This window comes from Strongylocentrotus purpuratus, unplaced genomic scaffold, assembly GCF_000002235.5.
Source record: "Strongylocentrotus purpuratus isolate Spur 01 unplaced genomic scaffold, Spur_5.0 spur5_scaffold_12, whole genome shotgun sequence".
Taxonomy (NCBI): Eukaryota; Metazoa; Echinodermata; class Echinoidea; order Camarodonta; family Strongylocentrotidae; genus Strongylocentrotus; species Strongylocentrotus purpuratus.
In genome coordinates, this window is record NW_022145597.1 from 5,567,143 (window position 1) to 5,689,038 (window position 121,896).

The 121,896-nt window shown below is 37.6% G+C and overlaps 2 protein-coding genes and 1 long non-coding RNA gene across 6 annotated transcripts; 2 read left to right on the top strand and 1 right to left on the bottom strand.

The window, feature by feature from the left end:
* Positions 1-14,226: 14,226 nt before the first annotated feature.
* LOC115918520 lies at positions 14,227-24,636 on the bottom strand. Its single transcript, XR_004063492.1, has 5 exons — positions 24,107-24,636; positions 23,431-23,552; positions 22,575-22,845; positions 21,539-21,783; positions 14,227-21,145 (listed from the first exon to the last, which is right to left on the bottom strand). It is a non-coding gene; the product is annotated as an uncharacterized LOC115918520 (long non-coding RNA).
* On the top strand, positions 21,703-70,990 carry LOC581625 (helicase-like transcription factor). Of its 3 annotated transcripts, none has more exons than XM_030981665.1 (21): positions 21,703-21,803; positions 37,479-37,807; positions 38,282-38,448; positions 39,463-39,700; positions 52,408-52,482; positions 53,259-53,594; positions 54,307-54,497; positions 56,554-56,624; positions 56,955-57,427; positions 57,940-58,095; positions 59,494-59,626; positions 60,360-60,498; positions 61,663-61,842; positions 62,356-62,483; positions 63,560-63,639; positions 64,391-64,492; positions 65,194-65,316; positions 65,861-65,973; positions 66,667-66,847; positions 67,320-67,400; positions 68,395-70,990. In XM_030981665.1, the coding sequence occupies exons 2-21, from the start codon at positions 37,484-37,486 to the stop codon at positions 68,560-68,562; spliced, it is 3,459 nt and encodes a 1,152-aa protein (XP_030837525.1). In that variant the 5' UTR covers positions 21,703-21,803; positions 37,479-37,483; the 3' UTR covers positions 68,563-70,990. The 3 variants fall into 3 exon arrangements, with proteins under 3 accessions (XP_030837525.1, XP_030837526.1, XP_030837524.1); XM_030981664.1 differs by lacking the exon at positions 21,703-21,803 and adding an exon at positions 30,305-30,472; XM_030981666.1 differs by lacking the exons at positions 21,703-21,803; positions 61,663-61,842 and adding an exon at positions 30,304-30,472.
* A 1,804-nt stretch (positions 70,991-72,794) lies between these two features.
* LOC100893394 lies at positions 72,795-121,108 on the top strand. 2 transcript variants are annotated; one of them, XM_030981667.1, is made up of 43 exons: positions 72,796-73,096; positions 77,035-77,228; positions 80,626-80,786; positions 81,276-81,701; positions 82,144-82,371; positions 83,653-84,078; positions 84,507-84,734; positions 85,005-85,224; positions 86,158-86,459; positions 87,151-87,317; positions 88,202-88,406; positions 88,891-88,953; positions 89,660-89,980; positions 90,321-90,511; positions 96,215-96,373; positions 97,213-97,391; positions 97,873-98,051; positions 99,176-99,286; positions 99,771-99,967; positions 100,109-100,267; positions 101,175-101,353; positions 101,859-102,037; positions 103,154-103,264; positions 103,755-103,951; positions 104,093-104,251; positions 105,163-105,341; positions 105,848-106,026; positions 107,144-107,254; positions 107,739-107,935; positions 108,609-108,679; positions 109,029-109,315; positions 110,217-110,372; positions 111,736-111,868; positions 112,296-112,440; positions 113,535-113,714; positions 115,056-115,183; positions 115,655-115,734; positions 116,296-116,397; positions 117,254-117,376; positions 118,242-118,354; positions 118,509-118,689; positions 119,021-119,101; positions 119,774-121,108. In XM_030981667.1, exons 2-43 carry the CDS (start codon positions 77,099-77,101, stop codon positions 119,960-119,962), a joined length of 7,512 nt encoding a protein of 2,503 aa, XP_030837527.1. In that variant the 5' UTR covers positions 72,796-73,096; positions 77,035-77,098; the 3' UTR covers positions 119,963-121,108. The 2 variants fall into 2 exon arrangements, with proteins under 2 accessions (XP_030837529.1, XP_030837527.1); XM_030981669.1 differs by lacking the exons at positions 97,873-98,051; positions 99,176-99,286; positions 99,771-99,967; positions 100,109-100,267; positions 101,175-101,353 and having other exon boundaries at positions 72,795-73,096.
* The last annotated feature ends 788 nt before the right edge of the window (positions 121,109-121,896 follow it).

The following is a 121,896-nucleotide window of genomic DNA, read 5'->3' on the forward strand; positions in this document are numbered from 1 at the left end:
TATTTGTGAAATACATTTATATTTTTTGGTCTCATAAAATCAGTAATTCAATCATAAGAGTTATACAAATTTTTACACTATTGCAATATGTCAAAATATTCTACTAATTATGCATATATTACATTTGCATTTTCTGGATTTTCAATGACATTGACATTGTTCACAAACAAATAGAGTCAGTAAATAGTATAAATATGCTTCAATAAATCAGTTATGAGTATTGTATTGAAACACAAACAATGATATTACCCAGGGACGTCAATCCTAAGGGTTGCAACTTACTTTAGAAGTAGCTGTCTATAGAACATAATAATGCAATGTTTTCCCCAATAATGGATTGGCGCCCCTACCCACATCATAATAATACTCGTTTGCAAAATAAACATATATCATTAACATTATCTTTATTTGTGAAATACATTTATATTTTTTTGGTCTCATAAAATCAGTAATTCAATCATAAGAGTTATACAAAAATTTTTTACACTACTGCAATATGTCAAAATATTCTACTAATTATGCATATATTACATTTGCATTTTCTGGATTTTCAATGACATTGACATTGACATTGTTCAAACAAATAGAGTCAGTAAATAGTATAAATATGCTTCAATAAATCAGTTATGAGTATTGTATTGAAACACAAACAATGATATTACCCAGGGACGTCAATCCTAAGGGTTGCAACTTACTTTAGAAGTAGCTGTCTATAGAACATAATAATGCAATGTTTTCCCCAATAATGGATTGGCGCCCCTACCCACATAATAATACTCGTTAGCAAAATAAACATATATCATTAACATTATCTTTATTTGTGAAATACATTTATATTTTTTTGGTCTCATAAAATCAGTAATTCAATCATAAGAGTTATACAAATTTTTACACTATTGCAATATGTCAAAATATTCTACTAATTATGCATATATTACATTTGCATTTTCTGGATTTTCAATGACATTGACATTGACATTGTTCAAACAAATAGAGTCAGTAAATGTATAAATATGCTTCAATAAATCAGTTATGAGTATTGTATTGAAACACAAACAATGATATTACCCAGGGACGTCAATCCTAAGGGTTGCAACTTACTTTAGAAGTAGCTGTCTATAGAACATAATAATGCAATGTTTTCCCCAATAATGGATTGGCGCCCCTACCCACATCGATGTGACTGGAGATGTCATGAAGACATTTCTTGAATGTCTCCTCTTGCCATCAAACCTGTCATGTGGGTCCTACATAGCACAGGACGTGCAGTTACCATGGTTACAGGTGGCAAGTAGATTTACCTTGATCACGCAATAGTACAGATATTGGATGAATGTTGGACAAATGAACTTCATTATGTCCAATGGAAATAATCATCCTAGTACCAATTGGAAATTATCCTTGTGGAACTCAAAATCTAATTCTTGTATCGTCAACCAACTTTGATAGGATGAGGATTTAACTATTGATGAAATTAGAAGGGGGTATGTGATGGGGGAAATTCCTCATGTGATTCTTTGCCCCTCCCATATGAGTCGAACGTGGTATATTTGGGATGAGGTACTTTATTGCCCCTCCCCTATAGTATAATAATGGGAGGAGCCCATCAATGTAGGAGCACTGCTTATATATGCCACTAGCTAGGCTCCTCCCTGTCACTGTATATATGCATTGGTATGCAGGGGAGGGACCCATTTGAAGATGGTATTCTGAGTTTCTCCTCCCCTTCTAGCTTACAACAGGCAATGAGAGGAGCAATTGATTGAAGCTCCTCCCTGTCACTGTATGCAGGGGAGGGACCCATTTGAAGTTGGTGTCCTGCATTTCCCCTCCCCGTTTAGCTTACAACAGATAATGAGAGGAGCAATTGATTGAAGCTCCTCCCTATATGTTGTGTTTAAGGATCAGGGAGGGGTACATTCTGACCGGCACATTTTGCCTTTTTTTATCATCCATTGGCCCAGACTTGGGTATTCCCTACCACTGTCCTGTAATTCCTGTTGTTTAGCTCAACTAGGAGGGGCTCCATCCTCCCATTCTCACCCCCTTCAAAAAAATATTTGTTATGACCAGACGCCCCAGCCCTCTAAGGGCAAAGGCATTATAGAGTTCCAAAAGAGAATCTCAGTAAAGCTTACTTGCCACCTGTAGTAAAAAAAAAAAAAAAAAAGATAAAAAAAGGGTGCAGGTATTTCAATGCTAAACCATCCACTGTATGAAAACGATAAGGATATATGTCTATCCTAAAACCATACAAAAATACCAGTTCAGGGAAAAGGTGCAGAAGAACAGGCTACATACTTGCCTGGCTACACCAAACTGGTATATACTACAAAATGTACGTATCTTCATCGTTATGTAAAAAGCAGCAGTTTAAATGTCAAGTAAAGAGAGAGAGAGGGTATGCACTGACGTGACACAAACATACAAGACAATGGGAGGAAACATACTATGAATTCCTCCTATTTCCCTCTCTCACATATTCTGCTAACATCTTATAATCAAACCTTGAACATAAAGGTATGTTGTTCTAGTGGAACATTGATTATCAATACAACAAACAATGTTGTATGGTAGGAAACTGTCTACCAATAAAGCTATACACTCTCCTATAAATATACAGTGGATGGCACTATACCAGTCAAACATTCTTTTAACCGTGTAACCATGTTTCCCAAATAGAGACATCACAGATGTATAGGCACTATAGTATCCTACCATTACTGACCAACATTTTACGAGGCCATTTGAACATCTAAATAGTGTAAACATTTGTTTTCAGAAGGGAAAAACAAAGTCAAATTTATTCTCAAACATTGCTTTAACATGAACAGGCACCTTGCCTAAGCTAGTACACATACAAGGGACATATCCCTGTATAAACAACAAGATGAAGCAGATAATACTGCTTAGTGGGAACATACACTTGTATGACATGGTTAAAAGAATGAATGCAATTTGTGGTATAGCTACACTTGTGACAGTTCCTAACTCACCAGAGGTACACACGTATGCATCCATGAATATGGTACATACATGTACACCATACCAAGCTAACAAGGAAGCTTATGCCAGGCTTCAGGAGGACTACAGCCTCCACCCTCATCAAAATGAGAGCTCCTGGATATGTTAACAGGAGATTATGGGGGTTCTACAATCAAATTATATTAGAGTATGGCCGTTACTAACAAATATATACCAGTAATTATATGTGATATAAGAATTTCAAACATACTATGGCAAATTAGAAGTGTTGTTAACACAGTATCAGGTATTGCAATCATCCCTTCAATAACATAAACGCATGAATATATAAACAGCAAATTTGTGTTGCATTTAAATCATTTCACAATCAACAATTAGCAACGATATAATCTCTTTTTCACAATAAATGAATCCATCTTTTTTAAAATATCAAATCTATGTTATGATAAAAAGTAAAGCATGATAACCAGTGCAGAACAGAATGTTTGATAACAACTACAATAAGATAACAAAGTAGTGCTCTAACTTGGTTCATAATATAAATTATCAAAATATCAATATTAATATTGATACAAAAGCAAACTTGTACAACATTTTGTGTACAGGCAAAAAAAAAGGTCTCACAGAAATACTTGGAATGTATGATTTACAATTACCAATTAATAATTAAAAAAACAATGTCATGTTATATTTCTGAATTGTAACAGGGTATGAACATTTCCCACTTGCAAAGTACAAATGAACTTTAGATGCCAGGAATATATTGAGTCGTAATTTTTTCTCATGCTCTCACAATACTAGGAATTAAAGCATGGCACAATGATGCACAACTTTATTAATTTATTCGTCAACTTAATTAACACTTTCACGTCTGGAAATGAAAACAAAGTTGCTGATGCAAAAAGAGTTTACTCACCCACGTCTGGGTTAATAAACCCTATCGCATATTCAGGATAAGTTGACATATGCACGTCTGCATGTGTAAACTTTACCTGCTGAACCAAAGTAATATTAAGAGCCATTTTGAAATTGCTTTTTGTGTGCAATTTAACAAACAGATCTTTATCATGTATAATTCCATATATTGTTGTGCAGAGACTGATAAGCAACACGTGACTGAGACTAAATTCCATCTTCAGTCCCGAGATGAATTTGATTTTTGTTTTTCTCTAAATTCCTCCATCTGGAATTTTCTGCTTAAACAATGCAAGTGGGATGCCTAACAAATTTTTTTTTAAATCTTCAAAAGATCAAGCTTTAGATGCAAGACAAAAAAGACAATTCGGATAATAAACAAATTTGAACATTAATAAGGAAAATTATACATTTTCATGTACTTTGCATAGTCTAAGATAGTACATTTTCATGTACTTTGCATAGTCTAAAATAGTAATAAATACTGCTAAAATAGTAATAAATACTAGTGAATAATATAATGGCACTGATACTAATTACCATACATTAAAAATATTACACAAAAGAACTTGAAGAATAAATGGGAAACATAAGCCAGTTTGACTTTTCGTTTACCTTAAATTATCAAGGTGATCATGAACCAAATATTGCCCATACAAAACAATCTCATCAATCTGGTTTAAATCATTTAAATCTGAAACCTATAATTATTTACACTAATTCATTAATTAATTTTTTCAAAACAGTTTATTAAACAATCAATGTCACAACCATGTGGCTGAATTGCACAATCAAAGTCGGAGCTAGAGATTATCTTAAGATGTTGTGACTATGGCAGGAGTTGTCCTCTAATGTCATTAATAATGAAGGTGCATTGTAGACAAAATGGTACTTCTTTTGTTAGGAATGTGCAGGCTGCTCTATTTGATTACTAATTTAAAGTCTTTTTGTTTGTAGATTGTTTTGTCCGTTTATCATTAATTTCTTGAAGGCAATAATATATAAGATACATTTGTATGTATGTCATTGTAAAGGTTATACTGCATCAAAAGGTGTCCAGATATATTGGATCAAGTATCTACGAGCAATAAATATGTCCCAATATAAAAAAAAAATGTATTAAATGAATAAAAAATGTATAAACATTCTCTGAGCAACTCTGAATTTGATAACTTATAGTTACAAAGAAATAGAAGAACAAAATCTTGGCATAATTGTGATGAAATCTTTAGGAAATTATTAAAATATAATATCTAGATTTAACAGTCATAGATTACAAAGAGTAAGAGGGGGGAAAGGAGGAGGGGCTATTTAATCTTCTGAAACCTATAATAGCAGTATATAAAGTGTATTATTTATAATAAGTGTAATCATAGTGTAATGGAAAAAGAGAGAGAGAGAGAGAGAGAGAGAGAGAGGAGTGGCATCTCTTGATTTGAATATGATGTGTAATAAACATGAAAATCTTACATTCAAAAGTCTCAACTACATAATATAATATATTTGATTTGTTTTGATTTGATTTGTTTATCTGTGCGCCAAGAGTGCTATTATGTTGGCAGAGTTGTGCGCAATATAAATGTAGAATTATTATTATTATTACATGTATAAACAAAAATAGAAAGATGGTTGTTCCTTTCAATATGTTTCAGTGTTCAGAAAAGAAAAGAGCAGGTTAATAAGACAAAAATTGTACAATTAATAGAACATGAGAATAGAGCTAGCTGTGAATCTGCTGGAATGTACTATTAACGAAAAATATTCAAATGAGTAAATCAAGATTCAAAATCATGAAGACTAATGTAATATAATTAATACATTAGACGTTTTCTTATGTCTACTTTATTAATGTCTTAAATGGATAATGGGAATCATGGGTGTCGATCCTTACGTAATACCTATTGTTCAGGGGGGATGAATGAATAGATCATCCCCCCCTGAACAATTGGTATCAATTACAGATCGACACCCATGATGGGAATAATTTTTGAAAATAAATCGGACATGGAATATCCACAAAAGTAAAGCAATTTCAGAACTAAGAACTACACAAGGTAATAGAGGGAGATAAGGGGAATACACTGTACCTCCTGAAATGAATCTAATAAACAAAATTTTAAACTAGCAAATCTCTACATTTAACAAAATATAGAGTGACAAACAGAAAACAAGTATAATTCATCTTAATTCTGATTAACAGTATTCAAAAAAGCAAAATCAAGAAATATGAAAAATAATCATTCACAGGAAGAAAGAGAGAGAGAGAGAGAGAAAAAAAGAGAAAGAGAGAGAGAGAAAAAGAGAAAGAGAGAGAAGAAAGAGAGAGAGAGAGAGAGAGGAAGAGAGAGGGTAGTGAGCACTTTTTTTCTTTTTTTTTACTCAACACTTAATGTTCAGCATTATATGCAGACCCTTTTCAGTTTTGTAATGAAGATGAGTAATGAACACGCGGCCTCCAACATTCCTTGGTGAAAAGTATAAAGTCATAATCATTAAACAATAACATAATAGGAAAAGATAACAAAATTCGAGCGAGAAATCCTGCACGCTATTAAAAGATAACTTCCATAGTTCCATTTCATAGTTTAAGGTTTGAAAGTTGAAACTCAATATTGTGTGAAAGTTATAACAGAAAGGATAATCTTTATTTTATATTTGTTATTTATTTTATGATTTATTTATATTCCACTTGGGCGAGTTTTAATTTTGCAATCACTCCCGTGAGCACTCTGACAAGAGGCGATTGTGTAGCTCACGGGAGCGAATCGCCCATCGCCCCCGTGTATTTTGAGCACTGTTCGTAAATGATAATCATGTTCATTTTTTTTCTTCTATTCACTCCATGAATTGTTGCTATTCACTCCATTAATTTCTGCTATACAACTCATTAGTTGTTGCTATTCACTCCTTTAATTGTTGCTATTCAACCCATTTTGGGGTACATTATTCAAACAAGCACAACTAGGCTTAATAAGTTATAAAATTATAGAGACTAAACTAGTTAAATCAGAAATGATTTTATTATTTACTATTTAAATTGAATATACCTCACTTAAGAAATCCAGCCATCTGATTGATTGAAATTGCAGTCGTGATTTTAGCCATTCCCGTAAAGAAACGAAAAATGTCAAACCTATGTAAGAGTAAAATCCTGGCAAAAATCCAGTTACCGGGAAAATAATAAAATCTTGCTGAAATACCCATTGGTTGAAGTGTTAACATGTTCTTTGAGCGAGCGCGGATACCATACTTTGTGTGTGTGTGTGAATTGGTCGCTTAATTTTTAGATTTTTTAATAAGTCGACCGGCGGTCTCGATCGTACTACTAAATTTGGCCTAGATTCTACTTATAGTTTCCAAACAAGGCAAAAATGGCTGAAGAAACTCTTCCTAGATTTCAACTTCTTGATGATGATCAATTGCAAGACTTGATTAATTCTGCTGACAGCAAGAACACCAAAAATTCAGTGAAATTCCCCATAAATATTTTCGAAGATTAGGTCTAGATCTAGACCCTGCAAGTTATCAACACAGACCTTGATAGCATAAACAAACTTCCAAATTTAGAGCTGGACAATGTAGGCCTAGGCCTACTCCAAAAGTTTTAAGCTGGTGCTATAGACGGAAGAACGGTTCTTTATACATGAAGAAGTCAATGTTAACTATTAGATTCCGACTTAAGCGTCATTTCCTCAATTCTAACAATGTTAACATGATTAAGCATGAAGATTTTTAAAATTCGACAAGAGTTTTGCAGCAATGCTTAAACACAAAGGAAAGAGAGTTGTGACTCACAAACCAGCTATTTCAGCAAAATCCAAGGTTCGCTTGATTTGGATGATCCTGTAGGTCTTCAGGACAAGGTATTTATTGATGTTATCCTTATGACACTCGACAGCTTTGAAATTTGTGAGGAATTAGGGGGAAAATGCTACATCTATACTAGTCCAACTCTCATGCAAACTTCCTCTCTTAAAGCAGTCCCAGATACAACTAGGGACATGTTGCCAACAAAGAGAGGGGATGAAGGGAGGGACATGGGTAGATACATAAATTTATATAGTAAATAATAAAATCAGTTCTGATTTAACTAATTTACCACAATAAATCATATGTATCTACCTATTATTGCTTAGACCAACACAGATGAAAGCAGGGGGCATGTCCCAAACAAAAGTTTGCGGGGGACCAGGCAAAATGCCGCCCTCAAAGACGCTGCAGCAACACACTCCTCACTCGCAGGAATGTAAAGATAACATGAAACGAAAGTTGTTAGGTGAAAGCCAGAAGGCAGCCTTCATAATGACATGAAGCGCTTCCCCATGGAAAAGAGCCTGGGAGGTACCAACACCCCTGGTATCATGTGCACGAGGACGCACACCCTCCGAGAGAGCCTCGGGACCCGCCCTTTGAACCACCTCAACAAACTATCTAGAGATAGATTCCTTTGAGGCAGGTGAGATGGGCTCCCGCGTGATAAGAAACAGCTGAACGCTGTCAAGGAAAAACCAAAGCCCCAGAGGGGAAAGGAGAAACCGATCCACCTACTGACACCTCTCACAGAGTAGTAAGGGTAGTGGGAGTCTAGCCACCAACGGGCAAAGACCCCGAAAAAGGCCAACAACAGCACAGAGCTTCTCAGAAGCCGAGCTTAGCAAGACGGGTCCCGAAACAAAAAGGGAACCGGAACACCAGAAAAGTGCAACCGAGTCCAGTCAAGACACCCCTAGGGCAGGGGCACAGCCCCCACCAGACCCCTGGGTGCCTGATGGACTTCACAGTCGAAGTCACAATCGGAGACTCGACATCTTAAAGCAAACGCTTCCTACCTTACGCCGAAAGGTCGGGTGACGAAGCCTGCTCAAAGGCCTTACTAAAGCTGGTAGGTTTAGCTACAGGCCCAGTGTGGTCGTTACGACCACGCTACACTGCACCTTAAGCTGAAAAGCTTGGTGCTAGAAGCCACTGTGTGACTGGGGGCAACTCATCTGAGAACCCGAGGCATATCCGAAGAAAACCGCGAGACAGAGTCCCACTCAAACCGACAGACTGGGGGCACGAACCCCCAAAGATGGGGTAAGGGGCCGATAATAGCTGCCCCTGGAGGAGCATTAATAGCAGCAGGAGCTGGAGGCTTAAACCCAAACAAGGGAGGACGGCACATGGTGGCAAGCCAACAACAGCACCAGGCAATCCGGGCCTAAAAGGTCTAACAGATGCCGGAGAAGCAACACCCGTGAAGCAACATCCGAGAATCAAGAATCGAACCCGAACCTGAGTCAGGTGTGACCGGAGCCGGCTCAAATGCCGGCTGAAGCACGGTCAAGGATAGGAGCAAACCTCCGTCTGAAACCGTGGTGCCCTTCTACTGACAACTTCAGTAGCCCAAACATTAACTCCAATAAACATGGTGACAACTTTGACGCCAACGAACTCAGAGAATACATCTGAAACCGAGTACGGTGTGAACGGGTCCGGTTCAAAGCCAGCCGGGGTACAGGCAGAGATAGGCGCCAAGCCACCGCCCAAACGATGTGATGAATTTGACGCCAAACTTTGGCGTCTGCCAATACAACTGATAACCCCAGTTGACCGAGTGAAAAAACTATCAAACCCCAAAACAAAGCTTGGGTGGCTTGGGTGGATGAGCTTTTCCGCTTCTTACCCCTAGATACGGGGGACGTAGCGAGCTTCACGGCCGTACTAGAGCTTAAACTTTAGCTTTACGGGCGGTGTGAACAGGGCCTCAAGCTCTTCCGCTTCTCATCCGTAAAGACAACGAGCTACACGGCCTCACTAGAGCCTAAGCTTAGCCTTCTGGCCGTGTGACTGGGGCCTGCTCGTTTCATTGCTTCGTGAGAAGCCTCACTCAGCGAGCTTGTGACCTTTGCGTTCCACTTATGTGATTTCAGGCACCTCAAATGTGGAAGCAGGAATACTGCCGAAATGAATCGGGTGCGTAAACCAGGTCAACCTTCGTGCTTGAGTGCATGGCTTGTGCTTTGCATGACTGCTGTATCGCAACAGAGCGAGGGGCCATGAAGCCCAGGGCCTCTAAAAGACTGACTAACCCCCGTGCCGTGGGGGAAAGCCTCTTATTAGAAGTTTCTATATTCGGTGTAATTGGATCTCTAGATCACAGCGTACTGGCGCCAGGGCGCAGCCTGCAGGCTGGCCCGGACGCAGTACCGCTGGCAACTTACTACAGGGCAAAGCTCCAGTCACACCAGCCCAAAAATACGTGGTGTGGGGAGCAACCTGTCTCGAGCCTGTACTTTAGATGCCCTTACCAACCCCCCCTGCCGACCTAAACTCACTTGCTAGTGAGGCGGTAACGACAGCCGTAACTGGGGGGAGGAAATCGAATCCAGATCCAGAATTCTTGCTCATCGTTAACCTGTCGATGAGACAAAACAAGCTTTGTCTCCTGTATTTAGGGGTAAGAAGCAAAAGAGCTCGTCCACCGAGCCTCGGCTGGGTCTGGAGATAAAACGTGACATCAGGCGCGAGGATGACCCGGGTTTCACAAAGACGTTCGGGAGTGACCTTGGTTTCTCAAGTGATGTGGTTCCATTCAATGCCGTGGAGCACCAAGGCTCCGCGCTCGCTAAGTCTTTCTGTGAAGTGGTGAGGCGGTACTGCCCTGGTCCCACCAGCCATGAGGCTGAGGAGGCGAAGTGGTAATCTGACGGCGAGGGTTTGGCGTCAAACGTTTCTGTCAGCAGTTTCTGTATCCGCTCAGGCGGCTATGTTTTGGGGTTTGATAATTTTTTCGCTCGGTCAACTGGGGTTACCAGTGGTATCGGTAGACGCCAAAGTTTGGCATCAAATTTATTACCCCTTTTGGACGGTGGCTTGGCGCCTATCTCTGCCTGTGCCCCGGCTGGCTTTGAACCAGACCCGTTCACACCGTACTCGGTTTCAGATGTATTCTCTGAGTTCGTTGGCGTCAAAGTTGTCACCATGTTTATTGGAGTTAAAAGTTTGGGCTACTGAAGTTGTCAGTAGACGGGCGCCATGATTTCAGGCGGAGGTTTGCTCCTATCCTTGCCCGTGCTTCAGCCGGCATTTCAGCCGGTCCCGGTCACACCTGATCAGGTTCGGGTTCAATTTTTGATTCTCGGGTGTTGCTTCTCTGGCATCTGTTAGACCTTTCAGGCCCAGATTGCCTGGTGCTGCTGTTGGCTTGCCCACCATGTGCCGTCGGCCCTTGTTTGGGGTTAAGCCTCCAGCTCCTGCTCAGACTATTAGGCTATTAATATTATTATTATTATTTATTATTATCATTATTATTATCATTATTATTATTATTATTATTATTATTACTATTATTACTATTATTATTATTATTATTATTATTATTATTAGTGCTCCTCCAGGGGCAGCTACTATCGGCACCTTACCCCATCTTTGGGGGTGCGTGCCCCCAGTCCGTCGGCTTGAGTGGGACTCTGTCTCGCGGTTTTCTTCAGATATGCCTCGGGTTCTTAGTTGAGTTTCCCCCAGTGACAGAGAGCCCCCGGTCACACGGTGGCTTCTAGCATCAAGCTTTTCAGCCTAAGGTGCGATGTAGCGTGGTTGTAATGACCACGCTGGGCCTGTAGCTAAACCTACCAGCTTTAGTAAGGCCTTTGAGCAGGCTTCGCACCAGACGTTTCGGCGTAAGGTAGGAAGCGTTTGCTTTTGGATGTCGAGTCTCCGATTGTGACTTTGACTGTGAAGTCCATCAGGCACCCAGGGGGATGATGGTAGCTGTGCCCCTGCCCTAGGGGTGTCTTGACTGGACTCAGTTGCACTTTCTGGTGTTCAGGTTCCCTTTTTGTTTTGGGACCCGTCTTGCTAAGCTCGGCTTCTGAGAAGCTCTGTGCTGTTGTTGGCCTTTTTAGGGTCTTTGCCCGTTGTTGGTGGCTAGACTCCCACCGTCCACTTCCCTTGCTACTCCTCTGTGAGAGGAGTCGGTAGGTGGATCAGTTTCTCCTTTCCCCTCTGGGGTTTCGGTTATTCCTAAATATCATTCACCTGTATCTTAAACATGATACCAGGGGTGTTGGTACCTCCTGGGCTCTTTTCCATGGGGTAGCGCTTCATGTCATTATGAAGGCTGCCTTCTGGCTTTCACCTAACACCTTTGTTTCGTGTTATCTTTAGGACATTCCTGCGAGTGAGGAGTGTGTTGCTACGGCCTGGTCCCCCGCTAACTTTTGTTTGGAACATGCCCCCTGCTTTCATCTGTGTTGGTCTAAGCAATAATAGGTAGATACATATGATTTATTGTGGTAAATTAGTTACATCAGAACTGATTTATTATTTACTATACTAATCTATGTACATGTATCTACCTATGTCCCTCCCTCTGTCCCCTCTCCTTGTTGGCAACATGTCCCTGGTTGTATCTTGGACTGCTTTAAGAGAGGAAGTTTGCATGCGGTCGTAGTGCGCATGTGACAGGTGGTATAGCAGGGCCTTGGGGTGGGGTAAGCACAATTGTGCCTTTTTTATTTTGATGACTGCTTCGTCTGTTCACCTACAATTTAAGGGACAGTGCCATGTAGGCTCATCATTCACATGTCACCATCTCCCAGCCAGTAATTACCTACACCTAATACCATGAGTATCAAAAAATACCAAAAAAAGTTCAGTTCTTGAACTAAAAACGTGCCTCATCCAATATGATATCAATCAGCTCAATGGATGTAGGAAAGAAGAAATGTGGATATATACACAACATTCACTTTAAAAACACTTTTGATGCCAAGAGTGATGACTGCAATCATAGTTGAATATCTAGTGCATAATTTTACAATGGTGAAATAATATCCAATGCAAACATCTTCTGACTGCCAAGAGAATTATTGAACGAGACAAAGAAGTTGATGCATAGTAAGGTTACACTGGTTGCATAGTTATGCAATCCATGACTGCTAATGTCATAAATATTTTCCACACAAGCAAATTACGATTTTTCTAACTAAGGAAAATTACTCTTAAATTAAGGGAGCAGATTGGTGAAAGTTTGAACGAAATCGAACAAACAATAAGGTTATGAATTTTTGAAAGCTGTAATCAAGTTCAAATTGCCTGATCGGTAATGTTGCTGTGATGTAGTGGCGGACAACTATTCAGCTTATTATAACACACAACAGTACTAAAATGTCAATTTTTCAAAATGTATGACCCAGGGGATCTTTTTCAAGCATTTCCATTCCACTTCTAGTTTCTCAATGTCATTTACTTCATTATTTGTTTATTCTATTTCTTCTGTGACTAGGCAATTATACCTATTTCTAACTTCCATAAGGTATTTTTCTGATATGACCGTTTTATTTAGAGCTTTAACATCCAGAAGAGGGTTTCTTTTTGTTCTGGGGAGTGTATTCTTAGCTTTATTTCAACTTCTGCAATCACCGGGTTGTGATCAGAATCTATGTCAGCCCCTGGGCATGTTTTAACCTGCTTGATTAAATTCTTGAACCTGTTCGTTATTAAAATGTAGTCGATCTGATTTCTATTTGCATCTCCTAGGCTTTTCCAGATGTAGGTTCTTCTTTTATGTTGTTGGTAAAAGGTGTTGGTTATCACTAGATCATGTTCCTTACAGAACTGAACAAGTCGATCACCCTGTTCATTACGATGGCCTAGTCCATATTGTCCAACAATCTTTCCATCCTTACCTTCCCCGTCTTTATCATTCCAATCACCTATCACGATAACAACTTCTGTTGATTTACAGTGCTTTAGCATTTCATCTATTTGATCGTAATATTTTTCTACTTGTTCATCACTGTAATCACTGGTTGGGGCATACACTTGAATTAATGCTTGGTTAAACGGTTTAGCTTTCAGCTTCATTAACGTCATTCTCTCATTTAATGTCCAGTATTAAACCTAGAATGTGTTTCAAGATTTTTCTTGATTAACATTCCAACACCATGTTGGTGTTTTTTTCCTCCAGAGTATATGAAGGTATAATCATCTCTCTTCATGCATCCATTATTAGTCCACCTAGTTTCTGCAATACCTATAATATCTAGTTTCATCCTATTAGCCGCCTGAATGAGGTTATCTAATTTCCCTGCCTTATACAACGTCCTAACATTCCATGTCTTGTTTTCAGGGACAGAGCATCACAACCTAATCTTTCCGAAGGCTTTGAACTAGGTTGGTCATTATAATGTACCTTATTTGCAAAAGGCAGCAACTCTTCCCTAAGGCTATTTGCAGCAGGACTAATTGTCAGGCTTGCATCTCGCTTTTCTCTCTGTTTGTACTTATTCATGATGTTGCAGACAATGGTAATATACATGTACATGGTGAGGTAACAAACTCTTCCATGGTAGCTGGCCGTTGGCTCCATGTGAGCTCATCCGCCCGTAAGTTCTATATGTTATAGATCTATAGGATGGCTACACACCCTATGTTAATTGGGTGATGGTTCAGTTGAGCTGTCACGAGCATGAAGAGAATGGCATGATGACACATAGCAAGCACCTTAAACTACGAACTAGCCCTACCAGGAAAAAAAAATGCCTGATCTTGCTGCACCGTTCTCCAGCAATTTAAGGTACAAGACCAGCTAGAACATCACTCACAGGTGCTCTAGTAAGACAGGTTATAACCTACTTACTAGTTACAGCTAGCCATGTATAATCCAACTTGATCTCCCATAACTCTCAAGGCATCTACAACTATCCATCACCCTGCACGTCGCTGGCTGTAGTGTCTACGGCATTACAGTAGCAATTGTGAGACAAGAAGTACTCAAAATTGGCCAGACCAATTCAGAGGACCTATAATTATATGCTATCCATAATTAATGTGACATAGTACCCCATGGGAGAAGGCGCTCAGGAGATAGAGAGATAGAGAGATAGAGTGGGAGGCAAAAAAGATTCTTGCTATGAATGGTATTTATCCTATTCAAAAAAGCAAATCTAGATTTGATAAGTCATAATCATAAATAGTGAGCAAGAAAGTGTGAGACATGGTGAGAGATAGGAAGAAAGGGAGAGAAAGGGAAACAGATGATGGGTCTTGATTTAGAGCTGATATACAGCCGGTAATAATCGCAAAAAGCAACAAAGAGAGAGAGAGAACAAGGGAAGCTAAAATAAAATATGACTCTTATACAATAACAAATTAATCTGATAAACAGTACTTTTATATATACAGACTTGATATAAATATGATGAGTACACTTTTTTTCAAGATGAGAAAGACAAAAAATATTGCTTTGTATCTGACGTGCAGTATTTGAACAAGCCATTCAGCAGTATTGTAGAGAAACAGTAACATCTAGATTCAGTAACTGGCAATATCAGGGAAAATAAGGTAAAATATCCTTATTAATCCCAATATTCAGATGTATACCGGTATATGAAAATTTGCAAAACAAACAGTTACCAAAGAGATTAAAAAAATCATGCCATGAATAAAATGTTTAGAAAGTAGATTCTACAAGTTATAACAAAGAAAAGAGATATGACATAATCAAGGCAAGGAAGCACACCTAAATGTAATTCATTACTAGCGAATGGAAAAGTTGATCACTAAAAATAAACATGACAAGTCTGATATAAGATATTAAAAGAACGAGAGAAAGAGAGAAAGAGCAAGATAGCAAGAGATCAAAAGAGAAAGAGAGAAAGAAAGAGAAAGAGAGAAATAGAGAGAGAAGGAGGGAGGGGATATGAAATGTGATTGGTAAGAGGATGAGGATGAGTAGGAGGATGAGGAATAGGGATACATAAGATGATGAGCAAGATGAACAGGTACGATGATTAGGATGAGGGATAAGGAGAAGGATAAGGAGAAGGATAAGGAGAAGGATGAGGAGAAGGATGAGGAAGAGGGATGGGTAAGAGGATAAGGAAGAGGATGGATATTAAAGGGGCTGTGGAAGATGGATGTGGAAGATGGATGGGTAATATGATGAAAATGAGGAATGGATAAGAGGATGGGGATGGGGATGAGGAATGGATATGAGGATGAGGGATGTGTAATATGATGAGAATGAGCAATGGGTAAGAGGATGACGAAGAGGGATGGATATTAAAAGGACTGAGGAAGAAGGATAGGTAAGAGGACGAGGAAGAGGAATAGGTAAGAGGATGGGGTAGTGGAATGGGTAAGTGGACGATGGAGATGGATGAGTAAGAAGATGATGGATGAGGGTGGGGTAAGAGAAAGCAGAAAAATCAGAACTGATTTTATTATTTACTATATGAATCTATGTATCTACCTATTATTTGCACGCCACCATCAAGAACTTTTTAATAATGTCACGTTCGCGCATGCCCCACACCCCATACATCGCCTTCGGACCCAGCCTCAGGACCCGCTGCCTGAATAGCGTCCACTGTCCATTTGAAGATGGATTCTCGGGACGCAGGAGAAAAGAGCTCCCACAAAATGAGGAACAACTGGTCATCCTTTCAGTGAACCTTAGTTCTATCTAAGTACCACTTGAGTGCCATGAAGGGGCACCAGACCTTGTCCTCCGCAACCCACGAGAATTCCGAAAGGGGACTGAGGAAAACCTCCACCGGTCCGGAGGACGCCGACTGATTTTTGGAAAACCCGACATGAGTGGCAGCGAAAGGCGAACGGTAACCACGAATAGTGGAAAGGGCTCTACCCTTGTCAAACAAGTAAGTCAAAAAACCACTATCACACCTGCCGAAGTCTACGGGTGAGACCCCAAGGCCTTAACACCAAATGGAGAAGGGCTCCAAAGGAGAGTTGTAAAGGGTCCTTGTGGGATCCCTACGACTCTGGACTATAAACTATGAGACCCTCTTTCTTCAGAGAGTCCAGAAGTCAACGTCCTCCCGACACCGTCCTGGCAGTCAGAGAGAGCAAGCACCACGGGACGACGACGGAGAATCCCCGCCAGAGGCTGGAACAACACGTCCGGCCGAGAGAGGGAACAGATGTCCGCAGCAACAGGGACAGAAAACCGAACCCACCGACCTGAAACAAGCCAGACGGGAAACCCGCCGGGGAGCCTGTTGCCCCAACATCAGCAACGGACTCTGATTACCCTCAAGGTTAGCTGGGGAATTGTGTCCAAGAGATAATTCCCCCAAAAAATGGAAGCACTGAATCCAATGACTAGGGTAATAGTATATTTGTAAAGCACTTAGAGACATTTGTATTAAACGCTATATAAAAATTGAATATTATTATTATTATTAAGACGGATCCCAACCTAAAACAGGTACCAGCTTACAACAGACAAGCGTAACTGGGCTTCAGAACAGACAGATGGGACCAGGGTAAACCCTGTCACCCACCAAGATGCTTTGTTACAACGAGAAGCCCAGTCTGAACGGTTGGAGAGAACGCAGGCTGAGGTCTAAAAATCAGCACAGCCTTCTCCGTCTAAGTCACAGTCGGAGACTGGACATCAGAAGGCTACAGTAAACCTCATAAAATACAAACTACAAACTTCGTTCCCCTTGCTGAAGCGTCGGGTGACGAAGCTTGCTCAAGGGCCTTGCTAAATCTGGAAGGTTCAGCTAAATAGGCTCAACATGGTCACAAAACATAAAACCAAACTATCACGAACAGACAAAAGGTCCCGCCGCAGAAGCGGTGATCCGTGAAGCGTAACAAGCTAAGGTGGGACGTTAGGTCAGTGAATAAATTAACCGCCTTACCACACGTAAGAAATCCCAAACAGCAAAGGCCGTAACGCCAGGACCAAACGCCCTAACCCAGCGGCGTACCAAAGCCTGTAATTTATGGTCGTGAAAGTGGAAATATGCGGAGCAGAAATGATACCCAAATTTCTGCAAAAATAAATATGTGACTTGGGAACCTGTACCACCATATTAATAGCAATAAAAAAGAGGACGGAATTCAATGCGTAAAAAGAGCTAAGCCTATCGAAAAAAGGACAAAATCCTTGAATTTAAATGTGACTCAGCTGTAACGATGTCTCTGCCGGTAGGCGAGAATAGAAAGAGGATGAATGGCGGGTGTGCGTTGCGCACATGAACCCTGGGAAGGCGAATTATGGGGGTGGGGCATACGTGATTGTGATGTTTTTAGAGTTGTGGCGTAGTTTGGATAAACTAGCAAATGATAGGTAGATACATTGATTTATTGTGGTAAATATGGGTATTATGGATGGGTACAATGGATGGGAAAGATAATGAAGAGAAGATGATAAAGTATGAGAAGAAGAAAGAGTATTAATGATAATGTTCTAAAAGGACATAGAAGTGAGAGACAGAAAAAAAAGCAAGTCCATGCAAAGCGTAGCGTCCCTTCGCCGGGTAAAAATGGCCTATATTTAGCAAGTTTTTAATATTTATGAGCTGTCACCTTTGACCTTTGACGTACATACTCAACAACATTACTTACATTATTGAATGAAAACCACATTTTCGCATATATAAAAAGGTATTTTGCATATTTAAAGAGCTATGACCTATGACCTACATACTCCAAAGTTGAAATTATGCTGTATTTTGATACCTTGTACCTTCATATCAAGTTTCATTCAAATCCGTCGAAAAATTACTAAGATTATTGAACAGAAACCAAATTTTCTAATTAGCTTTTTCCCCACATATTAAATGAGCTCTGACCTTTGACCTACATACTCCGCAATCGAAATTGGGCTGCTGTATTTTGATACCGTTTACTTTCATATGAAATTTCATTGAAATCCGTCAAACATAATTACTAAAGTTATAGAGCGGAAACCAGATTTGGGTATTTTGCATATTTAATAAGCTATGACCTTTGACCTTTGATCTACATACTTTGAAATCGAACTTAGGCTGTATTTTGATACCATGTACCTTCATAACAGATTTTATTAAAATCCGCCAAACATTACTAAAGTTATCGAACGGAAATCAGATTTGTTACGAACGGACGGACGGCAGCGTTACTAGATCCCCTCCGACTTCGTCAGCGAGGGGATAATATAAGACTAAAATATACATGTAAGAGAAAGTAAAAAAGAGAAAAGGGGAGATAGATACAGATACAGAAAAAGAAAAAGAAAGACGAAGACATTAACAAAAATACAAACAAATAGAAAGATAAAAATGATATAGAAAGAGGAAAGATACAATTTTCTTTTCAAAACTACACCCTTTGCGATCTCCTCACAACCTTCTCAATCTTGACCACCCTTTCTTTCCTTTCCTTTTTTACTTCCATATGACCTAATTCTTGGTGTACAAACCACATAGTGTTACCGAAAGCCTTGAATTGTGAATGACATACGATATTATTCTCCTATTGAAAGAAAGATTCAATACTCTTAGAAGATGTAAAGAGCTATCAAGAGAATTCTACAATATCGAGAAACATCCCTGCTGCAATGGAGAGAAGGGTAAACCAGAGAGAGCATTGGACAAGATAAACAGCTGCTAAACAATACTGAGAATGATTAGGTATTACACATTTGAAGTAGAGCCTACTGTATTAAAACATTAATTTATATTAGTGGAGACTTGAGAAGAAAAGTAGAAAAAGCTATATTACATCTTTATTATATTTTAAAGGAGTCCTATCCTACCATAAGAAAAATCAAAACATCCCACAATAAAAGCAATTATATATGATTAAGATATAAACTGGAAAGATAAGAGAAGGAAAAAAACTATTCATTTCACAGAGAGTCTAACAAATCCTATTAGAGAACACACATGGGATTTACAGGTGCTGTATACCTGAAAATAGTGAACACGATGTATTTTTTGTCTGATATAATGCTTAATATGTCCTCTGGTAAATATGAATAATAAACTAAATTTAATTTTGTTTTTTACCCCAGCCACATAAAGGTGATTTATTTCTTCATATGTGATTTTGTGTTTCTTCTTCGAATTGGTAACATGTCAGGAAAATGCACCCCTTTAAAAGATAGGATTGAGAATAATCCACTACAAATAGAGAAACAGAAGGGGATTTGCTTTACCGGTATATGAGTAGAACCTACATATGCATAACATGTATATAATGTATAAGAAAATAGGATTAAATAAAAGTAATTGCAAATGGGAGAAGATGAGATTTCAGTTGTTTCTTTTAAGGGACTGGAAAACTTTACCAAGAATTTTATGATCACTAATGCTAAAGGATTATAGTGGTTTTTAGTGTTTTCCCGTGTAACTCGTCTTGACTTTGAAGGGAACACACATCCTTTTTAAACTTAATTTTAAACCTTTTTTTTATAAAAAAGAATGTGTTCTATTCAATTTAATTATTTTGTCCATCTTATTTTGTTTTTCATTTAACGTCTCTTTTTAAATTTTAAATTTCATATTTTTTAATTGTATTTTATCATTAGTTTGCAACCATTTTTGTAAGTTCATCATTAATTGTTGGCATCTTTTTTTCTTTCGTGCATTCCACATGAAAGAACATTCTGTCTACAAGTACATTATCAGTACACATCCTATAATAGGCCAGTTTGTAATTGCAGTTTGAAAATTTGGTTTTAAAAAATGTGCAAATTGAGAAAAATATTGGATACATTCAAACATTCATTTTATTTTATGCACCAGTATGGTATTTCATGATACACAGGTAAAGTTTTGCATCTCTAACTGGAGATAAATGGCATTCATGTGACTCCTCAAGTTCTACAATCCCTATTAGCTAGGCCTCTCCATGTTCAGATATATATTTAGTGGTTATTTGGTACTAATTACAAACTGGGTAATTGGACAGCTCCTGCCAAGTCTAGCTCTTACAACAAGATACATTGATTTGATTGGTTGATTTGTTTTATTGTCCACATTACGTGGAATTTTTTACTTCACATGGCTAACAACTATATACAGTACATAAAGCATAGGTCAATTGAACACATTTTAAATTACACATTGCTCATTAATCACTGAGTAGGTCATATTAATAATTTAAGCTTAACCTTTATAAACTCAACACTAAATTTTATAACAATAAATAATACACATTGAAATATCAGTACAACTACTTTTATGAGATGGATGATTGCAAAACCAATAACTAAACTTACAAAAAAAGACAACTTCTGAACCCTTATAACAATATAACGTATATTAAAAAAGATTTTCAGCCAAATATTCACAAATTCTCAATGTAATAACCTACATGTCAAACCTCAGAAGTATACATGACTTCTATTAGGAGGTATTGGGTAAACTGATCTGGTGAGTAGGAATATATTATCACAAGGTAGACATTGAAATACCTGCATACTTACGACGTGTGTGCGCGTCCCACGGTGAGGCCTGATCTGTGGAATAAAGAGGTTAAACAAATGTTGTATTAGGCATCTCAAAGGAAATACGATGGGCAGATAATATCGTAAAAATAAACACAAATTAAACAATTTTGTTAGGTAAAGATTATACCAAGTTTATACATTAATTTCAAAATAGATTTATTTCTGAGTATGTAGACAAAATATAAAGACGTTTTTCACCTTACGGCCCTACATTTTACTTTATATAAACATTTTCCACATAGAGGATACATATAAATGGTATACACTCCAAAATGATGAGGACATGTGCAAACAAAAGCAAAGATGAAGACTCCCCATGTTTTGCCAGGTAATGCTATAATGCTATAAAGAATTAATACTATTTTAAACATATGAAGCCAAAATAATGAACAGTAGACATACCTTCTTGGAATAATTTACAGGCGGTCAAAGAAAGGGAATGGCCTCCGGCGTCTACCTCGACTGACCACACCCAGTCTTTCTTGACTACGATAGTACAGCGGGTCTGGTTTTGAGTGACCATGCACTACCCGTCTCGGCTTCCTCCCTACTACTCCTATAGCAAGGCGTTTACGTCCCGAGAACCTCAGCAGTGTTCGACCCAGTATCCCCCCTCGGTCTCCCCCCTGCTGCTTCTGCGAATCAGTCTGTAGGAAAGGAGAATGAAGTGAGTTTAAAAATCATTTATACTAAGGGGGAAGTCCACCCTTAAATTAAGTTGACTGTAATAAAAGCATAACAATAAGAATATGAAAGTTATGAATTTTAAAGCTGTCATCAGTGAAAAAAATGTGACATCATGCAAGCTCATCTCCAATTTGCTCTGTAGGCTACAGACAATTTCATGAATTTTCATTTTCCTAGATATTGATGACGGAATAGATACGTTTCATACAGGGGTTGCTTAACACTATACTTGAAATGATAATACTTAGGGTAAATATTTGATTGAAACATTAATTGATTGCACCTTTAAAAATTCATAACTTTCTTATTTTTAATCGGTTTATGCCCAAACTTTCACTGAACTGTTTCTTTCATGTTCTGATTCTAAAAAAATACACTTAATATTATGGTGGGCTTCCCCTTTAATTTCATTATGAGCAAGATGTTTCTGTTTCAAACTTTTTTTTAAATAAATAAAACAGATTATGTTTTGAGATAAATGAATTTTGAAAAACCCCTATATCATTGTGACAAATAACAATCATACTATTTAGAAACCTTGGATGCATCTCAGTTCATTTTGATCCAACTGATCATTAAAAGTTGCTGCTATGTTGTAAAGTTTTGGCTCATTGTCAAGTCTTCAATTAAAAAAATTGTGTTTGGTACATTGAATACATTGCATGCTCATCTGTTTAGTTATTTTTTGTTGTGGGGGTAGGAATTGTTAGAATACTTAAAATTAGGAAAGCATATAAAAAAATTTACTTACCCAGGCTACAATCACACATTGCCTCGCCTCGCGGCAATCCGGGCCGACCTCCGCAGGTTCTGGTTTGCCCGATTGGCGGCACGACGTTGCTCTCTCTCCGCGGCGAGCTGAACAGCGGCGGCAGCTGCGATCTCTCGCTCTACCAGACGCGGTGACCTTCGTCTCGGGTGGAGTTGCTCACGCTCCTCCGCCCTCCTACGCTGTTCATCCTGCTGTTGGCGATGAGCAGGAACGACCTCCGCACGACCGTTCTCGCGATGCAACTTGTTGACTGTATAAACCAAACGAAAACATAAATGAGGACATGCTACTAGTACATGCATGGCATTTCACAGATCACATTCAAATACACGATTCTCCATTTATTCTTGAATATACCCCCTGTCAATGCACCAACGTACACATTCAATGATCCCATATTACAGGGTAAAGGGGTAGGCTACTTTTCACGCAACAAAGTAAGGCCCGTACATACACAAAAATCTGGCCAGTATTGACTTTACACACCGGAGATAGGGGGTGCTTTCAAAGGGAGGGAACATGCATATATGCTGCCTACCCTAAATAACACTGAGTGGAGGGGGAGGGGGAGGGGGAGGGGGAGGCGGAGGGGGGCAGTGTAATTAGTTTCAAAATATTTTGAATCAATATACATATGTACATGAATCAATATTTACTCTTCCATTTTTAATATTTTTACCAATGGCAATATGCGGCCCTCGATTCCTGGAAAATTCTGGATCCGCTAATGGTCTGGGCAAATACATGTAGATCTATAGTCTATGGTCCACAAGACGCCTTTTTAAAATGTAGATCTAAGTTACATGTGAGAGATTTACTTTGAATAAATGCATACCGTGTTGCGTGCAGTAGAGTTCAACAGCGTTTTCGTCTAGCGAGTGACGTCCACGCCGGCTGCAACGTCTGCCATTCCCATGAAGCCCAATATGTGCAGAGCACTGGACCTCGGCTGGCTGTCTGTAATAAAGGAAACATAAAACAGGACATAGGTCTATAGTCTATTACTACTACTAGGTTGCAAATAATAGAATGCGAATATATAAGCAAAAGTGCAGATGTTGCAATTTTGGTAAGACATTCGATAGGGTAATTACAATGAATGACCCAAAACAAATAACTTTCAACTCACTGAAGGGTCAATATCCTGCGTGTATTAAAGGGATTGTATCAGCAGTTTCCATGCGCAGAAGGCCATAATTCGCTGACACCAGACTTGGTGGAAATACCATTAATGGGGGTACATCTGCACACAGCAAACCCATTGGCCAGTCATCCCCCCCCCCCCCCCTTCTGATTTCTCGGATAATACTCGAGAGTTTTCGGGTAACGGGTAAATCAAAGCATTACATAAGGTCTAATGCCTATGTAATGGTCATAAAACTCAAGGCTAACCCGGGTGATTGACAACACCTGTTGTTGGGTAAACACCCGAACGGTGTCGAATTCTCCATGAGAGCTGACTACTGAGTTGGTAAATTCATTTTTAATTTAGAAAATAACTATATACATACTGTCGGTGTTGCCAGCACTCATCCGGTTCATCAACAGGCAGGGGTGCCTTCCTCCTACAACGAGTACCCTCCAGGGTATTCATCACACAGTTCCCGGTGAACTTGTTGCCGTAAAAGACCATTATTACACAAGTGAAATAACAGTGGTTCAAAGCAAGCTAGGCGAACGAAGCAAAAGCTAAGTAAATATCTCAAAACGACTTGTCTAGGACAGAATCTAGCAGAGAATGGTTAATTTCTTGCTTCCCATCTTACTCGAAACCTAAAACCGATTCGCGCGAGCGCGCTATTTGCATGTTCAATTGAAATACATCACGTGATTTGAGCAGACGAAGGAAATGTATTTGCCAGCGTTACATCGTATAGCTGGCAAATGTTGTTTATACGGCCAATAAGTGGTAAACACTAATTGTTCTCTGGCATGCGTGACGGAATTATTCAATTCCGTTGCGTTGAAGGTGTTTCATTTGAATATGAAAAGAGAGGATGCGAGATAAGGGTGTGGCCGGTGTAGAGGGAAGTCATTCTAGCTTCAGAGTGACATCTGTATGTGATGGTTGCTATGGGTGATATTATGTGATAAACGATGTTAGGATGAACTATTATTTGTCTGCGGTACGATTGTATAGCAGACAAATGTAGTTTTTGTATCGTTTAATGAATGCATACTTATGTTGGCGCGGGGGGGGGGGGGGGGCTGTGCCCCGATGGAATGTATATTTGCATAGGCAGCTCGTACAGGTGTGCGAGCTAATTCTGCTACGGAGACCAGCTAGCACTATAAATATGACGGACAAAGAAAGCGGACAAAATATACAGTTCCTCAGGTAGACAAAGGAACATCCCTTCACTGCTATTATGTACAATGGTGAATGTACATGTGACGCCTGTTCTACACATTTTTACATAATAGCAGTGAAAGGATGTTCCTTTGTCTACCTGAGGAACTAAACTAAACTAAACTGTATATTTTGTCCTTAAACTTTCAACGAGACAACTTTTATTTACAATAAAAGTGCGTTGTGTCATGTAGTGTTACATGACTGTGTTTGAATAAGGTTTTCCAGAGTTTTTATGCTCGTTGAGTTTTATCTCTGGTTTTTTATCCTGGACCATGATAGGTCCGGTTTCCAGTGGAGGAAACGAGAAGAAATGTTTGTTAATTACATTCATACTGAATAAACGGCTGGCTCTCAGTAGTCGTTGTCAGGCTATTCCACAATAATTGAAGTGTATTATTGTGTTATTTGTGTGTATTGGGAGTCAAGAGGGATGACAGACGAAATAATATGTGAGATTATAGGACAGACTCACATTTGAGACTTTCAGTGCATTCACTCGAAGCAAAGTCATTTTGACTGCAACGGGCGCCAAAAATATGCTGTCGATAATTGATGTGCTATTGAGCATACCGTGCTACCAGGCAGGGGCGGATCCAGCCGGCGGCAGGGAAGGGGAGGGGGCCCAATTTGTGAGAAAATATTTAGTGGCGAAAATTTAAAAATCGCACCGGCCGAGAATTCGCTCAGTGGGGTGGGGGGGGGGGGGGGGGGGGGGGGGGAGGGGATCATAGGGATATACTATATTTTTTTTGGGGGGGGGCCCTTGAAAATTTGGAAAATCGCATCCCCCCCCCCCTTGAACGCCAGGGAGGGGGCCCATCTCCATAAAAAGGTAAAATTAAAGTGTTTTTACACATTTTTTTCCGGGGGGACCACAGGCCCACCGGCACCCCCTCCCCCTGGATCCGGTCGCCACTGCGAGCACATTTTCTTTCCCGGAAATTAAAAAATTTGGCCGACCTATATTTCGATGGCTGGGGGGGGGGGGGTAAGGTCACTTTTTGGGGTCACCCTTTTGCACACAAAAAAAGGGTTTTTTTCTTCTTTTTTTAAATTAAAAATCACACACATCAAAAATGTTAGTGGGGGTTCGACCCCCAATCCCCCACCCCCTGCGTACGCGCCTGTACCTATCTATAGTACTCGAGTTATTTTGACCCCCTTAAAAAAAAAATTAGGAGTCCAAAGAAAGAGAGAGAAAAAAACTCCCTCTTTTAGAGTTTAGAGTTTAAAAATGTTTAAAAAATGATAATTCCAAGAGTTAACTATACTACTATAGTATACCCTTTGACTGAATTAATGTGACTTTATGCTGGTGCAACATTGAGATATGATTAAGAATAGGCCTACAATAAACATGACACATTTAAATAATATCCAACTAAATGTTCTGTGATTTTTACAATGTAAATGTATATATTTTTAACTTGTGTCAGTGGCGGATCTAGGGGGCACAGGGGGCACGTGCCCCCACCCCCCCCCCCCCCCCCACCCCACCCCCACCCCCACCTAAGAAATCCTGAATCAGCGACTGTGTGTATTCAGTTCTGATGCTGCAGTTTGAAAGCACCCCTTAATCTTCGGTGTGTAAAGTCAGTGCGGGCCGGATTTGTGTGTATTACGGGCCGGACTTTGTTGCGTGAAAATTATCGGAAATTTTGGGAACACAAAATCGGTCCCTCCGACCGGAGTGGGAGTGAGGTAGGGGGGGGGGGTATCTTCTTTCTTTCTTCTTTCTTTTCTCTTCTCTTTTCTTTTTCTTCTCCTTTCTTTTCTCTTCTCCTTTTTTTCTTCTCTTCTCCTTTCTTTTTTTTTCTCTTTTTTTTTTGCGCCGCCAATAGAGGGGGGCCGCGGCCGTTTCGGCCCCCCTGGATCCGCCACTGTCTTGTGTGTTATTTTTCTTGGCTTGCACCCAGCAGATAAAACATGCGCAAGCTCGATCTTGTTTCTGAACAAAATATACCCCCCAAAATCGGAGAAAATCTGAACACAGCTGGTTTTTTTTTACTGTCCGAATGAAAACTATTCTTTCCCAAAATACTGTCATTTTCATCGGCCTGAAATTTGGAATACCTGCTTAATGATAAAATTATAAATGCACCAAACCTCCTTCCTTTAAATCAAAACTCAAACGGTTCCTAACTTCCTACTATATATAGGCATAATTAGATCTTTATACTCATGAAATATACCACAGCTGAAATTAATTCTTATACTTACATCAACAAGTAATCATATATGAACCATACCAATGGACCATGCTGGGACTATCAGGCTATAGCGGAAATAAAAGATGGGTAATACATCCCTACTCACCACTGGACACCCCCCCCCCCCCCCCCGCCGAAAGAATATCCTTAATATCCTAGAATATTTTATTTTTTATTTTAATTTTTAATTTTACAAACCCCATTTCATGTATTGAATTGATCATCAAATGTTGATATTGATACATGTATTATTTTCTCTGTCTCTAAAGAACGGATATCACAAAAAAAAGTTCTCCTAACTGAGCCTGTCGGGTGTGAGGGTGACCCCCGACCCTCCCATCAGGATTAAAGGTATGAGAGAGTGACTCGGCACAACAACGGGGTCGTGTGTAGAAGAAGGAGTAGCCTACACTGCGGATGTATATGAGAATTTACATTCTGCATTTTTGAATTAACAGGGATCTGTAAAATTGTTACAGGTCCCTATATACAAAATATCAAACTAAATGCAAATTAAATTTGCAATTATCAGAACTATCATTGAAGGGCAATTCAGCTCTTGTAATAATTAAGCTCATTAGTATAAAAATATGATAAACATAATAATAGCGTTGTTTGAAATAAATCGGACTAATATCATAAGACAGTTATGAACGTGTGAAATACTTATGAGATCCCTAAGTCTATGCGAATATCAAAATGGCAGTTTGGTCAGTGGATTGTGACGTAGACGTGGATACCCCTACATTATAATTACATTATCAGGCCATATTTCAATTCATGTTTCTCTTCATATATGAGACAGTGCTTAGGCATCATACTTTGCAGTTTGGGTTTAAATTTATTTGAATATTCATTTGCGAGCGAGCGAGGAAATTTTAAGATTTGTGAGGTCGCAGTGCGAAAAATTACATCTTATTGAAGAGGGGAAGAAAAAAAACTTGATGGGGTTATAAGCACATTCTCATAACGAAAGACTGAAAAGACTATTGATGAGTAACATAATTATGTTATCTATAAAATAAAATGCGATTAAGTGCAGCGAGTAAGCTTTGAAATATCTCTAAGTCGCTTTAAATTAGGGGCACATTTAATGATGTGAGGAAAAGGGGACACCTATCGAAATGGATAGGACACTTATTAGTAAAGAAAAGGAGCACGTGTCAAAGTACAAAGGGTAGATATCAGAGGTGAAAATGAGGCACTTCTTACACCTGAAAAGAGGCACTAACCAGGGATGAAAAAGGGCACTTATGAGAATGGAAAATGGGCATGTGTTGCCCGCAAAGGGGCACGCATCAGATGTTGATTGGGGCATTTATAAGAGGTAAAAAGGGGATAGGTCCCGTATTAGAAAAGAAAAGTTGCACTGACCAGATATGAAAGGGGGCACTTAGAATGAAAAAAGGGCACTTATATTATAACAAATGAAAATGTGCATTTGTCCAAAGTTATGAAATGTTAAATATTAATCTCTTTATGTTGTATAGCTCCCTCTCAAGGTCAAGATATTAATTAAGCTATAAAACAATGTTTCTCGACTAAAATCGATCAATTAGCTATTTCCATTTGGAAATTATATATCACAACTATATTTTCTGAGATTTTCATGGTCGCAGCTACCATTGTACGGCCGTAGGCGCTATTTGAAATTTATCAAAATTTACCGGGAGCACCGGTAAATTTTTATATTCCATTTATCTCGAAAGCAGAAGTGTTTTAGGAGCTAAATTTTCTAGTGCTTATAAAACATCCACAGGGTCATCCAAATATATCAAACTTGTAAAGAATCACTACTCACCCAATTTTCAAAATTTCCCAAAACTTTGTATTACCTTTAAGATAAACGGGCCACTTATTAGGGATGAAAAGGGGGGTAATTTTGAGAAGGGGAAGGGGCACTTAACAGAAGGAAAACAAGAGCATTTATTAGAAAGGAAAAGGGGCACGTGTCAAAATGCTAGGGGCAGTTACCAAGCTGAAAAGGGGCACTCATCAGATATGAAAAGAGAACTTAATTATCAGGAGGGGAAGAGGCAGTTGTCAAAGTAAAACGAGCATCTCTGAGATTTGAATGGGGGCAGGAGCGTACGCGGGGGGGGGGGGGGTAAACCCCCTTCATTTTTTTTCTCTGTATGTTTTTTTGGGGAAATCCCCCTCCTTTTGATTTATGTTTTTTTTTTAAACTTTTTTTTAAAACTTTTTTTTTTAATGCTAATGGATGACCAAAACAAAAAAATTAAAAAAAATTAAAAAATTGTCCTCTTACTCCCCCCCCCCCCCGCTTAATCAGCAGCTGGCTGAGTCGCTACGAAATTTTCGGCCCTATTTCAAAATGTTAAACCCCCCCCCCTTTGAAAAAATCCTGCAAAAACCACTGAATAGGAGGTGAAGGGGTCGCCTGAAGAGGTCTTATCTGAATTGAAAAGGAGTAACTTCTCGTACCTGAAAAGGCGCACTTATTAGAATGAAAAAGGACATTTTTCATAGGTGAAAAGGGGCATTTGTGAGAAAGGGAAGGAGCTCTTTTAAAAGAAATGGTTGCCAATTATTAAACGGAAAAGGGGCAATTATTAGATAAGGAAAGAGGCACATGTTAAAATTAAAGGTGCGCTTATCTGAGTTAAAAAAAGGGGTAGTTATTAGAGAGGGCACTTCTTACAAAGTAAAAAGGGGCAACTCTCAGATTCACTTCTCGTACCTGAATCGGGCAGTTTCATAAAGGCACTTATGAAATGGAAAATGGCCCTTTTTGCAAAGGAAAATGGGAACTTGTCGAAGGAAAAGGGGCACGTTTCGCAATAAAGGGGCATGCTTATCATTGGTGAAAAGGAAAAGAAGCTCTTTGAAAAAGTAACAGTGGCACTTTACAAAGTAAAAATGGGAATTTTCCTATGTAAAGAGGGGCACTTAATTCTTACAAAGTTAGAGGGGCACTTCAATTTTCCTATGTAAAAAGGGGCACTTAATTTGTGGAACTTGAAAAAGTGTGGAATTTGTGCCCTCCCCCTGCCACACCGCCCCCCCCCCCGGAGGGCCGCCCCTATAAGTTCTACCTATATAACGACCTATATAACGACTTATATGCACAAAATAACTTTCTCTACGTCTACTCGACTCGATCGTACGTTCGATCATACGGATATCCGAAAAGCGGGAAAATTTGATCTTCGAAAATAACAACAACACGCGAGTCACGTCAACTAGCTCTAAGTTAGACCCTAACTTAGACGTCTACTAGAGATCTATTTCTAAAATTGCCCAACCAACTGAACCGAGTTTGCTGAGATTACAATATTTGTAATACCTTACTGGTAAAGTACTTATATATCGTATTCTAAAGTTACGTATCCTAATACCAAATGTCTAGCATAAATTTCCAGCAATGAGTTGAGTAGTGCTCTCGTAGAGTCGTGGAGCGCGACGCCTAGACTCTGGGCTACTGTAGCAGTAGCACAGTGACAGTAGGGTGGCAGCCCTTTCCTTGGCGCTTCAGGCTTCAGTGCCCATCGCGAGTCGTTTGACGGCATGTGGCCATGTGGAACGATACCTCCAAACAAGTTATGACCACATGTAGCTTCTACTAACATTTAGTGGACAAGCTTTATTAATTGGGCCTAGAGATCTAGATCTAGAATCTATGTCTAAATATCCTTTTAAAATTACTCTGTAACTAGTTAGACCTAAGTGTAGTAAGTCTGTTCAATCAAGTGTCCTGTGGAGTTGGGCTAACTCGACCTGTTGTCAGGGTTGTGAATACTGGGCTGAGTTGTCCCAGGCTCCCAGCATGATTAAATTGTTCATGAAATCTGTTAGGGTAAGGCAGGCACGGATCCAAAGGGAGCAGAGCGGCCCTTGGGCCCTTCCCCCGCCCCCCCCCCCCCCAAAGAAAGAGAGAAGGAAAAATGGGAAAGAAAAGGGGGTAAAAAGAAGGAGATGGGGGTCAGAGGACCGAAAGAGAGAAGAAAGGAAAGGGGAAGGGAAAGAAAAAAAGGTGGGGCCCTAGCCCTAGGGAGATCAGTTGCGATTTTCTCGCCAACTAGGTGTGGATCTGGGATTCCAATGTGGTTTATTATTAGGTGGTCTGTCATTTTACGATGCGCACGCATGCGAACGTCAGCGCGCATCAGCGCGCGCGCAAGATTTTTAAACAACAAATCCCGCCACGATTTTTCATTTTGACAAAGGCATCACGGCGTATTTTTGCGATTAAAGATGGCATGTCAATTTTTTCACATTTTGCATGTATTCTCTTTTGGACATGACTTTTTCTCAAAACTGGATTCTTCATTCCCGTCTTTCGCGAGCAATATCTCTGTCGTTTTAGCTTCGTTTTCGCTGAGCTTCGAGTATGTTGTAGCTGAGATAATTAGTGTGCCCTTCATTTTTTTATCAGATGCCGGAATCATGCTCATATTTCACTTGCAAAGTGGGATTTGAGAATTCCATTTTCCGTTTACGTGTAATCGCTATGTTTTTGGTATATCGATAACGCACTTGACTTCCGACCTTGAGATCCCTGGTTCGAGTCCGGGCGGCTCCAACAATTTTTTTCTTCACTTTTTTTTTCTTTTTGACCTTTCACTGTACCAACTCCTTTGAATATTATAACACGTAGAATGGCAAATACAGACCTGCCAACCAGTACGATTTAGTCTTATTTAGTACGATTTTTAGAAGCAAATACGACAGTACAATTTTCCTGAATAAAATACGATTTTCAACAAAAAAAAACCAAAAAAATTTTTTTTTTTTAATTTATTTATTTATTTATTTATTTTTTTATTTTTTTTTTATTAATATTTTGTGTGTGCGTCCGCCATTTTCAATGGTAAAATGTCCATTCTGTCCTTTAAAGTATCCTACAAGCATCTCACATCGGCAATTCGGGGATGTTTATTGGTTCATCCAACACACCAGTCGTGACGAAATAATGCATATTCAACCAATGATCAGTAAAAAAATTCTTCCTGTAGGTAGAAACTGTAAGAGGCATTGATCCGCGTAAAAATCCGTGTTTATTTTCAAGAATACAACTTTTGTCAGTAAAATACAACTTTTGACACTAAAGAATACAGTTTTTGAACTCCAGAGGTTGGCAGGTCTGCAAATAATGTAATAAAGAACCATATTTACTTTATTATTACCCTATTATCACTTGATCCATTTCTTTTTCATGTAATCCCTATGGGAGATGACTTTTTCTCAAATCTGGATTCTACATTCCTGTCTTTTGTGTGCAATAACGCCGTTATTTCTGCTTGGTTTTTGTTGATTTTTGAGTATGTTGTAGCTGAGACTATATGCTATCTAAATGTCCCCTCATTTTTTCAATCAAATGTCAGGATCACGCTCATGATCATCATGGTCATCATCATCATCATCAATATCATGATGATGATCATCATCAATATCATGATGATGATCATCATTATCATCATGGTCTTTTGATCATGATGTCATCATGATCATGATCATCATCATCATGATCATTGTTTACATATATATAACTTCTCCCTTTCTCTTTATAGTAAATATTCAAATGTGTCATAAAAAAATGATGACAGACCACCTAATTCGTCCTCATGAAGAATTAAATTTCTAGTTTCTAATTAGATACCAGTGTTTTTCAAATGTGGCTGAGTTGACATCATTTTTCTGGATTTTTCTTCACTTTTTAGTAAATTATACTTTTGTATGCGTTTGTTGGAAAATGTTAATTCCTAAATTTACAGACAGACACGAAATATGCTTATTTAGAGGCCTACATGTCAGGGCCTGGGTGGCTCGAGCTCCTCTCATCCGCTTTTTTTGAAAAAGTATATTAAACACAAATAGAAAGAGAGAAAAAAAGAAAGAAAGAATAGTGACTTGCCAGTGTCACAAAATAATGAGGTGTCAAAATATGCTCATCTGACTGTGATTAAATGCTTAAAACCCCATAGGAATTGTCACAATCAGTATGTTATCTTTTAGAATTAGATAATGCCTGTCCTTTCTTCTAATGGAGATTTATCTTTAAGATGCACAAACCTGCTTCTTAAAGGTGATTTCAATTCATATTGAATTAGGTATCGTCAGAAAGGTTATTTTCAGTTCTTCATTTTTGTTTTTTAAGTACATTGTCAATAAACATAAGGGAAAGGAGATATAATGGAATGAAGTTACGAGAATCAAGTTTTTCTGAGAGAATTTCGTCTACGATACCATTAGGAGGTTTGGGCATGTGACGTCATTCCGTGGACTATTCACAACACGGTCACTTCGCGCATTCTTTTCGCGATCAGATAGCACTGCAGGGTACATATGGGCCATTCCATGAGAAGAAGGACATGACATCAAAAAAAGAAATGTACCTCTTATGTTAATTTTTGATTTATCACTAACCTTATGCCATGGATGTTCATAAAACATTAGGGCCTTTCAAATTCAATACAATTTATTTTTCATTTTTGTTGATTTCCTAAGATCTCAAACCATCATCAAAAACGTACATGTGGGACTGTAGATGAAAAAAAAACAATTTATTGCAGATTACACAGGATTCTTGTAATATTTTTTCCTGAAAATTTCGCTAAATTGAAAAAGATGAATATATTTCCATATTCTAAGCCTTTTCTAAGGGGTCCTGGGATATTTAATCTATTACATAGGGGTGAAAATGGCCTCCGGACAAAATGTAACGCGAGTTACCGTAACGTGAGTAACCGACATATTTGCTTCCTGCATTTTACTAGTCCATTGTTTCTTATCTTTAATATTGTGATCTTATATTAGTAAGTCTCAACCTACTATCAACGTAGGAAAGATTTTGTCAAGATTGTCTAGTATGAGGAGACTTTGCCAAAAGAGGGTCTCATAGAATTGACCATGTCCTTTTTTTGTAACGCGAGTTACCAAAATTCAATAATCCAAGAATCTAAAAACGTTTGTTCTTCAATTTTCTTTTTTGTTTCATTCAGTTGTTCTATATCTACCCTGTCCATGTTTGAAAAAAGTATCTTGCAGATCCTAGCAGTTCTAAAGATATAGGCACATTATCGTGTCAATGTACCCATTAGGTGTAACGCGAGTTACCATGGAATGGCCCATATCAGAGTGAAAGTAAAGGCATTATATCGGGATATAATCAGTATGAAGCTCAGATGAACTTGAAATGATCTTGGAGTATGATGAAAAAGAAATTAGAAGCAGTGATGATGGTATAGAAAGTGAAGATGATGGTGAATTGGGCGAATTTAAATACAACGAAAATGTAAACGCTGATCGAATCGTGATGCGGGAGTTGCTGCTGCAGCTACTCCAGGAAAGGCATCGGAGCTTCAGCGGCCGTTCAGCGGGTACATAGGGAAACATTCAAACAGCGGGTTGGGCGACATTATCTCAAAATATGCATAGGGAGTAATTACAATTTTGACTTACTAGGTTGCTCAACTTCTCTGAGCATCTGGCTGGCCAATTGAAATTATAATTTGAAGAAGTCTTCAATTGGGAAAAGGGGGGGGGGGATTCTCGATCGTCCTACCCCGACGATTCTTCCCTGTTGTATCGTTGATTCAACATGCATGGCGAAGAGAAAGTACCGCGCCATCTCTTTGCTGAGTTTTTTTTTGATCAGCAGACATTTCAACTAGAAGAGTAGTAATTACAAGCCGAGGTAAACAACCATTTTAGCTCACCTGCATTCTGATTGCGGTCGCCTTGCTTAATTTGTTCGATTGACAGACGTTTCAGCTAATTTATAACCCAAGAAAAACAACTATTATCTCCAAAAAATGTCATGCTGCAATACACCGAAACACACTGAACACTACACTACGAATGGCTGAGCTGAGCTATTGCTAGTTTTCCCCGTGCCGCGAAATTCAAGTTACGCTAATTATCAAAACAAAACATAGGCGAAGCCGGTGTGTCAGGATCTGCAAGACGATCAATTTTACAGTACCAAACATCAATATTTCAAGGAAACCAAACATTGGGAAGTAACCAATGCTTGTATAATTGAAAGAATGTTTATTACTTTATTGTAAATTCGATAAAACACTTCATTAAATATCACAAAAATTGCAAAATCTACTAAAAAAATGACCCATGTTTGTGTACTAATTTACATTGAAATAATACGTTGTACTTCCGGGTTTAGGAACAGTCCACGGAAATACGTCACATATATACTACGTCACGAAAGAGAATATCAATGCTTCCGGGTTCCTCTGCTTACACTATTGATCTTTCTAAGTCTAATATTAATTTAACAACACATGCAAATTTCTGTCAATCAATATATTTGTATTCCTTATGTCATAAGCATTCCAACAATAGCAAACATGCATATTTTTATCACTTTCTTCCAAATTCACTTTTAAAGTGTTTGGGGCTTCTGAAGGCAAGAATAATGTCTTAAGAAATAACCATGGGTAATTCTTTAATAAAAATGACATTCGTCAGCATTCTTCATACACATAAACCAGTATGTATTAAGACTATAGAGGTGGTCAGTAGAGCAAGACGTATAATCTCAGCGGAACGACTGTCGATATCAGAGACTGAAGCTTTTGGTCTACACTAATGGCTGCCCTTGTTATGGAAGGCCTGCTTCAGACGTGATGATATATTATTAAAAACGGGCAGAACTACTATATTATTATGTTCCTTCTTTTCCTTTTGGGGGGTCTTGGATCTTGTTCTGTCCTTTGCCCTTTGCATACCTGCCAACCACCCCGATTTAGGCGGAGTTCCTCCGCATTTTTCATACCAACTCCGAATTCCGAATGCATGCCTCAAAACTCCGATTTTTTTTTTAATTTAATTTTTTTTTTTTTTTTTTTTTTTTTTTTTTTAGAGTGTAATGCACTTGGAGAGTATATAACTATTATGTTTGTATTTCGAAATGTAAAGCGCCTTGAGCATGTTCATGTAAAGGTGCTCAATAAATACCAATATGTATGTATGTATGTATAAGACTAAAGCATAACACAACATCCGCGCTCGCGCTCATAGAAGATATACACAGCGCAGCTCGAACGTGATCGTTAGTTCCCCCCCCCCAATCTACGGGCTACTACCCCAATCCTTCGGTGGTTCGCGACCTCGTAGTCCATCCAGAAAAATTTACTCCTAATTTCTCTTGTCTCAGGTTGGCAGGTATGCCTTTGTCTAGTCTACCCCGATTTAGGCGGAGTTCCTCCGCATTTTTCATACCAACTCCGAATTCCGAATGCATGCCTCAAAACTCCGATTTTTTTTTAATTTAATTTTTTTTTTTTTTTTTTTTTTTTTTTTTAGAGTGTAATGCACTTGGAGAGTATATAACTATTATGTTTGTATTTCGAAATGTAAAGCGCCTTGAGCATGTTCATGTAAAGGTGCTCAGTAAATACCAATATGTATGTATGTATAAGACTAAAGCATAACACAACATCCGCGCTCGCGCTCATAGAAGATATACACAGCGCAGCTCGAACGTGATCGTTAGTTCCCCCCCCCCCCAATCTACGGGCTACTACCCCATCCTTCGGTGGTTCGCGACCTCGTAGTCCATCCAGAAAAATTTACTCCTAATTTCTCTTGTCTCAGGTTTGCAGGTATGCCTTTGTCTAGTCCACCCCGATTTAGGCGGAGTTCCTCCGCATTTTTCATACCAACTCCGAATTCCGAATGCATGCCTCAAAACTCCAATTTTTTTAAATTTAATTTTTTTTTTTTTTTTTTTTTTTTTTTTTAAGAGTGTAATGCACTTGGAGAGTATATAACTATTATGTTTGTATTTCGAAATGTAAAGCGCCTTGAGCATGTTCATGTAAAGGTGCTCAATAAATACCAATATGTATGTATGTATGTATAAGACTAAAGCATAACACAACATCCGCGCTCGCGCTCATAGAAGATATACACAGCGCAGCTCGAACGTGATCGTTAGTTCCCCCCCCCCCCCAATCTACGGGCTACTACCCCAATCCTTCGGTGGTTCGCGACCTCGTAGTCCATCAGAAAAATTTACTCCTAATTTCTCTTGTCTCAGGTTGGCAGGTATGCCTTTGTCTAGTCCATGCTGAATATCCACAATGATGCCAGCACCTTGTCAATCTGTTTTAAGTTCTCTTTGTAGAGCACCATCATCCATCGGCAAGAATTGGTCAGTTTGAAGTGGTTAAGAGTCAGGTTTGGCAGTGTGTCTGAGCCTTAGTCAGATATGCTTGAATGTTACCTTTATTTGTTCATGCTTATTTCCACTCTCCAATCTTAATTCTTGTGTTAAAACTTCAGAGTCAAATTCAGTTTTCAATTAACAAGGTTTTTTTTGTACCTTTCTCTTTCTAGGAGCCATGCCGAGACACAGATGGCACAAACCAAAGTCCTGGTATTCACCAGAACCATGGGACTCAAATTATCAGAAAAAGAAGAAACAGACGCCAAATAAGAAACAGACGACGAAGAAGAAGCGTAGCCATGGCAACCGTTATTCTCTAACCGAGGCTCTCTCACTGACGATGGATTATTTGAGTCAGTCAACATGGGATGATGGAATAGATGATCATGATCTTCTTGGATTGGATCTTCCCATAGTAACGTCGCAGGCTGGTATTGATGATGTCTTCCTGGGTATGGTTCCTGGTAATATTGTGGGTCTACAGTATTATTCTGGCACGGTTAGTAAAGAGTTCTACAAAGTTCTGAGTAATTCACATGTTATATTGTTATCTGTGTCTAATGATAACAAGGGTGTATACACCAGGTTGGGGAGGGGGAACAGAAAGTAAAAATATATATGTATTTAATATAAAGAGCCAAGGGACATGGCAAGTAATTCATTTTTATTTTGGTCTTCATATATAAATGGACCTATCATATTATTATCTTAGGGAGAGGCACAGAGGCCGGCTTTATGAAACTTTGTTATGCCTGGGCCCCGTCTTACAAAGAGTTGCGATTAACCCAAATCAATCGCAAGTCCACCAATTAATCACAAGTTTGCAGTCTCCTATCTCTTATGTACATAGTTGCGATTGATATCAATCACAATTAATTTGCGATCGATATCAACTCTTTGTAAGACAGGGCTCAGATGTCCTTAAATCAATTTAACCTGATTCTGACCAAATTTTTTAAATTTCATTTCTCAGGTCAGTAATCATGAGATGGTGTCACTTGTTCGGGAGCCTCTTAACAGATACGATAAGAATGCTGTGAAGGTAGAGAACGCGTCGGGTCGTCAAGTAGGACACATCAAGAGAGGGTTAGCTGAAGTGTTATCATACATCGTGGACAACAACTATGCTAGGATTGAAGGGTGAGATTTATGGACAGTAAATGATAAGGAAATAGGAATTCTGTGCTTCTATTTAGTAATAATAATAATGATTATGGCCCTCGTGGCCCTTTAGACATACTACCCTGGTTATAGCCGAGCGCTCAAGCATATCAGGTACCCATTTACAGCGGGCGGAGAGTGGCAAATGCCAGTATTTGATATTAAGCTACCATCTCGGGGCTACCATAGGGTTAGTAGCCCCCCGAGATCACCTCGGCGATGATAGTTTGTATCCGTTGCCCAAGTAAAGGAGGTTAATGTTCGTTTTATATCCCACGTCAGCAATAAGGTCTATTTAAAGTGAATTTTACATTATTAAAAGAACTGATTCTGCGACAGTTTAGCTTCAGCTAGATTTTACAAAGCGCAACAGATATACAATGTAACAAAGTCGATGCGCGCTCATTTGACATTGACATTGACGTTGATATTTCGCGTAACCTACTTTGCTACGCGTATTCAATGGGAAGTGGGGCAGCAGCAAAAAATTCCCTTACAAAAGTCTTATTGCAGGTAGATAGTACTTATCTATTTTTTATCATGTGACCTCGTTTAGACCAATTAGATTGCAAGATTTTTAGTATGCGGGATATGAAATTTATTATATAACATTGTAATTGTGGTGGTGTTGTCCATAACTTAGATATTTTATGACTGATGGCTATACCCTTTATCTAGTCAATACTAATCATACAGGTGTATATGATATGTCAAACTGCAGGTATTCTGGAGCCGGCTTTTTCGTACTTATTTTCGACCCTCATAGTCATAGCCTTATATGATATGTCAAACTGCAGGTATTCTGGAGCCGGCTTTTTCGTACTTATTTTCGACCCTCATAGTCATAGCCTTATATTTGTTTCCAAAATATTTAGGAAAGGAAGGGAATCTATTTCTTTGGACCAACACTTTGCATTACTTAGTTTTCAGTGGATATTTAAAAAAAGTGTAATATGAGTTTTCTCACTTACAGTACAATATTTCTATTTTCAGTGTTGTGCCTAGGGGCAATATGAACACATACAGTATGCCTGTGGATATCTCCCTGTATGGACCCCGATGTAACCAAACAGTAGTCCTTCAGAGACTACGAAGTAGAGGCCACCCTGTGTCCATGGTAGAGAAGAGGGCAGGCCTGCTCAACACACCCTCACAGTCTAAGAGCAAGAAATCTTCCACCTACAATCCTAGAAGTGCCCTGGGCAAGTCGGTGATGCTGTCAGAGACAGAGGTAAGAGTGTGTTTATGATGTAGGGAAGGTTAATGTCTCATCGAGAAGCTGAAGCAGCTGAATGTCACTCAATACCATTCAAAATGGTTTATTAAGGGCCCCTCCAACCCAACTAACTTAGCCTTTCAAAACATAAATATACCTCTACTTATTGATATTACAGCCGATAATAACAATCCATTTTTCACAGTCTTTGTTTTGGCGCTCCGGTCTCACTTCGTTTGTCGCCATTTTTTTTTTGACGGCCGATTTGTATCCCTAGTTTTAGCTCAATTCGCTTGAACGCCATTCGTCTTTGAGTTTTAAAAATCCACTGGTTGGAAAGAGCACATCTTAAGCTTTATTTTCATATAAAAACTGATGGGGGTATGTTTCAAAAAGATCGTGAAAAATCAGAGTGAAAAGTTTGAAACAATTTTTCTATATCAGAAAAACATACTTTTAATTCAATTTTGATACGAGAAGAAAGAGAATTTACTGGAGAATACGATCATGTAAATATTAAGAATGACCGCTAGATGGCGCTAGAGCGCGAATCCGATTAGTACAGCTGTACTCTGTGTATAATACGCACTGAGCGAGAGTGACTACAGCGAGCAAGCCCTCAGCTTCGCACGTGGACCCGACGGGCCACGTGCCGCCACGTGTCGCGTCACCGCACCCGCCGCTTGCCGTCCCATCAAGATCCGAAACGGAGCATGAATCTGAGGCTTCAAATATCGAAACTGAGGCAGGATTTGCAGCATTTGGCGAACAAATTAGTAAATACATATATATTTCGACGGAATTATTATGCTATAGTAACCTAAACAGATTTTAAAGCGATCACAAGACCAATAATACATGTTTCAGGGAATAATTTTCCTCAAATATTTTGATTAGCAATTTCAGCTGATGGATAAATATTTCAAATGAAATTCTGTACATTTCTATGGAAGAAAACTGCTACACAAACAATATTTTGTATAGCAGTCATGCAAAAATGCATAGCAAATTGCGATACCAGGAAAATTATTCCCTGTGTTTGTGTTTTTCCACTCGCAATTTTTCTCACACGTCCTGCGAGTGAACTTTGAATTTCAAAGTGAGTTTTTAAGAAATTCAAGAACAAACTTGTTTAATCTTTGTCAATTTTATAGAGTGAAAATTTAATCAAATTTTGTCAGAAAAAAAATATTTTGTGTGTTTCAATCTACATCAAATAACTGTAATGACGGCTTTTCTGATCTTTGGATAATAATTATTAAATTCCAATTAAATTCAGGCAGTGTCTTTTCAGTAATCATACCTGATTGATGCACGTCTGTATGAAAACCCAACGACATGAAAACCCAACTGGCAAACTTGTGAAAACTGATATACATTAAACTGACTACATGCAAATATGATATTTTTCATATTCTATGCCTATGCCCTTTGATTAATTACAGATCTTTTTGTAATTATCTTCGTTATTTTTACTGTATTTATGTTTTATTAACTACTTATTGAAAGTTAATTTGTGAATGTGCGAATGAGTGTATGTGTTCATTGTGGTATCTCTTCTTCCTTCTTTCCAACTCAGTCATGGTTATGCACTCAATGTACTTCTAATATTTTTCCATTCAACCATATAGATGATGATAATGAATTTTATTGGACTATGTACGACTTTTTCCATTTAAATAGGAGAATTGATATTAACAAGTTATTACAATTGAAATTAAACCCATTTGTATGAATAAATATGATGTGCATAGCCTTTTTGATTTAGATCTTGAACTTAAAAATTCATGTCAATACACATTTTGTGAAGAATTTAGTCTAAAATTTAGTAAATTGAATTCTAAATTGTCACTTCTCCATTTGAATGCTAGAAGCCTAAAGAAACATTTTGATGAATTACAGATTGTTCTGTCATCTCTTCAATTTGAATTTGATGTCATTGCCATAACTGAAACTTGGTTCAATTCTTCTACAAATATTAATATGTATAACCTAGACGGATATTTTCTTGTTTCTAAGTGTAGACCCTCGAAATCTGGTGGTGGAGTTGCACTTTATTTGAAAAATAATCTCAATTACAAATTACTACCCGAATTTACTTATTCTGAATGCAATTATGAAACTATATTTGTTGAAATAAGTAAGAAACCTAAACCTATAGTTGTTGGTTGCATTTATCGTCCACCAGATTCTGACATATCTTGTTTTAATGAGAAAATACAAAGTGTTCTTGAAATACTGGAAAGTGAGAAGAAAGACTTATATATTTTAGGAGACTTTAACGTAAACTTGCTTAATTATGGTATCCATAATAAAACAAATGACTTTTTAGATATGATGCTTTCTTTTAATTTACTTCCCTTAATAACAAAGCCAACTCGCATTACTGAAAATAAAGCATCCTTGATAGATAACATATTTACAAATACCATACAGGAAGAAAAATATACAGGACTCATTTATAGTGATCTATCTGATCATTTTCCAGTATTTTCAATTGCAAGTGAAAGAATTATAAAGAATGGTAACAAATACATAAAAAGACGCATTATTAATGATTCATCAATGTCAATGTTTAAAGAAAGTTTATCATCCATTGACTGGTCAGAGGTCTATACTTGTGAAAGTGCAAATGACTCTTATGATATCTTCTTTACAAAATTCTATTCCAATTATAATAACTGTTTTCCTATTCAATTAGTCAAACAACTCAATGGTAATTTACAGAAACCTTGGATTACGCAAGTAATATTGAATTCAGTGAAACGTAAACATAGATTATATGAAAGTAGCTTAAAAAGACCTAGTGTCAATCATAAAAGAAAATATTTAGATTATAAAAATAAATTAACAAATATCATAAGAGCGTCAAAGAGGAAATATTACGAGTCTTTGTTTTATAACTTAAAGAATGATATGAAAAAAACATGGTCGCAGATCAATATGATACTTGGCAAAAAGAAACAGAATAAACTACCTCAAAATATGTATCACGGAAATACAAAAATGAGTAGTAGGAAAGATATTGCAAAAGAGTGTAATACATTTTTTATTGACATAGGTAAACAACTATCAAAATCGATTCAAACACCTAATTACTCTTATGATAAATACCTTGTTAACCCAAATTTAAATTCATTTTATGTTAAATCAACAAGTATTCATGAAATTATCAAACTGTCTTCTCTGTTAAAAATAGATAAGTCAAGTGGACCTGACTGCATTTCACCTAAAGTTGTTAAAAATTCATAAAATTGTATTCATTTTTTTGTTAATCCATTGTGTGACATATTTAATAAATCTTTAAATAGTGGAATCGTCCCAGATAAATTAAAAGTTGCCAAAATTGTACCCTTATACAAAAAAAATGATGTTAAAAATATAGAAAATTATAGACCCATAGCCTTGCTTTCTATTTTTGCAAAACTGTTGGAAAAAGTAATGCATAAAAGGTTATATGATTATTTACTTAAATATAATGTTCTTATTTCAGAACAGTTTGGTTTTCGTAAAAACCATAGCACTGATCTGAGTATTGTGAATTTTACTAAAAATATTCTACATGAAATTAATAATGGAATGTTTTGTTATGGATTGTTTATGGATCTATCTAAGGCATTTGACACCATCGACCACCATATTTTACTTAAAAAACTGTACCATTACGGTATACGCGGTATACCTCATCAGTGGTTTTCTGATTATTTGTTTAATAGAAAACAATATGTGGTGGTCGATGGTGTCGAATCTGATTATATGGATGTAAATACTGGAGTTCCGCAAGGATCGGTTCTCGGACCACTTTTATTTATCATATATATTAACGATATAATCAGTTCATCCAAATTACTTATGTTTTCATTATTTGCTGATGATACGGTTGTATATTATTCTCATTCTAATGTAGCATGCTTAATTTCTATTTTAAATGAAGAGTTAATAAAATTGAATGATTGGTTTAAATGTAATAAATTATTTTTGAATTATGAAAAAACAAAATATGTAATTTTTTACACAAAGAAAAAGAAAGTTCCAAATGTCACCAATCCTGTTAAAATAGCGAATGTAAATATTGAACGAGAACTAAGTGTTATTTTTTTAGGTACTAATATTGAAGAAACTCTAGATTGGAAATGTCATATTGATTATGTTTGTTCTAAAATTTCTAGAAGTATTGGTGTTTTATCTAGACTAAAGAATTTTCTCCCAAGGAACATATTAATGAATATTTACAATGCAACATTTCTTCCCCACTTAAATTATTGCAATATCATTTGGGGTAATACTTACAAAACAAAACTGTTCAAGATTTATATGTTACAGAAACGTGCAGCTCGGTTAATAACAAATAGTCATTATATGTCTCCAAGTTTACCATTATTTATTAAACTGAAAATTATTCCTCTATATGATTTGATCAAACTTAATACATGTATATTTATGTTTAAATTTCATAAAAACCTGTTACCATCTGTTTTTAATATGTTCCAAACAAATTCTTCTGTTCACAATTACCCCACTCGTCAACGTCTAAATTTACATCACCCACTCTGTCGTTCAACTTCAATGTATAATTCTATATCATTTCTTGGGGTACGGGAGTGGAATTCCTTGAATTATAACCTAAGATCCAGTTCTACAATTACCAGATTTAAATCAATGTATAAAAAAAGTATTTTTCAATCCATGGTTGAGTAAGTACTTCTCTTTCCCATCTTTTTTCTACTTTTATCTCTTTCTGCCCTATTTTCGCTTCCTTCTATTCTTTCTCTGTAACCTTTATGAACGTGCGTGTGTGTTGATGTACGGGTGCGTACTTGTATTATTTAAGTCCTTTACTTTGTATTATTAATTTATGTGCATTATCTTGTTATTGTTTGTTTGCAGGGCCCCGATTACAAGCAGATTTCTGCTTCTTAGGGGTCCTGACTCCTAACCATTATATTGTATATTGTATATTGTATTTTCATTGTAAATTGTTTTTATATTGGTTAAATAAATGAAATGAAATGAAATGAAATGAACACACACACACACTCGGTGATAGCTCGGCGGCCGTGCACCGCCCATACTGGTGTCTCTATTCTCATGTTGTGATTGCGAACCCACGCCAAGGATTTAAAGGGCATTTATTGTTTTCCCAGAGTTTTTAAATTTAAGATCGTGGATTCAATTTATGAATTTCAATTAAAAGGGATTTGTTATTATTTTTGTTTATATAGTAAATAAGTTAGGTAGGCCTAGGGGGGAGGGAGGGTGGTGGGGGGGAGGGGGGGTAAGAGGACATTTTTTTTTTTTTTGGTCTAAAAATTTTTTTAAAAATCGTAACGACTCAGCCAACCGCTGAATAAGCGGGGGGGGGGGGGAGGGGGGATAAGAGGTCACTTTTTTTGGGGGGGGGGTCAAGAAATTTTTTAATTTTTTAATTTTCTCCGTTGGGGGGGGGGGGGCACGTCCCTGTTTTTCATTACATTTTGGGGGAATTTAGGGCTGATTTTAACATATTTTTTTGGCCGGGGGGGGGGGGGGGTACGTGCCCCCTGTGCCCCCCCCTGGATCCGCCACTGCCATACTTTCTATTGATGTGCCAAAATTCATTCCCCTACCATTAACGGTTTTCAATTTAGGCAGACTTGAAAACACAAAAAAAAGCTTAAGGGTGCTTTAAAATATGAAGTTTTAAGAGTTTAGAGCCTTTTTCAAATGCCATTTAAAATTAATTTAAATGGATTTGATGGTCCAAACTTAGAGAAATGATTAAGCTATATACAATACCGCCCAGAAGTTATTGGGCATGTTTTTGCGGGGCGGGTTTTCCCCGATGGGTACTTCACGATAAAATCACGATAAAATATCGATGAAATACTGATAGAATCACGATAAAAATCACGATAATTTGCACACTAGTGAATGATTTCCTCTATCGGGGGATGCGTGTAACCCGCCTAATTCCCCGATATCTATCGTGTTTCATGGTGCGCGTATTTGCAACTAGTCATGTCCTCTGCAAGCGCATGTCTTGCTCATCGCGCGCGCTAAGTCTTGATATGTATGATTTGTACGCGCAGTTTCGTATGTGTCTTTGTTTACGTCACAATAGAAAGTATTCACAAGTAAACATTACACATGTACTAGTAAAAGCCGGCGCGAAATCACTGACACTGGGCGCGGATAAGCATCGGGCGCGGATAAGCATCGGGTGCTGATGCGGTGAAGCAACGAGTAGATCTAACTATATTAAAGTTGCACAAACTTGCATGATTTGCATTCATTGAAATTAATATAATTGTGAGCACAATACCTTTCATTTTCACTGCCATATTTTCTGTTCGCCTACTCCAGATATGCATATCTCATTCCACAACCATGAAAGTGGTGAATAAATTCAATTCAATTCAATTCAACCTCCACCAAATAAAAAAAAAAAATATTCCCACGATCGTCGCTTCAGAAAACACGCACGCGATCAGATTCTTTCATTTGCCCTATCAGTATCACTGACAAGACTGCCGTAAGAAGGGTCTCCACCCCTAAAAATGAAAACGTCCAATCATGGACAGTCTTGCCTACTGGTCACGCGTAAAAGTTGCCAGGTGGACTAGTAACCAAGGTTACCAAAACACGCGTAAATAAACATTTTTAGTCGACGGCATTGGATGATTGATAAATAATAAAAATCTGTAAAAATGGCATGGATCAATTACTGTAACTGTCTTCGGAGTGTGGATTAGACCAGAGTTGAATTAACAGGAAAACATGTAGGAGAGAGAGAGATAATTGAGAGGGAGGTAGTGTTGAGCTGGAGATAGATGAAGATATTATTCGAGAAGGAAAGGAGTTATGATCGAGGTCAGGATGGGGAAAAAAATGGATATATCGACTTAACAGGGTTGACTAAATATAAGTAGGCAAGACACCAATACGTTAGTCTATTACTTCCACTCCTTATTCATCGACACTAGACGAAAACGTTCATGGGTGGAGAAATGTGACAAAGAAGAGGGTGAGAGCATGGACCTACGTATTTGGAGAGCAAGAGAGACGAGAGGAAATCCCACTAGTATCTTCACGAGGGGGGGGGGGGGGGGGGGACTACACGTAATAGAGAGAGAGAGAAAAGAAAAATGTTTGATGGGAGCGCAGGCTAGCGAAATAATACTAAGGGAGACATTTACGTACATTTACTTTTGAGAAATAAACAGTAGGATTATGTCTGCCACATGCGTTGAGAGCTGGCTCCCCGGCTGACACGTCGTAAATAACAAAGATAACATTCAATGACATTTTAACCGAAGATCGAAAATAGGTCATTCACACTCTTTTTTCTTTTTATCATTTATAATTACTTTATACGATGGCGATGTTAAAAAATTGGATGTTGGAAAGGAAGAGAAAAAAATTGGATCGTAGATTAAATGACATTGATTTGTAAAACTGGAACGATGAAGTTCATGAAGTTCATGTTTCAATTACAGAATTTTTAAACAGGTAATCGGTTTGGAAGAATATATGTTAAAGTTGGATTTCAGTGATAGAACATCTCTTTGTAAATATCGATGTGGTAATAGTAAGCTGCCCTGCCGTCTGCACCTGACCGTCACGAAAGTCAGCCTCTAGAAATTGTAGAATTGTGTTCCATATGTGATCTCAAAGTACAAGATGATGCATTTCATTACTGTATGTTCTCGTATGTCCAGCCTTTGGCTCTGATTAACATTCGCAATTATTTGTTAAGAGATAGTTAGTCAATTTAAGATTAAGAATTAAAACAAACCTTTCAACCTTTTAGATTCATTCATGGTTTGCTGCTTCGCATTAAAATATGATATAGATTTTATTTTTAAAAGCAGACCCGTATCACTATCATTCGCGAAGTTGTGTTTTATTTTTGTGGACATTTTTACAATAATAGCTCCTGTTCTAGTCCCTCTAACGTTTATTCGCGCTAATAATTAATTTGCCTGATGTTGCATTCAATTCATTTGTGGTTTGCTGCTTCGCAATCGGATATAAAATAAATGATAATTTTAAAAGCGAACTCGTATCATTGGCGACGCAGGGGGGGGGGGGGAGGGGAGAAGAAAAGAAAAGAAAAGAAAAGGAAGGAGGGGAAAAAAGAAGATGAGTAAATCTAAAAATAAAATAGATAAAATAGACAGACGAAACAAGCAGAGAACTTCATCAATTGGAAATTCTAATTTTTTCGCCAATGAATTGAATGAGAGGCGTACATTTCAAAATGTGTTTCACGTGTTTCTAAACAAAGGGCAAGCGAAGGAGAAGAAAAAGACGAATGGTGAGATGAAGAAGCAGAGGAGGGGGAGAAGAAAAAGAAGAAGGGGGAGATGAAGAAGCAGAGGGGGGGGGGAGAGAAGAAAAGGAAGAAGAAAAAGAAGAAGGGGAGAAGAAAAGGAAGGAGAAGAAAAAGAAGGGGAGGATGAAGAAGCAGAGGGGGAGGGAGAAGAAAAGGAAGGAGAAGAAAAAAGAAAAGGAAGGAAAAGAAAATAGACACACGAAACAAGTAGAGAACTTTATCAATCGGAAATTCTAATTTTTTCGCCAATGAATTGAATGTTTAAATGACAAGAGAGCTTGCGTACATTTCATATTATGTTTCAAGTCTTTCTAAACAATGGGTTTGGAGTCAAGGTGTCTGGCAACATGTGGTTATCTCAGAAGTTAGTATAAACAGATCATGTTCGCGCCGTAAGATCACGTGATCATAGTAGTGATGATTGAACCTTCGAGAGAAAACTAAGCGCGTGCATTTTTTAAATCTTTACCTCATCATCTTTTCTGTTTTTTATTTCTTTGTTTTACCTTTTCTCGAAATATAAATATGTGTATGTATTCCCTTCGCTTGTTCCTTACGGTTCAAGGAGAATTACCCCCTTGCACAATCACCCCCTTTGTTTAATTCCTTGTTTTTCTTGCTATCAATTCGATCAATCATTTTTTTTTTTTTTATCCTTATTTCTTACCATATGTAGATCTTTGTTAAGCCGTTATTATTTATTATTATTATCATTATTAATCATCCTTCGTAAATGTGTTTTAATACTTTATGTTTTTCTTAGATTTCTTTCTATCATTTTATATTTTGTCCTCAAACCTCGTGTATTTCTTTGTTATTTCCTTATGTATTACTCCAATTTTGATTACGGGAGCTTGCCAACCCAGGTATGTACATGTATTTAGCTTGCATGCAAACTGAATGTCATAAAATGGAGATCGAGATCGAGGGGTTTTCCAATTCCGGGAATCCCTGAGCGCGCGCACTACATATCAAATTTCAACTACTTTGTGGACCACGAGGTACATTGGCTGATCGAGATCGCGTTGCTTTTGTTTTTGATAATGCTGGTTTATGAAAATGCCGTTTGCGGTCTGTGGCAAAATTTGTAATGTGTAGGGACAGGGTCAACCGATTGGTATTATGAATGAATAAAATAATTTTTTTTATTATTTATTTGGAGTTACGGATCCTTTATTTATTCTGTTAATTTTCAATTCTCTATCTCTCTTAATTATCTTTTTCTGATATATTTCACTCTTCACTCCCTTCCCTTTCTTTTCTGTCCCTGTCACACTAACGGTACCCCTCCGCCTCTTCTCTCCTCTTCCCTTAATTCTTCATGCCTTCCTGAAAATCTCACAACATGCACATAATTCTTCTAGAAATAACAGCCGCATTTATCCATAAATTCTAAGATTCTACCCACATATTAGATCTGATATGTACATGTAATGATGAATACTCTCGATTAGACAGCAATAACCGTCTGATATGGGTCATTACTCTTTGATAAATCTTACATTTGTCAACATTCCTCATACACAGACGGTGACCCTTACGGCTCGCACGACGGGGGGGGGGGGGGGGGGGGGGTGAGCCTTTCTTTTCTTCCCGTTTTTCCTTATTTAGATCGAATTTTCCGATCAATAAATCGGACATAAGAAAGTATGTATATTTCTTACAATTCTTACAATTTTAATCAAGTAATTGCAATGGCGAAATTTAGGCGAATTAGATCACGCGTTTATGAATATCAAAATATCACCGGGTCAAGCCGTGCTGACTCCTACGTACATGTAGGTATCGGACGTCCGGAAAAAAAAGAGAGCATTCATTAACTCAAATCAAGATGGCTGCACAACAAATAATGTTAACGACAAGTCCTTTCTCGGATTAAACATAAGCGGAATAGCCGTCGATATTAGAGACTGAAGCTTTCGGTCTAACTCTTATTCTTCACTATCTCGAGATTGCCAAATATCCAGCTATTTGAACTATCCCGATCGCAAACTATCCAGCTATTTGCGTCTTCATTAGAACGAAGTAGCAAATTAGCTGGATAGTTGGTCGGGATAATATCCCAAGATATCTCGGTCTAGTTTGCAAAATATCCCACTATTTCCGAACTAGCGGGATAGTTTGCGACCGTCTTCATTAGACCGAAGTCCGGAGTCAAATATCCCGATCCCATCATGCACTACGATTTCTGGTTCGCACATGCGATCTATACCGCTCAGCGCGTTAGTACAACCACTGACCTCGAGTAAGCACGGAAAACCGCAAACTAGACTGAGATATCTTGGGATATTATCCCGACCAACTATCCAGCTAATTTGCTACTTCGTTCTAATGAAGACGCAAATTAGCTGGATAGTTTGCGATCGGGATAGTTCAAATAGCTGGATATTTGGCAATCTCGAGATAGTGCAGACACGCCTTAATACTCTCGGATCTCCTCTGCCATGAGCTATCCCAAACATTCCTCCCCCCTCAAATAAAAAAAAGATGTCGTATCGTGGGAAAGGCCAAGACACCTGGTTCTTGGTTTCTGCACTTCTCTCATCGGATAACTTTTCTCTCCGCATGCGCAATCCCAAACATTCCCCGTAGCACATTGTCTCGTGTATTTATGCATGGAATGAAAAGAGCATTCGTTCACGCTTTTGTGATGTAATAATCAAGTGATTGTGACGTCAGTGGCAAGCGCGCATCGGTATGTTTGAGGATGCGCAGGCTCAGCAAGCGTATAAATACAGCATGCTGTGCGCAGTTCTATCGTGATAAAAAGGAAATATCACGATATGCATCGGGGATTTAGCGAGTTGATCAAGTTGAGGAAAAAAGGAGATGAATACAAATCACGATGTTTCTCACGATAAAAACACGATAAAACCCGCCTACAAATCACGCTAACGTCCTATCGTGTTTCACGATCACGCATGCCCAATAACTTCTGGGCGGTATTGTACATACCCCAGATATCCCGAAATTCAGCCCCACTTCATAGACACTCTTAAATCTAGCCATGTTTCAAAACCCATGAAAACTTGTTCCGGCGACGCAAAAATAGCCATTTGTCACACGCATCAAAATGGGCTTCATTTAATTATTTGAAAAATTCCACCAAAAAAATTTTTTGTCTAAAGAACCTGGAAAAAAATAGGCATGTAGAAATCCATACAGAGAACAGATTTCTTGAAAAGAAAGGTGATTCATCAATTAATTACAAAATTATGTCACCTTGAAAATGGCTAATTGTCAGTTATAGCCTAATTACGCAAAATTTGACCATTTCGTCTCTTATGTAAGTGGCCGTATTTTCAAAAGTACTTATTCAAATTTGACAAATGAGGTATCAAAACTCCTCTTTCCATGTGCTCTAAAATGAAATTGGCAGGGGAAATGAAATGTAGATACTTTCAAACTTTAGCTGTGATACCTAATTGTAGATTAATATCTTGCCAAAGGGCGTTAGTGCCGTGGCGGAACTTGAACCGCGGACCCTGTGATCGACAGTCCAACAAATTTTCCACAAGACCACAACACCTCATCTCAATTGATAAAGATGTTGTCTAAATACAATCATCAATATAGTTACACAGATCAAATCTATGGTTGGAAATCTGAAAAAGCTACTTACAAATGTTATCACTATAATTGAATACCTATAAAAATCCAAATGAATTTATAAGACCAATTACTCCATGATTTTTTTTGGTAAGACCATGAAATTTATGCATTCATATATGTTGTTAAAGAGGGAAAAGGAAAAGATATATGGTCAGCGTTAACACTGGACTGTGTTACAAGATACAGAAATGTGACGCATATTACACTTATGCATCATTAAAATGCAGTATGATTCGCTACCTCCAATCTGAAGTGTTTCTGTATGAGAGAAATTAACGATCTATAGCTTGGAAATCCAGTTACATGTATAATAGTTAATATTTGATAGTATTAAGTACAAAATTTCATATCTTCTGGATCATATTAAGAACATTCATATCATAGTGCAACTCTCAGATCAGGAATCAGACGTGCTGAACTTTGTTTAGACAACAGATGTGATCAGTGAATATCAAAATCTTATGTAAGAATTCAAGTCTTTGTGAAATATATTACCGTCAAACCTGCTTTAGCAACCAACTGTATAGAAAGACCATCCGTCTATAAAGACAACATTTGTTATCTCCCTTGAGAAGAGATGTACATTGACAATTGTATTGAAGGAACCTGCACATAAAGACCACCAGCCCATAAAGACCACCTGCCTATAAAGAGCGTTTTTCTTGTCGCCCTCAGGTGATCTTTTTAGACAGGTTACACTGTGTATGCATTAATTATTCAAAAGTTTAGGAGTCATTTGGTAAGGATAGTTTTATAGTTGGTTAATGCCTAAAATCTTCCTTTGCCATTGTTTTAGATGAAGAATGAAGTGGATACCCTTTTTGACAATCTCAAATCTCTGGACAAAACTACAGAGCAAGAACCAAGCAAGGTAAGCTATCTTATTTTTCTTTCTAATAAAGATAGATAATTGAGCCAAGTTGAGGTTTAATGGTTGTAGATGTGTCTGAAGTTGATTTAGTAAGTGAGCCTGGAGAACTTGAAACTTGAAAGTGTCATGTAAAATAGTGGAAAGCAAATCACATTTCTCATGTTTCATAATAATAATTTCAGTGGAATCTACGAATCATGTTTTAGTGAATTGATTTACAGTGAAACCTGCTTTAGTGACCACCTGTATATAAAGGCCACATTTTTTTTCCCCTTGAAAATCATTTCCTACAACCGGGAGGTCGTGGGGTCGAATCCCGGCCGCGTCATACCAAAAGATGTTAAAAGAGTTGTTGCTACCTTGTTTGGCGTTCAACAATAAGGGATAGAACAACGTCAATCTGGCGCTGCTCAGTGGCTGCCGGGCTCCCGATCAATTGGGCAAAAAGAATTTCCGTTTCAGTTTAATAAAATTTGGAGTGGACTATTGGCTATTATTATTATTATTATTATTATTATTATTATTATTATTATTATTATTATTATTATTATTATCATCATTATTATCATCATCATCATCATCATCATCATCATCATCATCATCATCATCATCATCATCATCATCATCATCATCATCATCATCATCATCATCATCATCATCATCATCATCATCATCATCATTATTATTATTAAAGACCACTTTTCTTGTCACCCTTGAGCGGTCTTAACATACAGGTGTTCAAGTTTCAAGACATTGTTTGTTTTCAATTGTATCAGTGTATTATTAGAAAAATGTACCCACATCAAAAGCAAGCCCTCCATTGGATGTTAGCCAGAGAGAGTAACGATAAGCTACCGACATTCTGGGATAAAACACCATCTGGTCTGTACCACAACTCACTAACCAACTTCACGAGTGCCAAGCGACCTGACAGTGTGCGTGGTGGTATACTGGCCGATGAGATGGGATTAGGGAAGACTCTGACTGTCATAGCACTTGTCCTACATGACTTTGCAAAGCCAGAGTTTAGTGACCTCCCTCCATCTTTACCGAGCTTACCTGAGGAAGATGAGGTGGATTGCAACGAGCCTTCGACGAGTCAAGTTAAGCAGGTCAGATATGACATTCTTAATCGTATTCTTTCCATCTTGATAATTCCACCACTAAAGGAGAAGTCCTCCCTGATATTAATTTGGTTTTGCTAAAAAAGCAGTCAAATGAGAGACACAAATAAATGAAAGTTTGAGCAATATCCAATCAAATATAGGAAAGTTATACATTTTTGAAGTTGGCAACATTGCCAACGTACGTATGTATGTGACATATCTTGCAAGCTTCTCTCTAATTTGCTTTTTGTACAGAAAGTTGAATAAACTTTCATTTTCTTAGTTATTGAATGGAATAGATTTGTTTCATACAGGGGTTGTATAAAAACATTCACAATATATATTTAGGGTGATTGTATGATTGTAAATTTTCATAAAAGAAAATATAAATATTTGAAGTTCACTCTTCTTGAGACTCTGCATTCTTCCATTGAGAAAGATTGAAATTATTTGTATGTAAATGAAATATATATTCCAGTCATTCCAATTCAACTAGCTATTTCTTTCATCTTTTTAGGAAAAGGAGAACATTGCTCACTAAACCCTTCAAATACTACACTATGTTTTCTGTTACATAGATCTGTAGAATTGTGTATTCCATAAAAGAAACAACAAATTATTAAATGGTCATGACTTACAAAGTTACAGGATTAATCTTTTATGTTAGACTTATTAATATGTTTCAACATTTCCTTTTCTATCAAAATTTATGAAACAGGAAGTTAAAGATGAAGTGGTGATGATCATGGATTCTCAGGAGTTGCCCACCATTTCTGAGGAGGTGATTGTGATAGAGGATGACAGTCAGAACTCCAACAATAACACCACCATTGTGATCAAAGATGATTCACCTCCTATCCCATGTTCCTCAAGCACTACATCAGTTACAGCTACTGGTAGACCCAAGAGGTAATTTCAGTCTCCTCTTTTCCCCAACTTTTTCCTCTCTCTTCTTATAAACTTCATTCTCGCTATCGCCAATTGCCGAGATGTTTGCCTCTTGGATGTAATTTCGAACCAGCATTTATTGGGAATTTTATCCAAGTCACAATGGAATTACACCTCTTATTGCAGTAGTTTTTAAACACATTTCCTGAATATAATGGCATGATATATGTCTCCTACCTTGGAACAAGAGTTGCTTTCACGTACACAATTATAATGAAGACATAGGACATAAATTAAAGAATGTTTTATGTCATCATAATCATTACATTTTACAATTTTTGTCTCGCCTGCGTAGCAAAAAGCGAGACATAGGCGCCGCTTTTCCGGTGACGGCGGCGGCGACGGCGACGGCGACGGCGTCAACATCAAAAACTTAACCTAAGGTTAAGTTTTTGAATTTTTGGTATAATTTTTAAAGTATAAGTTCTTAGTCAATGAAACTTTGACTATAGGGTAATCAAGTATCCCCAATCATGTGAGTAGAATTTCAGATCACAAAGTCAAGGTCAAAGGTCATTTCAGGTCAACAGACTTGGACTATGTTGTAGCATCATCATCGAAAACTTAACCTAAGGTTAAGTTTTTGAATTTTTGATATAATTTTGAAAGTATAAGTTCTTAGTCAATGAAACTTGGACTATAGGGTTATCAAGTCTCCCCAATCATGTGAGTAGAATTTCAGGTCACTAAGTTAAGGTCAAAGGCCATTTAAGGTCAACAAACTTAGACTTTGTTGTGGCATCAACATTAAGATTTTCAAAATGCTGCTTCTTCGTTATTTTTCAACCGATTTTGATTCTGATTGTTTCATATGATAGGGCTAGGAGGGGATTTAAAATTTCTACACAGAATCGTGAAATTCATTATCTATGCTAATTTATGCAAATTTATTCGAAATCACAAAAAAGGCTTCTTCTCCTTCATTTCTCGACCGATTTTGATTTGGTTTGCTTTATATCGTAGAGCTAATTTTGGTACACTAAACTTCTACACAGAATTTTGAAATTGTTCTCCATTAATTAATTATGGTAATTTATGCAAATGTATTCCAAAAATAACAAAAATTGCTTCTTTTCCCTCATTTCTTGACCGATTTTGCCTTATCTGGTAGAGCTAAATTTGGAACAATAAACTTCTACACAGAATTGTGAGATTTTGCTCCATTGATTATTTATGGTACTTTATGCAAATGAAATGAAATTATGTCCCTTCCAGGGCATCAAATTTCTATTTTTTGACCAGTTCAAAAGTGTACCACATAAAATTTACGATATTTGTTGTTGTGAGATGCGGATGAGCGCTACGTCATTGACGTTCTGGTTTATCATATTGAATTGCGTTATGCAGGCGAGACCGCCGAGAGCGTTTCCCTTGTTTTAGTAAATAGCCAAAATTGTCATGTAAATTCAAACATTTGTTGGGCAAATTCCAATTGAGATTCAGATTTTTTTCTTCAGATTCTTTAGTTCAAGGATTTGGCTAATTAGGACTGTTAAAAGTATAGACCAGTTTTTGAAACGCCCCCCTCTAAAAAAATGGAATGGAAGCTCTTATTACCAATCATGTAAAAGAATATGTTTTGATTACTCGATGATACAAATTTTGCCAAAAAACTGCCTACTAATTGATATATTTGGTAAAATCGATCCAGCCTGGATAGATATCCATATATTTCTGCTTTTTTGCAAATTTAGGTTGTAGTATTGCCATTTAAACCTCTGAAGGCAATATTTAAACAATATTGAATGGATATTTGCACCCAAAACCCTTGAACTGCAATTTTACCACTACCGGCCTTTATCTTGACATGATGTTTTGTATTCATATAAATCTGAATTTAGCTGATTTTGCACTTTTCTTGTCAAGTTGCTCTTCGTGATTGAAAGCGGCCAGTCTTGCACTTAGTCATACAGTGTATCTGGTGACAGTTTCCACACTCAAGCATATTGCTTTGATGATTTCCCCAGTCAAGCGTATTATGTTGATATTTTCCACATTGCTGTATTTATATTTGCAGGGCAAGTGCTGCCAAAGTAAAGTTCATATTCAATGATGATTCAGATGACAATCCATCCCCTGAAAAGAAAGGTAAGATGAGAATCATTTCAACCATTCATGTACAAATAAAGAGCGCCATTGTCATTGTGTATTATTAATAGTTTGCCTGTTCTGATTTCTATGTAAGGGTAATAATGATAATAATGCAGACAACATTTGTCCCCAAGACGATGCTCAAAGCGCTTATTGATATCATATCTTTAAAATTATGGAGCTGTTGTGAATATTCACATTGCCATGTTATAGTGACTAATTCCATCCTGACCAGATTTATATTTGTACTAGTGTTCTAGCCATGCATTGCATGTTTTCATTTGGTCATGAAGATCATGTAGATATCTTTCTTCTTGTCTGCTGCAGCTAAAAGGAAGCCGGCCAAAATGGCAGCAGGACCCAAGGTGAAAGGTCAAAGTAAACCAAAGGGTAAAGGAAAGGGCAAGAAGGCAACAGGAGGAGATGTATCCCAGAAACCACTGCCTGGACCTAGCCAACCAGTAGCCTTACTCCCTGGCCCAAGGCCGTCAATCAACTCTGTACCTGGACCTAGCCAACCAGTAGCCTCACTCCCTGGCCCAAGCCCACCAATCAACTCTGTACCTGGACCTAGTCTGCCAGTAGCCTCACTCCCTGGCCCAAGCCAACCAATCAACTCTGTAACTGGACCTAGCCTGCCAGTAGACCCACTCTCTGGACCTAGTCCACCAAACATCTCAGTGCCTGGCCCTAGTAAACCAATGAGAGCTGAGGTTAAAGGTCATCATGGAGATGGAGATGCTGCCAAGCCCCGTGCAACTCTCATACTGTGCCCACTATCAGTTTTGTCAAATTGGATTGTGAGTATAGAGAAGAGCAATTCAAGAGCTTGCCATCAAGATGGTTTTTTGTCTTATGAAGAGAGAGGGTCATCAGTTTCCATGTGCAGAAGGTGATAATTCACTGATACCAGACTTGCTGGGAATACCATGTGTAGAAGTCTGCACAAAGTAAACCTGTAGACGTAGTCCTATCAAGTACCCCCTAATCTCTCAAAGAGTCTAGGCGTTATGTTGTGAGGGTTATCCATCCATCCATCCATCCAAATTTTTGTTACAGAGATAACTTTAGAACCAGCGAACAGATTTTAACCAAATGTGGATCAAATGTGTAGAGGCATGGATGATAATCTGCTCTATAAGAGTCATGTCAGTGTGTAAAACTCTTTTTGTCTTCTTTTTTTTTGCTTACAAAATGAATAGAAACCTTATTTCTGCTTTTTTTTGCTAATCAGGTATTTTGTCCAGTTTAGGATAATTTCTCATCTATTCTAATCTTAAAATGTGTGTTATGGGTTTTTTTTCTTCTAAAGGATCAATTCCGTGAACATGTAGCAGATGAACTGCAGGTGAATGTATGTCTCTACTATGGAGCAGAGAAGAAGAAATTGAAGGCTGATTATCTCAAACAACAAGATGTTGTCATCACTACATACAGTACTGTGGCTGCAGAGTTTAAAGCAAAGCAGGTATACCTTCTATACTCAATACTTTTATCTTGAATGAAAATTGTTAGGTACCATTGTCTAATTATGAACAGAGACATCTCCATGGCTTTATACAGTGCCGATCAAAAGGAATATTTGTCTGTCGGCTGGGGCCATATTCAATTCAGTACAAAGATTAAGGCATTTTGTCACTTGACAATTTGCTTTGCTAAGTGACATGTCTTAACTTGTATTCAGATTACATTTGATCATTTTATGTAAGCAAGCAAACTTTAAGGCAAATTACTCACTTAAAGCCCCACTGTCCTACTTGTAGCTACTTGCTCCCTCTATATAGAAAACTTCCCCAATCGGTGCCTGTTGGTCCCCCATGATCCTCTTTTTCTTATGTTAGTTGAGAGCTGAGTTAATGAGATAGCCACCTGTCAGTGACCTTGCTGTGTGGTCTAACCCCTTCTGGCCCAGTAGTGTTGACGGTCTTTAAAAGCATTGTAATAATGCGCAATTAACGCATTGTATTTAATTTGCGTTGGATAATTATCATTACGGCGTATGAAAACCACACACCTGCCAATTAAGGTCTCCAAAATGATTCGCTTAAGTCTGCTAGGGAGCTGTCCTAATGTTAGGGTAAAATACTTAGCTGAAAGCTTTAAGTGAATACCGAAGCTGGCAAATTTGACCCTTGTTGACCTGTAATACGGAGGGGTGCAAAAATGAGGTTTTAATTTGCTTTTGTGCAGTATTGAAAGGGAAAATATTCTTTATTCCTTTGTATTTGTATTCAACATTCATTCACCTTTCCATTGACACAAAGTTATATGTTCATCAGATAGGGTTTTTAAGCACAGTGATAACGTTAATTAGAAAAGGATAGATACCATGAAAACTCAGAGATAACCTTACAGAAATACTTAAATGAAAATTTGTAATTAAAATGATTTTATGATAATTATGAATGATATAATGATAAAGGAATCTCACCAAGAAGACCTACTTGTCTTTAAAGATATAGACCAGTTATGGTCATGCAATTGCATTGTGAAAGAAATGTTGTGGAATCAATTAGACAAGTATTGGTGTGTACTGCAAGGTTCTGGAATCATCAAAATGATAAGAAATTTGGCCCAGTCTTGGTAAAGTTACAAGCACTGTACACAGAAATATGTATATGGGACTACGCAACACGTGCACAATATCTATCCGGTCCAAATACTATAGGTTTAATAATTTACCAAATATATCAATTAGTCGGCGGTTTCTCAGCAAAATTTATATCATCACATATTAGTCAATACATATTCTTTCACATGATTGGTAATAAGAGCTTCCATTTCATTTTTTGAGAGGGGGGCATTTCCCAAACTGGTCTTTCCTTTAATATGCTAATGAGGAAATATTTGATTATGCATTCATCAGGAGAAGGCTACCCTTCAGACGATTGAATGGCGTCGTATCGTGCTGGATGAAGGTCATACAATCCGTAACCATGGTACCCTACAAACACAAGCAGCTCATGCTCTCAAAGCACAATGCAAATGGGCTTTAACAGGTACGTCAAACAAGGGGTAAAAGAATTAGCTTTGTTGGGAAATTTAGAAGTGAAGGGTCTGTTGGGATTCACATTTCTTTATTTCTTAGTTTGAATATTATCACTTGAAAAAGATAATTTCCAAAACGGGCTTTATTGTTCTTAAAGCTACACGATCATCTTTGGAATGTTTCGTTAATGGTGTTAGCAAATTTTATATCACAAATGCATGTGTCACTCAAACTAAATGCATTATATATTTGTCAATGTATATTCACCAAGGATATTTGTTTTGCTAACATGAAAACTAAAGGCTCAGACATACTCTACAAAAAACAGAAATGGGAAACAAGCATGGATACATTTTGGTGATGACAAAATAATAATCATTCTAACAAACATACTGACAAGGCACATGTTGGAAAAAAAAAATTAACAATAAGCAATAAAATACCTCAATTTGAAGCAAAAAATACAGAGCCATAAAATGGTGAGCTGGTTGTTGCCAATCAGCGCCCTCATAAAGAATTGTAAATGGTGCAGAATTTATTGAGTAAATTTTGATTAAGCTCAGTATGAGCTTTATGTCCAAATGTTGATGAATCGTCACTTAGTAACAAAAATATTTGTATTTGAATGTGAAGGTTTAAGGGAAATGAATAATATTCAAATAGCAACTCATAACCAACATGCCTCTAACATTAACTTGTGATATTTTTTGTTGTTTGTGTGGTGCGCTATCACATCTCTATAGGTACTCCGATCCAGAACAGTATTAAAGACCTGTGGTCTCTGGTAGCATTCCTTGGTGTGGAACCATTCAAATCAACCCATACTTGGTGGCAGAGGATCATAACCAGACCCATTGCTAACAATGACTCTGCAGGTATAGAGTGAGTATTGTATAGTAGTCTACACCTGGGCTTGTATGCAGGGCCGTAGCCAGAGTTTGATGTTTAGGGGGCACGTGCCCCCCGATAATGAGGTATAATGGGGCTATATACTTGATATATCATTCAATTTAATAGAGTATTGTCGTCATATATCCTGTCCTGTCTAACCAATTATCGTCTGTTTAGAGCGAGAAGGGCATTAACTCTGTATTAAACTGTAGGAGGTAATGCCCTTGTGGCTCCAAACAGACAGTATGTCTTTGTTCTTAAACTAATTTTGGCAAATTATCTTGATAAAGAGACATCTAACCATCAATTTATGTCCTTTTTGTGTTTTTCTAAGTGCTTTTTCTCAACTGACAAATAATAATTATTCATTTGAGACTACTAGTCAACAATAAATGAGATGTTTTTTCTAGTTTCGCCCAACATCAAATCAAAATACTTGTTTATTTAATACAATCAGAGTAAGGATTGAATAAACTCTCACAATTTATAAATATTGTAAACAAACTTTGAATACTTTCCCTATGGTTCGAAGAATATGTTTTTCTTCATTTCCTAGAACCTTTTTAATGTTGCATCCAAGAAAACGTTTACTGGTCATTAACAAATTAACTGTTGATGCAATGTAAATAGTACATGTTCAAATTACTTACAGATAATGAAGTTGATGGTTGCGTTATCATTGCCTATTGATTATTATAGAGATATCGACTGCTAGGCGCGCCTTGGGTCATGGCAGGATGTGCACGTTCCCTTGAGCCTGTACAACAGCCAGACCTTGAATATTAATGCAGCCGAATTGAAACAAAAATATACCAAGAATTCTTACCTTATCCTTTTATTGAGTAAAGATTGGTTAAAGCATTACAGAAAATCTGAGACACTGTCTGTTAATCTTCGCAGGAAAAATGACTGAAAGTTTCATTCATTTGGGAATCGCAGACAAAAAGCACTATATGGTGTCTGCGCTGGCACAAAGACATTCTTAACACTTGAACCAATGGGGACCACAGCATGAGGGTATTTTTTTTAAAGACTATTGACCGGTAGGCGGGTATGAGGGCACTTTTCAAAAGGCTAATCGGATGGCTAGATTTGTAAAGTGAGGTATATAATTCCCTTTATTGAATCATCTCCTCCTCTTCTTGTAATGACTAGTCGAGTTCGTAAGTTGATGGACACCCTTGCTCTGCGTCGTATGAAGTCCCAGAAGGTGAATGGTAAACCCTTGGTGGATCTACCTGCCCGTAACGTTGTACTTCAATATGTAGACTTCTCAGAGGATGAGAAGAAGGTCTATAAGACCATGGAGAAAGATGGCAGACTTGCTGTTAGCAAGTGAGTTATTATTTAAGTTATTATAAAGTTGAGTTTTGGTCATGTGATTGCATTGTGAAAGAAAAGTTGTGGAATTGATCAGAAAAGTTTGATCCTCTAGTATATAAGTATTAGTGTATACTGCAAAGTTCTGGAATTATCAAAGTGATACAAAATTTGGCCCAGTCTTGGTAAAATTACAAGCATTGTACACAGAAAGATGTATATGGGACTACGCAAATATGTGGCATAAAAAAATCTGTCCCAATTTTTATGATGTTAAACGCCAAACTTCCAATTTCGATACCGATTCACATAGACTTGGTGGTCTCCTATTTCAAACATTCATAACTTCCTATTGGTCTGATTCATTTCAAACTTTTATCATTCTGTTTCTGTTATTCTTCTGCTTGAATACAAATCAACTTATTTCAAGGGTCGGGTTGCCCTTCTTCGTGTAATCCTGCAGTTCACAGGCATTTCATTTATCACATTTTACTGAAAGATACTAAAATCTTTCTACCCCTCCTTCAGATATTTTCAGCAAGGCAGTGTTCTAAATCACTATGGTGATATTCTAGCCATCCTTATGAGACTGAGACAGCTGTGTTGTCATCCAGCATTATGTGCTAAGGCCGCTGCTAACCTATGTCAAGCTATTGGTATGTATCACTTCATAGGTAGCTTATATTTTTTGTATTGAATATGATATTTAGATTTCTTTAATTTTAAATAAATCGTTTCATCTTTTACAAGATGTTACGGAAGATTTACATGTAAGACTTTTTTTTTTCTGTGCAGGATCTTTATTGAATTGTTATAAATAGTACCTAACAAATGCCTCTACTCCAGGCTATCACTAGTCTCTCAGAGAGTCTTTGGGTGAGGGAAAAAGTGAGATAAAATGACTTATCCACGTGGGGGAATGCAAGGCATTACATAAGGCCTGCTGGTCATAAAAATGAAGGCTAATCCTGGTGATTGGCAACACCTGTAATTGGGTAAACACTCAAACAATGTTGGATTCCCCATGAGAGCCCTGTCGTGTGCATCTTTAATAGATTAATCTGTTGCCGTCAAGAGTGGACTGCACTTTCTTGGACAAGTCTTGCGTAATATATACACCTGAACTATGATTAAAAGTGAAAGCTCTACGATTTTACAGCAATTCCAAGTAATTTCAAAGTGGGCTTCAAGTTTTGTTCCATGTGATATTTGTACACACATAAATTGGTTGGTAGCTCCCCAAGTCCAGTGCAAGCAAACTGAAGCAGTCTGCATTACGAATGGAAATCTTATAGAGTGTATCTTTAAAGCTAAAGTTGAGTTCTGGTCATGCGATTGCATTGTGAAAGAAACGGTGTGGAATCCATCAGAAAAGGTTGATCATCTAGAATATATACATGTAAGTATTGGTGTGTACTGCAAGGTTCTGGAATCATCAACATGATAAGAAATTTGGTCCAGTCTTGGTAAAGTTACAAGCACTGTACAAAGTAAAATGTATATGGGACTACACGAACATGTGGCATAAAAATCTGTCCCGTTTTTGATGCTGTTACATGCCATATTTAGAATATTAAGGCATTTGAAGAGCCATGCATTTCAGGGAACATTTTTTATATGATGTACTTCCACACTTACATAGTAACAATACGCTCACAAACTATTTTTCACCTCTTCCCATAACTCGACCTTCTCTTTAAAGTGCTGATATTTGATATGATTTGATTGACAGATGGCAATGAAAGGACAGATGAAGAAAAAGCTCAGTTGGTAGCAACCTTGGTATCATTCCTCAGTCAAGGAGCAGATGAGGTAATTATAATTCACCAAACAAAGCAGGAAATCTGGGGGGGGGGGGGGGTCACAAAACTTGTCATCAGTGACAAATGACATTTTTTGTTATGAGCTACTGAAATCCTTGCTTCTGATTGGTTATCAGCAGATTTGTCACCGATTTTTTTTTTTTCATTTGTCATTGAAAAAAAGGCTTTGTGAAACACCCCCCAGGACTATTAGTTTTTATCATACAGAATATAATTTAACATTAGAATATAATATATTGGGTGTCTAAAAAAAATGCAACAAGATTTTAATGGATAATATCTTTAAATACACTTAAGCATCCTGAATAATACGTTGTAGATAATTTTTCAGTAGTATCTCTAAGTGAATTTCACAAGGACATATTTTAAAATTGCAAAGTTATGGTCATTTTTTGTGGAACGTACAATTTTTTGTCATCAATGCACAATGAGTGTAAACCTTTTGCTTCTATATTTTACAACAAATTTTCCATTAAAGTCATTGTAACTCATGAGTTCTTGGTAAAATCACCACTGACATATTTTAGAGTGAGAAATATTTCATAAAATGTCATGAATATTTATGGAAAATATCTTTTTAGTACAAGAATCAAATCATATTATTCTAAGAAGTTTATTTAAGTAAATGATGATTAATTACTTTTTCAACTCATTTATAATCATTATGATATGAGCACTTAAAAAAACAAAAAAAAACTTTTAATCTACTTGAAGGGAATATTATTTTATGTTTTGTGTAGGAGTGTTGCATCTGCCTGGATTCAATAGAAGATCCTGTGATCACAAGATGTGCCCATGTCTTTTGTCAGAGATGTATTGGAGAGGTCATCAACGCGGAGAAGGTATTTAATTTAAAAAATAGTAATTATCATTTGTTTATTCTCCTTTTCAAAGTTGTATCAGACATAAGCAGGCCTGATAATTACCCAATTTAAATCGGTTTCCTGATTTTTTTTTGTGGATTTTTATTTAATTTTTTTTTTTTTTACCTGATTTTTTTGGGATTTTGTAGTGCTCACTTTCACCCCTGCATAAGGCTGTCAGGCTGGATGTGTCGCTATGAATCAATGTTCTTGACCTGACCCTATCTTATTAACAGTTTTTATTTATTTGCCACTCTCCACCCAGGTGATTTAATTGGGTATCTGGTATGAAGTCATTTCTCGCATGTCAGAGTGCCTTATCAGGGCCGCTCCCTTTAAGGGATGCAATCTTTTATTAATTGCATTGGAGTCACAGATATTTAGGAGGAACATGCATGCTGAATACATGTTCCTCCTGAGCTTCTTTGCAAACCTTTAACTGCATCTCTGGCAAATAACTTCCATATCATCATAATTTTACTTTCTTACTTACGATGTCTGGTTTTTCATTATTGAATTTTTCAATTTGTGGGATGAATATTTGTTTAACATAATGATAATACGACTACATAATTTTGTATGTTACATTCAATCATTTAATGATCTTTCATAAGCGTTAGTTCCAGATCTTTTTTGAGGTTCCTGACCTACTACCTCCTTGCATTTAATCTCTATTACAGGAGCGTGCTTGCTGCCCTCTGTGCCGACAAGCAGTAAGCAGAGATTCACTGGTCCATGTTCCGAAGGATAGATCAGATACTGAGAATGAAGACACTGAAAGAGAGTGGCATTCTAGTGCTAAGGTAAGCCAAGTAGGAAAGATACAATCTAGCAGGTACTGCTGATGAGTATACAGAAGGGGCTCAGTAGTATCATTCCAGTGATAGAGAGAAAATAGATCAGACACTGGTAGTTTAACCTATTGGTTCTCCCATAGATAGATCGGATACTGAGAATGGAGACACATAACACATTTGTAATGTCTTCGGTTAATTTCAACATCCTTTGTGGGTTTGGGTCAAACAGTACAAACAGAGGGGCATTCTGTATCATACACTGATGATGACGATACAGAATAGGGGTCTGCCTTTTTTTTCCTGCGGGATAAAAGATGCTGATATTAATTCAACAATAAATGATTTATGGAACAAGATAACTCACATATTACCATATGTTAAGAATCAAAAAATATTTTTAACATACCCATGTTGTGAATTTAGAAAAATCTACATTACATAACTAGATTTCTAAGGAACACTAACTACAACCTCAAAATTTGCACTTATATGCTAACCAAGGTACATTAAAGTAACTGTCTTTTATTCCACTGGTGTCCATCTGAAATAGGTTGATGCTCTTATGGAGTGCTTGCTGACTGAGAGGGCAGCAGACAAGACGACCAAGAGTATTGTTGTTTCTCAGTTCACCTCATTTCTTGACTTGCTGAAGAAACCTCTCACGTAAGTTTACTTTTGAAAACAATTACACTTTTAAAATTTCCCATGTAAGATTTGTTTGGCAAGGCCTTATTCTGTATTTGCCACACTAGACCCAGGTGTAGTATGTGGGTTCCTGGGAGGATTTATTTGTTGTGTTCACTGAGCGCCACGGTCGCCTGAGCTAAAGCCGGGATAATGATATCCAAAGATCAACCTGTGATGTCACACATCACAGCAGTGTTTGGAGAGCTCTTCGGGTGCTATGCCCGGGCTGTATTTGAGCGTTTTATAATTGATAATAGTCGCTACTTCTAATTTTTCCAAGCATTGAATTTTGACAAAATTGTCCAATCAAAGTTTCACCTTTGCACAGCTACTTTAAACATTGAATGCATCGTTTCAAGTGTCATGTGTATAGAAGGAAAGTTAATTTGTTACGGTCCATACAAGATAGTATTCAGGTTAACTTGATTGACTTCTGTGCAGCCATCCATGAAATATCATTGAGTAAATATAGTACCAAAAGAAGCAGGAATAGGGATCACATTAAATATGTCCTTATTTACATTTAATTTCAAGAGTGAATTATTTTCTGACTTGATTTGTATCTATTTTCATCCCAAAGACTTCAAATAATACCTGCCTATATTTCATGTCTGTTTTTTGAACTACTTTCAGTATCTTCCTTTTAATTCCTTCTGTTATTTTCGACAGTGAGAAAGGTTTCAAGTTCTGCCGTCTTGACGGTTCAATGTCGAGGATTGCCCGTACGGCAGCAATAAGAGAGTTTAGCAGCAATGATCCAGATTCCCCTCAAATCTTCTTGCTATCTCTCAAGGCTGGAGGAGTCGGACTGAACCTGACTGCAGCTTCTAGGCTATATCTACTAGACCCTGTAAGTACTATCTTTGAAGGTTGAAGAAGGTCATAACTTCAGCTTGCTTTTAGGCTTGATTCAGTATCTTTCCAATTAGTTTAATTAGTGATCTTCTGTATTAATTCCAATTAAATTTTTCCAAATCTGTGTAATTTTTTATTCAAGTTTGATCAATTAATCTCCATTTCCAATTTTAGCTAATACCAACTTAAGTTCATTCTTGTTAGTTTCAATGCAGGAAGTCATTTAAACATTACTGTATACTACTGTCTCTGAATAGACAATCACACTAAATCAGAACAGATATATGGAAGCACATGTACCATAACATGGAGCCTAATCCATTAATTTATCTTTATAATTCAAGTCCAAACTATCTCATGAAGACTGTTGTAAATTAGAAGTCGACGGTGTGTAGCTTGAATTATAGAGAGTATTAGGCCGACTGTCCTGAATATTGATAAGACATCTTTGTCTGTATTGTATTAAGGCGTGGAACCCCGCATGTGAAGAGCAGTGCTTTGACCGATGTCATCGTCTAGGTCAGACCAAAGATGTCACCATTACAAAGGTAAGCTTTCTCAGGGTTAATACTGCGTAACCAGAATCTTTAATGTGTTTGAAAGATTCACAAAGTTTACAGGTAGTTCAGATTGACAAAAGTTCCCTGAAATAATTGAATCTTATTTGACTTATCATTGAATTTTCCTTTGTCATTTGATTTAATATTAGTAAATCTGACATAGAAAATGAAATACACTTCCTAACAAAATGTGCACACTTAAAAGATCCCAGATTTGAAATATACTCTGAACTTAACAATATACTACCAGACTTTCAAAACCTAAACGAAGATTAGAAAATTAAACTAATGATGTCCAATGACGACACTGACATGAATGCAACAATAATATCTGGAATAAGCGAAATGTACCTAAAACTAATAGACCTACTGAAAAATAACAAACCTATGTAAAATTACACATAACATCCCCTCACCCCGATAAAAAAAATAGATAAAAATAAACATGTATATATATATATAAAGTTCAAGTCTTGTTGTTTGACCTTGTAATTCCTTACCTTTGTTCATTTACATTGCTGTTTATCTTTATACTATAAATATATTGTGACTTTGCAATATCATGTTTATTATAAGATATAGATACATGTACGACCATACACAAGATTAGTAGATCATTGATTTGATCATTGGTTTTTTTGAGGGGTGTGGAGGGACATGGCCTTCTATCTATGTCACTAATAGGAACAATAATAACATTTGATTGTAAATGCAGGGTGAAATTTGCAACATGAATGCAGATTTTGTTTTAAAGCCCCTCTGCACTAGCTTGGCATGGAGGGATCAGACCTCACTGACAGGTGGTTATCTCATCAAATCAGCTCTCAATTAACATAAGAAAAAGGGCATCATGGGGGCTCAACGGGTACCGCTTAGGCATTGTTGGCTGTATAGAGGGCGCGAGTAGCTATAAGTAGTGCAGTGGGGCTTTAATACTAATATTAAGATGATGGGAATGATCTTTTGTTTGTCCATGTGGCAGTTCTTGGTGCGTGACAGCGTAGAGGAAGCCATGCTGGAACTACAGGAAACCAAAAGACAGCTCATGAAGAATGTGTTTGGCGGCAAGAACCAAACACCGGAAGAGAGGAGGATGAACAGAGTCAGGGATGTCAAGATACTCATGGGAATGAACAAGGACAAACCGTAGATCCCCGCAAGAAAAAGGATGAACGGGAGGAATTGTGCTGGTAGTGTGAGAAAACAGTGGATGAGAGAGGAATTATGATGGTCATGGGGTAGAATGACATGTAGATTTTAAGAGAAGGGTCAAAAGACGAGAACTTTGACAGCAATATGAGGAATAGAACAGTACATTGCTAGAGCAGGTATGAAAGAGGGACAGTACTGTGGCTGACAAATCCTGCCCATGAGTACCGTAGTGTTGATAAATGTTTATGGACTGAAAATGGCTATTTGTTTAAGACTTGCTACCCCAATCAGGGAACCCAGGACATCATATTAGAGGTGACACCCACAATGTTCTTCAAGAAAACCTTGATAGGCTTTCAAAGATAAGCTCATCAACTGATTCCTGATTTAATATGTACAAAAACAGTCACTCATCTACAAATTCCTTCCATTCATGGTTATATGGCAGCTGATTTTCTGTACCTGAATTTTTTTTTGTTGTTGACTTTGTTGGTACCTGATACAAACCGTTGCCTTGTTGTAATTACATGTAATACTGTGTGGGAAAAATGTATGTATTGGTTGGAGGACCAATTTTACTGCCATGTCTAAAGCTGTAGTGCCATTCGATACTTCATTTGAGAGGGCAAAACCTTTACAGTCATAGCTACCTGAGAGAGAAAGTTGCGTCACTGGTAGTGGCTTCTGATTGGTTAGCCATTTCATGAAGCTCCAAAATAGTTCCCTCCCATAGAGATTGTACATGGGAGGAAACTATCCAGAGCTCTACGACCCATCTCGCCTGTGCGTAGATGCGTGTGTCACAACTTTCTCTCTCAATGCGCTATGTCTAGAGTGAGTGCAACTTATGGCATTTAACTTGCCTACCAAAGATTTTCTTAAATGATGTGAGTCTTCCATCACTGATCCAAGTATTCTAAATAGACTTTGTGTTCTCTTTGTACATACATTAACATGTAGCTTAGGTAAAATCTATGGCTGTGCCAAAGTAGATATTTTTTTTTTAAGGACATTTTTTTTCTAAGGACGTATTTATCAAGAAACATTTCCAGTACTTCTCTTGTTTGCATCTATACACAGAGCAAAGTAATTGCTACTCCGTATGTATGTACAGATGAAACATCTCTGTAGATGATTTCTAGTTCTGATGCAAGAACTGTGTAGGTTCGAAACATAAACAAGTGCCGGTAGTTCTTTTTTGTGAACTCAAACAAGACTTTTCTGGTTATTCAACCAATATTGTTTAGATGTATACTGGTTTTATTGATGCAGTATTAAACCCCTTTACTAAAGATTTGTTTTATGGGATCTTATTTTATCCTAAGCAGCCGATAAGTTGAACCCTAACCATTGTATTGTAGCTACCGGTATATGTTGTGCTGCCTTAAAACAGCGTAGTTTGCTGATATCTGATATTTTATTTCTTGCCATTCTGTTGTTTTACAGTGACTATCTAGCGTATTGTACAGACCTAACTTTTTACCATGTATTTGGATACCTGTTGTTGCTTGTATACCAGTTATATTGTATAAGGTTTTATTGATGCAGTATTAAAACCCATACTTAAGGTTCATTTGCAGCTACATGTTTTGGTTCATTATACAGAACTTTTTTTATTGAATGGTCGACTGCATTGTGCATACATTTGTTTTTATATTTGATGAAGACATCAACTTTTTTTGGAAATAATAATATCATACTATTCAGTTGTTTCACAATGAATATCCATTGTATTGTACAGTTTTATACCACAATCTGAACATTAGTTGTTGCTTTTAGGAATTATTGGATTACGAACATCCACAGAATTTTTTATATTTTGGGGTATTTGCAGTCCACAATTTATTCCACTAGACTTCGACAACATACAATTAACTACTAAATTATTCATACCCCTTGATGTCTGTTGTGTTTTGATTAACTCAATAATGAAAGATTGACTGGTTGATTTAGGGCCTTTGTTGAATACTGTTAGTTGTAAGCTTTAATATGTTAAATTCTCAAGAAACACAAATTGGGGGGAAATCATTTTTTTCACTTACAGTACTTAAAAAATTACAAAAATTTAGAAGGTTATGGAATGGATGATTAAGTTGTTAACTGTGAATTCATCATAGATTCTTCCACAATAAGATTGATTTCATAGTGATTTTTTGAAAACTATCAATATCCCGATTCCAAACTTTAGTTATATTATAAGCTCATCATTTGCAGTTTCAAAGTCGAGAAAACACAATTTTTTTTTTGTCTTGCTTTTCTAGATGTTTCAATCGAATGAGAAAAAAAAAGTAATTCAAGAACGATACTCCCGTCTTATTACCTGTATTTAGGTTGGGTCATTATGTTTTTGCATTCTCAGTTTATTTGTTGTTAAAAGCAATTGTTTTCATGTCTATGGTATTAAATTAATACATACATACAGAAAAGAACCATCTTCTTGCTGTCATTTGTTCTAGTCCAATCTTATCTACAGGTTGCTGCATTGTTGCAATTACATTATGAACTAAGAATACATAAGATAGTTTTCTATGTTGAACAATTAATGAATACATTCAGAATTGTTTTTACCCCTCAAAGTGCAATTTCATAGTGCAGATTTACTGCGTTAGTTTGAGATTAATTCTGATCGTACAACTTAATGATCCATCACAATTCAACCATGCCTCCTATTATGGATTAAAAATAGCAAAAAATAAATAAAAATGAATAAATAAATATACAAAACGATGTTATTTTGATTTGGCAAGGTGATTTATTTTCAAATAAATACATGAATACAAAAATACACATAACTGCAAATCACATTGGAAAACAACTTCACCACAGTCACATATTTTGAATTTGAATTTAAAAAATGTATTAAAATATCAAATATAAATTTTGAGGTAATGATATTCATGATTTATATTCACATTTGTTTGAATTGGTTACAAAAACTGATCGGTTGCAACTGTAGCCGTTTCCAGTGTTGTATAGCGAGCATGTCTGGCACATTGCCACTCCAGAGGGGTGTTTCACAAAGATTTCAAGTCACACTTAACTTTAAGTTGGACTTGATTGTTATGGAGAGCCATTTGTAGCCTTATAATGATATTTTCAAAAGCAAACATTGAAGTATTTTAGACTTTTCATAAATTCCAAATCAAGAACATGAAATCGTCCATGATAATAGAAAATATGAATGATTTGAATCAACATTTTATGCCTTCTAAAATAACTTATACAAAATATTTTCAAGGATGTTAACGGCTTTCCATAATTTTTAAGTTCAACTTAGGATGTTTGTGAAACACCCCCCCCCCCTCCTCTCCCCCGGTGCTACATTATTCTTACCAGTGCTTTAAGCACGGCTAGCTGCCTTTACAGCGCGAAAGTATTTTAAGTAATTTACCTTGTATAGTGACGCCCAATATAAATTATGAATAGCACCCCTTCTTCATTTTTATGAATAGCAACCCCAATTTCATATTATGAATAGCGGACATTATCAGTATAATGACCCTCGAAATAATTTATGAATATAGCGACCCTCTGCGTTTTATAGGCTGTTCTTCATGTGTAAGAATTTGCATGCAAGTTATGGCGGTCCTTAATTTTGACTAGCAAGCCCGGCCCCCCCCCCCCCTCAGTGTTATTTAGCTAGGGTACGCATATGCTTGTTCCCTCTTTTTGAAAGCACCCCCTATCTGAAGACTGCCAACATTTTCGAACCCCCCTTTCGCGGGCTTTTCCTGCCTTGGAGACCCCCCTAAATCAGGAAAAATGCTCTAAGTACCCCCCTAAATTCAGAATAATTTCTCAGGAGTCCAAAGAGATGAGAGAAAAAAAGAAAAAACACCCCCTTTTTAAAGAAATCTCCGGGTGAAAAGTCAAATACACCCCTTTTTTTACAATTCTCGCGCCGGACTTTTTCGCACGAAAAGTACCCCTTTACCGGATATTTTGGCAACACGCATGCGGTCATTCCGACCTCTGAGTGGGGGGGCCTGGCTATAGCTAGGTTACCCCAAACCCATATTCCTCTTGGAAATCGTTTTGTTCAACTATCAGTCATCTCCATGCAGGGGTGCATGGGGGCGCACGTCCCAACCCCTTTTTTCGTTACCAAAAAAAAAAGCAGGAAAAAGCTAAGAAATATTCACATAAATATTCAGTTTACACATTCAGAAATGCCTTAGATTGTATTGCTGTTATACGGGAGGACCGGGGATTCCCCTTCATAATGACGTCATTACCGTTTGCTTAAGTCAATATCACTCCTCGCTCTACAGTGACATCATGCCTCATGAATGGACAATTAAACTTTGAAGGCGTTTATTTCGCACAGCAGGTTGCACTGAGCAAACTTGGGTGATTTTTTGCCACTGAGATTGCTTTGGAAGCAAATAATATAAGGATCACATTTCTAATCATAATATATTTCTCACGACGCGACGCGATATCGACGCAGGTCTGGTTCCAATCTCTGGATGTTTGAGAATTCAGAACTGAGCAAGTAAGCAAGCATCTGAGCATGGCATGGCCTGCGCCTGGTAAGCGATATATAATGTTGTAAAAATGCATTGTTAATATCGTGATTTGATCCAACTTTTATGCAGTTATGGTGTTGATAGGCATTACGTCTTATAAAAAACAACGAATGTCGAGCTCCTCTTTGGGTTGAGCTGACTGACACGAACATTTACGTTACCATGCATCAGGCATGATCACCTGAATATAATGTGCCGTGGCCGTGCACGTGCACAGATTTTGAAATACCTTGGTACTAGTACTCCACTCGGCAAAAATACGGTGGTTAACTGACCGCTAACGCGCTAGAGCGTCGCAAGAGGGAAATCGGATGTCGGGAGTGACACCCTCATCCAAAATTTCGGATCTATAGGTAAACTCTCTCTCTCTTTTTCTCTCTCTGACAATTAATGCCAAGCAACTAAAAACTTGCATTTGACCGACATGCTCTCAAGTGGACTATATTCCAGGAGATTGAGAGATGATAAATTGTGATGAAAGCTTACCATGATTACTACCTGCAAGTTACCTTTCTTTATTTTATATATTTTCTACATTTTCAACTGCAAGTGCATGGTATTCTTTTTACCTGTAATATTCTCTGTGACATGGCGTCATTGAACTTTGTCTATTGACTCAACAACAACAACTTGTAAGATTGTAAGATTTTATTGACTCTATCGACCCCCTCTCGGGGTATGAGAGTACAAACATATTTACAACATAGTATCAATATAACAATAGTATAACAATGATAAACATGTGATAACATGAAAATTGATAAACATAATAAGATAGTATAAACAAAGACAAACATGTGATAATATGAACAATGATAAACATTTGATAATATGAACAATAATAAACATGTGATAATATGAACAATGATAAACACGTGATAATATGAACAAATAAACATATTTACAAATCAAGGCGAACTGGGCAATTCACCCTCCTACCGCTACGAGTGTGCCTAACAACATTGCTTATTTGTGAGCTATCATTTGCAGTAGTACCATCTACCCTTGAATCTTTTGAAAAATATGACATAATGATTCTAACAAATTTTGCTAATTTCTTTAGCTGGCAAGCGTGAGCTGTATTAAAAACCTTATCCATGTGCAACGCACTTGGTCTTAAGCTACTACCACACAAGTTATTTGGTATATACATTTTTCTTTCATTTTGAAAGAATGGACATACAAAAATATAATGAAATTCATCACCAATATCTGTTGGTGTACAGAGTGGGCATTGCAAATCATCTACTACATTTGCATCAAATCTACCTTTATTAACTGGTAATCTATGTGTTCTGCATCTAAATTTACTTAAAGTTATTGCTTCCTTCTGACATAATATCTGCAGGTATTTTTCATAAACCAACTCATTCTTAAACATCCTATAGTTCGTGCAAATACGATTTGACCAGGTAGCTGCGCTCCATTCCTGAATAGACATGTCAGAAAGCCTGGTTTTCATAGTATTCATAATCCAGGCAGCACTATATCCTTCTCCTTGAGCTCGCCAGACGTTCCCAAGTCCTGCATAATCAAAACTGTCTGCAAGAAACTCGACCCATTGTGACTTTATATTAACTAAACTTTGTCCTTCACTTTGCAACTGCAACAAAAACTTAAAAAGAATTAATGAATACTTTTATTGCTTTCCTTTAACTACTCGACCTGAAATACTATCAATGTAATTGTGTAGGCCAACTCTTTGCCTGCTGTAAAATCAATTATATAACTTCCTTCTCTTAAATTAGAGTTATAAATTAGAGTTAAACCACAGCTGTTTGTGAAAACAATATGAAGACAATGAGAAGCGATAAATAAAGAGATAGAAGTTGTGGAAAGGAATAAATCAGAGGTGCCAAGGGGGGGGGGGGGGCGGAGGGGGGCACAGTGCCCCCCACTTTTTCAAGTACCCCAAAAATGCCTTTTTAACTTTGTAAGAAGTGCCTGGCCTTTTACTTTGAAAAGTGCCCCATCCCCTGTTTACCTCTGATGAGCGCCCCCTTTTTAAAAAAAATATACACTGTATGTGCCCGTTTTCGTTTGACAATTTCTCATTTCCCTTTGCAATGAGTGTCCATTTTCCATTCTCATAAGTGCTTTTATTAATCTCTAGTAATTGCCCCATTTCAGGTACGAGAAGTGCCCCTTTTCACTTTTGATAAGTGCCCCCTGCATCTCTGATAATTGCCCTTTTCAAATCTGAGAGGTGCCACTTTTACTTTGACAGGTGGCCTTTTTCCCTTCACCTTTTACTGACTACCCCTTTTCAACTCAGATAAGCGCACCTTTTGTTCTAACATGTGCCCCTTTTGCTTTCTAATAAGTGCCCCTTTTCCTTATGATAAGTACCCCCATTTAAAAAAAATGAGAGAGCTTTCCCCTTCTCAAAAATGCCCCTTTTCACCTATGAAAATGGTCCCTTTTCGTTCTTATTAGTGCTTCTTGGTAAATAACCCTTTTCAATTAAGTTACTCCTTTTCACTTCAGATAAGTTCCTCCTTTTCACTTCAAGTGCCCCCTTAATTCACCTCCGATCATTGCTTATTTTAAAAAAATTCCCCACTTTTTTTTTATTTAAAAAAAAATTTAATGAAGAGGAAAAAGAAGAAGAGGAGGAGGAGGAGGAGGAGGAGGAGGAGAAGGAGGAGGAGGAGGAGGAATGAAGAGAAGGATAAGAAGAATATACATTTACAATGCATGCAACATTTAGCTTAAAGTTACTATGTCCCATTTGCAGGCCAAAAAAATGAAAAAGTTTAATTCCAACTGCATTTGAAAGATAATACTTATTTAGAACTTCCCCTAAAAAAGGTGGGGCTTGAAAATGTCTTCAAGTGGGAAAATAATGACTATTAGTTGTCAAATCGACTTTAGGGCTATAGAGCCCAAAAGTAATAGTCTTGATGGTCATACGTTTTATGCTGCGCAAAGATTCAATCAGTTTAACCTTGGCCATCACAAGAAGTGGGTTATTGATGTAGACAAATGCTCATGTACCCTTTACAACTCTTTTCATGTATGTTATTACCAAAGAAGAAAAAAAGCCAGTCAGTCACTCAATAGTGTCTGACAGTTAAGTCTAGCAAGTAAACGGGTTTCCTTGCATAATTTAAACATGAGGACACTGCTAACGTTTAAATTTCACAGATAGGACATACATGACATATTCATAATTCCTGCAAAGTTCTACAGAATTTGAGGTTGGCTGCAAAAGGGACATAGTACCTTTAAAGTGCTTTGGCTGCTTTCTTTTTCTGGTTTTGTTTTTGTTTGTAAAGATACGCAAATGGAATCTGAAGTATCGAGAGAGGTCGAAATTTATTACTTGCAAGTTTGTTTGTTAAACTTTGTTAAATTGAGATTGAACATCGTGCATATTACAAGTACCCCCTAAAGCTACAGTATAAGCCTAATATTCCTGAACATGCTCAATTGAATTTATCCTTGCATATATATATATATAATGACATTGCCTAAATTATTTTGATAACAGCTTATCCACCTCTGTGATACATGTCTAAATCTTATACTATTATTGCTTTGTCTTGAGTTGATACCATTGCTATTTTGTGATATTTTGTTTGTTTTTTGTATGTTCTGTATTATAATGTAAATATATCCACATGATCTTTGAGCCACATGTGATCAATTCCATTCAACTCACTCGCTCTCTGTCTGTGCATGTGTCTGTCCCTGTCTCTGCATGTGCCCCCTCCCTCTATGTCTGTATATCTGTCTCTCCCCTATCTCTCTCTCTCTCTCTCTCTCTCTCTCAATACTGGATAACAAAGAAAAGAATAGGAAACCAAAACGTCAGGCCGGCTTAGAGGTTGATAGTCAAGCAAAGAACTTTACAAGAAACTGTTTGTCAGTGTGAGAGAATGTCAACACGTCTACAATGTTCACTGGTATATTCACTTTTAATTTTTGTTTTTCTACAGTAAATCCAGCAAATTTCCTGAAGATAATTTCACATTTTATTTGAGTTGATGGAAAAAAAGACATATGGGAAACCCCTGGTCCAAGAAATCTGCTAAGATGGCTGCTGCTGCAGAAGACACTGATTCAACAGATGATCCGGACTCCGCGGAAGACACTGATTCAACAAATGATCCGGACTCCTCGGAAGAAAATGGTAAGATTTAAAACAAAAATCTTTTTTGCTGTTATTGTTTCCTTATATTATGTTATAGACATTCATACATTTTCTTAATCTCATCATGATCTTCGATCCCTCTTAGTTTTATGGGAACAGACCAGTAATTTGATACTTGTATTGTTGTTGTTTGTAGACAGGCCAAAATGATGACAATTATTTTATTGAACCCAGTTGAGGGATTATTGATGCTAAAGGATGTTAATGTTGTTGTTGTTATAGATTATGTGACAAAGAAAAATGTAGAGTTGCCTGTGCCTGGTCACGTGTATGCTCTCAACCAATCATTTGTTTAGGATCGGCAGCATCATCTTACAAAGAGCTCTAATGGGCTGTTCTCGTCATTGAAGATAAGCTACCGTTAGTGCCTTTTCTAATCTCCAAGTTTGCTCGCATTTTATGTTATTATAAAAAAAAAAATTTTAAAGATCTTTTTAGACTTTCATGATTAGGAACGTTTTTTCCTCTTTATAAGATTTAATTTTTCGCACTGCGACCTCACAAATCTTAATTTTTTTATTTGAGATATTTGAAACATACAAAGAAAACATAATCTAATCACTATTACTGTTTTCACACTGGCAAAATTTTGCTTAACCCCGTACTATAGGTAGGGTTAAGGGGGGGGGGTCTTAGCCCCACCTATAGTCCGGGGTTAAGCCTATTCCACTTTCTGTTCAGATTCGTATTTACCAAAGTGGGCTAGCCCCACCTAAAGTACGGGGTTAACTAACCCTGCAAAATAGCAGGGCTAACCCCGAATTGCGGTGCCAAGCAAATGAATGAGAACAGAAACGAAAAATAGTCCGGTACTACGCAATGGAGCATATCGCAGCTGGCTAGATGCGAAGTATGGAGCCCACTGTCCAATCTTAACATTCACGATATTAGGGGCTAACGAATTGCAGTGAGAACACCGTGAATTTTCTTATTCCGGAATAGGTGCTAGTACGGGACTAAAAACAGCGTGTGCGAAAAGCCCCCCAAAATAGTCTGGGGTTAAGGATAGTACGGGGCTAAGCAAAGTACGGGGTTAAGCAAAACCAGTGTGAAAAGAGTATTGGTATGGGTAGAAGGGCCTACCAGTGTATAAAAAGGGTAAATTTCGCTTTGAGGTTTCTCTTTGTATAGCTAGTCGCCCCATTTTTTCCAGAAAGTGTCCTTTTTTGTGGGTGCTCCCCCCCCCCCCAACTTTGAAAGACGCTCCGCTGCCCATGTACCAGTACCTGCTGAAATTTCACTATGTTGTGTAATTACCCCTTTCTGTGTTTGGTGGGCCACTACATTGCTATCATGTATTACATAAGAGCACACCCCCAGTGTGTGTTCAAGCTCCATCAAGTTTCTCTCCCCTTCTCTCTGCTTACACACAAACCGGTATTCCTCTCTTTTCACCTCTCTCACTTTCTTGTCTCCTCTCTGAAATGACCACATGGTAGCATTCCTGATAAGAAGGGGGTGATTTATTAGGGATTATAGGCCCATGTTTGTGATCAGTCTCTTTTCCATCTTGCAGCTGTGGAGAGCAGATGTGGTTTTATGGTACTGCTCCTAATTTGTTTTAGGTAAGAGAAAAAAAATAATTTCTCACACCTTAGGCTCTACTTTTGTATAATAATTAGACCAGGCCAACAGTTACATGTCATATACTTTTATGCAGCAAAAGAGTACTGTAGAGTAATGAGTAATAAGAAGAGTATTTATTCTCTTTCTGATGAGATATCTTTTCTTTCTTTCTATCTATCTAGCATACCGGTATATATTCACTCCATTTACGTAATATTCAATATAAGTAATAATTAAGGTTATATTCATGTAGATATTTCTGTATCTTGACTGACAACCCTAAATAATGCATTTGGTTATGAAGACTAGTTCTTAGTTTGCCAATGGAGAGAAAGCTAGAGGGATCGTTCTAACAGGTATATCAGTATATACTCCTAGTTTTTGTGCACATATATATTGTTGCCACTGTTTAGGGAGGTATATCATTATTACATTGTTTGCTGACAAGAAGGGGGGGGTGCTATGTTATAAAGAAGTTATTGTATAAATACTGCTCTACTAGTTTGGATTTTTATCATATTACGAGAGTAATCAGAATAATATTAAAACCCATGAACATATAATCAGCACTAATATTGATGGATATATAGTACCAAAAGGGATAGTTAGATTTCTTTAAAGGCAGAATATTATAATACTATCTCACATTCACCTTTTATTCTATTTGGTTCTTTTTCATGTTATGAAGTTGATGCTTTGTATGATATGATGCATTATATAATGCATTTTTTATCACTTATTATTTTTGGAGATGCCTTTTTATATTGTTTTCTTATATATATTTAAAGTGAACCTGGTACTTAACCTGTACAATTGTACTGGCCCATGGGCTATATGGCTCTCTTTGACAATGCCCTGCCATATGCTGTCGATTTGGTGAGCACTGGATTTCAAGTCTTGTTACTGGTGATGCCCGATATGGTGCCCGATTGGTGCACGTCTCAGTAGTGAATTTGATGTTGTGGTATGCTAAATCTGTCTCCCCGATATCTTCATCTGAAGAGCTGAAAACATTGCTATGTCTTGAAAGCAACTGCTCAGCCTTCTGGTATTCAGCCTTCGTCAGGTCTTCTTCTTCTTCTATTTTGAGTACATACCTCTTTACAGAGTATTATCGTACTACGCTGGGGTGTGTGCAGGTGGACCACTACACCGGGGTTTCCCCTACTTTTATACGAATAGTAGGTAGAAATGGTAGTGACTCTTCTCTACACAAGGCCTCTTTTTAACGTCCTATCTGAGGGACGGCATGTTTTTCACTTAACATAGCCTGCGTCTATGAACAAGGGGAGGGCGCGTTAACACACAACGCAGGCTTCAGTCATCCGCCTGGGTGGGATTCGAACCTGGGATCTATGGTTCCACAGGCAGATGCTTTACCGACTGAGCCCACTCGCCTTATGTGCGAGGGAGAGGTGCTTGAATCCGATGTACTCCTAGCTCCAGTTACTTGCTAGAAGTGATCATGGTTTAGTGGTTCAAAGACACCATCATAGTCCTGTGAAATGATATCAGGTTGAGAAGAAATAAGCCTTCCTTGTACAGTGTGTGTTTCAGTCCTGCCTGGTATCATAGCCTTTCCTACCAGAGAAACATCACAAACAGAAATTGATGATGTATTTGTACATGACAAATGGAAGAGTTGTCCATGAAAACATCACAATACAGTCACCATATTGCCAATTTGTGAATCGCATAGATCCTGTGATCTCATATTGTCCTATAATTGCACTGCAATTTTTTTTTGATTTATTTCTTTTCTTTCTACAATGCACCAACAAACAGATATGTACATTATTATTTCTTGCAGTATCCACCATGGATGAGAAGCGAATTCAACATAAGCCTGTGGCCCTCACGTTTGCCGATACCAGTAACCAGCCTACAGAGCAGGATGGAGAGGGCTGTTCCTATTGGTATCCCAGCAAAAGGAAGACGTACCAGAGGCATGAGGATAGAGACGAGGATGAGGCAAGTATATGCGTCTATGATAGTGGACGATGATACGCATGGGAAAATAGAGGAGGAGTTGTCTAAATTTTGAAATTGTAGACTACACACAGATTTAACAGATCAATCCACAGAGTCGAGGTCTACAAATTATTGGATATATCTATGGCATTGCCATTAAGACACCTTTCTACCTTTTGATAGGCAACTGATTTTGCATAAACAGGCCTAGAATATAATTGTTACAAACTTGTTTGTAATTTTTTTTCTCAGTGGAGTGAACATTGAAACTGTTTATCAACTTTTATTAAAACGACTTTTTGCTCAATTTTCCTTCTCCCCTGTTTTATTTCAAGACTCAAGAATCACCTCAACATAGAAAAAACAGTTTTGTTTTTATCTTCTTTTCTAATGTTTAAACCAGATCATAAATATCCAGAAAAGAAAATGTTGGAATACTTATCGAAAATTGATTCATTTTAATTTTGTTCATCTCCCCTTCCTTATCAGAAAGCTTTAGAGCTGAGTCGCCAAGAAATGCAAGTGACATCGGTAACAAACCCAACCAGTGATATCATCATCAGCGATAGTGAGATCGAAGGAGATGACAGGGTCCAGACCAACAATGGAGTCTGGGGAGGAGAGAGTGACAAGGACTCCTCTGGCCTTGAGGATGTTGGTTTGGGCATCCATGGTGAGGCTCAGGCTCAGGTGAGCGGTAGATGCGATGCATCTCATGAGAACAGCTGTCTGTCTGGTGCTGGAAGCAGTGATGGAGAGGATAGCGATGTCAATGATATCAGTCACGAGGAGAATGAGAGGGACGTGGCAGCTGATGCTAGTGGTCCTGTGGCGGATGATGTCGATGAAGAGGGTTATGGGGATGAGGAAGATTCATCTGCTGGTTCTTCCATCTTGCTCCAGTCAGATGAGGAGGTGAGGCAATTTTTTTTGTAAAAAGAGGAGGCCACAGTTATTTTTTTGCTTTATAAACCACCTTAATGCTTCGCTCCATTAGGGCTACGAGCATCAATTTAAGAATGTCGTCTGAAAATGTCCTGCAAAGGTTGCTAGAATTTCATATTTTGCACTTATGATCTCTACTATCAAAATTCATATTTTCTTTGGCTGTTAGATAATGAAAGTGTTTACCATTCCTTCCTTGTCTCATAAATACCAAATTTGTGATTTTAATTTTGTTTCCACTGTAATTCTATCAAACTGGTAGAGACAAATCAGCACATGGCATGGTACTGTACGAGTAGTACTTTATCATGACAGAAGACACTTTGGAAATGATATTCATATTGATTGCATGTCATGAAGTCAGTTTGTCCAAATGTTGAATTTGTAATTGTGAATGTGTCTATCATTTTAGGTTGATAACATTTCATCGCAGGAGATAACAGCTTGCCAGCCGCCCCATGCCTCTAGCAGTTGCTCTACTCAATCCAGCGAAAAGGCCATCACTAAAGTAGGCCCTCTGGAGGACCGTAACGCGGTAAATCCGGAGGAAAGCATCGATATCTTTGATGTGACGGAAGACCAGGATGAGCTTGCACAAGAACTGGGTGTTGATAGTCAGAAGTCCTATCAGGGATTTGAGGTAAAAATTGTTCCTTATATTATACCACTGTTCATTTACGGGCCATCTTGCATTTAATCTCAACTTTAAAAAAATCAAGAGCAGCATGGATTTCAACCGTTCTGGATTATGTAGATAAAACTTATGTTTAATGTACGGAATGGTGTCTGCACCATTCATTAAGGAATCATACAATTATCATGAGATACAAAATATCTTAACCTAGCAAGTGACATGTAATGCAAGAGTAACACAAACATAAAAATGTAGACTATATGGCTGCCTATAAATGCAAAAAAATTAATCAACAAAGATCGGTCATCTAAATTTGGGCGTTAACTAGCTGTTACCCTACATGTATATTTAGGTGTACACAAACATCCACTTAAAACACTATAACCTAGAGACATCGTTAAGAATAGATGATAAATCCAAATTCAAAGTGAGTATCAAGTGAAATTGTATGACTTGTACCTTCTAGCCTAATTGATCGACAGAAATATGTGGGGCTTTCTTAATTTCTGGACCCACCTACATCAGTAAAGTACTAACCAAGAAATCACCTAGTCAACAAACCCACCATTTTTACACCTACATCTCCTTCTTTGATTGTATTTCCTTTAAAGGAATCACACTAAGAAATATCCACTACAACTGATATTTAGAACAAATTACATATGGATGGAAAGATTTTCTCTTGAAAAACATGAATAACTTGCTGAGAAATCATATAGATATCATGGAAAGGCGTAAAATGTTATTTTCCAAGACCCCTCTCAGACCCCTGAATGTAAGCCCCACACACGAGCTAGCGAGCTCCGAATAGTGACGTCACACACTGGACACACACAGCCAGCTAGATATACTTGCACTCGTTCACCTATACAGTCAGACTGTAAAGCAAAAACATGGCACAGTTCTCGTTCTTCTTATCTGCTCAGGATTCATTTAATGACAATGAATTTGTCATGAATATTGAGCCAGAATATTTGATAGGCAACTGATTTTGCATAAACAGGCCTAGAGTATGATTGTTACAAACTTGTTTGTAATCTTTTTCTCAGTGGAGTGAACATTGAAACTGTTTATCAACTTTTATTAGAACGACTTTTTGCTCAATTTTCCTTCTCCCCTGTTTTATTTTAAGACTCAAGAATCCCCTCAACATAGAAAAAACAGTTTTGGTTTTTATCTTCTTTTCTAATGTTTAAACCAGATCATAAATATCCAGAAAAGAAAATGTTGGAATACTTAACGAAAATTGATACATTTTAATTTTGTTCATCTCCCCTTCCTTATCAGAAAGCTTTAGAGCTGAGTCGCCAAGAAATGCAAGTCACATCGGTAACAAACCCAACCAGTGATATCATCATCAGCGATAGTGAGATCGAAGGAGATGACAGGGTCGAGACCAACAATGGAGTCTGGGGAGGAGAGAGTGACAAGGACTCCTCTGGCCTTGAGGATGTTGGTTTGGGCATCCATGGTGAGGCTCAGGCTCAGGTGAGCGGTAGACGTGATGCATCTCATGAGAACAGCTGTCTGTCTGGTGCTGGAAGCAGTGATGGAGAGGATAGCGATGTCACTGATATCAGTCACAAGGAGAATGAGAGGGACATGGCAGCTGAAGCCAGTGATCCTGTGGCGGATGATGTCGATGAAGAGGATTTTGGGGATGATGAAGTTTCATCTGCTGGTTCTTCCATCTTGCTCCTGTCAGATGAGGAGGTGAGGCAATTTTTTTTGTAAAAAGAGTAGGCCACAATTTATTTTCTTCTTTATCAACCACCTTAATTCTTCACTCCATTTGGGGTACGGAGCACCAATTTAAGAATAACCTTCTGAAAATGTCCTGCAAAGGTTGCTAGAATTTCATATTTTGCACCTATGATCTCTACCATCAAAATTCATATTTTCTTTGGCTGTTAAATAATGAATGTTTTTACCATTCCTCCCTTGACCAGATTTGTGACTTTAATTTTGTTTCCACTATAATTCTATCAAAACTGGTAGAGACAAATTAGCACATGGAATGGTACTGTACGACTAGTTTATCATGACAGAACATGCTTTGAAAATGATATGCATATCAATTGAATGTCATAAAGTTTTTCCAAATGTTGAATTTGTAATTGTGAATGTGTCTATCATTTTAGGTTGATAACATTCCATCGCAGGAGATAACAGCTTGCCAACCGGCCCATGCCTCTAGCAGTTGCCCTACTCAATCCAGCAAAAAGGCCATCGCTAAAGTAGGCCCTCTGGAGGACATTAACACGGTAACTCCGGAGGGAAGCATCGATATCCTTGATGTGATGGAAGACCAGGATGAGCTTGCACAAGAAATGTATGTTGATAGTCAGAAGTCCTATCAGGGATATGAGGTAGGAATTGTTCCTTATAATGTATTCATTCATTCATCTTGCATTTAATTTCAATTTGAAAAAAATCATGTACCAGCCTGGGGCGTTGCTATGGATATATCCAATCCAAGAAGATTATGATCATCTATCTCATCATTCCATGTTGACTAACTCGAATGATCCTTCGTCAGTAAGAGAGCCTTGCGTTTAACATACGGCACGGTGTACGCACCATTCATTAAGGATTGTTTTTCCTTTAACTTCTTATCATACCTTTCCTTGTTTCTGCAGAAAACAAGAGTGAAGATGGAGAGTCCTCAGCCATCGTCCCCAAGGCTCAAGGTGGCCAACAATACAAGGACACATGCAACCATTGTTGCAGAGAGTGCTTCAGGGGTATTACCTACTGTGCCCAATAATGGTGGGAGACATTCAATGTCCAGAGTTGACCAACACAAAGAGGCAGCTGCCTCTGAGACTGTATCATCTGGAATCCCTACCTCAAGGACAGGTGCAGATTCCACAGCTGATCAGTCTATTTGTTTTTTTCCTATTCTTTCTGTATGGATTTTGTTTGCTTCATTTCTCATGAATGACATGGTCGATGACAAATGAAATTTTCATGACATATGCCATATGCATGATTATCAATCCTAATGAAGAGATTTTTATGCCTCTGCTATGAAGTAGCCGGAGGCATTAGGTTTTCAGGTTGTCGATCAGTCCGTCCGTCCGTCCGTACGTCCCGTTCTCGTGATCGCGTTATCTCAAGAACCAATTCATGAATTCCTGCCAAACTTCGGTCATGTCTGTATCTTGCAGAGCTAATGAATTGATTAGATTTTGGGTTCACAAGGTCAAAGGTCACAGTGCTCATTATGTATGCAAAAATAGCTTGTGATCGCGTTATCTCAAGAAAACATAGATGGATTCCCGCCGAACTTTGGTCGTGTATGTATCTTGCAGAGCTAATGAACTGATTAGATTTTTAGGGGTCATGAGGTCAAAGATCAAAGGTCATGGGGCTCATTATATGAAAGGTGCCTTTACACACCGGACTTAGGGGGGTGTTTTCATAATTATTATGTATGCAAATATAGCTTGTGAACGTATTATCAATAGAACCGACAGACGGATTACTATCAAAGTCAAGACATGTATATATCTTGCAGAGCCAATGAAGTGATTAGATTTTAAGGGTCATGAGGTCAAAGATCAAAGGGTCAAACATGTTGAACAAGACAAAAAATACATCACTCAAATGGCCAAGAATTAGTCATAGTGGGTGAAGAGTCAGGTTTGACAGTAGGACTGAGCCTTAAATAAGCTTGAAAGTTACCATCACTTGTTAATGCTAATTTCCACTTTCCAATTTTAATTCTAGAGTTGGGAGTCATTTCAGTTTGCAATGAACGAGGTTTTGTTTACTTCTTTGTTTTTCTAGGAGTCTTGCCGAGAAGCGGATGTCACAAACCAAAGTCCTGTAATCCACCAGAACCATTGGACTTCAGTTATCAGAAAAAGACGCAGAAGAAGAAGTGTAGCCATGGCAACCGTTATTCTCTAACCGAGGCTCTCTCACTGACGAAGGATTATTTGAGTCAGTCAACATGGGATGATGGGATAGATGATCAAGATCATCTAGAATTGGATCTTCCCATAGCAGCATCTCAGGCTGGTACCGATGATATCTTCCTGGGTATGGTTCCTGGTAGTATTGAGGGTCTTCACTACCATACTGGCAAGGTTAGTATACCTTCAAAATACCAAGTTATAGACTGGCTTACTAACATATTGAAATTTGATTCAAACAAAGGTTGTTCTAGACAAGCTAAAGCCTAACAGAGGCTTGCCCACATAGCAACCAATAATGTATGCAGACTGGATACCAAGTATTCAAGTTCATTCGAGGAGGCGCAATAGCTCAGTCGGTAGAGCAGTGGTCTCAGAATCCGGTGACCCGGGTTCGAAACCAAGGCGATGCGGTAGTGCCCTTTGTTAAGGCATTAATCCTCATTACCAGGTCACTCGGAGAAGACCTTAATTTTCGCGGTGATGAGCTGAGAAACGACTGAGATCTTAGGGAGAGGGTCAAATTGACCCCCCCCCCCCCCCCCCCCCCCCCGGTTAAAACCTGGTCTGAAATAGCCCGGTTAAAATAGGGTTAATAGAGTACCTCGTTACTAGCTTACGAGAAAAGAAATTTCCATAATTTCAAATATTTGATTGGATTTGATTCTTTATTTGTTTGATTTTTTTTGTTTTTGTTCCAGTTTTACAAATATATAACAAACAAATCATTGCCAATTTTATATATGACAAAAGAGTATAATTATGTAGAATACAGTAAGGTTGGCTGTAACTAATCCTGATGCCTGATGTCATTCTTAAATCAATGTAATCTGATTCTGACTGAATTTGTTATTTTATTTCTCAGGTCAGTGATCATGAGATGGTGTCACTTGTTCGAGAACCTCTAAACAGATACCTTAAGAACGCTATGAAGGTAGAGAACGCTTGGGGAGATCAAGTTGGACACATCAAGAGAGAGTTAGCTGAAGTATTATCATACATCTTGGACAACAACTATGCTAGAATTGAAGGGTGAGGTTAACGGACACCAAATGATAAGATAGGACACTTATTTTGTTAGGGATGATTTCTTCTTTCTAAGAAATAGGAATTTAATCTCAGTTTATGTTTTTAAAACAATTTGAGTAACTACCTACGTGTATTTGTCATATGCCATATGCTACAGATGTCATTTTTTTATTACAGGTGTACTGGTTAATAGATTGTAAGTTCACAAACATTTTCATCCTTGAGATATTAAGAATTGAATGAATCGACCATAAAGAATCATATGTTAGGCTAGTCGCTATATCCTCTATAGACAATACTAATCACATAGATTTGTTATGCCTCTGCCACACGTAGTTAGTACCGGAGGCATTCTGTTTTCGGGTTGTCTGTCCGTCTGTAATGATTCTTATGAACGTGATAACAAACTGATTGAATTTTGGGCTCAAACGGTTAAGGGTCAATTTAAATCTGCTATAATATCTTGTGAATGCAATAACTTGAGAATGAATTATGCTATCGAAGCGAAAATTGGTAAGAGTACGTATGACCCTGTAAAGATTACCTGATCACATTTGAAACTTCATCAAAATTAGCGAGGGTCTGCTAATGAGGACTACTACCTATAATCCGATAATTCAAAAATACTTATTATGTTGCAGGCGGAGGCATATTTATGACTGCGTGGAGCGATTCTTTTTGTAGTTTAAAACTGCAGGCATTCTGGAGCCGCCTTTTCATGGTTGTTTCCCACCCTCATTGCCTCATAGGTGTATCCACAAATTTAGGAAATGAAGGGAATCTATTTCCTTAGACTAAGATTTTGCATTACTTAAAGTTTTCAGTGGATTAGGGAGAAAAAAAATATATGAAATCGCTCACTTACAGTAAAAATTTGCTATTTTCAGTGTTGTACCAAGCGGAAATAAGAACACACATGTACACAGTATGCCTGTGGATATCTCCCTGTATGGACCTCGATGTAACCAAATGACAGTCCTTCAGATACTGAAAGGCAGAGGCCACACTGTGAGCATGGTTGAGAGCAAGAAATCCTCCATCTACAATCCTAGAAATGCCCTGGGCAAGTCGGTGATGCTGTCAGAGACAGAGGTAAGAGTGTGTTTATGATGTAGGGATGCTCACTGTTTCACCATTAATATAATAATAATAGCATTTCATTTATAAAGCACCTTTTCATAAGATACAAATAAAATACTTACAAATAAAGCAAAAGAATATTTCGTACAAAGCTTACATTGATTACAAACAAAGAGGAATATTGAGAGAAATTTGGAAAAAACATGTTTTCAAACACCTATTGAAAGCTGCAAGCGTATGGTGATTCTTTAGAACGGGGGTACGGAGTTCCAGGTTTTGGGGGAAGTACATGTAGCTGAAAAAGCCCTATCACCTATTGTTAACTGGGTCAAGGGACTGTTAGTGTGTTACTAGTGGCTGAGCACTCGTATCTGGGGAAATAAATTCCGAAGCAATTTGGAAGCGCACAGGAACGTTATATCATAATGAGTTATCATTTGGTACAGGTAGTTTTATAATTTGTTAATGCATGAAATCTTCCTTTGTCATTGTTTAGATGAAGAATGAAGTGGATACCCTTTTTGACAATCTCAAATTAACTGAGCAAGAACCAAGCAAGGTGAGCTAAGAGAAAAAAAAGATGTTCGTCTCCTCTTTTTCTTTCTAATAAAGATTTATAATCGAGAAGTGTTGAGGTTTATGTTTGTAGATGTGTCTGAAGTTGATTTGGTTCTACAGAAAAGTGAAACTGAAGGACTTTTATTTTGCCAATGTCATTGAAAATAGTTGAAAGCAAATCACATTTCTCATGTTTTATCATTAGATGTTTCAAAACCGATTGAATTTGCTTTTATCTGTATTTGTACTTGACTGGCAAAAAAGGGATTTTTATGGGTTTACTATTTATGGCAGCTGCATAAACATTAATATTATAATGCAATTCAAAAGACCTTCCCATCTAGGTTTAAATTTGTCAATCTCATGAATGAAAACCAAACAAATTAATCAATCATTATGTTATGTACTATGTTGCTTATGAGATTCTGTATTACTGCCTTTGTCCTTCGACTTACTTACTAGCTTAATTAAGTTTACATAGTATATTTAGTGAATTGATTAACAGTGAAACCTCATTTAGCGAACACCTGTATATAAAGATGACATTTTTGTTTCCCTTAACAATCATTTCGCACAAAAACCTGTACTAAAGGAACCTGTATATGAAGACCATTTGTCTGTAAAGACCACTTTTCTTGTCACCTTTGAGCGGTCTTTGTATACAGGTTTTTAAGTTTCAAGTCATTTTTCCTTTTCAATTTTATCAGTGCATTGTTAGTACAATGTACCCACATCAGAAGCAAGCCCTACATTGGATGTTAGCCAGAGAGAGTAATGATAAGCCAGCTACACCATCTGGTCTGTACCACAACTCACTAACAAACTTCACGAGTGCCAAGCGACCTGACAGTGTGCGTGGTGGTATACTAGCAGATGATATGGGGTTAGGGAAGACTTTGTCCATCATATCACTCATCCTACATGAGTTTGCAAAGCCAGAATTTGTTGACCTCCCTCCATCTTTACCGAGCTTACCTGAGAAAGATGAGGTGGATTGCAACGAGCCTTCGACCAGTCAGGTTAAGCAGGTCAGAGACATTCTTAATCCTATTATTTCCATCTTGATAATTTCATCATTAATGTTACATGATCTCACTCTTCTTTAGACTCTGCATCCTTCTATGGAGAAAGAAGGAATTTCCTGTTTGCCTTTGTTAAAGTGTTCATGAAATGTATATTTATGTCATTTTTTTTAAAAACTAGCTATCTCTTTAAAAAAATCTCTTTATGAAAAGAAGAACATTACTCACTTAACCCTACATATACTACAATATGTTTTTTGTTACACAGATCTGTAGATACATATTTTGTGTTAGACTTATTGATATGTTTCAACATTTTCTTTTTCTATCAAAATTTATGTAACAGGAAGTTGAAGATGATGTGGTGCTTATTGAGGATTCTCAGGAGTTTCCCATCGTTTCTGAGGAGGTGATTGTTATAGATGATGACAGTCACAGCTCAGACAATGACACCACAATTGTGATAAAAGCTGATTCACCTACCATCCCAAGTTCCTCAAACTCTACAAGAGTTACAGCTAATGGGAGACTCGAGAGGTAATCTCAGTCTAGATGTTTTTCCCAATTCTGTCCTCTCTTTTCTCACGAACTTGTTTGTTACTGTTCACTTTATACCTTATATGGTACTTATAACCCCCTATCTCTGCTTCTCCCTCTCTTTCTATCCCCCTCACACACACACACCCGCGCACTTTTTTTATGGTATTAGCATTACACCCCATATTGCAGTAGATTTTTAAAAGCACTTCCTGAAAATAAAGGTGTGATATTTGTCTCATTCCTTTGAACAGGAGTTGCATACACACATTATTTATTTAAAACTTTCCTCAAAAATAATGAAGGGTTTGAAAATAGCTTTTTGTGGGAAAATATTGACCATTAGTTGTTGAATCGACTCAAGTGATTGCAATCGCATTAGTAATAGTCTGATTTTCAGACCCTGGTACCGAATGGTTGTATGTTTTGTGCTGCACAAAGATTCAATCAGTTTAATTTTGGCTAGTACAAGTAGTGGGTTATTGATGTAGACAAATGCTCATGTAGTACAGCTCGTGTTATGTATGTTACTACCAAAGAAAAAAGATGTCAGTCAGTCAGTCTCTCAATAGTGTCTGACAGGGAAGTCTAGAAAGTAAACGGGTTTCCTTGCATAATCTGCTAACGTTTAAATTTCACAGATAGGACATACATGACATATTCATAATTCCTAAAAAGTTCTACAGAATTTGATGTTGGCTGCAAAAGGGACATAGTATCTTTAAGGGGAGAGGCTCGAGAGAGAGAGAGAGATTTTAGTTCATTTGAATTATTTTAAAGAAATTTACATTATCACCAAGACTTACACTCCAAGCAGGGATATATAATCAGGCGCTGCATAATTTGGTCATTCACTTGTCATAATAAAGTGTGAAGATAACAGGACGTGAATCGTGAATTTCTGGTAATTCTTGTTGCAACCACAGGGACGAGGCACAGTTTGAAGAGGAAAGGCTTGAGAGAGAAAGACGAGTCTCTGCATTGATGGAAGAGAAGAGAGATCTGGAAGCTCAGAAGCAGAATGCTGCCAGGGAGATTGACCAGTTTGCTATAAATGCCGTCAACATTGCTAGAGAGCAGAATTACGGACTGCAGTAAGATATTTTATGAAAAATTAAGATAAACAAATTGTAAATCATGCTTGACATGACTTGTATTGATATAATAGTTTGTATCAATGGCAATAAATAGGAATAAAATGGTGAAGTTTTCAGTGTAAAAGAGATTGCATGCTTAATCTGCAAATGAAAAAAAGTACTTTCTTTAATAAATTTCTCCTTGGTAAATAATACCATGCATAATACAGGATCTTCATGGAAGTGCATATTTTATGCATGATGCACCTTCAAATTCTGGTAAAAATGTAGGTGGAAATTTGTTCATGAGCCGTAAAACAATTGAAATTGATATTGAGCTTGAAACCATCCAAAGTTTGTAATGCATTTAACAAAAGCAAGTTATCGTGATAGGAATGAGCTCTATGATGCATCCAAATGGAATTTAGCTCTGAAAGTTTTGATGTCTTTGGTTCAGATACCCTCCTCAGATATATGTATTGGAAAACTAAAGTTAGCCACAGTTTCCATGATGGTTCTATGAAGATTCTATAAAACAAGCAGCCAACTTCAAATGGCCAGCAGACTACATTGGTTGGTTGGTTTAGTTGGTATTTGGTTGGTTGGTTTAGTTGGTATTTGGTTGGTTTGCAAAGAAAGCAACCAGGGGACCAATGGCTGTGTCCTCTCTGAGGGACTTGGCAATGAGGATTAATGCTTTACCAAAGGGCACTAGCGTATCAAATTGATTTCAAACCCGAGACCTCCTAGTTACGTGACCACTGCTCTACCACTGAGCCATAGTGCCTCTTTGAGTTGAAGGAAGGTACAGGTGTATCTCGAACATACAGACATCGAACATGTATGTCACAGGTAAATACTGTGCCATAGACTCAATACGTAACAATTCAAACCATCCTGCTAAATTTGTTTCAAGAGATAGTAATACAGTTCTGGCAAATGTCATGATGGTGTTTGCAGATCCAAAGATAGTGAGCTAACTCAAGCGGTAACTGCTGGGAAGAGAAGACTAGAGAACCTTGAAGGAAGCAGCAAGAAAAGACTGAAGCTATATGCGGACTACATGCCAAACTTACTGGCAGAGATTGACCGGTGTACTGCTAACAATCAGTTCCACCAGAAACCCCTTGGTCCCGTGGGTAAGAATTTGTTACCATTGCTTTAGCAGAGAACTCTCATTTGCACATGCTGTGTTTGAACCCCCAGCAGAGGTGTTTTTTTAGGTGCCACATAAAAGGCAGGTGGGGATGTGTGCAAAAATGGTCCAACAAATATTTGCTTGTCTGTGTTACAACATACAGTTTACTAAGAGAGAAAAGGAATATGGGATTGGAGAATGACTTACTTTGACTTAATACCTAGATTTCATTTTATGATGTATAACCAATGTTTAATGTACATGTTATCTGATGAATTGTCAAACAACCATCCCCCATGATGTAGAAGACCTATCCAACAGATGCTTTCCATATTACTGCTCAATACTTTTAATTCATTAACTTGATATAAAAATAGATTGTAGTTTTAGAGTATTAATTACGTAATGATTCTTTGTGTCAGCAAAAAACAACTTGCTCAGTAGCTTTAGTTCAAAAATCTTCTTCTTTTTTTTCCAGGATCATTCTTGAAGCTGAAGGATGTTCGTTGGGCGCTTGGTGTGGAAGCTTGCTTAAAACGATTGATGTATTCCTTCCGTTGTGATGACCAGCATGATGCTAGTATCCTCAAGGAGATCATGAATCGTCTCATCCCACAGAATGCTACTCAGCCTTCCATCATTACTTCAAAGTTTGAGGTACACAAGGATAGTTCATTATCTCAAAACTCCCCTTTTCTGTCAGTAACAAAATTGTAAAGTGCATTTGAACTTGTATATGGGAAACAGGCTATATCAATACATTATTATTATTTTTTTATATTATTTTTCATTATCATTATAGTTTTTGTTTGTGTCATTGGAACAGAGTCCTGGCATACTTCAGATTTGAAGTATTCCAGGACTCTATTTTCAAGTTGCTTTGTGTAGAGTTCAAGTGGATATATCTTCAGAATACAAATCTCTTCTGTAAATCTGTACCCTTGTAGCCTAATCACGCTGACAAGCCAACTACACCAGCCCAGAAGACTAAACAAACAGACAAAAAATGACAATACCCCAAATGGCCAACATGTTCTCACATGTTGGGTAGTTTGTAGTTGGTCTAGTGGTGTGACTGGGTAAGATGTCCTTTGGAAAGACATTGGTCTATATTTTGGACTCTCTTCTAAGATGCATTAAAGATATTACAAAGTTTTGGTATGGGGTCATGAATTTGGTTTAAATTAACATATTGGAAGCATATGCGTTTCTACAATATTCATTGGTCATTGTCGCGGTTGAAATCGAGTCTAAATTTATGAAATTATAAATAATAAACTCTTTATGTTGTGTAGCTCCCTCTCACAGTCAAGATATTAATTTAGCTATGAAACAATGTTTATTGACTAAAATCGACCTGTTACTTATTCCTGTTTGGAAATTATAGATCACAACTACATATTCTGAGATTGTCATGGTCGCAGCTACCATTGTACGGCCATAGGTGCTATTTGAAATTTATCAAAATTTACTGGGAGCACCGGTAAATTTTTTATATTCAATTTTATTATTTCTCGAAAAACAGAAGTGTTATAGGGGCTAATATTTTTAGTGCTTATAAGACATCCACAGGGGCATCCAAATATATCAAAATTGTAAAGTTTCACTATCCACCCAATTTTCAAATTTCCCAAAACTTTGTAGTACCTTTAATTGACTGTCTGTTTGGAAATAATTTGTTGAGTGATAATATGGTACTGGATATCCCCTGCTTAACGTTATAAGGATGTTTACTCTATGTACAAATACACCAGTTAGAGCCCTTCTGTCTCTGATCGTAAAATATGTGCAATTAAAATTGTCAAGGGTTTAGGGTTATGTACAGTGTTTGTTCCAGGATTGATATTAAGAACTCATAGTGACTGTGCAGCCGATGTCACTGTGGCATATTGTTATATCCCACCGCTGCCATCATGTTTTGATAGCTGTTAGCCTAGCGTTGATTCACTCAAATCTAACTAACTAGCACAATAAAAGACACGGACAACATCATGTTTGGATAGCTGTTAGCCTAGTGTTGATTCACTCAAATCTAACTAACTAGCACAATACAAGACACGGATGACATCATGTTTTGATAGCTGTTAGCCTTAGCGTTGATTCACTCAAATCTAACTAACTAGCACAATACAAGACACGGATGACATCATGTTTTGATAGCTGTTAGCCTAGCGTTGATTCACTCAAATCTAACTAACTAGCACAATAAAAGACACGGATGACATCATGTTTTGATAGCTGTTAGCCTAGCATTGATTCACTCAAATCTAACTAACTAGCACAATACAAGACACGGATGACATCATGTTCATGTGTCTAACTCAAAACTGATGAGTCTTAAAACTCTTTATTACGTCACAAGTATTCGTGCGCGCTTACAGTGTAGCTGCTCCTAATGAATATTTATAAATATTCTTACACATGTGTCATACAACCCTTTTATTGCTGCAAGTGTAAAACATTTCTGGCAAATATTTGCTGACGTAACACTATCTAGATATGCGATACCTCTTCTTTCACCCGGCCTTCTCATCAATCTTGGTCACTATACAGGCAAACCGGTATGACATCCGTAGTTCATCTGTACAGAGTAACGACTTCCCCGGCTTTCTAGATATCGTTGATGTCAGCAATCCAGTAATCTTCAACACTCTTGTCAATCAGGTAAACTTCATTGTACTTCAGATGGTTAGGGGAGTCTATCCAATGAATTTAATGCAACCTATGAGGTTTTTATTGAAATATATTGAAATGCTGATATAGATACAGAGTGTTTGGTCGGGTACAAACAGATCTTGAAGAATATTTACATTTATAAGTTTGTTTTGTCTATTGCAAATTATTCTCTTTTTTTTTTTCCATGGATACAATAATATGTATCATTTTCAATCTGACACAAAGTCCTTGAGATGCTGGAGCGCTGTAATGGCAGCTAGGCTAAAGCCAGGGTAATAATAAATGCGCCTTGGAATAGAATTATGTAGATAGACGGTGCTATAGAAATGCCTATTATTATTATTAATACAGTTGTATCTTCATTGTTTCTTGAAACCATATAGCCAAGGGTTTGAACATTGATGACTTCATGAGCCTTTTATTGACATTGATGACATAGACAGTGTTCATTTAACCCTTTGAATCCTATCTTCAGCGTGGTGTAGAGAGCATCTTATTGATTGAGAAATTAAGCAAGGATGTCCGGAATTCCCTGAGACAGCCCCCTAAGAACTGCAGAGAGGCTTTCACTCTAGAAGGTGATCAGGTTTATGCTGGTGCTGAGCAGCGCTACTACACGTCCATGCAGAAAAGTGCAAAGATTCTCCGGGGAGACACCGACAACGAGATCAGGTCAGACAATAGTCTATTTTTCGGTTTAGTGTATCTTCTTGACAAATGGGCAAATCTAATAGGTCATTTGTTGTCATAATAAACTGTAAAGATGACAGGACGTAAATCATGAATTTTCTGTATTTCTTGTTGCAATCACAGGGACCAGGCACAGTTTGAAGAGGACAGGCTTGAGAGAGAAAGACGAGTCTCTGCATTGATGGAAGAGAAGAGAGATCTGGAAGCTCAGAAGCAGAATGTTGCCAGGGAGATTGACCAGTTTGCTGTCAACAGTGCTAGAGAGCAGAATTACGGATTGCAGTAAGATATTTGATGAAAAATTAAGATAAACAAATTGTAAATCATGCTTGACATGACTTGTATTGATATAGCTGTTTGTATCCATGGCAATAAATAGGAATGAAATAGTGAAGTTTTCAGTGTACAAGAGATTGCATGCTTCATCTGCAAATGAAAAAAAAAGTAGTTTCTTAAATTTCCCCTTGGTAAATAATACCATGCATAATAAAGAAATACAGGATCTTCATGGAAGTGCATATTTTATGCATGATGCACCTTCAAATTGAAACCATCCAAAGTTTGTAATGCATTTAACAAAAGCAAGTTATCATGATAGGAATGAGCTCTATGACGCATCCAAATGGAATTTAGCTCTGAAAGTTTTGATGTCTTTGGTTCAGATACCCTCCTCAGATATATATTGGAAAACTAAAGTTAGCCACAGTTTCCATGATGGTTCTATTAAGATTCTATGAAACAAGCAGCCAACTTCAATTCGCCAGTAGACTACATTGGTTGGTTGGTTTGCTAAGAAAGCAACCAGGGGACCAATGGCTGTAAAAGTCCTCTCTGAGGGACTTGGCAATGAAGATTAATGCTTTACCAAAGGGCACTAGCGCATCAAATTGATTTCAAACCCGAGACCTCCTAGTTACGAGACCACTGCTCTACCACCGAGCCATATAGCACCTCTTTGAGTTGAAGGAAGGTACAGGTGTATCTCGAACATATAGACATCGAACCTGTCACAGGTAAATACTGTGCCATAGACTCAATAATTAATGATTCAAACCATCCTGCTAAATTTGTTTCATGAGATAGTAATACAGTTCTGGCAAATGTCATGATGGTGTTTGCAGATCCAAAGATAGTGAGCTAACTCAAGCGGTAACTGCTGGGAAGAGAAGACTAGAGAACCTTGAAGGAAGCAGCAAGAAAAGGCTGAAGCTGTATGCGGACTACATGCCAAACTTACTGGCAGAGATTGACCGGTGTACTGCTAACAATCAGTTCCACCAGAAACCCCTTGGTCCTGTGGGTAAGAATGTGTTACCATTGCTTTAGCAGAGAACTCTCATTTGCACATGCTGCGTTTAAACCCCCAGCAGAGGTGTTTTTTTAGGTGCCACATAAAAGGCAGGTGGGGATGCGTGCAACAATGGTCCAACAAATATTTGCTTGTCTGTGTTACAACAAACAGTTTACTAAAGAAGAAAAGGAATATATGGGATTGGAGAATGACTTACCTCGACTGAATTCCTAGATTTCTTTTTATGATGTACAACAAATGTTTAATATACATGTTATCTGATGAATTGTCAAACAACCTGCCCCACCCCCATGATGTAGAAGACCTATCCAACAGATGCTTTCCATATTACTGCTCAATACTTTTAATTATGAAAAAAATATCACTCTTTTACCCAAGTTCATTCACTTGATATAAAAATGGATTGCAGTTTTAGAGTATTTATTTCATAATGATTCGTTTTGTTCAAAAATCTGTTGTTTTTTTCCAGGATCATTCTTAAAGCTGACGGATGTTCGTTGGGCGCTTGGTGTGGAATCTTGCTTGAAACGATTGATGTATTCCTTCCGTTGTCATGATGACCATGATGCTAGTGTTCTCAAGGAGATCATGAATCGTCTCATCCCACAGAATACTCCTCAACCCTCTATCATTACTTCAATGTTTGAGGTACACAAGGATAGTTCATTATTTCAAAACTCCCCTTTTCTGTCAGTAACAAAATTGTAATGTGCATTTGAACTTGTATATTGGAAACGCGCTATATGAATACATTATTATAATAATTTTTAATTGTTTCATTATCATTATAGTTTTTGTTTGTGTCATTGGAACAGAGTCCTGGCATACCTCAGATTTGAAGTATTCCAGGACTCTATTTGCCAGTTGCTTTGTGTAGAGTTCTAACTGTCAAGTGGATATATCTCCAAAATTCAAATCTCTTCTGTACCCTTGTACCATATATAGTCACGCTGACATGCCAACACCAGCCCAGAAGACTAAACAAACAGACAAAAAACGACAATACTCCAAATGGCCAACATTTCCTCACATGTTGGTTAGTTTGTAGACGGTGGTGTGACTGGGTCAGATGTCCTTTGGAAAGACATTAGTGGCTTGGCTTGGTTTAGTGTATATTTTGGACTCTCTTCCAAGGTGCAGTAATTGACTGTCTGTTTGGACATAATTTATTGAGTGCTTTTGAAAACCTTGAAAGGCACCTAAGCTTAAAGTCAGGATGATGATATGGTACTTGATATTACCTGCGTAGTGTTATAAGGATGTTTACTCTATGTACAAATACACCAGTTAGAGCCCTTCCGTCTCTGAACGTACAATATGTGCAATTAAAATTGTCAAGGTTAGGGTTATGTACAGTGTTTGTTCCAGGATTGATATTAAGAACTCATAGTGACTGTGCAGCAGATGTCACTGTGGCATATTGTTTTATCCCACCGCTGCTATCATGTTTTGATAGCTGTTAGCCTTAGCGTTGATTCACTCAAATCCAACTAACTAGCACAATACAAGACACGGATGACATCATGTACAGGTGTCTAACTCAAAACTGATGAGTCTTAAAACTCTTTATTACGTCACAAGTATTCGTGCGCGCTTACAGTGTAGCTGCTCGTAATGAATATTTATAAATATTCTTACACATGTGTCATACAACCCTTTTATTGCTGCAAGTGTAAAACATTTCTGGCAAATATTTGCTGACGTAACACTATCTAGATATGCGATACCTCTTCTTTCACCCGGCCTTCTCATCAATCTTGGTCACTATACAGGCAAACCGGTATGACATCCGTAGTTCATCTGTACAGAGTAACGACTTCCCCGGCTTTCTAGATATCGTTGATGTCAGCAATTCAGTAATCTTCAACACTCTTGTCAATCAGGTAAACTTCATTGTACTTCAGATAGTTAGGGGAATCTATCCAATGAATTTAATGCAACCTATGAGGTTTTTATTGAAATATATTGAAATGCTGATATAGATACAGAGGGTTTGGTCGGGTACAAACAGATCTTGAAGAATATTTACATTTATAAGTTTGTTTTGTCTATTGCAAATTATTCTCTTTTTTTTCCATGGATACAATAATATGTATCATTTTCAATCTGACACAAAGTCCTTGAGATGCTGGAGCGCTGTAATGGCAGCTAGGCTAAAGCCAGGGTAATAATAAATGCGCCTCGGAATAGAATTATGTAGATAGACGGTGCTATAGAAATGCCTATTATTATTATTAATACAGTTGTATCTTCATTGTTTCTTGAAACCATATAGCCAAGGGTTGGAACATTGATGACTTCATGAGCCTTTTATTGACATTGATGACATAGACAGTGTTCATTTAACCCTTTGAATCCTATCTTCAGCGTGGTGTAGAGAGCATCTTATTGATTGAGAAATTAAGCAAGGATGTCCGGAATTCCCTGAGACAGCCCCCTAAGAACTGCAGAGAGGCTTTCACTCTAGAAGGTGATCAGGTTTATGCTGGTGCTGAGCAGCGCTACTACACGTCCATGCAGAAAAGCGCAAAGATTCTCCGGGGAGACACCGACAACGAGATCAGGTCAGACAATAGTCTATTTTTCGGTTTAGTGTATCTTCTTGACAAATGGGCAAATCCAATGGGTCATTTGTTGTCATAATAAACTGTAAAGATGACAGGACGTAAATCATGAATTTTCTGTATTTTTTGTTGCAACCACAGGGACCAGGCACAGTTTGAAGAGGAGAGGCTTGAGAAAGAAAGACAAGTCTCTGCATTGATGGAAGAGAAGAGAGATCTGGAAGCTCAGAAGCAGAATGCTGCCAGGGAGATTGACCAGTTTGCTGTCAACAGTGCTAGAGAGCAGAATTACGGACTGCAGTAAGATATTTGATGAAAAATTAAGATAAACAAATTGTAAATCATGCTTAAAAAGACTTGTATTGATACAATAGTTTGTATCCATGGCAATAAATAGGAATAAAATGGTGAAGTTTTCCGTCTACAAGAGATTGCATGCTTAATCTGCAAATGAAAAAAAAAGTAGTTTCTTAAATTTCCCCTTGGTAAATAATACCATGCATAATAAAGAAATACTGGATCTTCATGGAAGTGCATATTTTATGCATGATGCACCTTCAAATTCTGGTAAATATGTAGATGGAAATTTGTTCATAAGCTGCAAAACAGTTGAAATTAATATTGAGCTTAAAACCATCCAAGGTGTGTAATGCATTTAACAAAAGCAAAATTTCGTGATAGGAATGAGCTCTATGACGCATCGGATCCAAATGGAATTTAGCTCTGAAAGTTTTGATGTCTTTGGTTCAGATACCCTCCTCAGATATATATTGGAAAACTAAAGTTAGCCACAGTTTCCATGATGGTTCTATGAAGATTCTATGAAACAAGCAGCCAACTTCAATTCGCCAGTAGACTACATTGGTTGGTTGGTTTGCTAAGAAAGCAACCAGGGGACCAATGGCTTTAAGTCCTCTCTGAGGGACTTGGTAATGAGGATTAATGCCTTATCAAAGGGCAATAGCGCATCAAATTGGTTTCAAACCTGAGACCTCCTAGTTACGAGACCACTGCTCTACCACCGAGCCATATAGCACCTCTTTGAGTTGAAGGAAGGTACAGGTGTATCTCAAACATATAGACATCGAACCTGTCACAGGTAAATACTGTGCCATAGACTCAATAATTAATGATTCAAACCATCCTGCTAAATTTGTTTCATGAGATAGTAATACAGTTCTGGCAAATGTCATGATGGTGTCTGCAGATCCACAGATAGTGCGCTAACTCCAGCCGTAACTGCTGAGAAGAGAAGACTAGATAACCTTGAAGGAAGCAGAAAGAAAAGGCTGAAGCTGTACGCGGACTACATGCCTAACTTACTGGCAGAGATTGACCAATGTACTGCTAACAATCAGTTCCACCAGAAACCCCTTGGTCCTGTGGGTAAGAATTTGTTACCATTGTTTTAGCAGAGAACTCTCATTTGCACATGCTGCGTTTGAACCCCAGCAGAGGTGTTTTTTTAGGTGCCAAATAAAAGGCAGGTTGGGATGCGTGCAACAAATGTCCAACAAATATTTGCTTGTCTGTGTTACAACAAACAGTTTACTAAAGAAGGAATACATGGGATTGGAGAATGATTTACCTCGACTGAATTCCTAGATTTCTTTTTATGATGTATAACAAATGTTTCATGTACATGTTATCTGATGAATTGTCAAACAACCGTCTCCACCCCCATGATGTAGAAAGCCTATCCAACAGATGCTTTCCATATTACTGCTCAATACTTTTAATTATGAAAAAAAGATCACTCTTTTACCTTAGTTCATTGACTTGATATAAAAATGGATTGGAGTTTTAGAGTGTTTATTACGTAATGATTCTTTGTGTCAGCTAAAAACAACTTGCTCAGTAGGTTTTGTTCAAAAATCTGTTTTTTTTCCAGGATCATTCTTAAAGCTGAAGGATGTTCGTTGGGCGCTTGGTGTGGAATCTTGCTTGAAACGATTGATATATTCCTTCCGTTGTCATGACCAGCATGATGCTAGTATCCTCAAGGACATCATGAATCGTCTCATCCCACAGAATGCTACTCAACCCTCTATCATTACTTCAAAGTTTGAGGTACACATGGATAGTTCATTATTTCAAAACTCACCTTTTCTGTCGGTAACAAACAAAATTGTAAAGTGCATTTGAAATTTGTATATGGGAAACGCGCTATATTGTTATTATTTTAATTATTTTCATTACAGTTTTTGTTTGTGTCATTGGAACAGAGTCCTGGCATACCTCAGATTTGAAGTATTCCAGGACTCTATTTGCCAGTTGCTTTGTGTCGAGTTCTAGCTGTCAAGTGGATATATCCCCAGAATTCAAATCTCTTCTGTACCTAGCCTGTAGCCTAGTCACGCTGAAAAGCCAACACCAGCCCAGAAGACTAAACAAACAGACAAAAAACGACAATACCCCAAATGGCCAACATTTCCTCACGTGTTGGTTAGTTTGTAGACGGTGTAGTGGTGTGACTGGGTCAGATGTCCTTTGGAAAGACATTAGTGGCTTGGCTTGGTTTAGTGTATATTTTGGACTCTCTTCCAAGATGCAGTAATTGACTGTCTGTTTGGAAGTGATTTATTGAGTGCTTTTGAAAACCTTGAAAGGCACCTAGGCTTTAAGTCAGGATGATAATAAGGTACTTGATATCACCTGCGTAGTGTTATAAGGATGTTTACTCTATGTACAAATACACCAGTTAGAGCCCTTCCGTCTCTGAACGTACAATATGTGCAATTAAAATTGTCAAGGTTAGGGTTATGTACAGTGTTTGTTCCAGGATTGATATTAAGAACTCATAGTGACTGTGCAGCAGATGTCACTGTGGCATATTGTTTTATCCCACCGCTGCTATCATGTTTTGATAGCTGTTAGCCTTAGCGTTGATTCACTCAAATCCAACTAACTAGCACAATACAAGACACGGATGACATCATGTACAGGTGTCTAACTCAAAACTGATGAGTCTTAAAACTCTTTATTACGTCACAAGTATTCGTGCACGCTTACAGTGTAGCTGCTCGTAATGAATATTTATAAATATTCTTACACATGTGTCATACAACCCTTTTATTGCTGCAAGTGTAAAACATTTCTGGCAAATATTTGCTGACGTAACACTATCTAGATATGCGATACCTCTTCTTTCACCCGGCCTTCTCATCAATCTTGGTCACTATACAGGCAAACCGGTATGACATCCGTAGTTCATCTGTACAGAGTAACGACTTCCCCGGCTTTCTAGATATCGTTGATGTCAGCAATTCAGTAATCTTCAACACTCTTGTCAATCAGGTAAACTTCATTGTACTTCAGATAGTTAGGGGAATCTATCCAATGAATTTAATGCAACCTATGAGGTTTTTATTGAAATATATTGAAATGCTGATATAGATACAGAGGGTTTGGTCGGGTACAAACAGATCTTGAAGAATATTTACATTTATAAGTTTGTTTTGTCTATTGCAAATTATTCTCTTTTTTTTCCATGGATACAATATATCCATGGATATAATAATAATATGTATCACAAAGTCCTTGAGATGCTGGAGCGCTGTAATGGCAGCTAGGCTAAAGCCAGGGTAATAATAAATGCGCCTCGGAATAGAATTATGTAGATAGACGGTGCTATAGAAATGCCTATTATTATTATTAATACAGTTGTATCTTCATTGTTTCTTGAAACCATATAGCCAAGGGTTGGAACATTGATGACTTCATGAGCCTTTTATTGACATTGATGACATAGACAGTGTTCATTTAACCCTTTGAATCCTATCTTCAGCGTGGTGTAGAGAGCATCTTATTGATTGAGAAATTAAGCAAGGATGTCCGGAATTCCCTGAGACAGCCCCCTAAGAACTGCAGAGAGGCTTTCACTCTAGAAGGTGATCAGGTTTATGCTGGTGCTGAGCAGCGCTACTACACGTCCATGCAGAAAAGCGCAAAGATTCTCCGGGGAGACACCGACAACGAGATCAGGTCAGACAATAGTCTATTTTTCGGTTTAGTGTATCTTCTTGACAAATGGGCAAATCCAATGGGTCATTTGTTGTCATAATAAACTGTAAAGATGACAGGACGTAAATCATGAATTTTCTGTATTTTTTGTTGCAACCACAGGGACCAGGCACAGTTTGAAGAGGAGAGGCTTGAGAAAGAAAGACAAGTCTCTGCATTGATGGAAGAGAAGAGAGATCTGGAAGCTCAGAAGCAGAATGCTGCCAGGGAGATTGACCAGTTTGCTGTCAACAGTGCTAGAGAGCAGAATTACGGACTGCAGTAAGATATTTGATGAAAAATTAAGATAAACAAATTGTAAATCATGCTTAAAAAGACTTGTATTGATACAATAGTTTGTATCCATGGCAATAAATAGGAATAAAATGGTGAAGTTTTCCGTCTACAAGAGATTGCATGCTTAATCTGCAAATGAAAAAAAAAGTAGTTTCTTAAATTTCCCCTTGGTAAATAATACCATGCATAATAAAGAAATACTGGATCTTCATGGAAGTGCATAATGACTATTTTATGCATGATGCACCTTCAAATTCTGGTAAATATGTAGATGGAAATTTGTTCATAAGCTGCAAAACAGTTGAAATTAATATTGAGCTTGAAACCATCCAAGGTGTGTAATGCATTTAACAAAAGCAAGTTATCGTGATAGGAATGAGCTCTATGACGCATCTAAATGGAATTTAGCTCTGAAAGTTTTGATGTCTTTGGTTCAGATACCCTCCTCAGATATATATTGGAAAACTGAAGTTAGCCACAGTTTCCATGATGGTTCTATGAAGATTCTATGAAACAAGCAGCCAACTTCAATTCGCCAGTAGACTACATTGGTTGGTTGGTTTGCTAAGAAAGCAACCAGGGGACCAATGGCTTTAAAAGTCCTCTCTGAGGGACTTGGTAATGAGGATTAATGCCTTATCAAAGGGCAATAGCGCATCAAATTGGTTTCAAACCTGAGACCTCCTAGTTATGAGATCACTGCTCTACCACTGAGCCATATAGCACCTCTTTGAGTTGAAGGAAGGTACAGGTGTATCTCAAACATATAGACATTGAACCTGTCACAGGTAAATACTGTGCTGTAGACTCAATAATTAATGATTCAAACCATCCTGCTAAATTTGTTTCATGAGATAGTAATACAGTTCTGGCAAATGTCATGATGGTGTCTGCAGATCCACAGATAGTGAGCTAACTCCAGCCGTAACTGCTGAGAAGAGAAGACTAGATAACCTTGAAGGAAGCAGAAAGAAAAGGCTGAAGCTGTACGCGGACTACATGCCTAACTTACTAGCAGAGATTGACCGATGTACTGCTAACAATCAGTTCCACCAGAAACCCCTTGGTCCTGTGGGTAAGAATGTGTTACCATTGTTTTAGCAGAGAACTCTCATTTGCACATGCTGCGTTTGAACCCCAGCAGAGGTGTTTTTTTAGGTGCCAAATAAAAGGCAGGTTGGGATGCGTGCAACAAATGTCCAACAAATATTTGCTTGTCTGTGTTACAACAAACAGTTTACTAAAGATGGAATACATGGGATTGGAGAATGATTTACCTCGACTGAATTCCTAGATTTCTTTTTATGATGTATAACAAATGTTTCATGTACATGTTATCTGATGAATTGTCAAACAACCGTCCCCACCCCCATGATGTAGAAAACCTATCCAACAGATGCTTTCCATATTACTGCTCAATACTTTTAATTATGAAAAAAAAGATCGCTCTTTTACCTTAGTTCATTGACTTGATATAAAAATGGATTGGAGTTTTAGAGTGTTTATTACGTAATGATTCTTTGTGTCAGCAAAAAACAACTTGCTCAGTAGGTTTTGTTCAAAAATCTGTTTTTTTTCCAGGATCATTCTTAAAGCTGAAGGATGTTCGTTGGGCGCTTGGTGTGGAATCTTGCTTGAAACGATTGATATATTCCTTCCGTTGTCATGACCAGCATGATGTTAGTATCCTCAAGGAGATCATGAATCGTCTCATCCCACAGAATGCTACTCAACCCTCTATCATTACTTCAAAGTTTGAGGTACACAAGGATAGTTCATTATTTCAAAACTCACCTTTTCTGTCGGTAACAAACAAAATTGTAAAGTGCATTTGAAATTTGTATATGGGAAACACGCTATATTGTTATTATTTTAATTATTTTCATTACAGTTTTTGTTTGTGTCATTGGAACAGAGTCCTGGCATACCTCAGATTTGAAGTATTCCAGGACTCTATTTACCAGTTGCTTTGTGTCGAGTTCTAGCTGTCAAGTGGATATATCTCCAGAATTCAAATCTCTTCTGTACCCTTGTACCATATATAGTCACGCTGACAAGCCAACACCAGCCCAGAAGATTAAACAAACAGACAAAAAACGACAATACCCCAAATGGCCAACATTTCCTCACGTGTTGGTTAGTTTGTAGATGGTGTAGTGGTGTGACTGGGTCAGATATCCTTTGGAAAGACATTAGTGGCTTGGCTTGGTTTAGTGTATATTTTGGACTCTCTTCCAAGATGCAGTAATTGACCGTCTGTTTGGACATAATTTATTGAGTGCTTTTGAAAACCTTGAAAGGCACCTAAGCTTAAAGTCAGGATGATGATATGGTACTTGATATCACCTGCGTAGTGTTATAAGGATGTTTACTCTATGTACAAATACACCAGTTAGAGCCCTTCCGTCTCTGAACGTACAATATGTGCAATTAAAATTGTCAAGGGTTAGGGTTATGTACAGTGTTTGTTCCAGGATTGATATTAAGAACTCATAGTGACTGTGCAGCAGATGTCACTGTGGCATATTCTTTTATCCCACTGCTGCCATCATGTTTTGATAGCTGTTAGCCTAGCGTTGATTCACTCAAATCTAACTAACTAGGACAATACAAGACACGGACGACATCATGTTCATGTGTCTAACTCAAAACTGATGAGTTTTAAAACTCTTTATTACGTCACAAGTATTTGTGCGCGCTTACAGTGTAGCTGCTCCTAATGAATATTCATAAATATTCTTACACATGTGTCATACAACCCTTTTATTGCTGCAAGTGTAAAACATTTCTGGCAAATATTTGCTGACGTAACACTATCTCGATATGCGTTACCTCTTCTTTCACCCGGCCTTCTCATCAATCTTGGTCACTATACAGGCAAACCGGTATGACATCCGTAGTTCATCTGTACAGAGTAACGACTTCCCCAGCTTTCTAGATATCGTTGATGTCAGCAATCCAGTAATCTTCAACACTCTTGTCAATCAGGTAAACTTCATTTTACCTCAGATGGTTAGGGGAGTCTATCCAATGAATTTAATGCAACCTATGAGGTTTTTATTGAAATATATTGAAATGCTGATATAGATACAGAGTGTTTGGTCGGGTACAGACAGATCTTGAAGAATATTTACATTTATAAGTTTGTTTTGTCTATTGCAAATTATTCTCTTTTTTTTCCATGGATACAATAATATGTATCATTTTCAATCTGACACAAAGTCCTTGAGATGCTGGAGCGCTGTAATGGTAGCTAGGCTAAAGCCAGGGTAATAATAAATGCGCCTCAGAATAGAATTATGTAGATAGACGGTGCTATAGAAATGCCTATTATTATTATTAATACAGTTGTATCTTCATTGTTTCTTGAAACCATATAGCCAAGGGTTTGAACATTGATGACTTCATGAGCCTTTTATTGACATTGATGACATAGACAGTGTTCATTTAACCCTTTGAATCCTATCTTCAGCGTGGTGTAGAGACCATCTTATTGATTGAGAAATTAAGCAAGGAGGTCCGGAATTCCCTGAGACAGCCCCCTAGGAACTGCAGAGAGGCTTTCACTCTAGAAGGTGATCAGGTTTATGCTGGTGCTGTGCAGCGCTACTACTCGTCCATGCAGAGAAGCCCAAAGATTCTCCGGGGAGACACTGACAACGAAATCAGGTCAGACAATACTCTATTTTCCTTTTTTGTGTATCTTCTTGTCAAATGGGCGAATCCAAGGTGTTTGGTCATTTGTTGTCTGAAACATTACCAAGTCTTGTGGAATTATGAACATAAATCAATATAAAATCTCTCATTTTGCTTCAAATTTTGTCTGATCTAAGCTCTAATAAATCTATTGATCTTATACAATAATTCTATATTCTAAAGTCCTAGATGTGATCTGTAACATATGGGACAAAATATCTTGGACTTGCTCAAACATAAGTATTCCAGACTACTGCCATGTTTTTTGTCCTGTTGCTTGTAGTATTTTCCTGCTTCTCTTGTTTATAGCCATTATTTAGTAGTCAGCAGATTTATTTATGCTTATTTATGTTTATATTTTTCCCAATTCTTCAGTTATTTTAGTTTGTAAGCATTTTAATGTATGCAGTATTCTTATGTGACGAGTTTGTTCATTTAGGACATACTCATATTCATGAGGGACCTTAATTCCACAAGCCTTGTTTTAAACCAAGGTCACCTCATCTATCTATTGTAACGCCATATTCTGTCAACTTGTTATATTCATGTCATATTTGTAATGTGTGTTATGAAAGAAAGCTAAATAAAACTTGAAAATTGAAACTTAATGTTAATATTTTCAACATTGCTGTATTTCTATTTGCAGGGCAAGTGCTGCCAATATAAAGTTCATATTCAATGATGATTCAGATGACAATCCATCCCCTGAAAAGAAAGGTAAGATAAGTATACTTTCAATCATACATGTACAAATAAAGAGCGCCACTGTCATTCTGTATGATTGATAGTATGCCTGTCCTGATTTCTATGTATGGGTGATAATGATAGTAATGCAGACATTTATAAAACACAACATTTTACCCCAAGACGATGCTCAAAGCAGTTATTGATATCACGGCTTTAAAATTTTGAAGCCGTTGTGAATATTCACATTACCTTGTTAGACTGAATAATCTTCATTTCATCCTGACCAGATTTGTATTTGTACTAGTGTTCTAGCCATGCAGTGCATGTTTTCATTTGGTCATGAAGATCATGTAGATATCTTTCTTCTCGTCTACTGCAGCTAAAATGAAGCTGCCCAAAATGGCCACAGCACCCAAGGTGAAAGGACCTAGCCAACCAGTAGCCTCACTCCCTGGCCCATGCCCACCAATCAACTCCATGGTGCCTTTTAAACTCAGCTCTCATTGGTTTAGTAAACCAATGAAGGCTGAGGTTAGTAAACCAATGAAAGCTGAGGTTAGTAAACCAATGAAAGCTGAGGTTAAAGGTCACCGTGGACATGGAGATGCTGCCAAACCACGCACTACTCTCATAGTTTGCCCGCTGTCGGTTATGTCAAATTGGATTGTAAGTATAGAGCAGAGCTTGCCATCATAATTGTCTTTGTCTTCTTAAGTGAGAGGGTCATCAGTTTCCATGTGCAGAAATTTATAATTCGCTGACATTAGACTTGGTGAGAATACCATCATTAGGTGTACAAGTCTGCATGAAGCAAGCCCATAGACCTATCAAGAAATCTCCCCTAATCTCTCAAAGAGTCTTCTAGTAAGGCAACTGTAAAATAATGACTTTACCATATCGGACGATTGATGGGAAATGCAGAGTATTACATAAGGCCTGTTAGTTATAAACTGAAGGCTAATCCTGGTAATTGACAACGTATTGGGTAAGCACCCAACTGGTTTTGGATTCCTATGAGAACCCACTACCCAGCGTCTGAAAGGTACAATTTTATAAATTTGAAATTTTTTTAGTTGAAAAAGTTGAAAAAATTAGCCCAAAATGTGGTGGGGAACTAAGAGTATATGAATGGCTAAGGGGATATCTATACAGTCTAGCCAATGTTGTGCAATGGTACAAATCAAATTCCTATTATTTTGAATGTAAATGAAAATTGATTTCTTGTTATTACTCATTTTTTTTTTTATCCTTTGCCTGTGCCATCATAAGGGAAAGGCGATATGTTTTGAGGGTTATTAATATATCCAAATATTTGTTACAGAGACAACTTTAGAACCACTGCACAGATTTTAACCAAATGTAGATCAAATATGAAAAAAAGGCATGGATGATAATCTGATCTTATGTCACTGTGAAAATGGATGATTTATTTCAATATATTTGCGCACAAAATGAATAGAAAACCTTTTTTCTTCTTTCTTTTCCAAATCAGGTATTTTTTTTCCAATTTATGGTCATTTTTCATCTAATTATTAATTTTGTTTTGTTTTGTTTTATATTTTTAAAGGATCAACTCAATGAACATGTAGCAGATGAAGTGCAGGTGAATGTATGTATGTATCATGGAGCAGAAAAGAAGAAATTGACGGTTGATTATCTAAAACAACAAGATGTCGTCATCACTACATACGGTACTTTGGCTGCAGAGTTTAAAGCGAAGCAGGTAAACCTTCTCAACTCCCTAATTTTGTGTTGAATGAAAATTCATAGGTAGCATTGTCTTATTATGACCAGAGCCATCTCTATGGATTCATACATTGCCGATCAAAATGATTATTTGTCAGTATTTTACTTAATGTTTTGCTTGGATAAGTAACATGTCTTATTTTTTTTTCAGATAACATTTGAACATTTTACAGAAGCAAGCACACTTTAATGCAAAATACTGAAAGGCATTGTAATACCGCACAATTAACGCATCATATTAAATGTGCAATAATAAAACCACATACCTGCCAATTAAGGTTTCCTAAATAATTTGCTAAAGTCTGCTAGAGAGCTGTCTTAAACTTAGGGTAAAATACTTGGCCAAAAACTTTAAATGAATACCGAAGTTGGCTAAATATCTTACTGTTATTGCCTCAAATTTGAATACTGAAAGGGAAAATGTTCTTTATTCCTTTATATTTGTATTCTACATTCATTCAGCTTTCCATTGGCACAAGGTTGTATTTTCATCTGATAGGGTCTTTAAAGAAGAAGTCCATCCTAATATTAAATTGGTTTTAATAGAAGCAGAAAAAACAGAGAAATAATTCAGTGAAAGTTTGAGAAAAATCAGACAACAAATAAGAAAGTATTAAAAGAATCTTTCAAAGTCCGGAAATCATGGAATCTTTGAGACAATTTGGCAATCTGGTCAGAAATTGTGATGTCATCCCCTTATAATACACCCTTTTACGGTTATAACAATGCGCATGCCCATGTAAATATGATGTGAGCGCACAGCACATCTCAAAACATTAATGATGCAATGTTTACGCCCAAATTAAAATGCCGGCCTTAACCGTAAAAGGGTGTATTCACCACTGATCTGATTGACAGAATGACCCAAATCTCCATTTCTCTGAATGTTAATCGAATAGTAAACCTATCTTATATGGGAGTTTATGAAAGAATATGTTATCTGTGATATATGATCAAGATAAGCATGAAGAAAATATATCTTTTGATCAAAATGGGACTTCAACTTACAGATTTTAAGTATTTCATGAAAAGTTACTTATTAAAGAAATCCATAACTTTCTTATTAATTGTCTGATTTTTCTCCTACCTTCACTGATCTGTTCTTCTCATTTTATCCTTGTATTAAAACAACTTATTTTCAGGGTGGACTTCCCCTTTAAGCACAATGATAATAAAGGTTAGTTAGAAAAGGACAGATATCATGAAAATCCTTGGATAACCTTACAGAAATACCTAGATGAAAATTTGTTATTGAAATTATTTCATAATATAGGAATCTTTCTAAGAAGACTTACTTGTCTTTTTAAATGCTAATGAGAAAATATGTTATTATGCATCAGGAGAAGGGTACCCTTCAGAAGATTGAATGGCTGCGTATCGTGCTGGATGAAGCTCATATAATCCGTAACCGTCGTACTCTACAAGCACAAGCGGCTATCGCTCTCAAAGCACAATGCAAATGGGCTTTAACAGGTACGTCAAACAAGAGATAAAAGAATTACATTGTATTTTAAATGCTCATGTTAATTGCCTTAGACTTGTGGGAAAATTTAGAATTGAAGGGCCTGTTGGGACTTCCATTTCTTTTTTTCTTATTTTGAATAGTATCACTTGAAACCAGTAATTTCATGGAAACTGAACATGGAAAATAAAGGCTCAAACATAGTTTACAAAGAACAGAAATAGGATGCACAACATATGATGAATGATAATCAAAGAGCAACTCATAATCGTAAGACATCAACAAATGTACAACCTTTGATTCCTTTTACAATCATGTACATCGCCTCTGTTTAATTCTTGATTATTTCTACATGCGCCTTGAGCACTCCACATGAAGGATTTGGCGCTATTTAAGTGACATTTATCATTTCTGTGGTGCACTATCACATCTGTGTAGGTACCCCAATCCAGAACAGTATTAAAGACCTGTGGACTCTGGTAGCATTCCTTGGTATGGAACACGAACCATTCGATCCTAATCTTAACAGGTGGCAATTGAGGAAAGCTAGATCCATTGCTGACAATGACTCTGCTGGCATAGGGTGAGTATTGTATCGTAGTCTCCTCTTGGGCTTGTATGTGGTCACCCATTGCTAACTCTAACTCTTAGTCTACACTTGGGCTGTTATTAGGTCACCCAAAGCAAACAATGACTATGCTGACATAGAGCGAGTCTTTATCATATTCTACACTTCGCCTGGTATTTGGTCGCCCATTGCTAACTCTGACTATGCTGACATAGGGTAAGTATTGTGTCATAGTGTACACTTTGGCGCGTATTTGGTCGCCCATTGCTAACTCTGACTATGCTGACATAGAGTAAGTATTGTGTCATAGTGTACACTTGGGCTTGTATTTGGTCACCCATTGCTAACTCTGACTATGCTGACATAGGGTAAGTATTGTGTCATAGTGTACACTTGGGCCTGTAATTGGTCACCCATTGCTAACTCTGACTATGCTGACATAGGGTAAGTATTGTGTCATAGTGTACACTTGGGCTTGTAATTGGTCACCCATTGCTAACTCTGACTATGCTGACATAGAGTAAGTATTGTGTCATAGTGTACACTTGGGCTTGTATTTGGTCACCCATTGCTAACTCTGACTATGCTGACATATGGTAAGTATTGTGTCATAGTGTACACTTGGGCTTGTATTTGGTCACCCATTGCTAACTCTGACTATGCTGACATATGGTAAGTATTGTGTCATAGTGTACACTTGGGCTTGTAATTGGTCACCCATTGCTAACTCTGACTATGCTGACATAGAGTAAGTATTGTGTCATAGTGTACACTTGGGCTTGTATTTGGTCACCCATTGCTAACTCTGACTATGCTGACATAGGATAAGTATCGTGTCATAGTGTACACTTGGGCTTGTATTTGGTCACCCATTGCTAACTCTGACTCTGCTGACATAGGGTAAGTATTGTGTCATAGTGTACACTTGGGCTTGTAATTGGTCACCCCTTGCTAACTTTGACTTTGCTGACATAGGGTGAGTATTGTATCGTAGTCTACATTTGTACTTGTATTTGGTCACCCATTGCTAACAATGACTCTGCTGACAAAGAGTTGATGTGTACTGTTATTGCATTTTGATTATTTCCCTTTATTCTTGTGTTGACTAGTCGACTTCGTAAGTTGATGAACACCCTTGCTCTGCGTCGTATGAAGTCTCAGAAGGTGAATGGTAAACCCTTGGTGGATCTACCAGCTCGTAACGTAGTACTTCAATATGTAGACTTCTCAGAGGATGAGAAGAAGGTCTATCAGACCTACGAGAAGGAGGGTAGACTGGCTGTAAGCAAGTGAGTTAGATTTCTTGTCTTTGGTTTCTGTTGCATAAATGTCCATTTAGATGCTGCTTTAACATAAGTATTGGCTTACATGGTGATGTAGATATACAGTATGCTTACAGTTGTACCATGTGAGAGAGGGGGAGGATTTGGGAGTCCTGAAAAGGACTGTTTGAAATCTTTCTTTCTTGAGAGTGTTTGTATAGTCATGAAAAGAATTGTTGGTAGTCCTGAAAAGGACTGTTGGTAATCTTTCTTGAACTTATTGTTCTTAAGAGAACTATAGCCAGTTGGAGAGGATTGGTAGTAGGAGGGGCTCGACGTTTCAAACAGGTTGACTATCTGTCGTCAGGAGTGGGGAACAGCTAGCGTGCGTGAGCTTAAGTCACCGGGTTGCGAACTTGGGTGAGCTACGTGTCTGTCTGGGCTTGAGTCTCCAGGTTGTGGACGTGGGGGTGTTTTGTATCAGTGGGTGGGGTGTGGTGTCGGCGAGATGCTGTGTGTGTCTCGACGTAGGCAAGAAAGACAGATTAACCACAGTCCTTTTCAGGACTCCCCAATCCTTCCACCTCTCTCATATGGTGCAACCGTAAGCCTACTGTTTAAATGTCCATTTGTCTGCCATTTAGTTGATAATGTTTCTGATGGAATTGATTGTAAGAATGACTATTTTGTATGTGTATTTTGAATCATTATATGTAAGTTTTTATTTTACTACTTGTACCAAACCAGTGGAAATCAAATTTCCTGATATGGACAATGAATTATATACTTATCCTTGTACTTATAAGTGACATCTAAGACTTTGTACTATTATGCATCACTATAGTGATGTGACATTATTTCTACATTGAGCTCATTCTGGCAAAAGTCAAAGAACCAAAAGAAAGCATTTTATTTCAGTTTTCTTTCAATTTTCCCATAGTTCTGAATCAGATTTGTAAAATCTTTCATCCTGTTTATAATATTATGTAAAAGCGATGGAAGTAGATTAGACAATGGTGGAAAGTGAGTATAAAATTTAAAAAATAGCTGTGCAAAACGGCCCGCCTCACAGCTTTTAGTGTAGTGCTCATTTAGTAAGCCTTGTTCATGTTCATGTATCCACTGGTTTACCGCAGGGTTTTTTCAAGCCTAATGTGCCTTACATTTTTTGTAAAGTATAACACATAGAAAAGTGAGTATGCTTGGGACTTTTGTTGTGCACAGCTACTTCTTTCATCCCCCTTGCCATTAATTTTCCTTACAACTATACAGTCACTGATAAATGTGGTATATGTTCATTCACAAGCATTTCACTTATCACATTTTACTGATAGATGCTAAAATCTTCCACCCCCCCCCCCCTTCCAGATATTTTCGGGAAGGCACCGTTCTAGATCACTACGGTGAAATTCTAGTCATCATTTTGAGACTGAGGCAGCTGTGTTGTCATCCAGCATTATGTGCTAAGGCCGCTGCTAAGCTTTGTCAAGCTATTGGTATGTGTCACTTTATAGGTAGCTTATATTTTCGTAGGAAATATGAAATTTGGAATGAAATTTATTTCATCGTGTGCCAAATGTTTCAGAAGATTTACACGGAAGACATATTTGGTTTTTCGTTACAGGATTTTCATTTAATTTTGTCATAAATATGACCGAACAGAAACCCCAACAGGTGTCTCCAGGCTATGTTTAAAACTATTTAGTTTCCATATTTGGAGATAGAATTTATCTAGAAATTAAGATCAATCTGAAACTGGAGAATATACACAGAACTAAAAGGTGACATTTTTACACCAATTCTAAGAAATGTTAAAGTGGGCTTCAAGTGTTGTTGTGAGATTTGTACACACATTGGGTAACTCCACCATGTCCAGTGCAAGCGAACTGATGCATTCAGCATTACACATGGAAATCTTTGAGAGGGTATCTTTAAAGTGTTGTTATTTGATATGATTTGTTTGACAGATGGTAATGAGAGGACAGATGAAGAGAAAGCTCAGTTGGTAGCAATCTTGGTATCGTTCCTCAGTCAAGGAGCTGATGAGGTAATACTAATTCACCAAACAAACAGGCAATCAGAACTATTAGTTTATGTCGTACAGAATATAACCTGATGAACAGGTTATCTCAAAAAGGTGCAACAAGATTTAGTCTGCCAATATCTTTAAAAGTAATTAAGCATTCTGACTAACGTTTCGTAAACTCCAAGTGAATTTCACAATAATATAATATAAAACTACAAAGTTATGGTAGTTTTTTGTAAAACGTAACATTTTTTTCATTGATACACAATAAGCGTAAACAATTTGCTTCTGCATTTCACAACAAACTTTCCATTGAAGTAACAGTAACTCATGAGTTCTTGGTAAAATCACCAGTGACATATTTTAGATTTATAAATCATTCATAAAATGTCATGAATATGGATTAACAAATATCTTATAAGTACAAGAAGCAAATTTAATTATTCTCAGAAGTTTATTTTATTTAAATAATGATTTAATTATTTCTTCAACTCATTTACATGTATAATCATTACGATATGAGCATTTTGTTTAAAACCATTTTTAATCTACTGGGATTGAATAATTTGTTGTATTCTGTAGGAGTGCTGTATCTGCCTGGAGTCTGTGCAAGATCCTGTGGTCACAAGATGTGCCCATGTCTTCTGTCAGAGATGTATTGAAGAGGTCATCATCTCGGAGAAGGTATTTTCAGAAATTATTACTTATCATTTGTTTATTCTATTCTCCTTTTCAGAGTAGTATTAGACATGAGGCTGTCAGACTGGGCGTCTCACTATGAAGTAATATTCTTGACCTGGCCCTATCTTATAAACAATTTTGATTTAATTGCCACTCTCCACCCAGGTGATGACAAAAAGGGTACCTGGTATTAACAAAAATCCTTGAATATGTCAAAGCGCCTTATCAGCGCCGCTCGGCTAATGTTGGGGTAATTATAGTGCAGGGCTTAGATTCATGAGTATAAATCACTATATAAATGTAACCTTCATTAGTAGTACACCTAGTATTATTTATTCAAATGGATTGCATCTTGATATTATTCTAAAGTGTTTACTAAAGAGATTGGACTTTGCAAGTTTGTGATTGATTGGTCAAACCAGATTAATCATAACTCTTTATAAGATTGGCGCTCTGGTGTTCTAAGGGAAGAAATCTGTTATAAATTGCATTGGAATCACAGATTTGTTTTATATTTCTATACAACACAAACATTTAGTAGGAACTGTCATTTACATGTTGGCTAACCTCATGTTCCTCCCATATGATTTTACAAACCTTTGTCTGCATCTTTGGCAAATAAGTTCCATCTCATCATAATATTACTTTCTTACTTTTGATGTCTTGTTTTCTAATTATTGAATTTGTTAATTTGTGGGATGAACTTTTACAAAAATAGTGACATTATGACTGAATAATTTGGTATGTTATGTTCAATCATTTCATGATCTTTGATAGCGCTCAAGATTTTCTTGTCAGTTCCAGATTATTTGTTAAGGTTTGCAACCTACTACCTCGTTGCAATTAATCTCTATTACAGGAACGTGCTTGCTGCCCTCTATGCCGGCAAGCAATAAGCAGAGAGTCACTGGTCCATGTTCCGAAGGATAGATTAGATGCTGAGAAGGGAAACACAGACAGAGAGTGGCATTCTAGTGCTAAGGTAAGTTACACTGCATCAGGTACTGCTGAAGAGTATTCAGAAGGGGCTTAGGAGAGAACATTCCAATGGAATTGAAAATAGATTGATGATTAAAGTAGAGGTGTTGTGGTCTAGTGGATATATCACCAGACTGTAGATCACAAGGTACAGAGTTCAAATCCCAGCCCAGTACTAACGTCCCTTGGCAAGACGTTAAACTACATTTTCCACTCTCTACCCAAGTTTTAAATAGTGATGGCTTCTTATGCACAGGAGTGACATGAGCTAGTGTGAGTTAGTCAGGAATTTTGTATTCCATCATGCAGGGAAGTATTTAAAATGTTTGCAATTGGCAAAGCCAAGACAACAGAGTTCTGTTTGACAAGCGAGGTAGGAATTGGGTCAAGTTGGCAAGTCTTAGCAGAAGGTTTCCTAGTGATGTTATGCACTTCAGCAGGACATGTTTGAGAGAGGAGTGTCAGACAATCATCAGGAGTGTGAGACAAGGATGGCTGCTCAAGAGGATCCTGCTCATCATCCACAGACGTCTGATCTGTCGGGAGGGGCGTGGGGGCTGCCTTTGTTTAATAAGCAGATGGATCTGAGGTAGTGAGGAACTGATCTTAAATGCTAGCATATAAGCAGGACTATACTAATTCTCTTTTTGGTCTACTAGCATTAATGCAGACTCTCAGTGGCTTAAACTATTGCTCTGAGATAATTTTGAAATTATGAATTTAGAAAAGTCCAGATTACCAAGGGATACTACAACCCCAAAATTGAGCACTTAATATTTGTGTCAAATCACAAATCTACTTTTGCCCATATGCTAACCAAGTTACATTAAAGTAATTATCGTTATTCCACTTTTGTCCATCTGAAATAGGTTGATGCTCTTATGGAGTGCTTGCTGACTGAGAGGGCAGCAGACAAGACGACCAAGAGTATTGTTGTTTCTCAGTTCACCTCATTTCTTGACGTGCTGGTGAAACCTCTCACGTAAGTTTACTTTTAGAAACATTTACACTTTAAACTTTTCTCATGTAAGTTTCTTTGGCAAGACATTAATCTATATTTGCTACACTTCTCATCCCAAAGACCTTGAGTAATATCTGCCTATATTTCATGTCTGTTCTTGAACTTTTTTCGACAGTGAGAAAGGTTTCAAGTTCAGCCGTCTTGATGGTTCAATGTCGAGGATTGCCCGTACGGCAGCAATAAGAGAGTTCAGCAGCAATGATCCAGATTCCTCTCAAATCTTCTTGCTATCTCTCAAGGCTGGAGGGGTCGGACTGAACCTGACTGCAGCTTCTAGGCTATATCTACTAGACCCTGTAAGTATACTTGCTATCTTTGAAGGTTGAAGAAGGTTATATCCCTACCTTTGCTTCTGGGTTTGATCTGGTATCTCTCCAATTAGTTTAATTACATAGCTGCTGTTTTTATTTCTAAATCAGTGTATTTCTATATACTCTTTGAAAATGATGACTTGCTTTTCCCAGTCCAAGTATGGACTTCATTGTGATCATTTTTGGGTGGATTCCTTCAGATACAACAGAACAGGGGAGAGGGGGGAGGGTGAATGAGTTACCATGAATTCTTAGAGAGTATTAAGCCAAGTGTCCTGAATATTGATAAGACATCTTGTCTGTGTATTGTATTAAGGCTTGGAACCCCGCATGTGAAGAGCAGAGCTTTGACCGATGTCATCGTCTAGGACAGACCAAAGATGTCACCATTACCAAGGTAAGTTGTCTCAGAAGCTTTAGCGTGATTAAAACATTCACAAATTTCGCGGGTAGTTCAGATTTACAAAAGTAAATTGAATCTTGCTTGACTTATCATTAAATGGTCCTTTGCCATTCAATTTATTATGGCAGGGAAGGGGGGGTCATGCCTCCCTACCTATGCCACTTATACGATGATGTAGACATCAAAAGACAATAATAATAATAGCTCACATTTATAATGCGCCTAATACTTTGTTTCTAGGCGCGGACATACTATTACCCCGGTCATCGGATTCAGGCTTACCCGCACACAGGGTATTCACATTCTCCACTCCCTGGGGAGCATTCCAGCCAGTCACCATTTTACAAGCGCCATTGCTAATCAAACCACATTAGCTTTCGCATCCTACCAGGTACCCATTTTAACACCTGGGTGGAGAGTGGCAAATGTAGATCAATGTCTTGCCAAAGGACATTAGTGCCGCAGCGGGACTTGAACCGCAGACCTTGTGATCCACAGTACGGTGACATATCCAATCGACCACGACACCTCTACAATGCACACAATTTGTAACATCCAAAATGAGTAGGCAAGCATTGATCTTGTGATGCGTGATTGCATAGCATTAACAAATAATATATCGATATTAAGATGATGGAAATGAATTTTTGTTTGCCCACGTCCCAGTTTTTGGTGCATGAGAGCATAGAAGAACCCATGCTGAAAATCCAGGAGTTCAAGAGACAGCTGATGAAGCAAGTGTTCGGCGGCAAGAACCAAACACCGGAAGAAAGGAGAATGAACAGAATCAGAGATGTCAGGATACTCTTTGGAATGGATAAGACCAACAGTAGGAAGCGAGAGAGAAAAATGTAAGAAGAAAGAGAGGAATCGTGACGGCAGAGTGAGAATAGAGTAGAATATGTTAAAAGAGATGAGAGAAAAATTATGATGGTAATGGGTCATAACGCAGTAGTAGATTCTAAGTAGATTGCAAGAGAAAAGATGAAAGAGAGGAATTGTGCCGGCAGTGTGAGAAAAAAAGGATGTATTAGAAGGGATGAGAGAGAAATTATGATGGGGGGGGGGGGGGAAGGACACAACATTTGGTTCTGAGAAGAGGGATGAAAAAGATGAATATTGACGGTAATGGGTTAGCACAGAAGTAGATTCTTAGAGAAGGGACGAAAGACAGGAACTTTGATAGCAATAGGGAGAATACCACAGTATAATGCAAGAGCAGATATGAATGCAGGGACAATGGGGGGATACAAATTATTCTTAGCTAAGGAGTGAAAGAGATGAGCAGTGATCGAAATGGGAGATACAACTAGGGGAGAAGGGACTAGAGACAGGGAGAGAGAGAGAAAGAGAGGGACGGGGAGAGAGTGAGAGAAAAAGAGGGAGAGAATTAGGGGGTGGGAGGGGGCAATGAAAGTAGAGGTTGCAACCATTAGCATATTCATGTGATAAGAGTAAGGCTAGGAATTCAGTAGTAACCAATATGATAAAGACTAGAAAAGGTGGAAGAGTTCTGGGGCCGTAATCCATAAACTGTTTTGTCGTTTATATGTCAGGGAAAATTATGTTAATTGTCATAACTAACACTTACATGTACCATTGGTGTTTGCGTAGATGCATGTATCTCTTGTAACCTTACGCGATTGCAGCCAGATTTGCACAGACATTAACAGATGGCTTGTCCTAAGTTTGATTTGTTATGACAAATAACATTGTTTTACTAGCATGAAATACAACAACGTTTACAGAATACCATCCCATGTCACTTAACCACTTCAATGCTGTGGCCGGCAAATCCTGCCCAAGAGCAGTGTTGATCAATGTTTATGGACTAAAAATGGCTTCATTTTCTCTCTGCAAACAAAACGGGAACAGTAAACACCATTGTGAAATTTATTCCCTTTGAATAAATTAGTGCCTTCTAAAACAGTGAAACAAACTATTTCAAGTCCAAATCTGACTCTGGAAAGTTCATTTGAGCTATTTGTTCAAAGACTTGTTGGCACCATAGGGGAACCCCTGGACATCATATGAGAGTTGTAGAGGTGATACCAGCAATGTACTTCAAGAAAACCTTGATAACCTTTCAAAGATAAGCTCATCAACTTAATCTTGATTTAATATGTATGAAAACAGTCACTCATCTATGCATTCCTTCCATTCTAGGGCAGCTGATTTTCTGTACCTAAAATGTTGTGTTTTTTAAAATATTTTTTACTCCGTTTGTACCTGATACAAAATCTTGCCTTGTTGTAATTACATGTAATACTGTGTGTGACAGATGTTTATTGGGTGGAGGACAAATTTAACTGCCATGTCTAAAGCTTTTAGTGCCATTCAATACTTCATTTGAGAGGGTAAAACCTTTACAGTCATAGCTACCTGAGAGAGAAAGTTCCCTCCCATAGAGATTGTACATGGGAGGAAACTATCCGGAGCTCTACGACCCATCTCGCCTGTGCGTAGATGCGTGCGTCACAACTGTCTTTCTCAATGTGCTATGCCTAGGGTGAATGCAACTGATTGCATTTAACTTGCGCTACCAAAGATTTTCTTAAATGTTGTGAGTCTTCCATCACTGATCCAAGTATTCTATATAGACTAGCGTTCTCTTTGTACATACGTTAACATGTAGCATAGGAGAAGTCTATGGCTGTGCCAAAGTAGATAGATATATGTAGATATTTTTTGTTAAGGACATATTTTTTCTAAGGACGTATTTATCAAGAAACATTTCCAGTACTTCTCTTGTTTGTATCTATACACAGTGCAAAGTAGTTGCTACTCCG

What these genes read in the sequence shown, in the direction of transcription:
- LOC100893394 (XM_030981667.1), top strand. Translation starts at nt 77,099, where the DNA reads ATGGGAAACCCCTGGTCCAAGAAATCTGCTAAGATGGCTGCTGCTGCA. An exon ending in CAGAGTTTAAAGCGAAGCAG is followed by an intron (nt 110,373 to 111,735) that starts GTAAACCTTCTC and finishes ATTATGCATCAG; the next exon opens with GAGAAGGGTACCCTTCAGAA. An exon ending in GTGCTGGTGAAACCTCTCAC is followed by an intron (nt 118,355 to 118,508) that starts GTAAGTTTACTT and finishes TTTTTTCGACAG; the next exon opens with TGAGAAAGGTTTCAAGTTCA.
- LOC581625 (XM_030981665.1), top strand. Translation starts at nt 37,484, where the DNA reads ATGCCGAGACACAGATGGCACAAACCAAAGTCCTGGTATTCACCAGAA. An exon ending in CAGTTTTGTCAAATTGGATT is followed by an intron (nt 57,428 to 57,939) that starts GTGAGTATAGAG and finishes TTTCTTCTAAAG; the next exon opens with GATCAATTCCGTGAACATGT. An exon ending in AGGTCATCAACGCGGAGAAG is followed by an intron (nt 64,493 to 65,193) that starts GTATTTAATTTA and finishes TCTCTATTACAG; the next exon opens with GAGCGTGCTTGCTGCCCTCT.